This window comes from Arvicanthis niloticus, chromosome 8 (assembly GCF_011762505.2).
Source record: "Arvicanthis niloticus isolate mArvNil1 chromosome 8, mArvNil1.pat.X, whole genome shotgun sequence".
NCBI lineage: Eukaryota > Metazoa > Chordata > Mammalia > Rodentia > Muridae > Arvicanthis > Arvicanthis niloticus.
Genome location: NC_047665.1, coordinates 63,898,258 through 64,029,808, shown reverse-complemented (window position 1 = coordinate 64,029,808; position 131,551 = coordinate 63,898,258). Strand labels below are relative to the sequence as shown.

General features: G+C 39.6%; 2 protein-coding genes across 7 annotated transcripts in view; both read left to right on the top strand.

Annotated features, from left to right (window-relative positions):
• The first annotated feature begins 9,857 nt into the window (after nt 1–9,857).
• On the top strand, nt 9,858–86,296 carry Mindy3 (MINDY lysine 48 deubiquitinase 3). Of its 5 annotated transcripts, XR_013112290.1 has the most exons (17): nt 9,858–10,173; nt 18,170–18,249; nt 22,121–22,181; nt 23,880–24,050; nt 24,706–24,762; nt 27,075–27,126; nt 28,007–28,121; nt 30,525–30,598; nt 32,291–32,370; nt 43,402–43,472; nt 47,964–48,044; nt 68,297–68,369; nt 77,814–77,886; nt 79,034–79,121; nt 82,463–82,534; nt 83,705–83,840; nt 85,357–85,387. XR_013112290.1 is itself a non-coding variant. In XM_076939498.1 (16 exons), the coding sequence occupies exons 1-16, from the start codon at nt 10,080–10,082 to the stop codon at nt 85,504–85,506; spliced, it is 1,392 nt and encodes a 463-aa protein (XP_076795613.1). In that variant the 5' UTR covers nt 9,859–10,079; the 3' UTR covers nt 85,507–86,296. The 5 variants fall into 5 exon arrangements, 4 of the variants coding, with proteins under 4 accessions (XP_076795613.1, XP_034366115.1, XP_034366116.1 ...); XM_076939498.1 differs by lacking the exon at nt 83,705–83,840 and having other exon boundaries at nt 9,859–10,173; nt 85,357–86,296; XM_034510224.2 differs by lacking the exons at nt 24,706–24,762; nt 83,705–83,840 and having other exon boundaries at nt 9,859–10,173; nt 85,357–86,296.
• A 39,596-nt stretch (nt 86,297–125,892) lies between these two features.
• Nucleotides 125,893–131,551, top strand: part of Itga8 (integrin subunit alpha 8) — a 176,138-nt gene continuing 170,479 nt past the window's right edge. Inside the window, exons 1-2 of one of the 2 annotated variants that reach the window (XM_076939497.1) lie at nt 125,893–126,310; nt 126,910–127,043. In XM_076939497.1, coding sequence (XP_076795612.1) covers nt 126,105–126,310; nt 126,910–127,043 — 340 coding nt within the window. In that variant the 5' untranslated portion in view covers nt 125,893–126,104. The remainder of the gene's footprint in view (nt 126,311–126,909; nt 127,044–131,551) is intronic. The other variant, XM_034510971.2, reaches the window with a different exon arrangement.

The window sequence follows — 131,551 nt, the reverse complement described above, 5'->3', positions numbered from 1 at the left end:
ATGACCCCCCACTGAACCAGAAAGTTAATGATCAGGTACCTCTTCCTCCTCCTTCTCTAGTTTTTCCCCCGGCAATAGTCCAGCATCAACTTTGAGCCAAGAAAATTTTTAGTCTCCTGTACAGTCTCATGTTAGCTTTTCACGGCACTGACAAATACTTGAGAATTCAACTTAAAAAGAGAAACAGCTTTAGCTAACTCTTTAAGAAAGAGAGAGAGAGGAAGAAAGAAAAGGAGGGGAGAGGAAGGAAATGAGGGGGGAAGGAGGGTCTGGGGTTCTACAGTCCTTTTCAGGAATACAGTGTCTCATTGACCTAAAAATGTCCCATTAAGTTTGTTTCCTAAAGGTTCCACTCTGTCACTAAAGCACCATATTGATGACCAAACACATCTAACACTTTGGCCATTGGGACATTTAAAGTCTGAACTGTAGTAAGCTCCTACTTAACAGAACCAAGGCACATGAACAGACAGACTTGGGAAAGCCTCTCAGTTGGTAAATCAATATTTGTTTCCATGTGTACTGTTGTTGACTTAGCTCAAAGCTTGAAGAACATTATCTTCTGGCAATCCAGTTCCATCCAGATTCAGAGATTGTGTCCAACTGAAGTCGGTATTCCTCCTCCAGACTATGGAAGGCTGTGTTATCATGCATCTTAGCTCCATGTGTATTTACTGAATCCTTACAGAGAGGATGTGGTGTGAGGGTCTTATAGAGAGACAGCTTCCGGGAAAAATCATGAGAAGCTGTGGAAGAGGAAGACCCTAAACATCAAAGGCTCATGAACTGCAGAAATACCTATGAGAGAAGCTAGAGAAATGGTTCAGAGGTTAGGAGCATGCACTGCCTTTGCAGAAGACCAGTTTGGTTCAGAGTACACCCATGCTGACAGGTGGCTGACAACCAATTTCTGGTCTCCTCTAATTCTCCTTCTCCTCCTTCTCCCCCTCCCACCTTCTTCTCATCTCCTCCTCCTCCTTCTTCTTTGTCTTCTTAGTCTTTATCTTCTTCCCCTTTGACTTTTTCCTATCACCTTGTCTTATAGAATAGGACCTCTTTTACATTGCTAAACCTAAGTGATTTTATGGATATCCTCCTTTTTTTTTTTTTTTTTTTAGTGGTCAAAAGGGAAAGATGGGATGTGGTGGCATGTGCCCAGAACCTAGAGACCAGAGGCAGGCAGATCTCTGTGGGTCTGATTCTAGCCTTGTTCACACATCCATTGGTTAGGCCATCCAGGGACACACAGTGATACAATATACACCCTCTTTAAAACATAAAAGTATAATGTAAAATTAAAAATCTTCTAAGTTTCTCATTGAGTGTGACTTTGCCAATAGTGTTTTACAAAAATTCCTTGATGCCTGTGATAGAAGCTACAACTCATCGCTGATATTCCTCTCTCTGGGCTACTGTACATTATTGACAGTAAAATTGACAACTGTCCCTTTCTACAAAGAGTTACCATCGAACAAGTTACAGCTGAGTGCTTTAGACATCTGAGTTCATTATTGACCATCCCTATTATTTTATGGCCAGTGGCAAGGTAACACATCACAATGTGAAAGAGGCAACCAGTAGTTGAAGCTAAGATGGATAACAAAGACCATCTGCTTCATCAGGTCCAAGGAGATGCTGGCAGAAAGAAAATGATGAGCTCATCCTTAGTGTTTAGCATTCTAAAACAAAGTGTGAGATTTAAAAAAAAAAAAAAAAACAAAACAAAACTCCTTTGTAGCACCTAGTAAAAAATGGGGGAAAACTTTACATTTATTTCTTGCAATAAAAAATAAGACCACATAAAACCAAAAGTAAGCCAGAGTTTACTTTTGAGGCTAGAAAACTATCAGACATGGCTACACTAGGCAAGTGTTCTTCCTTCTTCAGTAACCTTATGGTATGGTGTTTGGACTCCAGCACAGCAAAATAGCCAAACTGCCAGGCAGAAGTGGCCATATCTGTAATGATCCTTTAAAAAAAAAAGTCTATTCTTTCTATTGATTCTTCAGTACTGCACTGGTCACACCAGCCAGTGCTGTTATGGGAATAACCGTCAAAGTCATTAACCTCCAACCAGAAGGCTGAATGCCACACAGCCCTTAATTATTCAAATCCCTAATGTTGAGAGACATGTTAGTCTGCTGCCCAAGTATCCCCAGCATCTGATGTTATTAATGTGTGAGCTTTAATTCATTTTCAAAAATAGCCACAAACATGGATAAGAATCCTCGAGGGCCATTTCTCAAAGGAGAGCCACATACTCCCGCCTGCACCTCCATCATGTTTGTACAGCATATTTCTCATCATCTGACCTTAAATGAAAAGCTTCCCAGAATAGCTGAGGTGGACCAGTGTCATCAAGAATCCTTAGAATGTAATGGAGAACCGCAGGAAAAGCTAGAAGAACGCGAATTTTAAAAGTCTCAGCTCATTTTTCTAACCCTCTTTGTCGATTCTGGTGGCTGCTATAACAAACCTCCTAAAACTGAGTGGCTTACAAACAGCAGAAACCCATTGCTTCTGGCTTTGGCGACAAAAAACAAGATCCAGACACTGGAAATGTGGTACAATTATTAAGGCCTGTTTCTGGCTCATAAGTGATGTAGTCATGTGTGCTTGGATGGAAAAGAAGAGCAAGTTCCTCGGCTCTCTTTCATGAGGATACTCTCGAGGAGAGTACCACCCTCACCACTAAAACTCCTCCAAACTCCGTCTTCTAATATCATCATTGTGTGAGGAGAGAACACTGTCAGATAAATTCAGACTAGGGAACAAATGATCATTAAAGTCACTGAACTAGCAGAGAAGAAGGTGGCAAGCCAGGAGCTGCAGGAAAGCTTTTTGGGCTGGAAAAATAAAGGAAATTAATCTGTCTTTAAAAAATATAATACTTTAAATTTTTAGAAATTATAATATATATATATCATTTCCTTCCTTCCCTTTTCTCTCTTCAACACCATCCATGAACTTTTTCTTTAATTGTGGACACATACATAGGTGTGTATATATATTCATACATACATATATGCACACACACACATATATATCAAAACTCTTCTCAAGCTCTTATCTTTTAAAATAAAGTTTGCATTAACAAACAAGCACTGTCAGCATGTCTATTGGTATCCTTCTTGCTCTGGGATTGTTTATGAAAGGGCCCAGGTAGGGTGGCGGTGAGGAACAATAAGAAAAGAAATGTGTGTGTGTGTGTGTGTGTGTGTGTGTGTTTATATGCACAGACATGTAGTTTAGCTGAAATTCTCACATTTGTGCTGACAGTGCTTTCCCTGGAGAGCTGCAGACTAACAAATGAAGCCTCCACCATCAGGGATGAGCCTTTCTATTCAGTTTGTCTTAAAGCCTGCAGAAAGCAGCATGCAACTGCTGCTGCACTGACTTGGTATCCCTACACGGACTTAGTCAGCCCTGTATTTCTCTTCACTTTCTGCAGTACAAGGGTCATAGCTTCCAGAAGTGCTCATGACTTTCCTGGCTAACTTCCAGGGCAGAGAGGCCCCTAATAAAGCCCAGCTTTTACCCTGTGGCTTCAGTAACTACTGGATTTTAGAAGTCAATGACCTAGTCTGTCAGCTCTGCTTCCACACAATGAGCTAGGCAGGACTGCCACTTTCATCCACATTTATGTTTCAGCTCTGCCCTGTCCAGCGCAGAAGGGTATCCTGGTTCTTGAGTTGTGGGCCACGCCCCAGAACCCAGGCTCCTGACTCGAGGTCTGATTTCCATTCAACCCCCGCCCTTCAGTCACCGGTGGAGGGCTTAATAAACAGACCTCAGGCCCTAGAGAGATTTACATACTAATGAGGTACCTGAAGGCCAGAAGGTGGAGCCAAATAAGCATTCCTCCCCAGCCCCTCCCCCCTTTTCCCCTCCCTATTTAAGTCAGGACTGCCCTGGGTTTTTCTAGGGGGTGCATCCAGATCCATCTACCATCCATTATGCCAATAAACCGGTTTTGGAAACCCAAGGACTTTCTTGTGTGTTGGGGCCCCGCTGTGAGGAGCCTTGGAGAGGCCTTTAGTGAGCAGTCGGGCCTAACTTCCAGCTGGAGGAACCCAGAGCACTCCCAGCCAACTGCACACAGCGTGGCATGCGGAACCCTGGGTTCACCAGCCATTTTTTACCAGCACTGCCCCTGTCCACAGAGATGCTGATCGTACATTTAAGAAGAGTTGTGTCTCAACTGGTTAACTAGTCTACCAAGTTCATCCACTCTGCTTCCAAAACGCCTTCGGAAGCTACCGAAACTCTGCACTGATATCAGGGTCTAATTCAAACTCTAAGCTTTCTGCTGGATGATTGTAGCCACTTCCAGACTCAGTGTCTGCGCTCCTCCCTGCCGGGAAACATTATAGAATACAAATATGATCGTCTCCACAGTTGCCCCCAACTTTTCTCGGGCTCCTGTTACTTTTAAAATAAAGTTTATATTAAGAACCAAGAAATATTAAACAAACAGAAGGAGAGAGTATATGATAAGCTTTATCAATGAGTGGAGGATGGGACCTGTATAGGATTTATTCATCTTATTGCATTGTAGGTTTTTGAAGGTTTTTTTTTTTTTTATTACTTATTTTAGTGTAATGAAAATACACTAACTTAGGACATAAGGACTCCCGCTGGAGACTTTTTTTTTCTCATGGTCATTTGTGAACAAATAGAAAGTGATAATGTGCTTCTTTGATTTGAAAGGAAACTTGGGAAAAAGACAAGAAAAGCAATTTAACAGGGTTAGGGGATTATAATGAATAATTCCCTTGCAATGAGATAGTACATAATATTATAAAAGTATTGAATAAAATTTTTTGAATAAATAATAATTTGTATTCCCACTGTAAAAGAAGCTCACAAATTAGATGTTATAATTAAAGAATAAGCAAGCCAATAAATAATTTATCATTAATTAAATATTACTTGATAAGATATGTGCTGCTAACTAAAAGTGTAAAACATAGAAATTAATAAATGCACTATAAAAGAAGTGACAAGGATATTAATCAGTGTCTGTTTCAGGTCTGCCTCCTGGAGTATAGATTAAAATTCAGAAAAAAAAAAAAAAAAAAAAGTCGCAGACCAAGATATATTTTCCTTTTCTCAACACACACTTTTTACATTAAAACTGCAAGAGATAAAATAGGCAGTACTTTACAAGGTGTGTGTGTGTGTGTGTGTGTGTGTGTGTGTGTGTGTGTGTGTTTGAATTGAGCTGAACTGACCTGAAAACCTCCTCCCTGAAGGTAAGCTCTCATGGTATTAGACAGTGCTAAGGAATGGAAGAAAAGCAACCAATAGTTCTCTAAGTAGTCCTGCAAAGCTTACAAATCCTAACACCGACTGGCCTGACAGGATACCCCAACACGGCCATTAGTGGCACTTTTATCTTGAGGGTAAACAACAGCACAAATATTAGACACAAGGTCCCCTCAGTAGGAGGGAATTTATGCCTCTTAATGTAAACATAACCAACCATCCTTGGTTGGAGAGATCATAGACTTTAGAAGAGAATTTTAACCACTATTTTTAATTTTAAATATTTATTCTTTTACCCACAAATAAGTGTAGCTCTTACTGCTCATCAACAAAGCTTCTTTTTGAGACATATGAAAATTATTACACAGACCCACAGCTGATCAAAATACAGAGACTAAGTGACCATAGAGTGCCCAGCTACAATAGACACATATGCAGTCAGTCCCTATATTCTTTAGGCTCATGCAAAATCACAGAAGGGGCAGAAGGACAGTAAGAGCCAGAAGATCAAGCTACCTGATGCTAAATGGTGTTATATGGACACAGCAGAGAGCTGTACCCACTAAATCACAGCAGTATGGCAGCCTACAAAAAATCTCTATAGTGACAACACTGGGGACTGGAGGAGTTTCACAAGGTACACTCCTTATATGAATACCTATAGGCAAACCAATGTCTGCTGAGAGAGGGAGAATCAGCTTTCTCTAGGGATGAGTCCTCCAATGCCAAGTAGTCACATGTGTAGCACATTAAATAGACTCATTGGGAGCTGTGCATAACAAGAATAAAAAGGAAGTCAGGGATTCAAGAGGAAGTCAAGAGGCCATTGGGGGAGCTTGAGAGATGGAATGGCAAAAAAGAAAAGATTTAAATATAGTGTGGTGGTTTGTCTGAGAATGGCTTGTGTAGGGTCCTGCATTTGAATACTTATACTCAAATGGTGGAAATATTTAGAAGACTTAGAAGGCATGGCTTTGTTGGAAGAAGTGTGTTAGAAAAGGAGGGTTCTAGAAGTTTAGAAGATACATACCATTTTTTTGTGTTCTCTCTGATCCTGCCTACACTGTAAGATGTGATCTCTCAGGTGTTCCTGCTGCCATTACTTTACTCCACCATCAGTGACTCTAACCTCTGAAACTGTCAGCCCAATTAAACACATTCTTGTATAAGTTGCCTTAATCACGGTGCTTTATCACAGCAATAGAAAGGCAACTAAGACATACAGTTTTCATGTATGAAATTAAATATATATATATATGTGTATATATATACACACACACACATATATATATATATATATATATATATATATATATATATATTTAAGTTGAACAAAGGCATGCTTTTAAAATATAGCCTTTTCTCTCTGTATTGGTAGATATCTGGCCAAATCTATGATATCTATTGTTATACTATTGGAAAAAAAAATATATATATGGTATAGTTTTAAGAGAAATTTGGACTTAAATTACACCTTCCCTTTGAGACATGTATGTCTTAAGAGTTGGCAAAGCTGGAATGTTGGTTTGTCACAGGAAGTAAAGTTGAGTCCTAACTTTCAATATGAATATGTTTCATTCCTTTGATTAATACTTATTATAATACTTCATGCATCTGCATAAAAAGAAAGTAAATAACTTTGCAATTGTAAGAATAACCACCATGGTCAGAGAGAGTTACAGATGAAGTACTATAAAATTTCACAAGTTAGTTTTAGTTTAGACTGCAATGACTGAAAAAAGCTTTATGTAAAATAACATGTATTTTCTATCTTATAAAATAGCTAAGATTCAATGTATAAAATTAGGTTTAAAAAAACTCTAGGATCAACAAAATAGCACATTAGTTGAATAGCACGGATTAGTTGAATAAAACGGATTAATGAGTTTGCTGCCAAGCCTGAAACATGTTTTCCATTCCGAGACACATGGCTGAATGAAAGCACACATTACCACAAGTTTTCCTCTTACTCCACATGTGTGCCATGCTATGCATAAACCCATATGTGCATGATAAAGGGAATACATAAGACTCATGAGGAAGGCCGCGGTCATGACAGGTATTTTTAGCAATCCCCTGGTACTACAGGGAAGAATGCTTAAGTAAGGAAAAATGTGTAAATTAAGAAACCCTTGTTTTCAAACTTGGTGATTTAAAATAAGAATTTATCTTAACTAACACAGGAGTACTGTTTTATAAGATACCTGTATTTTGACAAAGCTCAGGCCCAGTCCTTCTTTAAATTTTTTAAACTGATTTGGGACTGTTAGCCTATGAGTTAAAGGACTAGAGCATATTCATGGCCTTGAGTTTAATGTTAGGGTGTTTTCCCTATTTTATTTAGAAATAGCTGAGAGGAGTTAACAGACAACAGTCCAGGTTACCTTACATGGATAGTTGGTTTTCAAAATGTCAGAAATCCATAGAATTGATGTTACAAATATTTATATATTAATGTTCATTTTGATTAGAGACCTGTCTGCTCCTGACAGCTTCCTGTGGTGGATTCTAAGAAGAAATTGAGCATCCTTGGAGATACTCCAGTTGTGCGGTGACAGCCACTAGGCAAGAATTGCCTCTTTCCATCTATAGACAAATTACTGTCCAAAAAAGGACACACTTGCAGAATAGTTGACTGATTATATCTGCCTAGACAGAGTAACCAGCCCTTAATAATTCTGCATCACTAAGGTCTGTCAGATGATTTTGGGCCAGAAGGCTGAAGATTTGATGCTCCAACATTCGGTAGTATAGGGGCTTTCCAGGTGTTCAGCGGTCTCTATAAATTGGCTAAGTTTTAGAAGCTATGTTTAGTGCTTCCCATAATTTCAGTTAACTCAGTCATTCTGGATTTCTGACGGGGTTGAAGACCTATAGTCTCATAGCCAATCCTGGCTATTTACTTTGAGAGAAAAGATCTGAGTGGATGGTTTTCAGCTGACATTCATTCTAAAGCCAAGAAAAAAGCCAGGTTCAAAACTAAGTGTTTTAGTTAGGAGAGATAACAGAGGTTCTGGTTAGTCAACAAAATGATGGACTGGGTATTAGGATTATCTTGTACCTCACTGGTACAATTAGGAATAAGTATGCTCTAATTGTATTTTGAGAAAAAAGTTTTATTTTAACAGGAAAGGTGATATGTAGGAGGAGCTAAGGGGGAAGGAGTACTGAGAGGAAGAGATGGAGTAAGGAGAGGAGAAGATGAAGGAGAGAAGAAGCTAGGTGATGAGAGAGAAAAAGAGGGAGGGGGCATGGAGGCAGATGTTCATGGGTCTCCACCAGTCAAAGATAGTTCATATACCTAGGTTGGGTATTGGGTTACACTTCTGATTGAGCATTACCAAACTTATAAAGCCTTTGATTAACATTTTAAAAAATTGTATAAAAGCAAAAAGGAAAAGGGGGAATGGGATAGGGATTTTCTAGGGAAGGGAAATGGGGAAAGGGGATGGCATCTGAAATGTAAATAAAATGTAAATAAAAAATATCTGTATTTTGAAATCGGCAAACTATGCTTCTTGAAAAATCACTATATTAAATAGCAAAATGCCTAAAATGTGAGTTAAAAAATACAAAAACATTGGTGTTGCATCAAATTACCACAAAATATCTTAAGTAATAAAATATCCCTTGTTTTGTGAATACATTCCATATGCCAAAAAGGACTTGAATCCTTTACACACATTTTTTATTTTATACTTTATGATATGTAAAGTGTACGGCAATTGCTAGTGTAGGGAGCAACAAGCAAAGGTGAAGTGAAGCTAACTTGATAATTAGCATGGAAGAGTCTGGGGTTTTCATGACTCAGAACCTGACTTCCAGATAACTATTCCAAATACTGCATTCCAGAGCCCATCAAGCAAACAAACACCCCAACGCCCACAAACTTTTAAAATGCACATTTGCCCTTTCCATTCCCAATTGTCAAAGCCAACCACTGAAAATTCTTTTTTAAATGTCACAAATAGTTTTCAGACTAAATATAATGAAATGTTAATCCTTGAATAAAACCTGGGTCTTTAATCCCAAGTATTGCCAACATAGGCGTCTTAAATTTTATGAGATGAAATCTGTGCTATTTATCAACTGGTTGGTTTAGGTCAGCTAAGCCCCAGCTAGCTGTAAAATGTATAATTACACCTGTGCAGGTATTTTAAAAACAGGAATGTATTTACAGGTGTAACTAAGTAATGACTTGGTTGGATTTCTCAAGACTTATCAAGGAACTGTGGAAGGCAATTTGCAACTCAAGGGTATAGCCCATCCTCTTATAATTCTAGTTTGTGTATTATTCTATGTTTTAAAAAACCGGGTAATAGAATGAGAGCCTCAAAGCCTGCTACAAAAGTAGAGCAGAAATAAATCTTTTTAAAAAAGGAAAGAAAAAAGGTAGAACAGAGTCCAGGAGAGGAGGGGAATCTCTCAGCCCCTGGTAGGGCAGCGCAAAAGTCAATAGTCCAACTATCCCCAAACTGGACAGCTTCCAAAAGAAGTAGGAATCCACTAGTACTTGAGAAGCTCTCCCCACTTCCGCTTCCGGGGAAGAGATTTTTCCCCAGCCCTCCGCGGAGGCGGGGCTAAAGGAAGCCGGAAGTCAGGCCGCTTCCGGCAGGGGAAACTCCTAGTTGCGGCTTCGCCGGGCTTGACAGGCGCGGTCTCTGCCGTCAGTTCGCTGCCCTCACCTCTCTTGGCCTCCCGTTCGCGTGCGGCCGCCGCTGTCCCGCTGCCCTTTTCTCGAGCCTCCCCTTCCCTATGTTCCGGGACCGGAGTCCGAGAAGCAAAGACCCTCTTCTTGCCCAGTCCCCATCATGTCCGAAGTGACCAAAGAGCTGCTGGAGCTGGTGTGGGGCACCAAGAGCAGTCCCGGACTGTCGGACACCATCTTCTGCCGCTGGACGCAAGGTACCAGGGCAGGGCAGGGTACCAGCTCCAGCCGCTCAGCTAGGGCTCTGGGAGTCGGGCCGGGACGCCACTCTCGGTCCCCGTACCCTCGCTCCACCACCTCGCCCCGGCCCCATCACCTCGGGTACCTGGCGCTTGGCCCCAATGCCCTAATTCTTCACCCGTATCCGTGCTTGGTCCCAGTAACCACGCTTAGGCACTCGGGCCACCCGCGTTCTGTCCCAGCAGCCCCGTTTGGTCTTGGCATCTCAGCTTCAGCCCCTCTGATACCCTCACTCTTTCCCTGTGCTCGCGCTTAGTATCCCGGCTTCATTCCCTCTAGTATCCGCACTCCTCCCCTGTAACCAGACCTTGTTCCCAGTGCCCAGATTCGGCTCCTCAGCTTCCCGCACTCGCATTCTTTCCCTGTACCGGCGCTTGATCCTAGTACAACTCTGGTCTTCGGGTACTCGCACTCTGTCCTACAGAGCTTGATCCCAGTAACCCTGCTCTGTCTGACCACTCTCGGGACTCTGCTCTCAGTTCTAGATCGAAGTCTTAGTTCCGACAACCCGGCTCGGGCACCTCGGGTACCCTGCGTTAGGCTCTATTGCCATCGCTCTAGCCAGTCAGATACCCTGAGCTAGTACCCTTGCTCCAGTGGTTCTCAACCTTCTTAATGTTGCGACCCCTTTATACAGCTCCTCATGCTATGGTAACCCCTAGTTATAAAATTATTTCGCTACTACTTCATAACTGTACTTTAGCTACTGTTATGCGGCCCCCGAGGGGGTCGCGACCCACAGGTTGAGAAGCACTTCTCTAAATGGGTTTTGATGAGGAGAAGCCAAAAGAATTTGTGCCTCTGCCAGTCTAGACCTGCTGCAGGGGTGAAGGGGGGAGGGGCCCTGGGACTGCAAAGCGTGACACCAAAGAGAGTACTTCTGTCAGGATCATTACAGCTCCAGCCTCCAAGTGAGCTTTAAGTTACCAGTGTTCGGAATGGTTTTTGGAGGGGGGTTGGAAGGGTGGACATCCAGGTGACTATTGCCGGAAAGCAGTTTCAAGTTGTAGTTAATGTAGTTAGGTGTGGTGCTCTGGATGGAAACACAGTATTGCTCGCTGCAAGATTGTTCACTTGACCTCAAGCATCCGGAATTTTAAGACGGTGTCTGATATTGTTGGTTACATTCTTTAAAGGAATATGGATCGAAGCACTTCCTCTGCTAGTCTAATGATCCTCAGAGTTACTCTTAGAGGGCACTGATAAATGTTGCCGTGGTAGTCATTTGGGATTATGGGAGTAGTCATAGGGCACTGACTGACTGCATTAGTAAGGTGGCTTGCTTTTGTGGTCGATAACTGCATTGAACTGACAGCTGTAACCTCAGTCTTTGGAAAATAAGATGTAGGAAGAAAATGCTTAGCGGAGAGCAAAGTTACACTCAGATAGGTTACATTTGTGAAATTACATTCGTAAAGCTACTATGTTGCTTTGCTTCACTTGTTAAAATAAACCAACAGAGTAGCACATAGTTGCTAGTTTTTGATTGACCCGACAGTTTCAGTTAACTCGTTGGAAATCCATTTCAGCTAAAGAAGTATGCGGTTTTTGGTTTTTTTCTGAGCAATCCTTTTTAAAAGATTTATTTGTTTTTGTTTTTGTTTTTTTTTACTTAAAAATATATGTATGTGAGTGTTTGCTTCTTTGTATGTATGTGTAGCACATGCATACAGAGGCCAGAAGAGGCCTTTGGATTCCCTGGAACTGAAGTTATGTATGGTTGTGAGCCTGTATATGGATGTTGGGAATAGAACCAGAGTCCATTTCACAAGCAGCCAGTGCTTTTAGCCATCTATCCAGATCTCCAATTTTGTTTAAAGTCAATAAGCCTTTTAATAAAAGGCTTAAATTGAGCTTACTTTTGTTTTTGAAGCAGGGTCTTACCATGTAGCTTTGTTTGGTCTTGAACTCACAGAGATACACCTGCCTTGACCTCCTGGGTGCTGGGATAAAAGACAGTGCCATGTCTTGCTGCTCCAAACTGCCCTTTTTTTTTTTTTTTTTTTTTTTTTTTTTTTCTAGTTTGACAATTTGTTTTTGTTTCCATTTTCTCCTGGTCATTTACCTACCTTGTGAAAACGAGCTTTCACTTTTTTAGTTCACTGGCAGCACTCACTCTCTTCTCTTCCTGTAAACCACACTGGTGTCCAGAGCCCTGGAATGGCAGAGCAAACGTTAAGCACCTGCAGTGGTTATTAGGTCAGGGGACAGAGAGTCCTGGAAACACTTGAGTCCCTGAAGCTAGCCATGCAGGCATCTGAAGAAAGTGTTCCAGACACAGGCCTTCGCCCCTGTAAAAGTCTTGATGCCTATGTTCCCTGGACTGTTGGTTGGGGATCAGGAAAGAGGTCAGTGTGGCTGGAGGGGGCAGTGGGAAAGGGAGAGTAATAAATGTTCTAAAAGTAATATGGTCATATAAGCCATTAAAAGGACATTGGCCCACATTCTGAGTGAATGAGTCACTGGAATGTTTGGAGCAAAGGAGACAGAGGTTCTGTATTTAGGTTGATTTGGTTGCTGTGGTTGAGAGTGTAGACAGTGTCAGGTGGTCCCTGTTATAGCCCAGGAGGAAAGGTGGGGCAGATCAGGATTATTAGCATTGGAGACAGTAGGAAGTGGTCATGTTGACCATATCCCAGCAGAACCCAAATTGGGTTTTGTCTGACAGAAGTAGTATCGATCATACCGATGGGGACATTTGTTCACGAGTTCAATTTTCAGTGCTGATTGTGTAACTTAGTGTTTGGTAGACTCCCTGCAAAGGGCCAAGGACTTTTCTCTTTCTCTGTGTTTCTCTGCTGCTGCACAAAAGCTGTCATAGGTAGTGTAGGCACAGCTTTCCCAAAACAGCTTTTAAGAAGCATTTGGGGACAATGCTTTCCTGGCCTTAGTGTAGCTCTCCTCAGGAGCTCAGGAAGCACACTGTCCCTTCCTCCAAACATCTTGTTGTTTTATTACTTTACCTGAAGCTGTGGTGGAAACAAAGGTACTATCTATAGGAGCTTAACATGGGGATATCACTTTTTGTGATGGGGCAGGGCCATATTTGATTAAAATTAGATTTGGGAGTTTTCTAGAATAAGAGAGAGTCTTTATTATATAATATGAAAAACAAGATTTTTACCTTAATGAAAAGTGAGGAATCATTTAAATATAAAATGGCCAGCAAAATAGCTCAGTAAGGAAAGGTACTTGTCAACAAGTCTGATCCTCAGAACTTACTCACTCCTCCTCCACAGTTACACGCAGTACCAGGACTCCTTCCTTAGTCTCCTTGGACAAACAGTGAAGGTCTCTTGGCTCTAACTCTCCTATCCAAGTGCTAACAAGGCCCAGCCCAGCTTAGCAGAAGAGAAGGTGTGGGGACAGGTGGATCTGGATGGTATGGCCCCAGATTCTTGGCTTCACTTCTGTCCTAGGTCGAATTGACATTTGGTTGTGTTAATATGATAACCAGCACTTTTAGTTGTCATTTTCCATGTTTTCCCAGCCATCATATCCACGTCCAGCTTCCCACTCACTGTTATCAGGAGCTCCAGGGTGTTGTGGATAAACCTGTTTGGCATCAGTAGACAGTGGTTACACCTTAGCTGAGTCTCCCTGCTTCACTCTTCATTCCTGTGCTCATAGTCTCTCTCTCCTGGCGGCCTCTCTTCTCTGCCTTCTTTCTTCCTCGTCCCAGTCTCCCCTGAGACCCCTTACTTGATCAAGTCCCACCTCTCTTACCACCTCCCAATCACAGGCTCCAGCCTTTTTAGCCAATTGTTTTTAAATTGGGGCGCTAGGTTCATATAACAAAGGCTTGCTATACATGAGAATTAGCTCAGCTTGAGGCAACCAGATCTTGAAGTAGAGAATTTATCATTTGAACGCATAGCAGCAACAGATCAACCCCCAACAAGCTGCCTTTGTATATCCCAGAACCAGCATCCAGACAGGTCCTCAGTTCTTACCTCTTCATTCCCTCGATTCCAGCCAGTGGCTTTGATTTTTTTTTTGTTTTAGAAATTTTCTAAGATTTATATCCATTAGGCCACCAGCTTTCATGTTTCTGAGCTCAGGATCCCATTACACACTTAAAAATTAATGAACTTACATGAAGGCAGATAATGTCTTGATAGTGTTGTGAAAACTACTTTAACTTTAGGTAGGTCCCTTGCACCAGGCTCTAGCGCTATAAGTCTGTAGGGGTTGAGTAGCCACAGCTGACAACCTCTGGTTGGTCGGCACTGCTGCTGTGCTTCACTGCATCAGCACTCTTGTAAGATGGGTCTCGAATTTTCTTTTTCTCATATCAGTCACTGCATCGAACCCATTGTTCTCTGTCTGTCTGTCTGTCTGTCTATCATCTATTCATTCACTTTGTTTTGTTTTTTTGAGACTGGGGTGGCGGGGGGGCTGTGGAGGGGTCTCACTATGTAGCCCTAGCTGCCTGGAACTCACTAAGTAGACCCAGGTTGGGCTCAAACTCAGACTCCATTAGGCTCTGCCTCCTCAGTGCTGGGATTAAAAGCAGATGACTTTTTTTTCTCTCTCTCTCACACCCTTTATTCTTTTATCTTAGTCAAGTGTCAAAATAATTCTTCATCCTGCCACCCTCTTTCCTTCTCTGAAACTTATACAACAAATAGCTTGCTTCTGCTGTTTCTCCTGTCATTTCCAGTCTGGCTGTTCTCTGACTCTGAGTTTTCTTTTGTAGTATGTCTGGTGGCAAGCTCGATCCAGCTCTTAAGTCTTAGCACATGCCACAGCTACTCCTATTGTATCCAACTGATCTCTTCTGGAACCTCTGCTATCTCTGTCTTGCCTGTTTTTCTAAGCTGTTATCCTGCCTTGCTGATCTAGCCTCTACTCATTTTTAATGTCCTCAGCTTTATCATCTTTGCAGTGCATGTTGGCATTCACTGTACTGACCTGTTCCAGATGATTGTAGTTACTATAGTCTGAAAGCTTGTCCTGAGGTCCAATATCCCTGCTTCTACATGGTAGTGATGGCTGCTTTGCATGTTTGAAAGTGAACTGATTGTCTTCCCTTTACATTAACAAACAGTGAATATACAGCATATGGTGAAAAACAGCCATGGATACCTGTATAATAAATTAACATAAATATAGATTACAGTAAATGCTGGCTCTGTAAGGCATGGGAGAATACTTAGGTTTGCCAAGAAGTCTCTCTAAGGAGTTCAAATCTAAATTGAACCCTGAAGACTAGGAAGACCAAAGAGGAAGGAAGCATTTCCTGGAGAAAGAAGAGCAGCATTAATAAGGACTTCGTAGCCGAGAAGAAAAAGTAAAATGGGGGTCTACTGAGCTGGCCGATCTTACCATGCCTTTAGACCAGAAAAGGGAGTTAAGATTTTATTTTACTTGCACCAAGAGTCATAGGAATAGTTTCAGCACATTCTGAAATACTCTCCAGGCAGTCCAGATGACTAGGAGGATTAAGGAGATGATCTGGGTGGTGTGGTTGGAAGCTTTTATCAGTACTCTAGGGGAGAGGGCAAGTTGTCTGAACTGTAAGTTGATGCGATACAGCACACATTGGAGATGTGTTTTGGAGCCTTGAGCCCAAAGGAAGGAAGAAGCCTGAAAGATGAGTCAGAGTTTCTTCAGAAAGGGCAAGCATGTATTTCAGGCAGAAGGAGCATTATGTACAAAGGTGTGGTGGAACATACCTGTGATCCCAACACTTGAGAGGTGGAGACAGGAATGTCTGAAGACCTGAAAGAATCTCACCAGGGGGACTGAAGTCACTGTGCAAGGCCACATGAGGTCTTCAGATTCGGTGTCTGGTCTGTATTTGGGGATTTCTTGGTTACAGTCAGTAATGGAAGTTGAGGGAGTAAACGAAATTAGTAGGAATAGGTAAAACTCTGCCTATTACCAGAGAGAGCATACAGAAAGCCTAATCCCAAGTCCAGAGTCTGGGGAGCATCGGTGTTAAGAGGTGCTGCAGTGAGACCTGAAATAAACCAGCTAATGTGCTACAAAAGGACCAGAATGCACAAAGCCAGGTTTCTTCAGTGTAGGCCATGATTTTAGTTGATGCCTTGGGAAATTAGAAGAGCCTTTAAGAGCATCCTAGAGGGATCAACAATGGGCATCATTGGGAGAGTGAGCTGGTGCAACCAGAGATTTACAGTGAACACATCTGTGGAGACTTCACCGAGAAAGGTGGGTTGTTGCATACAGATGGCTGGGATAGGGCTGAGAGGCCAAGAGAGAGGGTGTATGGTGGATTTCTTGCTGGAATCACTGATTTTTTAAAAACTATTTGAAACATTTAGATGATGTCTGGAAGAGAGGTTAAAGGAGAGAAGCTCTGGATCTTCAGCTCTTTCTTTCTTTCTTTCTTTCTTTCTTTCTTTCTTTCTTTCTTTCTTTCTTCTTTTGTCTGAAGAAACATCTGAGACAACTCTCTTTTCTTCTATATAAAGCATGTCCTATTTCCATGCAGTAGTGCCATTAGAAAACAGCTCTTCCTCTCCTTAGGAAAGTAGCTTTGATTAGGTCAGTTACATCTCTACTGCACTCTTCAAAGAGCCTTCCTTATTTACATCCTTTACAAAAGCAGCAACCTTTATAGTCCTACAAGAACCAGAGCTTCCTCAGGCTCACACAGGTCTATGTAGTGTGTGCCTCTTCTTTTCCCTTTTGCCTATTCAAGCTTCTTTCTACCTCTAACCTGCCCTTCAACTGCATTCAATTTTCCTTCAATCTACCAACGGTTCCTGCTTCTTTTTCCTTTAATACTGATACTTCATTTGCTTGAATATTATTTGCCTACCCTTGTTTCCAAGCCAAATTACCCTGCCATAATCAGCCTCCAGTTCATCTGTTAATATTTGACTCAGGCAGAGTAAGTTGTTCCTTTCTGCATCCAGGACACCCTTCATTCTTCTGTTACATTAACATATGCTTTTAGTATTACCTATTTACATGTCTCTTCAACTGGATTATCAGCTCCTGTAGACCAGAGACTGTAGTGATCTTCAATATATTGTGAATTGCACATATAAGATCTGGTGTCTATGAAATATAAACAAACCCAGTGTGTTGTCTGGGTTGCTGAGTTTAACCATTACTGAAATTCAGTAGATCCATAGCATACTGGAATTGAAAGTGAACATTTTAAAAATAAGACTACTGAGGCTCAGGGAGACACTGTGATTTCCCCCCCAGGGTTTCTAGTGGATTCTCCTGACTTCCAAGGTATAGCATCTGCATACCTTTAGCTGCTATCGGTTAATGCTGATTAGGAATATTTAAGGTAGAGCCAACCTGTGAACACTTACTATCCATCATGCCATTTAGTTCTTAAATTACAGCATGTGACTCAAGCATTGAAATGAAGTAGGTAAATCTGGCTACCACCTAGCCCACTGTTCCCTTACAACGAGTGCTCTCAGTAATTAGCCTTAAAGGGGGAGGGGGTTGAAATGAACATCAGTAATAACACTGTCTGGAAAAGGGCGTTTGGATTTCTAGTCTTCCTTCAAGCAAATTAAAGTATGTAAAAGTAAGATTTAAGAGGTTAGAGGTGTAGCTTAGCACTGAGTATGAGCTTGGCAAGTGTGAGCTAATTTCATTCATCAGAATGAAATTAAATAAAAGTCAAACTTAATATCCTTTCATTATAGTTCACTTTACCTTTGCTTGATGTGAAATTGTGTGTGTGTGTGTGTGTGTGTGTGTGTGTGTGTGTGTGAGAGAGAGAGAGAGAGAGAGAGAGAGAGAGAGAGAGATTGTATAAATATTTTGGAGAAGAGGAAGTAGTTGTGTAACATTTTTCAGAGTCCTTTTGGCCTTCTGAAAGACCAAACATTCTCTCCAATAACTGTAGATACTTTGCTGTTGTGAAACATGACCTCAAAGCAAAGTACACAAACAATTCTTTTATAGATGCTACTGGAATTATTTTTAATCCTTGCTACTTGCTTTCATTTTTAGGGTTTGTGTTTAGTGAATCAGAGGGATCTGCATTAGAGCAGTTTGAAGGTGGCCCCTGTGCTGTTATTGCACCTGTTCAGGTAACATAGACTACTTTACCAACTCCTTAGATAAGGCACATGTTCGAAAGTTTAGCACTTGCCTTTGTTTTCTGATTGTCTGTACTCTATAGAACAACCACTTACACATAGAGTTCTAACTATCCAAAATAAAGATAAGTTCTTTATTTCAGAGCATGTGTAAGTCCTTACAATAGTAGCATTTTCACAGTTTTCAAGGAAAAGTAAGAGGTATACCCTGATTTTTAGAAGATTAGGAATTAGACATAAAGATTCCTTGTGTAATACAATGAACCTGTTGATCCTATAAGATCTATACATTTAAGGGGTATATTCATAGCAATTAGGCCTTTATCATTTATTCTGTCTACAAAGATGTTCCTAGAAAGTTGAAGATGGGTGAATGCTTTTATGGCCTAAATTTTTTAAGTGTTAAACACAAGTTAGCTTTATATATTATTTTGGGCTAAAGATTGGCCCTTTTATTTTAAGTAAGTTACAACCAGCTACAAACACAATTTAAAGAATATTTTTTCCTTTGTACAAAGAGTTTTGTGTTGTTTTCGAAATGACCTTGTTTTAAATCTTAATGTTTTTGAATTTCAGAACAGACTAGTGCCATAAACTGTTAAATTGCTGGAATCAACAGCTTCTGGTTTATTGTTATAAATGTGACTATCAGTGAAACTTCAAAGCTATTCATACTTTAAAATGTTTACTTAATTAGAAATGATGCAAATTACACACTAAACATGAAGGATACATTTCTAAACTCTTGATTACATAATACATTAGTTCCCAACATTGTCTTCCATATGTTAACGTCACTCAATTAAAAGGAAGTAGTTTTTCTTTTTCTGTAAAAGAAAAACCATCTCAGGAATGGAGAGGTGGCTCAGTGGTTTAGAACTCTTGTTACTCTTCCAAAGGACACAGACACATATGATGTACATACAAAAATGCAGGCAAAACATTCATACACATAAAGTAAATCTAAAAAAAAATAAAAAATGAAAAGCAGTCTGAGTTATTACAAAATATACCTCCATAGATCTTCTTGTTTTTATTTCTTCAAAGAATAAAGCAAATTTTTTTCACATTGGTAAAATTATTAAGAAAAATAAGAGTGTCTAAATCTTGCTTCAATGTGGTTAAGTATATAGAGTAGAAATTTAAATATAACAATTATAGAATGTTTATATATTCTGTGTGATTACATATACTTATATTATACTATACACCTACTTATATGTTATATATAATATTTATATTAAATATACTATTTATAATATATATAATATACTACTACTAATTATTATTATATCTATCTTCCTGAGTTTGCTGAGGCAACTTTTAGGTACCAGTAGGAATTTTGTCTGAATTTGAAGACCTTTGCCCTGTCATGTGTATTCCACTTAGAAACAGTCTCTATGGTCAGTAATAGTGGTATAGGATTGGAGTCCAGTGGGTATAGTTAAACAGAAGATCGATTATAGGCATTTAAAATTCAGTGTATATCAAAAACAAGCAAGGGATAACTTTAACATTAACATTTTCACTGCCTTGTTACAGACCTTTAACACAGTGGGTTTGCTTTGAGAAACATGCCAATATTTTCAATCAGTAAACTTATTTGTTTCTACTTAAGCATCAAAGTTAAGTCATTAAGAGTAATGAGAGAACTTAGTAAGTCAAAATATTAACGGTAACATTTTGAACTATTAAGTTTAGACTGTGATACTTCTAGAAAATGTACATAGCAATAGCATTAAACAGATAATTGATTTATTAAATAAGAATTTACCAAGATTTTTTAATACTGTGATAAAGGAACTCTGACCTGTGGGGAAATAAAATGAAATTTTATAAATACTACCATTATGACAAGCAGATTGAGGGGCAAATGATTTTAGGTCATCTTTTACCATGTGCCAGATAGATCCTTAAGAAACCACAGCATTGATGTCCCAATGCTCTAAGGAAAAGGATTACTTTAAGCTCAGAAAAAAATTCAATAAATTAAGGGATTAAGGTATTAAGGGATATTGTCTGTCTTTAACAGTGAATTAGTACAAATTGGGTAAGAAAAACACTATCCCCACAGGTCAAACGGGCATCACAAAGTAGTTGTTAACAGGCACACTGATGCTAGACAAGAAAAGAATAAAAACATTTGCAGAGTGCAGGCCAGTAAAAATCAAGTGGCAGCTTGATTCTATTTTCTTTTCTTTTTTAACTGTCTAGATATAAACTTGTCAAGGCATATGTTGGTGGAGTGGTACTGGCACTCTTGAATATTGCTGTCTAGTTCAGATTTGACTAAGGTTCTGTGAAGGTGTTGTAGACTGTGGTTAGAGTTATAATAATATAGATTTTTAATGCAATAATTTACTTCTGAGAAACTGTTTATAAATAACCCTTCATACAGAAAAAGTTTTCTTCATGAAGAAACTCATTTATAGTAGCAAAAGTTACAACCAACCTAATGTATTGTAACAAAATTTAAATGTAAACATAACAGATAAATCTTGGAACTTCATAAAAGTATTGATTATGGCTGTTGATTTCTGGGAAAAACAGAAAATATAGTGCTTAATGTATGCACTATAATGTCTTCTTCCAAAAGTAGTAATGAAGGAATGATGAAGGCAGTGTTATATGTCAACAGCAGTAGTGTTAGTGGTGAAATTAATACCCTTGCTTTACCTTCCAAATTTGTTCTGTAAGTAGTTACACAGGGAGTTAATTTATGTTGATTGTTGATGATAGCATGACTTAACTATAATGTTTGTTTTATCTCTGTGTTAGTACAGTAGGACTTTACTGTTGGGGTAGTCACATTCTTTGACTTGGTGGCCTATTCGGGGCCAGTTAGTATGCTTGAGTACCTGGTATGCACTTTCTCATAGAATCCTTACTGAAATCTTCAGTTTGTCCTAGCACTTTTGATGAATTGATTAGTACATCAAGACTCAAGCTTAGGTCCTTCTGACTAAAAGCAGTCTTCATCCTGCCTTCTAGTAGCATATAATGAGTCCTATAATACCCCTATTTCTTAAACTTACCCTACAGGGATTCATAGTCAGTAGGTGGAGCCCAAGAACCCACATTTAAACAAGTCAACTGCATTGTGCCTTAAGGAGGCACTGTCCTGTACCCCACAGCTTTCTATGTATGACATAGTAAGAGATTAAAAATCAATTCATTTTCTTTCAAATCATATAACTTGATGACTCATTTCATGAAGTTATGAGTTCTTGTGAGAAAGTGATTAATAGTGGGATTTTTTCCCTTCCCTCTCGTCTCCTCTCCTCCCACCTCTTCCACCCCTCACCCCCTTCTTTCCATAGTACTGGGCATCTAGCACATAATCTTACCATGGTAGGCAAGTGTTCTACTACCAAGTTTCATCCTCGGTACTTTTGTCTTTTAGCTTAAGACAGGGCCTCATTAAGTTTCTGCAGATGGCCAGTAGTGGTATTCTCCGTATAACAGACCAGAGCTACAGGAAAGAATGGACCATTGTTGTATTTAGATGTCTTTTAACCCAGAAATCCAAGAGAAATGTAGAGGTATTCCTGTAAACCTTGACTATGTGAACAGATTACTAGGTTTCTATAAATCCAGTTATCTATTTATTATGGGAATTGATTCTCTATTTATTAGAAAGAATGTATCTGAGGTGGGTAATCTGTGAATCTGGGGCAAAGTTTATAGTAGTATATTCTAAGTAAATATCTGTATACCCTGACTTTTGACTGTGGGGGAAGACTTTGAATAAAACTACTCAGAAGATCAGAAAGATGGTATTAAGTTTTTCTGTTTTGTAAATAAAAGAGCTGCATGAGCTGTGATTACCTCGAGTTCTAACTGTTGCTTTAATTGTGTAAAGGCATTTCTTTTGAAGAAGCTTCTGTTTTCCTCCGAGAAGTCGTCCTGGCGGGACTGCTCAGGTATGCTAGCTGGCTTTAAAGTCTTTCCTTCGTCTTCTCTTTTAAACCTTCTCTACATCGCATTTATTAGTAATTCATTTTTAGAAGTCTGTCTTCAGTAGGAAACAATTGATGGAATATTATTTCTCAAATGTTTCAAAAAGTTTTATAAACAGTGACTTTGCTTTAAAATGTTCATTTTCAGATTTGTCTTAGTAAGAGACAGAAGACAGATTATTACAAGTAATAAGGCCTCTTGCTTAAATGGCTGTTTCTCTTAACCTATAGATGATAATATACCCCTAATGAAGACCCATATGCTCTGCTGTTTGCTTGACAGGATCTCACTATATAAAAAGGCTAGTCTGAAACTTGCTGTGTCAGACTGGTGCTCATTCTGCTTTAACTACTTGTTGCTAGGATGACATTCTTGCACCACCATGCCTCTGTGCTGTTGGTGGCTTCCCTCCCCCATCTTTTCTGTTTTCTTTTTTTGCCTTATTGAGCTCTAATGATAAAGAGCTGGGCATTCTTGTTTTATTCTTTTATTTTTTTTATTATAATGCATTATTAAATGGGAACACTGCAGGTCATTACATTGCAGAGGAAGCTATGAGAGTTTCTGCAGTTTGAATAACACTGATACAGGATGCCACCCAATGACAAACATTTGCATTCCACTTGGCAACTTACAAAGATCTTCCCTCAGCTGCATAATTCCTTGTAAGCCTCACAGTCACTTCTAGAAGGCGACTAGAGATTACAGTGCCAGTTTTGTGTAAGAACATAATAGCTTTTGTTCTAACCCATGACTGCAGAATCTCCTCAAGATTCTCAACCAAGGAGTTAAAGGAGTCCTGGTCATATATTCAGTGTGAATGTGATATATACAAGTTCAGTAAAGAAACTTTGAGAGTCAGTTATCACCATGACTCTTAATTTCGGAAAACATTTCTTCCTCAAAACTACAGTCTCTTTAACAAATTTGAAAACCATCATGATAATGTCATGAAGGCTGTGATACGACGTGAATGGAACCATTACTGACTATAAGAGACAGAAGGTCTTTTATCACAGAGTGTGACATAGGATGCAGTTACACAGGCTTCATTTGGAAGTTTGAGTGTGATAGTGCAAACTTGAGAGGGGACACCACTTGAAAGAGGGAGGGGCTGCCCAGATTCTGGAGGAAATGGCCTTGTTTGTGCCTTTCAACAAAACAGCTGTGCTCAGCCAACTGCAGGACGGTAGACAGCTTCTGCTTTATGCAGCAGAGCAGTGCTTGCTTCTGTTACAGTAATGGATTGTGGTTTGTGTGCTGATGGTGTCTTCTCGCCTTGCTCTTATTCCTGTAAATTGGTCAGGCAGAATTCAGCAGATGAGGAGAGCAAAGGTCCCCAGGGCCCTGTTGTTCCTCACATTTGATTCTGCAGGAAAGGGAGCTGAGTGCTGAGGTGCTCAAGACAGAGATGACCAGATTATTCTTTCTCATGATGTTAAATTCTGCACTTTTCAGTCTTCTCCTAACTGATGCCAGTATTTAAAGTGATAATATTTTTATCTTCTAAAGAGTAATTTACAGTCTTCTGGTTATACGGATTTTTCTTATTCTTAGAACACTTGATTTTCCCTGTTAAGCTGAGGCATTCTTACTGTTTCTCATGACTCGATTTTCTTTTCCAGACAAACCATTGTAACTTATCCTTTGGTTATTTTTAGAGGACGAGCAGAAGGAGCTCCTTTGTCATACCTTGTGTGATATTTTAGAAAGTGCTTGTGACAGCTCTGGATCTTACTGCTTGGTTTCATGGTTGAGAGGAAGGACACCTGAGGAAGCGGCTAGGATTTCTGGGAGTCCTGCACAGTCTAGTTGCCAAGTGGAGCATTCTTGTAAGATACATTTTTATTTCACGAAGTAATTTCTTATTCTTTTGTTTTAACATATCTGTTGAAAATTGCAAAGAGAATATATTTTAAGTTTTTATAACACTTTTTCTTAAGTTTTTAATTCGTAATCTTAAATATTTTCTATTTCCTTTTCCATTATTTTATTTAGTGTAAGACAGTGCATTTTTGCAAAAAGAGTTACATCTGTCTCTTAAGCATTTTAAAAATAATTCTAGCTAGCTTCTCCTTGATGCTTTGCTTTGAGTATTAGAACTTTGATTTTAAAAATCTAAAGAACATCTATCTGTATGCTATAGGTTCAGGTGCACTGTGTTCTTTAGATGAGAGGCACTTTCTATACCATGAAATGCTTAAATATCCTTAGCTGCTTTCTAGAACAAAGATGGAGGTATTTTCTTAATTAAACACTGTTATTTTGCTCTTGAACCTTTTGAACGTTGTTATATATTTGGACTAAGGTAATTTTAGTTTCCGTTTTACTTATGTCCTAAGTTTTCTACATCTTGATGTAGTTTCTTTATTTTAAATAACACAATAATACCTACTTTCATTCATAAATGTTACACACTTGAACATTCTTAAAAGTGGCCTAAACACTGCCAAAATGAACAAGTAAGTTATCGACTTCTGGTGGCAGGGAGACTAGAGAGGAGCTGTTCTTGGGTTTGCTTTCGTGGAGTCATCTTGCTAGTAGGTGAGTTCTGATAATTGTTAGTTCCCAAATAAATAGACTTGAATAAGTACTTTATTTCATGTATACTGGAACATACTCACTACCTTCTATATAAAAATGATTTTGTAAATGATAGATACCAGGCATTAGGAAGTAAATATTGATTGTGTGTGATGGGTATCACTCTCCATATAGAACTGTCTTCAGACAGTGTCACTTCCCCTGAGCTGAAATGCCCATGTTTTCACTGAACATTTCCTTCCATCTATGATTAGAACAGCTTGTGCTTGGCAAATTTTATAACACATTTGCAAGAAATAATTTAAAAAATTTAAACAGTTGTGTAATATTTCTTTTCAGACCTTTAAAACACTGCCTTTCAAAAAGAATTTATTTGGGAATTGATAATTACATTTAATGACAAAATTATTCAAAAGGATGACAGTAAAGCATTATTTAGACTCATTTTTAAATGTTTGGTAAATTTGACTGTGTGACATGTAAGCATGTTAATAATTCCATTTGAGATATTAAATATTGAGAAAGGGACACTCAAACCATTCAAAGTGTTGAAGCTCATTTGGCATTTTACATTAGTGTTGTATTTAGCATTACATGCATACCATATGCTTACTCTGGAGTGGTGCTGCATTTCCATGCTAACATGTTAGCATGCTCTAGAGTGAAGGGTGTCACAGCACACTGTTTGTTACCTACATCACTAATTTAGAGGGTCATATTAGATTGAATCCTCCTCCAAAAAGACATGATGTAGGATTTTCTAGTTCACTTAATGCCTCATTTTAAAAATAAACATGACATAAAACCATACTTGAAATATGCTTTTAACTTCATATACCTTTAAAACATTTTATTAACTGAGAATCTGAGAACTTAGATGCTGACAGTTGAACAGAACTTACATTGAAATACTATTCCATATAATAATGTTTTATTTGTTTTTCTTTATTCCCAGCTGTGGTCCACCTCTTGTCTTTATTTCCTACCATCTCTGACTGCTAAGCCATATGGTTTTTGTTTGTTTGTTTGTTTGTTTGTTTGTTTCTTGAAAGTACTCTATGTAACTTTACAGTGCAGCATAAACAGTTTATAAAACAGTATAACTTGCATGAGGTCAGATAGAATTATTTTATCCTCAAAATGTATTGTGAAATCTTTCCCCTCTCACTAGTATCACATTGTGTACAGCATTACCTCCATTGGCTTTTGTGGTGTGGTTTTTTTTTTTTTTTTGCTTGTAAGTAATGCATACTTGTTTGCAGTAGTAAATTCTTGGGTTCAATTTCAGTTTGTTTCCCACCCAAACCAAAAGATAAATTAAGCCATTTGGACTTCTAAAGAATTTAGAAAGTCATTTGAAACATTGAAAAGTTAAAATCAAGCTATATAAAGCTAATATAATGTGATATTTTAAATTGTAAATAAAAGTTTTAATTCTGATTTCATAATCATTTTTAATCACTAGTGAAAATGTGTGACTTACTATGATTTGCTTCATAAAATTGTTCATTGCAAGAAAGTAGTCGTTTTGATTAGCCATTTTAAAAGATATTATCCTATGGAAGCCAAGGCTGAGTCTACGTTTCAGTGCTGGTTAGAGCTTGGTGCTCTTAGGATTCCTCTGGAGACCTCAGCTCCCTCTTTTACAAGTAAAGAGGATGAGGCTAAGACCTCTAATTGGCGGAGACCTTTGCTCACAAGAGGGACCAGCAATTAGTAAAGCCTTAGTAAATATTATCTGTTTAAATGCTTTCGTTGATTTCTTTAAAACATTTAAAACTTGTAGTTTACTAATACAATCTTAACAGTTACTGATTGCATGAATGAATGAGGAAACAAACTTAAATCTGTCCTTGAACCTGTGGTTTCAGTGCTATGTCTAGTATATGCAATTAATTAGTAGGCATTAAGCCTAAGGATTTTATGTCAAAAAAGAGTAGTCCTGATGGTTACTGCTATCCGTAAACTAGGGCATTATTTTAAAATCAGAACACATGATAATATGTGACAAACAGGCAGTAGTCCATCCTATTTTGCATGTTCTCCTAGCTGTGACTGAATTGTACAGAGATGTTCGTTACTTAGTAACCCTTCTGCATTCTCAGTACTATATCCATTTTAGTTATAATCATAGTAACTAAGATGATAAACTATAAATTCATGTTGTTATAAAGTTCAGACTAAACTGAGAATTATAAGGGAATAAGAAATAGGGAATGTTTTGATTGCTTGAAAGTATTTACAGCCTGCTGTGTGTATCTTGTGTCATTTATTTGCCATGTGTAGTGCTGAAAAGTGTCTTTTATGTATAGCTGCCTTGGCTGTCGAAGAGCTTGGCTTTGAGCGATTTCATGCATTAATTCAGTAAGTAACATTGAAACATTTAAAATACTTACCTTGTGGACAAATTGCCATTTTAAGTATGTTCATACTGTGGAAAGATCCTTAGATATACATAGCACTTCTTAACTTAGACATGAGCTTAAAATACCTTTTTTGAGCACTTACTTAATTTCAAATTTAAAAATAATATATACATGTATATGATTCTAAGTTCTAAAGTAACTAAGTACATTTTTCAAAACACTAAATCAAATATGTCTTCATCATTATCAGTGAAAAAACTCATTTTATCATGCTTTTCTGTTCTGAATGAATGTAAACCCATTTGTAGTGAGCTCAATACTAGGATCATTTTTCTCCCAAAATATGCTTCCTGTAATTTTCATTAAAAGCACCCATATTTTATCAGAACATTCAAAGTTTTTATTATAAAGTCAAAGGGAGGCTGCTATGTTGACAGAATCATAGGTGGCGTTTTGAAATTTAACATTAATTTATTTTAGAAGAAGCACCAAATTCATACTGTAGTTTTAGCCCTCAGATGTTTGTTGAAGAGCTTTAATGCTTTAATAATAGTTTTCTGGTTGTTGAACACCTCTCCAAAGAGGGCCAGTCTGTTGTCTAAATAATTACATAGACTGAAGAACTGGGGGCAGGTCTATACCCAAGAGAGCTGGAGGCTCCTGACAGTGCTCAGACTGTCTCAGGAGACTGGGTTATATGGAAGGAGCTGTCAGTGGTAGTTTTTGTTTTCCATGGCTAAATTTTTGATTTTAGAACTTGAAGATACTTAATAAAAATCACTTGTTTGCATATAGTAATGAGTAAGAATTTGAAACTTTTTTCCATTTATCGATAGAGTATTCAGGATATTAATACTTAATTCTTCTTCCCCCCCCAGAAAAAGATCATTCAGAACTGTATCAGAATTAAAAGATGCTGTCTTGGACCAGTATTCAATGTGGGGAAACAAATTTGGAGTGTTGCTTTTTCTCTATTCTGTATTACTGACAAAGGTTTGTTTAAGACAATTTACTTTCTTAGCTCAGTGCTGTTTTTCCTGTTTGCTGTCAGAACCTATGTGGCGATGTCTATACATCCAGGGTAAGACTCTTGTGCCTCCTAAGGACTTTGTTCCTGCCTTCACTCATTCTTTAACCACTTCCACACTCTCCTCCCCTCTGCCCTTATGGACTGTAGAGGGGACTGCTAATGTTCTAATCATAGAACGCTGTCGGGGCTTGTGGATTTTGGTTTCTTTGGTCTTGGCAGTGTCTCTCGCACTTGACCTTTTAGGCCCTGTAGAGACTCTTTGACGTCTACTTTTTCTGGATTTATTTGTTAATTGTTATGCTAGTTTCTCACAGTGTCTCATATTAAAAAAAAAACAAAAACAAAAAAAAACCCAGCATTTTCTGTCATCATTTTGTTTTCTTCTTTATGTGTTCTCTCACATGTTTTTCTTCTTCTGAAATTTAGAATTCCAGAAGAGTCTTTTCCTGGGTCCTGTGTAATTGTTCTTATTTTTCTTCTATGGGTAGCTATTTCTCTCAGCTTACCTCTCTGCACCTAACTCCAACATGCACACCTCTGGTCCTGTCTTCTTTGCAAATGTCAATTTCAATTGCTTGTGGCCTTGCTATCTCACTTGGAATATCTCCTGATTATACCTTGTCTGAAATCAGCTTTTTTTTTCCTTATGTTTTTTGAGCATTGACTCTGTATGATAGGTATGTGACATCATTTTGTTTAAATAAAGGTTTTCTATTTTTCATTATAAAATGGCATATTAATAATTCTATTACGGTCATGATTTGAGGCATTAGTTTTTAGATTTATTTTATTTATTACATGCAAAAGACATTTGGAAAAATAGAAGATAGGACTTTAAGTTTGTTGACAGGACTCAGGAGCAAACTCTGGGTAGTAAAGACCATTTGGTATATGTAGGGCCTTTATACATGAGAAGAGTTTTACAAACAACAGGACAAGCAAGTCTAAAGAAGAAAGGAACTGGGGTCTAACCCAGTTTTGGGGCTCATAAATACTTCAAATCTACTGCAGTGGGATATACCTAGGGACAACTCTGAAAGGTGACATTCACACCTTTTATATAAGAGGTCTCTTGTGAATTGTGTAAAAGGTACTTGAGGTTTCGTATCATCAGAATTGGAACACAGTACAATGCTTAATATGGAAATGACAAAATCTTATTGTGTGGATAGAAGATGCCTGAATTGGAAGGAGAGTTTGTGATGAAAAGATTTGGTAAGTGGAAACTGACCAAGTAGTATTGTAGTAGAAGCCTAAATAAAGCAGAATGGTGACCATAGAATGGAGGAAAAAAGGGAACACATTTATAATCAAGAATAAATTATAAGAGAAATTGGCCAAATACTTGAATGAGGTCAGGTGGTTAGGGTAGTGGTAGGGGCTAAGGTATTGTACCCTCATGAACTGTTCGTTCTCAACGGTGTTTATGCCTCAAATTCCGATGCTCCCCGTATTCCTGACCTTTGACCTTTGACCTGTATCCCAGCCATTTATGTCAGATGTTCCCTGGGATACCTTTGAACCTTTGCTCTCTAAAGTGCCCCTTCTGCCCACTGACTGTGCCTTTTTCCCACCATGCATTTTGACATTGTCATAGCCTGCTTTGTTTTGTTCTGTAGGATGACAAGTCAGGATCACCTAGCTCTCTGTTTTTCTCTGTGGTCCTTAGACAACCTTTTAACACTTTGATTGCTGGTTGTCTAATCCACCCATAGCTTGGCCTCTAATAGGACAGTCAGTGACTCACATTAGGTGAACATTGCTGTGGATGTCACTTCCCTGCCTTTCCTGTGCTTCTCCACCTCCCTTCTGGAAGACTGAAAAGGTATCAGGAGGTAGTGTTTAAGAAATGAGAAGCCGCCTGTTCTCATAACTGATACTTTATTTTGTTACTGCATATTTGAATTACCAATTTGGGGGAGAAGTATAGTCATCTGTAAACTTTCCATTTTCTTCTTCTTATACCTCTCATGTATTTAACTGGATATCTCTATCGAAACTCAAAAGTCTATGACTTTATTATAATTTTTTAATGACCAAAACTAAATTTAGTTTTCTCTGTAGGTATATTAGATTTTAATTTAATTTATTCTGAAGTTAAATAAATACTAATTTTTTTTTAAAATGAATTCCTCTTCTCTCTTGAAAATTGTTATCTCTGTCCCTTTAATCAACATTAGACATGCTACTTCTGAGTCCCTTAGTGTCCTTCATAGAGCCCATGAAAGAAAATGGAAAGTAATCTTTGGGAGCTACTTCTTACCATCTCAAATACAAATCTCATTTGAACAATATTTTATTAACATACAGTCCAAACTGGTCATCCTTTGCATTAAATGAAGTTAATAAAATTTTGGTTTCTTTAGGGCATTGAAAACATAAAGAATTCAATTGAAGATGCAAATGAGCCTTTGATAGACCCTGTGTACGGGCATGGCAGGTAATGGCTGCACTCTGCTGTCTCTTACTAAGTCTAGGCATTAGGATCGAGAGGCTGTCTGATGAATGTGTTGGTAGCACAAGTCTATGGTCTTGACTGGCCCTGTGCCACATGCATTGCGCTGCTTTCATCTCAGTCAGTGCTTGCTGTGTGTGGCCAGTGTTGACATCCAGGTTCAGGTTGTTTACACATGACTCTTATGATGACAAGTATCTTGTTGACATTACTAATGGCAATAATTTTAACAAAGTGTTCTTTATATCCATTTATGGCCTTTTAAAAAAGTCTAAATTTATCCACATTAACTTTGAAATAAATGTTCTCTTACCTATCTGGCTTAGTTTCTTTTAGAGTTGAAACAATTCTTTTCTATTTTTTTTTTTCTTTTTTAGCTTATTTTACCCAAATCAATAGACTAGAGAAATTAATCTATTCTCGCACAAGTCTTTACTTTTACATGTGTCTGCCTTAGCTGTTAAGACCATTGAACTGATCATGGGGTTCCCAATGGAGAAGTTAGAGAGAAGACTGAAAGAACTGAAGGGGTTTGTGGCCTCATGGGGAGAGTAACAATACCAACCAACCAGAGTCTAAACCACCAGCCTGGGAGCACATAGGGAGGGACCCATGGCACCAGCTATATAAGTAGGGGAGGATGGCCTTGTCAGGCATAGGTGGGAGAGGAAGTCCCTGGTTCCTTGAAGGCTGGATGCCCCAGTATGGGGGAATTCGAGGGTAGGAAGGTGGGAGTGGCTGGGTGGGTGGGTGGGGGCACATCCTCATAGAAGCAGGAGGAGGGGGATGGGAGAGGGGGTTTTTTGATGGGGGGGAAATAGGGAAAGGGGATAACATCTGAAATGTAAATAAAATATCCAATAATAAATTAAATAAATAAGAAAAAAGAAAATATCCAATAAAAAATATCAACACTGAAAAAAAGAGTCACCTATTTTCCATCAATGACTGCATGTGAAATATAATTACAATGGTCTCCATCTGTTTCAAAAAGAAGTGTCTTTGGTGAGGGGTGAGAATTGCATGTATAAGGATAAATATTTCAATTGTAGTTAAGGATTATGCTTCTTTATTAACGTGGCTTTTGTAGATTCTTCTCTAAGAACCATGACATTACTAGCCAGGTAGTAAGGTTTCCAATGCAGGTGGTTCTCTAGTTCCAAGTCTTAAAATTATGCTCATGCAAGTTACATTTTGTAGACTGAACAGTTTATATTTATTCAAGAGTATGTATAGGTGTGTGTGTGTTTGTGTGTGTGTATGTATATGTCTATATGTAAGTGTATATAGCAACAAATAAAGAAAAAGAGGCAATTAATGTGAGAGCAAGGAGGCATACAGGAAGGGTTGAAAAGAGAAGAGGGAAAATAATATAAATAATATAATTATAAATTCAAAAATGATTACACATAAAAGTAAATGTAATACTAAGTGAGATGAATTTTTATTCATTTAAATATGGCATCTTAAAGCTGTTAGGCTTCTGAGATCACACGGATGCAGATGCAGGTCAGCACTGTGGCCCTCAGTAAGGCCGGACATGGGAAAGGGAAGTCAAGGGTTCCGTTCATTTTATGTTTTAACATAATTTACTGTAAGAAGTCATTTAAAATTGTAGGAATTACTTTAAGAACTAGTTTGTGCCTATTTTAACTGATATTTCATTTTTATTGATAGCCAAAGCTTAATTAACCTCCTCCTGACGGGGCATGCAGTATCTAATGTATGGGATGGTGATAGAGAGTGCTCAGGAATGCGTAAGTATCTTCTTTGCTGTGTTCTTAAATGATTAATAATTTAGTGAAATATGAAAGATTTATCTTTATTTAATGGCTCTACATTATTATGCTAAGGTAAGTGCTTTCTATTACAAGAACCCTTTATGGTTTCTAAGATGCAGTAACATTAAGTGCAGGTTTTTGGAAGCCATCTTGGGTCTCAGATCTGTGAGCTTAGTCAGGCTTGACCCTGGAGGTTTTGATTTTCTCTGGTCTGTTACTGGGACTGCAGAGCTAACTTTAGAGATGGTGATCTGCCTCCTACTGGGTGTAACTGTGGGAACTTACCCAGAGGCAGTGCTGCATGCAGTGTTGCAGTACTGCATGCAGTGTTGCAGGTGATGGGGAGTTATAAAGAAAGTGAATTACTTGCTCTGACAAAACCCTGGCTTTTACTATTACTTTTAATGTACACTTATGATGCTGGGCAGATGTAATGTTTGCTGAGGCTTTACACCCACTCACCTTCAATCAGCATTACCATGTCTGGTACCAAACATCAGGTGAAGCACACTGGCCAGGACATTCACTTAAACAGCTGATGTGTGGCTATGGATTAAATCCCCTTCATTTGTTACTGGGCAATCTGAATTCATTTGTTTAGTCGTTTACTTCTTATGGAGTAAGTGCAATAAGCCTCTTAATGAAATGTCTATCATAGGATATGAAGCTTCATAGTTTCTGTTCATAGGCAAATTTATACTGTTTTCCCTTCAATTTGATGTTTGACAGCATTGTTACCAAACAACAGAGGATATATTATGTTTGAGAAAATGTTACTAATACTACTTTTCATTCCAAATGAATGATTCTCCACTTTTTATTTGAATTTTCCTCAAATTTTAGAAATTTGTATAACTAATTCAGAGAAAGAATCCAATGTTAGGAAAATTTTGAGTTAAAATTACAGAACTCTAGAATCTACAGAATACACTACAATCTTGCACTGTGCTGTCTGGAAATTAAAGCCTGACTTCCTACACACAGTGCAGCATAACTGACTTAGCAAGATCCTGGCTGTGCTGACTGCATAGAGAAAGACTATGCAGAAAGAGCCCAGAGAGCGCGCTGGCTTGTTCTGCTCTCTGTGTTCAAGCACATCCTAAGGACTCTGCATTCTGGTTTAGATGTGAAAGCTCATGATCCCGCTAGCTAGCTAAAGAGCTAATCTCTTGTGTAATGTGGAGTGTCTTTGATTCCACCCTGCTTACCTTCTCCCTCCTCCCAAAGCTTTCTGGTCTCTGAGAAATCTATAATTTCAAATAACTAGAGAAGAAACTGTAGCTTAAGTTCACCATTCCTCCTGGGCTCTAGTACTGCTACTTCCTGCTGCTTGCTGTGCCCACAACTGTTAAGTCTTTTGTTCGTTACTACATTATCTTGGTCCAGTTTCCTGTGCACTCCACAGTCTCTCCCAGGTTATCTTGTTAGAAGACTCCTGCCCCCCTAGGTACATAGGCTTTTACCATTTTGAGGGTCTTACCTCAGTTATAGAATTTGTTCATCACTTACATAAGCCTTGGTTCCTGGTGTCTGCAAATTCATTCATTTCTGATTCTTGAAGTACTGCCATTCAAGGCTAAGACTGTCATTTTACTATGGATAGTTTAAAGGACAGTTTAAGGATTGAAACTAAATAATGGCTAGAAGATAGAGTTATCTTCAGAAAGAGAATTGCCTGAGTGTATTTACATTTTTCTTCAGCCTTTTGGAATGTTAACTTGAACTTAATTTTATGTCCAGATGTTTAAGCATAAAATAAAATCCGTACATTTTTTCAGCATTTGCTGTGTATATTTCTGGTTTAGACAAGATGGTAGTAAGTGCAGAACATAAATGGCAAGTTATAGTGTAGGTTTCAAACACTCAGGCAAGTTACTTCTCTTGCCTTAATTTCCTTTATTTGGAAGTAATGCCTTCTTCAAATGCTATTGCAAATACTAAGAGTTCAAAAATGTCTGCAAGGGCTCATGGGAAGAGCTCAATTCTCTGTCAAATGCCCACAGATGATTTGATGCATAGTGAAATGAGACACATTGAAATACAAACCATAGACATGCTGAAGAAGGAACCTTTTTTGCAGTGTTTATATTGGTGTAAATAGACACAGGAGTTTTAATGTGGACAGATAGTATGCACAAGAGGGCTTTGGGGGAAGCATACATATGTTTAGACAAGGAGACAGACATTTGAAACAGAGTAGTGAACATTATTTTGAAAACTTAAAATCAGTAATATTCAGACCCCAGCTGAGAACAGTTAAGGGTAGAATTTTTAGGTATTGGAACATGGTCATAACCTTAAGACTTGTAGGTGATTGTGCTGTGTGTGCAGCCAGGTTTGACAAGCAGTACATTTGTGATGAGCACTGGTAAAGGAAAAGACTGGCAGCATAGGCTTGGATGGAAATATGCAGGCTGCCCAGTGCTGTACCACTGTAAGCACTGAACAAAGAAATAGCTCAGTAGGATCTAGGGGGAGAAAGCATGGTGTCAGTGTGTAGCCTTACTAGAAAGGAATCATAATCTGTGCGCTGTGGCACACAGCATAGACAGGGAGAGGTATGTGACAGTGACAGGCAGTGGCACAGGAAGGAAAGAGAACAGCCTATTTATTTCTTCCTATAAGCAGTATACTTTGGATGTGTGTTTTTAACCTCAATATGGTTGAGAAACTAAGACTTGGTTGATTATTAATTTGCCCAAAGTGAAACAACAGAAACTAAACTACCAGGATTTCTGACCATGGTAAAGCCTCTGCTTGTTCTGTGTAGAGCATCTTCTGAGGCAGAGTCTCCAGGAGGTAGAACTTATAGGGTTTTTCGTATTAGAGATCAGGGTAAAGTGAGGGTAATTTGCAGGATTTTAAACTGCATTTACACACAAAGTACAGGAAAGCCCTTAAAGGTGTGTATGCTTTGACAATCTGCTCAATCCTTCCAATATACTGCCATTATGTACTAGATTTCAGTGCTAGACATCCTAAAAGGTAGATGTTTGTCTACATGGAAAGAAGTTAATCCAAAGGTCTTTGTCCACAGCATAGAGTTGAACAGTGAGCTGAATAATGTAGCTCATTCTAGGAGAACAGGGATTAAGAAAGAGTAATTCTTTAGTAAGATAATTGAGATACAAACCACCTTTAAGGGAGTTGCTCTTCAGCATGGTGGGCAAGGATTTTGCTGGTAAGCTCATAGAAGTGTGGCCTTTGATAGGCTTCGTAGTTCTTGTTTTAATGATTGCAAGTTGTCTCTACTGTACACAAGGGAAAGGAGACAGTTTTATAGGAGCAGCAGGAAACAGGAACCTGAGTATTAAGTAGCCTTGGCAGTAGATGTTCCTTTGAAGAAATGATAGGCAAGGGAGAAAAAGCAACAAGTTTCATTCAGCTGAGGATGTTCAGGATAGGGAAGTTTACTGGGGGTTTAAGTGAGTGCAGTAAATGTGCAGAAGTAGAGAGGAGAGATGTAACCCACTGTCCTAAGGAACACAGCAGAGGGCAGTGGGAGGGGTCCGGAACATCCCACTTGTAAGGCTGTTAGGTTTGGGGGTTGTTTGTTGCTATGTCTGTTCTGTTTCATTTAGCTAGCAACAGTTGTCCCCTCTGGTAGGGGAGGAGAATGTGGATTTTAGGTGTGACCTGGGAATGTTCAGTGGAGGATGGACAAGGACATTTTTTCGCCTTTATTTATTAAGGTTACTTGGTGTTTAAACCATTATGTGTGTCTTTTGCCTTGAGCATTTTTCCTTGGTGAGCATGTGGGTGATTTCCAGTTTGACTGCTTTAAGACAAACCTGTAAGAAACACTGTGTGTGAGGCAGTCCTAGTCAATGTTCCTGCACGATTGACTTGCTAAACTAGATGTGTTTTAAGGATTTAGTCACAGCTTGACTTTTTCATAGTAATACCTTTATTGAAATCTCTTCTATGTATTATGCATGCTACCCATTCAAAATGTAGAATAAATCAAAACTGAAATACCTTTCTAACTTTATAAAGAAATCCTGGTCTTATCAGCTCCCCATACTTGTATCTACTCCATGCCAACAACTCCTATAAATAGAATTATATGGTGTCTGGTGTTTGTGTCAAATTTCTCCCACTTTGAACAGTGTTTCCCTGTACCAATGCTTTCCTTATATTGATGAGCAAGTGATATTGCAGGGTATGGTGAGCCATTCATCTTTATCCATCATCAATTTCTGGACATTTGAAATGGCTACCTGTTAGAAATAATGCTGTCAGGGACATCCTTGTGCGAGTTTTTGTGAGAGTGTGTGTTTTTAATCTTTCTTTGCTATATACCTAGAAATTGAAATCCTGAATAATACATTAACTCAGAAGATTTACTGTTTTGAGGAATATCTGTTTAACAATTTATGGCAACTTTGTCTTTAAAATATGCCTTACAACTAGTAAAGTATCAACATATCTTTCTGACTGTAGACTTTTGTTTTCTCTGTATTCTGGTTGATAACTGAATATTGTCCGTCTTTATAATTTGGTCAGACTTTGACAAGTGACTACACATTTTCATTGACATCTGTTCTGCTTCCTAATGAACCTGAGCTCAGTCCTTTGTTCACATGGAAGCTTGTAGCTCTGTTGCCCTCTGGGAATTGCCAGTTTATCATCTGCTGTTGGAGGGGGAGGGGGAGGCATTGCTTATCCCACTTTCTGAGGCTCTGGAAGTCCGTTAGTTCTTTACAGTGCAGGGAATCTCTCCCAACCTTTTCTTAAGTAAATTTTGTTTAGTGATATCTTTTCTTCCCAAGGGTTTCACTTCTGCGATATTCAATCATTTGAACTTTCTGTTTCACTAAGGATTTGGTTGCTCTTCCCCCATATCAATTCCCCAGATAAAATTAATATTTTCTAATATTTTCTTCAAATGTTTTACTTTCTTATGTCTTGTCTGTTCATCATTTTTATACATTTATGTGATGATTAATTGTAAGCAATAGTTGATGGTCATTAACTCAAAGATAAATGGAAAATATGGAAATGTAAACTCTAAAGAATATGATCATTTCTACAATTAAGTAATATCATCTTAAATTATGATTTATCAGAATTAATAGATCAGAAATGCTGGTATCCTGAAATTGTACTACTTTCAACAGCATATTAGCTAGAGCCAGATTGCTAGATACGTCGATATCCTAGTTAAATCTACATTTGAGATAATCAGTCATTTTATAGTGTAGTATGCATGTATGTTTAACTTGAACAGGATTGTATATTTCAAACAACATTCAGAATATAAATGTAAGTGGTATGTTGCTAGTTTTTATCGTCAGCTTGACACAACCTAAAATCACCTAGGAAGAGCCAACTTGGATTAATTAAGGAACAGTCCAAGTCAGGCTGGCTTGTGTGATAGTTAAATAAGAATGGCCCGCACAGGTTCATATATTTGCTTGTTTAGCTACCAGTTGGTGAACTGTTTGGGAGGGAGTAGAAGGATTAGGAGGTGTGGCCTTGTTGGAGTTGGTGTAGCCTTGGAGGAAATGTGTCACTGAGGGTTGGCTTTGAGATTTCTACAGCCCCATACCAGGCCAAGGCTCAGTGTCTGTCTGTCTCTCCCTCTATGTGTCTCTCTGTGTGTCTGTGTGTCTATGTGTCTCTCTCTGTCTGTCTCCCCCCCCCCACCCCCCACCCCCCACCCCCCACCCCCCACCCCCACCCCCCACCCCCCGCCTACTGTCTCTTAATCAGGATGCAAAGCTCTCAGCTACTGCTCGAGCATCATGCCTGCCTGCTTCCTGCTGTAATGAACTACCCCTCTAAAACTAGCAAGCCTCCAATTAAATGATTTCTTTTATAAGAGATGCCTTGGTTGTGGTGTCTTCACAGCAATAGAGCAGTGACTAAGACATCCGCTGACTGTGTCTGTGACTGATGGATGATTGATGTGGACTGCACCATCCCTTGACAGGAGGGAGTGGACTGTGTGTATAAGAAAGCTAGCTAGGCATGAGCCTGGTAGTGTTCTGGGTAGTAAGGCAGCAAGCAGCTCTCCTTTGGTTTCTGCTTGAGTTCCTGCCCATCTTCCCACAGTGATAGATTGTGACCTGGAAATATAAGTCAAACAACCCCCCTTTCCTCCTCTGTATTGCTTTTTAACAGAATGCTTTAGCACCCCAACATAAATGCAAACTAGAACTAATAGGCATCCCAGTTTGTGTTCTATTTTTTTTTTTTTTTTTTTTTAATCTAGCAGCTCTTATCATCCAGCAGTAGCAGAGCAGCTGCTCAGGAAAGAATCTCCCAGGTAGCCATCAGTTGATTTAAAAGGATCTTCACTTATTTTTCTTATTTAATTTAAACTGAGTCATAGTTACTTATTCTTAACTCTATTATAAGCACAAAATTTAATACTTAAGAGTATTTTGGGGGAAAAGCCACCATTAGGATCTTTTTTAAAAAGTGCATTTTAAATTAAAATTGTAGATGCCTTTCCTATAAATAAAATTATCAGGCTTTTCAACTACTTTAATATCTTTTTATCTTAACTATTGTATGTTTTTGTTTTTTAAAAGCCCTCTTTCTTTTCTATATTTAATTATAGATTTTTTTTAACCTTAGGATCTTGTGTAACCTCCCCTCATTTTTCCACAAATCATAAACCTGTGCTTGAACAAAACACTACAGCCTGCTGTGTTTTTGTCTCTGTGTCTGAGGATCTATGTGTCTTTCCTCCCTCTGCTCGTCTAGTCCTTCTGTGCTAACTTCATATGTCACCTGGTAAGGAGCCTTCCCGTTCTCATTGCTGAAGGTGACTATGGCCTCAGCTCTGAGCACTTTACTTTCCTTCTTGTCCTTTGCTACCCAAAACAAACTGCCCTTGAGGTAACCAGTCTGGGTTTTTTATTTTGTTTTGTTATTTTGTTTTTTCTTTCTTTTTTATAAACAATGCTTTGACACTCTGGGTGTGCTTGCTACATGTAGGTGATTATTTGGTTTCCAAAATAACATCAAACTTTAAAAATCTAACAGGACTCCTATAAATTCCTCAATAGTGGTAAGAGGTGACAGTTGGTAGCACAGAAAATAACAACCTGAGAACAGGAGAGCCAGTCAGTAATCCCCAAAAGGTAAGCCTACAGAAGTACAGGGTAAAATAGTCGGGGTTGGGGGGAGGGAAGGGATCGGGAAGATGTGAGAGAATAGAAAATTTCAGTTAAACAAAGTAAGTTTAAGAAGCATATTGTAAAATATGCTGACTGTAGATAATGACTAGTCTCTTTTTGAAAATTACCAAGAGTAGACTTTAAGTATTGTCATCTCTCAAAATATGTATATGAGGCAAAATGTTTCCATATATCTACAGTGGTCCATTTAAAATATCATGCTGCTAAATTCAAGAAATTAGGCCTCCATCTATCTTGGTGATGAAGTATTCAGATCTGTTCAAGAATCACATGCTTATGTATCTGGTTTAGATAATATTTCTTTCTCTTTTTTCTTCTGGTTTTTTGAGAAAGATATATATATATATCATCCATATACATACATACATACATACATACATATGTGTATGTGTGTTAATTAACTTAATTTAACTAACCTATAATGAATGAATATTTTAGGACATGTTATATAATATATACAACTTCTATTTTGAATTATAGATAAAATTGGATATTACCTTTTGGCCAAAAAAAAAAAATGTTTTATTTCTTTGCCATCAAGCTAAATAGCAGTTTTGAAAATTCAATCAAGAATTGAGGTGATCTTCAGCTCTGTTATGAGATGATGTAGGCAATGTCAAGATAGTCATAAAATCACCGATTTCTTATAATCAAAAGGTAAACACTCTGAGACTTTTAAAGAAAATGTAATGCAAGTAAGTTCTGTAAGTGGTATGCAAATACTGTTTCACAACTTGGTATAAAAGTTGTTAGATTTAGTTTGACTTACGTGCTTAATCTAAGACAATAATAATACTAAGTTTATATTCTGCTGGAGGGTATGAGATTAATGCATTTAGAAAAATTATTATCCAATGCTAGTCAGAGTAGTATTCTTCATATGGAAGGAAGAGGTGGAAGATCAGGAGTTCAAGGCCCATCCTCAGCTACATGGTACTCTGAGGCAGCTCGTAGAATGTGAGACATTTTCTCAAAAAGCCAGGAGAGAAAAAAGAAAGAAGTAATATCTAAACCAGATACCTGGGCCTGTGATTCCTAACCAGATCTCAATACTTCATTCACTAAGATAGATGGAGGTCTAATTTTCTGAATTTAGTAGCATAATATTTTAAGTGAACCATTGTAGACATTTGACTAAATCCATGGAAATAGATGATGTAGTATCTAGTTGTAACACTAGGTGGTAGTAATTGATTTAGAAACAGAAAATTGTAGAACCTAGTTCAAAGAAAACCACATTAGGTTTCTGGCAGATTTTCTTTCTTTACATTAGGTGGTTTTCTTTGAACAGGAAGATTTTGCTCCTGCTTACATTTTAGAATAAAGGAAACAGGCTGTTTGCTAACCATAGACTATCATTTCTACCCTGTCTGCTATTTGCTGTACTCCTAACCCCTAGTCACTACAACCCAAAGACTAAAATGTTTTTATTTTATACTATTAATATTCCTAAAGTTTATTGACAATTTCAAAGAGGTTTTACTTGTAGATAGTAGATATACTTGTGATGGTAATATTTTTCATATTTGAAATGGTACCTGAGAAAAGCTCTTTAATCTATGTTTATGGTCCTGCTTATGGTACATTAGCTTTGAGTAGTCTATGAAAAGCCTTTACTACCACCCTGGGTTCATCTCTGTGTGAAGAGTGTCCTATCTCAGACTCTTCTGTGCTTGCTTTTGTGGCTTCCTACTTCCTTGACCTTACATCCGTGAGTTTAACTGTCTGCTGGGGACCCATCAGTGTTCACCAGCTTGCCCAGCCTATGCTTCTGAGCTCCACTGACAGTTGCTTATCTCCACTTAGAAGTCCCAAAAGTCACTCAGTCACAGTTGGTATAAAAGTAAAGTCATGCTCAGTCTTCACACAAGTCCAGAACATGTTTCTTGAATTCTTCCTTTCAGTTAATCACTGTTTACCAGGTATGCCATGTTTATATGTTTAAGGAACTGAGTGTGGTATCACACACCTGGAGTTCCAGGTACAAAGGAGCCTAAGGTGAAAGGACTCTTGAAGCCAAGGGTTTGGGCTGTCCTGTGCAACATTGTAAGACTCCATATTGAAAAACCAGGAAGCTCTGGCAGATTTTCTTTCCTTACCTGAGTATGTTAATTTTCATTCTTATCTTTGAGGTTAAAATTTTCTTCTTATCTTTTCTGTCCTTAAAATTTCCTACATATGCCATTGGATTCAATTCAGATATTTTCATTCTTCTAAGACTGCCCTGACATGGAAACATGTTCTGCCACATTCTACTCTATGTGAGTGTGTGTATGTGTGTATATACATATGTAGAGAACTTGCATCATTTCCCTTTGCCCGTAGTAAGCTCTTAGCATTTATAAGGCAGAGACTATTTCTTAGTCATCACTGTTTTGCAGCCTTAAGCACACTGCCTGGTTTCACTTAGAATAGAAAGGAATAGCTTGAAATGTCTATGTGTTGCCAGAAAGTGGTGGTGCTCACCTTTAGTCCTAGCACTTGGGAAGGAAGAGACAGGTGGATTTCTGAGTTTGAGGCCAGACTGTTCTGCAGAGCAAGTTCAAGAACAGCCAGGACTACACAGAAAAGCCCTGTGTTGAAAAACAGAGAGAGAGAGAGAGAGAGAGAGAGAGAGAGAGAGAGAGAGAGAGAGAGAGAAGAAGAAGAAGAATAATAAGAAGAAGAAGAATAAGAAGAATAAGAAGAAGAAGAAGAAGAAGAAGAAAGAAGAAGAAGAAGAAAGAAGAAGAAGAAGAAAGAAGAAGAAGAAAGAAGAAGAAGAAAGATGAATAATAATTAAGAATAATAAGAAGAAGAAGATGAAGATGAAGAAGAAGAAGAAGGAAGAAAGAAGAAGAAGAAAGAAGAAGAAGAAAGAAGAAGAAGGAAGGAAGGAAGAAGATGGAAAGATAGAAAAGGAAAAATGTTCATATTTCATGTTTTAAGTGCTGTGTAGTTATGGTCATCATTATCTCAAAACAAATACTAATACTTATGACTTAACATGCTCATTTTTTTTTTCACAAAATGGGGGTCAGTCAAGTTTTTATGAAGATGTGTGTGTGTGTGTGTGTGTGTATGTGTATGGCGTGAGTATATATCCATATGTGTGTATATATATGTATATATATATGCATGTGTATATATATATATATGCATATACACATATATATGAGACATAAATGGATATATATATGCCATATACATATGCATGTGTATATGAGTTTATATAACATATATATAGAGATACATATATAGATAGATATAGATATTCGTGCCATATACATATGTGTATATGAGTGTGTGTGTGTATGTGTGTGTATGTATTTTTCCAATTATTACTTTGGGTTACTGAGTGTTTTTTTAACTAAAAAGTTAGATTTGAACAGTTTTACAAATAGTTTTAATCTACATTTGAACCATGACATTTACCCAGTGCAAAGCTACCTGGTATCATTTTATAATAAATAGTGATAACATGATTATTTGATATAATTTAATTTTTTATTCTTCTTTTACTTATTACATTCCAACCACAGTTTCCTCTTTCTCCCTACCCCCTCAGTCTCTCCCCTCCAACTCCCCTGTCCCTCAGATCCACACCCCCCATCCACTTTCCCTGAGAAAAGAGCAGGCCTCCCAGGGACATCAACCAAACATGGCATAACAAGCTCCAATAGGACCAGGCACATACTATCATTGATTTGACATTTTAGTACATATGTACAGCGGTTTAAAGATAGTTTTAGGTGAAAGGAAACATTTTGGCATGGTTCAAATATAAATATATTTATGCACATATATATACACACACACTACTCAGACTTACATATACTAATGCAGTGTTAAATTTGGTTTTGTTTATTTTTTGCAGAACTTCTCGGTATCCATGAACAAGCAGCTGTAGGATTCTTAACACTAATGGAAGCTTTACGATATTGTAAGGTAAACTGTCTTGAAGGGTTTGCGTGTGCCCATGCTGTGGACAGTATTTTCGCTCTATGGTCATTAACTTCAACTCCTGGCTGTCACCACTCATCACTGTCTTATTTGCTTGCTGAGTTCCCAACCCAAACTGAATAAGCATTAGGAAATTAAGGTGGCTAGTCATACTTTCCTGGGAAGTGAGTGGGTGATAGAGCAAAGGACAAATAATCTATAAAGTAGAAATATATGGTACACTATAAATATGCTTTTAAGTTGTCTCACCTTAAACGTTCATTGCTGAAATTGAGGCACCTACCTGTGCAGTCCTCAGTAACCATTAAATACTGCAATATTTTAAATGAGGCTCATATCAGTTTTCTCACCTAAAAGACACCATATTCTCAGACAAAGTATAATATAGATTTGTGGGGATTTTTCCATTTTAAAATGTTTATTTCATACAGTGCTTCTGATGGCAGTGACATTTTTTATTAATATTAACAAGTGTCTTAGCTGGGTGGTAGTTTCATACAACTTCATCTCACCAGAAGCAGGTGGATCTCTGAGTTCAAGGCCAGCCTAGTCTACTGAGCAAGTTTCAGGACTTGCCCAATAGACAAGTTTCAGGGTTGCACAGAGAAACCCTGTCTTAATATCTCCCTCCCATGTCCCTGCCTATCTCAAAAAAAAAAAAAAAAAATCCAAAGAAGTATCTTCTCCTTTTTCTGTGTGTGTGGGGAGGAGTAGGACACATGTACATACACACACATTAGTGTTTCTGTTGTCGTTTGTCAGACATCATTCCTTCTTCATGACAACACATAAACAGAGATGTAAGAACAGTACAGGCTCTCTTCTGACCTTGTAAGTAGTGACTGTACACAATAGTAATGCCTTCATTTTCAGTCATTTTAATTATATAAATCAATGCTATTCTAAGACAGCCTGGAGATCAGAGATTTAAACTGAGTTTCCTATCCCAATACATACACATGCTCATCTGTCCTTGGAGGAGAGTATGCACCTATGCTTGCTCTCTCTCTCTCTCTCTCTCTCTCTCTCTCTCTCTCTCTCTCTCTCTCTCTCTCACACACACACACACACACACACACACACACACACACACACACATTTTACATGTCACCAAGAGATTTAAAGGGTTTTTTTGTTTAGTTTTTGTTGTTGTTGCTGCTACTGCTCTGATAAAATAACCTGACCAAAGAAACTAAAGAAGAAAGAATTTATTTTGACTTATAGCTCCAGAGGGTTAGAGTCCATCATGTTAAGGACTGCACATCATGGTGGAAGGAACAGGAAGCAGAGAGAGAGAGAGAGAGAGAGAGAGAGAGAGAGAGAGAGAGAGAGAGAGAGAGAGAGAGAGGACAGGAGACAGGAAGTTGGCCAAGGCTATAACCTCTAGAACCCGCTTCCAGTGATCTGTACCCTTCAGCAGTATTCTACCTCCTAAGGTTTGATGAGCACCCAAACAGCACCACTGATGGGGGGCAGTGTTCAGATGCACTGCCCCAGGGGAACATGCCTCATTTAAACCCCATAACCATGTTGTCTATAATCTTCATCTGGATCCTGTCATCATGGCCGCCGCTGTTCCCGCCATTCCAGCCACACTAGTGGCCTGCCATTTCCCAGTGCCCCGGCTCTTTAAATAAATGGCTGACTTTACTCTAGAAGTATTTCCTGACGGTCCCTCATTATAGATTTGATTGTGAGCCTAGCCTTTGGGGCCTGAGCCATCTCTCGAGCACAGTTACTCTTTCACATTATTTTCGAGGAATGGCTACTCTATGGTGACTCTTTACTTCATTTTTTTTTTTTATCTTGAATTTGTTTTCTCTTCTCTTTCTCAATGGTATTAGACTTTTACAGGATTATCCTAATGCCCTGATGCAAGTTTGCTTATCAGTGAGAGATGAAAAGAGCTGACCATCAAGTCACCAAGGGCTTTTGCTTGGGGCCTGGGTAACAGTAAATTGGAGCTGCAGGCAAGAGGGGTGGAGTTAGCTCAGTTCCCTAGGCTGTCATGATGTGCTAATTTGAATAATTCCAGTGGGCTCTGTGCCATAAGGTTGTCTATTTGTCTAGTACCTGACATCTGGGCAAATAGACTGATCTGGAGTATGAAGAGTATGAAGAGAATGAATTGATATAAATTTAATCAGCTATCCTTAAAGGAGACTGACTAGTTAATAACCAGGACATCAAAACCCAGCAGTCAGTGTCTAAAGTACTATATGTAACTTCATCAGTATGCAAGTTCTCAGTCAACACGTATTTACATTTCACTAGATAATTAGGGGAATGACACAAAGGAAATTAATTATGATTGAATAAATGTTATAACTCTAAACATTTTTCCATTCTTTGATAGTGGAACGGGTGGCTTTCTAATAATTAAACTATCATTTAATTTATTTTGAGCATATGTATTTAGGAACATAAATGAAGCAATACCTATCAATACCTATTTATAACCTTCTTATACACACACACACACACACCAATAAAGAATGATGCTTTAACTGTGCATTTAAAAATAAGAAAGCATAACTTATACATCATAAAGATCATCATTTTGGATGTTTATAGTTCCATGGATGTTAGTATATTTGTAAGGCTGTACAATCATTGTCCTTATCTAATTTGGGAAGGTTTCTCCTCCCTCCCCTACCCCTTGCCCCGCACCCAGAGAAGCTCTAACCTGGCAGCCACTTCCTTCTCCCTAGCACCAGGCATCACACTTTGGCTTTCTGGCTCCATGGGTTCCTTCACCCATGTATTAGTACTTTTTTTTTTTCTTTTTATGTTGAAATCACTCTTGTTTTATAGTATATCAGTTTGTTTTCATCTATTAATTGATAGATGTTTCAAATTATACATTTTTTAAAAACCCTGTTTATATTGTAAAACTTTAACTTCTGTCATGAAGAATTAAGTAACAGGAGTCTTCTCTATTCTTAATGGTTCATATTTAAGACTTCAGAGTGACAATTTCCAATTTTAGCTGTTATAAATACTACTACTGGGAACATTTGTCCACATATTTTTTTTGTAGGCATATGTTTTTACGTTACCATGTATCCGGGATTAAATTGCCTGGCCACATGGTAATTCTGTGTTCAACTGTTAGAGGGCTGTCATTTTGATTTCCAAAATAAGGATAATGTTGTGTACTCTGGTGACTTATTTTATTATAAAATCCACCATTAGTTCAGCATTTATTTATCCTTTGTTTCTACTATAAAATTTTACACCCCCTCCCCTTTTTTAAACCTCTACCTTAAGTGGAATGCACATGCTTTTTCTAAGAGAAATTAAGCAGTATCTAAAATATCCAGTATGTGATTCAGTCTAGGAGATAGGACAGTTGTTTGTGATTCTAGCTCTGTAGTTGGTGCTTAAGTTCAGCCAGGCCCCACCACCATGCACTGTACCTCCCCGCTCCCACAGTGAGGTCTCATGCTGCCCCGCCACCATGCATGTACCTCTCCACTCCCATGAGTGAGGTCTCATGCTGCTCAGCTCCACAGCCACAGCTACTGACTGAGCAGCTCGCCTTCTCCTCACTCATTCCCTTCTCTGCTGTCCTCAAAGGAGCCCTCCTAGGTAATGGGTTTGCTGTTGCGTGTTAGTGCAGCTGACTCATCCCTGCTTTCATAGGAAAAGGGGTCTAAGTTTTCTGCCCAGGAATACAGAGTTCCTGATTTCCACCTCCCTCGTGGTAAGAGTAAATTCCCAGGGGCAGTGGTTGTGCTTAGCAGAGCTGCTAGCTAAATAGGAAAGGATGATGTGCCCTGGGTGCTGCACGTAGCTTCTTCCAGTTTCCCAGCCTGAGGACAAAGAGCAAACTAGATTGCTAAGATTCATGTTTTTAAAGGAAGTGTCCCCATGGAATGTAGAGTCAGTTGATGTAAACATGGTGGGCTGTGTAAATATGTTTTATGTGCTCAAAATTAAACTTTTATCCCAGTCATGAATGAAATACTTACAAGTTTTTTGACACAATCTCATCTATGAATATATAGCCCTTAGGGTGGCACAAATATATATATATATATATGTATATGTATATATATATATATATATATATATATATATATATATATATATATATTAGATGAATAATAGATGATTTACAATTATTTAACCTTATAAAGTAATTATAAATTTATGTCTCTAAGTTTGTGCCAAGTTGAGATTCTTTAAGTGACTGTTCTATCTGGGAAATATAGCAAAAGCTGAGCATGATTTTTTGATCTGAAATCCTCATTTCTAGCTGTGACACACGTGTGTGTAAGATCTGCATTGCAGTGTCTGGTTTAAAGATACAGTGTAAGCTTAGACACATGTCCCTCTGCACTCAGCATCTAACATCTGTGGTAAGGAGTATTAATGAGACACCTGTTATGCTTCACGTATTTCTGCACAAGTATTTAAGGGACAGCATAAAATCTTTCATTTATTTGTTTTACTTTGCTGAATTTATTCTAGGTTGGTTCTTACTTGAAATCTCCAAAATTCCCTATTTGGATTGTTGGCAGCGAAACTCACCTCACCGTATTTTTTGCCAAGGTATGCTTGTAGGGGACTTTTTTTTTTTTTTTCACAATAATATTAGGCAAACAAGTAATACTGTGAGTCCATATTTAGTTTATCTTGTGCAGATGACAATCCAACCAGTAATAAATGGAATGTTTCCCAGAAATCTTATCAGTTCACACTACAGAAAACACTGTTGCTTTGCTCTGGGATTGGAGTCACCTCAGTCAACTCCTTCCTGACTCCATTGCACATCTTTACCTCTGCTGACGTCAGAGCTCTGGCTTTTCATTTTGTTCAGAAGTTGCCGAGATGTGGAAGAAACCACTTTAGTTTTATTTTAGATTCTTATGTAAAATGGTTTCTAAATCTTACTTGTTAACAAGACGTAGTATTTTCCACAGTGGGGTGATAAGAGCTTTGGCACCAAACATCTTCATTTAAACCCTAGCTTCTTCACACATTTCTTGGGCTCTTTTCCTCTGTATTTTCAATGGGGCTTTATAACAGTACCTAGGTCGTAGAAGTGCTGTCAGCCTGAAATCTAAAATATTTACTAGTGTCTAGCACAAGGCAAGTTTACTGAGCACTTGTTACCCCTGTGGTCCCATTCATTATTCAGTAAAGAGTTATTAGACGTCTCTGATGCTGTTAAGAACAAACTGTCAGAGATTGGACTAATGAGGGAAATATAAAACTATATTCTTGAGGTTCCTTACGCCAAGTACTTTTCTAGTTCCTCCAAGAGACTTTGGTAGCCTGTTCTTTTCCAGTGTAAGTTTCCTTCTGTAAGAATTCTATAAATTTCACTGAACTGATAATCTCATGTCTCATTTTCTTCCTGCTTTTATTGTGTTAGCCTGTTTTATTGTTATAAGTTTTCCTGTTTTATTGTGTTATAAGTTCAGCTTATGGATAGAGAATAAAGTGCATGTTACATTTCTTAACCTGTAAATGGTACAAAAATATAGGCCATCCCAATACATTATTTTGAATCTGAAAGTTGCTATTCATTTCCCTTTCAAAGTAGGGAGGATAAAATCAAACTCAGGAACAGAAAACTTACAATTCTGAACAAACATTTCATCAGTATATATTTCTAGAAAAGACAATCAGTTTAAGTTTACATGAATAGTGTGTTTTTAAAACAATGACTTTATCTCCAACCCTATTCTTTCACATTGGGAAAACTGACATGAAACTATACAAGTGGATGTGTGGAGGGGGTCCTTGAATTTTGGGGGACAGGCTCTTATTATATAGCAAGGCTGGTGCTGTACAAGAATCTTCCTACCTCAATGGAGAATTACTTAAATAGTAAATGAAACTATTAACATTCATTTGGGTTCAATTTAAAATATTTTAAAATATAAAGTATTTGTGTATTCTTCACTATATAGAAAATGCTAGAAGCTTTGCTGTTCTTGGAATTATAAAAGGAACTACTCCCCATTTAGTTTGATCTTTTTAATATACTTCATTCTGAGCATTCACTTTTACCTATATTTTCACTGTTATCTTTTGTTTGTTTTGATTTTTGTCTGTTATTTTGTGGTTAATTTATTCACTCTGTATGTCCTATGGCCCCAAAGAAGCATAAATTTAATCCCCAAACTTTTATTAGAAATAAACTATAACTATAACGTTACATGAAATTGTCCTGTAAAGTCATTTCCATAGACTGGCTCTGTGTATTGTGTTCTTGTTTTTTACTGGTTGGAGTTAGGTCCCTTTGTTCTTTGCTCACAGGTTTTAACAGCCCATAAGGAAGCATTGTTCCTTGTCTGCAAATGATTGGATGCCTTATGCTCTGAACGTAGGCTGCAGCTGTGTTTCTTTATTCCTGTGCTCAGTTATCAGATGGTTTCAAGGGATAGTTTATGCCTGAGTTATGCCAGATGCTGTGAATACAGTGTTAAACAAATGTAGACATTGTTCCTGCTCTTGCAGAGGTATTTGCCACTCAGAAGTTTCCTAGAGTGATGATTCCTGACAAAGCTTAGGTCTATAATAGCATGAGAATTCTCTGAGTTTTGGAAAGCTGCAATGTTTCCTAAAGGAACTGATGTCTGAAGTGAGCACTGAGGTAGCAGTGGGCTTAAACTAGGGAGGAGAGGAAAGCACTGGCTGCTTAGGAAGTAGTTGGAGCAAGTGAACATCCTCAGGAGAGCCACCTGAGAGAAAAGAGCTGGACACTCAAAAGCAGGGAGGCAATGCCAGGACGGTAGTGCACCATGCTACTCCTTAGCCTGAGAGGACTCAGAGCCACAACACTTGGCAAAAATTTCAGGGATTCAGTTCAGGGACTCTAAGAAGAACAAGCTTAAATTGCATTTTGAACAGATCACTATGGCTAATTGCAGAAAACAGACATGTTGAAAAATAACTCAGGTGATCTATAAAGCAGATTTTTATCATTTTTATGGTAAGTGGTATAATTATTATAATTTGGTCCAGGGTATTTTTTTTATTATCCTTTGATAATTTTATGCATGCATGTAATTTATCTTTATTATCACACAAACCCATTCCTTCCTCTAATAACTTCTGAATGTATCCCTACCTCTTTACCCCTTCTCCAAATTTTTTTAATAATTGAGTGAGGCCAGTTTGAGCTGCCCATATGTGAATAGGTGTGGGACATCCACTGTAGCATGGTCTGTCTACTACAGACCACACCCCACCCACCTCCACCTAACAGTCTTCATTCAGCTGTATGTAGCTTCTCAGCTAGGGGTGAACCAGTTGTACTGGGATTAAGTACTGGAGCAGGAGTCTCAGTTACTAATAGAAGCAGAAATGACTAAAAAAAAATCTGCTTTACCAAAAGCAAGATATCACCAGGATGGGTGACACTCCAACCTGAGTGACAGCTCATGAAAGCTGGAAACCTGAGCTCACTGTGTAACTAATAGGCAGCTTACTAGGGTCTTGGGCTTTTGTTTGGTTGGTTGGTTTTGGGTTGGGGGGTTGTTTGGGTTTTTTTGTTTGTTTGTTTGTTTGTTTTTGTTTTGTTTTGTTTCAGGTAGCTCTGCTAGTCTCTGCCCCTTCCAGGCAGCTTGTGTGATCTCTCCCTTCCAGGCAGCCAAGCTGGTCTGGAGGTGTCTTTCAGCAGTCTTTGCTGCTTCTGTACTCTGGGTAGTAAGGGACCTTGTGCATATGGTCAGTTTCAGGGACTTTCTGAAGTGTCAAGATGTTTGTGAAATCTTCACAATTCTCCCTTTAGAATTTCCTCAGTATTAAGGAGCTTCCCTCAAAGATAAAAATTTGATTTTAGAAAATTACTAAAGAAACCTGAGACCTCTTCACAATCATGGGTTCCTGCTCAGTTTTATAATATTAGGCATCCATTTCTTCTCATGGAGCAGGCTTTAAATCTAATAAGGAAGCTGTTGGTTACCCCTATAACAGTTGTGCCACAATTGTACTTATATTATGGATATATCTTTTCAAGCTGGTTATCATTGTAGCTCACAGTATTTGCAGCCTTATGAGAATGTGAATGACTTTTCTTTCCCAGAAGCCTACTTAGATTCTTCCAATAAGCACTGTGAAAGCTAGCCATCAGGGAAGAAATTTCTCACTACCAGCTTGATTTCTCCCTGCACTGTGACCAAAGTATATAGTATGCTCAGCAATGGGCTATCACCATCTAATTCTGGCGAACTACCTAGAGCACTGCCAATAATCTATATAGTTAGATGATTGGGGGGCTCTGTGACCCTTCTGACCACAACTAGATGGGAGGTACCCCTCATTTGGCATTAGGCTTTTTATTTTGCACTCTATTGCTTCTGGGAAGAGCATTATCCCCTATGTAGAGTAATGTGAATTTAATCTTTGGTTTGTGTGTGTGTGTGTGTGTGTGTGTGTGTAGGAGGCTTATAAAATGAATTTTCAAATGGCTGCTAATTATTCCCCTTCCTATAGCCTCTTTTGTGCTACTCTTCTGTGTGTCTCCCCACTCTTGTATATTCTCTGCCAAGGCAAAAGAAGCAGAGATATCATGTAGGGAGGCTTGGGGGAGAGGGAGGTCTGGAAGCCCTGTGAGTATGTACAGTTACCACACCAGGATCAGCTATCAGGAGGCAGATCAACTTTACTTCAGGTGACTCAAGGTTTATAAAGTTTTGAGGGACTAAAAATGGGAATATCTAGGATGGGCAAAGGCCATTCATTGGCTAGAGCTTAGGGTACCTGAGATGCTTCCTTAGCAAGGGGAAGCTGTTCAGGAATCTCAGGTGCTGGTTGAACAGGTTTTATCAGGAGAAAGAAAATTGATCCTGTAATCTGAATGAGGCTTTGTGACATTCCTCAGGTAGAGGCATATGTGGGGCCTTGGAATTTCTCAGACAAGGTCAGAGATGAAGAAGCCCTGCTAATGGAGGGAGTCTCCCATATTGCACCAAGCCCAGAGGCCATCTGATCATGGTGGACTGCGACCTTAGTTAGCAGAGTTTTCCCACATCTTCCCCTGATTTGTTTTTTAATGGAGAAATGTCACTAAAGTATTCAATACCTATATTGGAAACAGTGTGGTACTGAATCAGAACCCAATTCGCAGTAACTTTTGCAGTGCTACTATCCATTGCTTTAAAAATTGGACAAGGCAAAGTATAAGCATCCAAATCAAACATAACACCAACCAGAGGGAATGAAGGGGTGGGAGCCAGGACAAGATTTTATTGAACCAACTTAATTGCTCAGCAGACTGAAATTTCGAGAGCAAGTCTATACAGTTTTTTCTGAGGGTATAAGCATTGGTTTCAAACATTATTTGATTCATTTACATAGACATAACATTTTTTTTCTCAGCACTATGCGAGCCCCCCCCCACACACACCCAAGTTTAGTAGCCATTAGGCCCCAACAATTGAGTTCATCTACTATTGGAGAGACCCAAGGCTGTCATCTGTGGATGTCATCTCCTGCTTGTCTCGAAAGTCTCCATCAACCAGTGTATCTGAACAAAGGCCACTTCCTGGCTCCAGGCAGGTCCAAGGAAGATAGTGGGTCAGTCTCAGTCCAGCCTGCAGTGACTGGGCTGCTCTCTTTTCCTCATAGAGATAAACTTGTAGAATAATCATAATAGGGTTGCAGACAGGGGGAGATCTGTGCAAGAGGTTATATATATTTTTTTTCTTTTTTTACACCAAAAGAATGGAGAGGATAATAAATACACACATTAAACTGGTACAGTTTGATTGGCAGCACACCAGTCCATTGCTCTAAACCAGTCAGCTGTTTAATAGGTGTTAAAGGAATTTTAACCCTGGAAGTGGGAAGTCACATTAGGGAAAGTAGAGGGTTAAAAGTAGAAAGTAGAGTTAAGGTAGCTTCAAAAGGAAACTTCATGTTAATTGTGGATGTAAAATGAGCAGTAACCACTTATCTGTGAAAAAATAAATTGGCTTAAGTAGACATTAACTGAAGATTAAGGAATAGTTGTTAATGTAGTTTCTTTCACTTGTGGGAGGTAGATCCAAGGTGATTCTCTGAAGCTTAAAAGAATTTTTAAGTTTACAAAAAGAGATAAATTGTAGTTATGTCCATATTACCATCATTTGTAATCTGCAAATAATTTTGGGTTAAAAGTATGAACATTCTTTTAGGTAGTCCTGTTACTAGGGAAAAACAAACATTTAAACAAAGGTTTTTTTTAGACAAAGAAGCATGAAAATTCTAAGTTTTGGGTGAGTTGCTGTTGTTCCAAGCTATGTTATCTCCAACTGCAAAAACAAAACTCCACCCTTCATTCCTGGGATTCAGGTTAGCAGATGGTGGTCCAGATGAGTTGACAGACAGAGACCCCTTGTAGTCAGTCTGCCTAGAGAATTTAATTTGGCATTTTGAGTCCAGCTGTGCCAGCGATCTGACTAGTCCTTCCCACTCCTGGTCTGGAGAAGAAATTGCCTTTGCCATTGCCAGTTGTTTGCTTTGGCTGTCATCTTTGGGGCCCTGGCCATAGGCTAAGTCATCCCCTGTAGTGATGGAACAGCATTCCTGGCTGAGTGTTCCCACACCCTGCCATCCCATTTCCTACTTAAGCCCTTCCACCCATCATTCTCCTTTCAAATGTCCCTCTACCTTTAAGATCTATCTTCCTCTTATTCTTCTTCTCCTGCCATCTTTCTTTCCCTTCCCCAAATCAGGCACTTTCCGAATTGTCTCAGTAATAGGGTAGAGTCATATGAATGAGAGATTTGCTTTCTGAGGTACATTGACAGGACTTGGTGATGCTTTGGGGTTTTGTAGACATAATGTAGAAATGTCTAATGAGATATGTGTGTGTAATGATTAGACTTCAAGGAACTCAAAGATAGGTGTTTGACAGCTATGCTATTCTTTTTTAATTTTTTATTATTTACACCGATTTTTACATTTAAATATATTTTTATCATATTCTTGCCCTGCCCTAAATCATTTTAGGTCCTCTCCTGTCCCTACGCACACCCAACTCTCAAGTTCTTTTTCAGAAAACCAACAAAAACCAAATACAACAACAAAAACAATAAAACAAAATAACCCCCAAAAGAAAACAAAATAAAGCACTAAACTGAAACAAATCAACGTGTACACACACACACACAAAATTTTGGACTCCATTATATGTTGATCAACAACTTCTGAACATGAGGCCCACCCTGCAGTAGTTGATAAACCCAGTGTCACCCATTAGAAAAAGTGATTTTCCCTCTCACAGCAGGTATAAATGACAGTTTAGTTGTTATCCTTTATGTAGCTAGATTGTCATTCATTCATTCATTTTTTTAATTTAACAAAATATAATAATATAAAACAAAACATTCACTTTAGAGTTGGACAGGACAAACCACCAGAAGGAAAAGAGCCCAAAGAAGGCACAAAAAGTCAGAGACCCACCCATTTGCATACTCAGGAATCCTATAATAACACTAAACTGGAAGCCATAATTGATACACAGAAGACCTGGTGCATGCTGCTTCCTTCTCTGAGTTCATATGGGCTTTGCTCATGTTGATTTAAAGGGTCTTGTTTCCTTGATGGCTTCCATCCCCTCTGGCTCTTTCTGCCTTCTCTTCCATGGGGTTCTATGAGCTCTGAGGGAAGGATTTGATGGAGACATCCCATTTAGAATTGAGCATTCCAAGGTCTCTCACTCCCTGGGTAATGTCTAGATGTAAGTCTCTATATTTGTTCCCAAGCTGAGACAGGAAGCCTCTCTGATGATGGCAGAACAAGGCATTGATCTATGAGTACAGCAGAATATCATAAGGAGTCATTTTATCAGTTTGTTGTTTGTTGGTTGCATTTGTTTGTTTGTTGTTGTCGTTCTTGTTTGTTAGATCAGTATTATTTGGCTTTATGATAGGTCTCTGGGTTATCTAGTCTCTGGTTCTTGGCAATCCAAGCAATGCTGAATATAAGTTCTATCTTGTGGAGTGGCCCTTAAGTCCAGTCAATTATTGATTAGTTATTCTCACAAGTTTTGTGCCACCATTGACCTAACATATCTTGCAGGCAAGACACCGTTGTAGATCAAAGGGTTGGTGTTTACATTTCCCTTTTGGTAGTGTGCAGACTACCTTCCTGTATCAAAGATGCTAGAACATAGGGATGAAGGCTCTCTGGAGGCATCAGCTCCACATTAGTTCAGTGAGTCGTCTAGGTGTTGTAGCTTTGCTATTCTTAATGTACTCGATCGTGATTAAGAGTTTACATGATATTTGCAAGTCAGGTGATCTTGAGATTGATGCAATGAGAGACAAGCATGTAAAGAACTAAGCTCAAAGATGCTCTTCCATATTGAATTTCCATATCACTTCCATATTGAATATCCTTTCAAAGGTACTGATGGGAAACAGTCTATTTTATATAATACGTGAGAGTATAAATATTCTTCATTTTAATTTACATTTAGCACAAGAAATAACTGTCAGAACTATTGACCGAAGCCCCAGTCTTTATTCCCAAAGAAGTATGTTTAAGAGAGAAAGCTTAATTTTAATTTTACATGCCTAAAAATCAGAAATAGTCAAATTTACATAAACTATCTGAATACCAGGTAGAACCCTGTTAAACTTAGCCTTCTCTATGGTGTAAAAGGATATGTATCAAGCAAGTTAATTTTAAAATTATTGGTAGTAACATTGAATGTACAAATGACTCAAACAATTTTATTAAAAATATGTAAGATTGAAATCTGTAGAATTAAATTTTTCTTTGCTGAAAGTAATTGTCATTACAGATGTAGTTTACAAGCTAGATTTAAACACCTAATTAAAGGCTTATTTTAATTTTTAGATTGCCTTGTATGTTCTGGACACCTGCCATTAAATTATTGTAAAAATGTAAGCTTTATATATTAGCCTATTTGTAAACAGAAGTGGCAGCTATGTTATGTTTCATTCTGAAAATTAAGACAGAGATTATAACCATATGCTAGAAGTTACCTAAAGAGCAAACTGGCATTTCACTCAATGATAACACTAATTTCTATCTTTTCTGTTTTAAAATATTTTAAATCAATGATATTCATATGTACACATATATAAATTCATATATATTGAATCTTTGTAATAATTTGAACCAAAAAACACAACAGTTTTCAAAAATGCACTTAACATAGTTTCATAGATGGCACTGAAAATATACAATGTCAAGTAGTTGATGACTTTGGATGATTTTTTTTTACATATTTTTAAATAAGCACTTATATATTTATATATAAGGTAAGCAAAGTTTTTTTAAAAAATGATAAGCAAAGGCCTTGACCTGCACATTTAATGAAAGTCACAGATTGACCAACTTTTCTATCACATCTTTCCTAGGGAAAGAAAATAATTTCTAGTGCAAATTATAGTTCATGTTTATTCATTTCATTATGTTTTCTACCCTTAATTCTTACCTAATTTAGATACATTTTAATATGTAATCAAAATAATGGACTTAGCTTGGAATTAATAGCTTAATACTTTGTTTTATAATAGTATGTCTTTGTTTTCTGATTGCAAAGCAGCTGTGTGTGTACTGGTAAACTTTATAGTGCGGAGAAATATGCAAACTGGAGACTCAAGCCTAATCTCACCATCTAAATCAGAGAAACCTCACAAAGTGCTTTGCTGCAAATTTTTACCTCATACAAGAATTTATTTAAGCTTTCCACATTGTGGTTTATTTATACCTATTTGTCTGTTTTAAGTTAGAACTTTGGTTTCTTGATTCTGTTTTTTTAATTTTTATTGTATTTTATATTTATAGAAACATACTACACAAATGGTAATTATTACTTACTTGGATAAAATGGTATTTATCCAAGGATTATCAAAAACTTCTTGGTTTTGTATACTACTTTGTTGTGCATAATAGAAAAACTACAAATTTTAAGTAAATGAGATGAGAGAATACAGTAATAATTAAATCACATAAACTGTTATTAGTTTCAAGACGAGAAGACCTTTGGTTCCCAACACCCACATGGCAGTTCACAGTTGTCAAACTCTAGTCTGTGGGGATCAACATTCTCTTCTGACCTCAGTAGACACCACACACGCGTGAGGTTCACTTACATACATGCAAACACTGATGTACATGAAATAAAAATAAATAAAAGATCTTTTTACAGAAAATCACCTTTTAGTGCTGATTTTAGTTGGGTCAGCTCACATTCAGTTTGAACTGGAGCACAGAAGATGTGAGAGGTACAGGGTCTTCATTGGGGACTGTGGCAGAATTGGGAGCTACACTGCCTAGTTTTGAGCCTTGGGCCATTTTCTAAAGCAAGTGCTGTTTGTTAAATGTTTAAGATTTCCCTAAACTTATTGTGGTATCTTTTAAATACAAATTCTAATACTTGTAAATAACAGAATTCTGCTTAGATTCCAATATTACTGAATAAAGGGACTTTAAAGAGTAGTTATAACTAAGCAACTTTCAAGTATGTATCATAGTTAGGACTGCTGTTGTGATTGGAGGGTAAAGAGAAAAAGCTTCTCTTGAAGTAACCCGTCAACTGTCTTAAGAATAACTCACCTTTGGACTAATTGGAACTTTTAACAAAGAACACCAGTGGAAGTTGGTGATTTCAGTTTAGTTACTGAACTTAGTAGTCACCATGTTGTATATGAAATGCCCAATGATCTAGAACTTAACTTTTTCAAGCTGTTGTTGGTATCTCTTTCTGACCCACAAAAGAGAAATCATTTTTATAAGATTGTAAGAAAATTTTATGACAAGTTGACTTTATTGAAAATCAGTAAGATGAATATACCATTTTATGGACACATTAGAGAACCATATTGAAAATGTATTACATAGTTTGTGACATTTTCTCTGATTTTAAATTTGAATTTTTCACCATTTGTAGAGCATCTTTTATATATACTACTGATCTTTTTAAAGATCTAACTAAACATGAGCCTGTTTAAAAGCAAAGGTGGTATTGTTCTCACTGATACAGTATCCTAAGGAGTGTGCTAGAGAAACTCACAAAAGCTGCCTTGTGCTGATCCTTGTCTTAAGGGAATGTCACAGAATCTCCCTGCAGGAGCCTTAAGGGAACTGAAGAGTAGTCAGCAGCGAGTTCCCACCGGGCCTTCTATTAGGGATGCAGACAGGCAAGATGCAGTAAGTAAATAGACCCTTCCTTCCAAGGAGGAAACTGAACTCCTATTAAGTTGAATGGAGAATGTTTCAAGCTGGCTATCTGAGCTTTGGCAGAACAAAACCTTTATTCTGCCAAAGGGAATATGCCCTGTGGGCATGAGTCTGCTGGAATCCCTCTGTGGTACCTCAGATGGTGTTGAGAACTTGCAAACTCACTGCACAGGAGAAAGAGCCCCTTTGCACTAGATCCTTTCACAGTCCATCCTTAAAGAATTTAGCACCCATGCTTAAACTTACTTTGTCTTTTTTTAATTGTTTCCCTCTAATATCAGAAGAAGAAACTGGTTCCTACTAAGCAAGACTGCATACTGAATGATGATGTATGTTCCGTGTTTTCTTTGTGGAAGTAACTACACACACACTTCCCTAATCAGCAAACTTCTCAAAGTTACACGTGCTTGCAGTCAAGCCATGGGTCTTTGCATGAAACATGCTTGCACACTTAAAGGCTGCTGTGTGACAGGCTCCGTGTTTGGGCATTTGCACTCTTAGCTTGTTCTTCTCCAAGCATTATTTTCACCTGTGATTCTTTGCCTCTTTTTATTAATGGGTTTAAGAATGAATTACTTGGAATATTTTCTTCTTTGAGAACTTTACATTTGAAAATAATACTTTACATATTATTAGATGATCCTTTTATTGTGCACTTTAACTTTGGGTTAATCATTGCTAAACCAACATTTTTAAAAAATGATAGTAGCCTATACAACTTGGGGAGTTTTGTTTTCAAAAGAACAGGGTTTAAATTCTTGACAAAGTCATTTCAAGTTTCCTTTTGATGTTGGTCTAATTTTTGTAGCCTTGATTTTGTTCTGGTTTGGGGCGATAAAATCTTATTTTTATTCTCTCTCTCTCTCTCTCTCTCTCTCTCTCTCTCTCTCTCTCTGTGTGTGTGTGTGTGTGTGTGTGTGCCTGCACACATGCATGTGTGCAGCATGCATGCAGCATGTATGCATAGTATCATCTTTTATCTTTCCTATAATAAAGTGCATTTCCTCTCAGGAAAGAGCATATGAGTACACATTATCATTTAAACAGAAATTACATGAAGAAGCTTAATTTAACATAAAGGAGAAACACAGTATACAGTGCACTGTATTTCTGAGATGAGGATGCAGAGCAGTCTACTGTGTACTGCACAGTGAAGGAGGTGGAAGGGATGGAGGCCCTTTCTTTAGGTGTTAGGTGTTTTAAAATTGCCCAGTTCTGTTTTAATGGAAAATAAGTAAAATATTTTATAGTCTTTACTGTTTAGTCTTCTGAGGAAAATTCACTGTTATGTATCTTTAATTATTGGATAAAACTCTTGAGAATTAAAATACTTAATTCATGAGCATTTTGTAATAGTTTACTTCTGTATTTTAATGAAGCTAATCATCTCATCCATCTGTCTTAAATTTTACTATTGCTGCTAATATTTATATTTTATAACAGCCACTACAGAAAAAGAATAGATTTAAATTAATTAAAGTTTATTTTTTAGATTAAATCTTAATTCATGTGACTTAACATGTATTTCAAAATAAATATAACAAATAATTTTACCTAAAATTTTCGAAAGTTTGATAAGTCTATGCAAATTACTCGTTTTCAATTATTTTGATATTAAAAACATGAAGTTTTAACGTTAAGCTTTCCTAAGCTCAGCATACTTTAGGCTAATTTTATTAGTTTAAGATTCTGTTGATGATTTGTATCACCACAAACAAGGGAAACTTTCGGGTTTTGATGACTTTAACAGTACTCTGGAGTAAACTATCAGTGTCCTGCCTGGACTTCAGCACTCCTGTGCTCTGGCTGAGTGGGTTGTCTGCTGTGGATAACTGCAACCCTTCTCCATCTTGGTGTATCTGCTTCTGAGAAGCAGTCTGCCCCCCTTGTCTGTTGCCATAAGAGAATCAAATGATTGCCTGAAGAAGTTAAAGCATCCTGGGCTGTTCTTAAAGCTGTTCTGTCCTGATAAAGCCTGATTTTCTTTAGTCAGTAGTTGAGTCCACAGCTCTAGCTGTTTGAGAAAAAAGACTGTAGTCAATAGAGTTTATTACTGGAAGTAGCTTTTATTTTATATAAGTCCTTAATCTATGGCTATTTCTAAATGTGCTTACTAAAATCTTGGTCCACATTTTTGGTCTAGCCTTGACATCTCTGACAATATGACTGCCAACTCATGTTTTGTTTTTTAATTCTTAACTGAATTATCTATATAAAATAGGAGAATTTGAAGGAGTATTTTCTAAATTTCTCTAAAGGCAGACCAAATATAGTAGTAGTCGTGATACATGGGAGAATCATTATGAAGTAGGTACCTAGCACACTGGGCATGAAGCATCTGGCCAAAAAGATAGTTACCGTGGGTTCCACATGTACAGTACTGGAGAGTGGGCTGCTTGTTACTCTTAGTGACTTTAACGATTATAGGAAAGAAGTTCCTCATAGCCCTCAGACATTGCCTTCCATTGCTGTGCATGTAGAGCTTAGAGTTGTGTGGAAGAATAACCTCAAAGGCTGTTTTCATGCTGATGACCTGGGCTTTGCTCTTACAACAGGAAAGGTGCCACACAGCAATGGCTGCTATGTAGATAGCCTGGGGCTTTTGCATGTTTTTTTTTTTTTTTTTTTTTTTTTTAAAGTGAAAACTAAAAAGAAAAGACCACTACCTACCTGGCTTTAAGTGATACTATGTGTTCTGAGAACATTTAATGATTAATTAAAAAAATATTTCTTGATAGTTACCAAATGATTTTGATATAATTAATAAGACAGGGTCAAGATGAAGTAAATTATGAAGTGGCTTTAGACGATTTGGAGGGACTCTTGATGGCAATATAAAATATCTGCAAGCTAAAATAGCATTTTTCTAGCTGCACTTGCTGCACTGGGTAACCTGCTCGAGGTTCTTTGATTACAGCCACAGATTCTTTTTTGCTGGTGAAAAAAGGTGTAATGAGTACATTGTAAAGACTTCCTCAGTTACCCTACTGGTACCTAGCCAGTACCGGCCTTCTGTTTCAGTACACATTAAGAAGAGGTAAATTTACAGCGTTTTAAAAAGACTTAGTGCAGTCGAATGATTACGCTGGTAGTTCATAGAATGTTGCATGAATCAGAGACACATGATTCAGATTCCTGACTGTGGCATATTGGGCATTCACTTTATATCTTAGTTCCTGCTTCTCGGCTTCAGGACAGCATGAGTTAAGTCAGCAGGAATGAGGCTGGATGGTCTTGAAGGCCCTGTGTGTTCTCCAGCAATCCCTGTTGACCTGTAAATGAGCTGAAGACAGATGACTCACCCTGACAGTGCCATGGCCAAAGCATTGTGAACATACAGAGGTCGTTTTAGAACAAAATAATTTTGATGGTAACTGTAACTGAACTTATCTGACTCTTGTGTTTAAGATGGTTTCCTCCTGAGAGAATGTGAGTTTCAGATGCTTCAGAAGCTCTTTCCTAAATGGTTAAAGTAGAGAGTAAGGAAAAGCAAGTAACTCTAATAATGTGAGTGACTGAGAATTACGTCATCACTGTCTCTTCAGTTAGAACTCATTGGTGGGTGGAGATTGGAGGCTTAGTGCTGTTTATTTGAACCTCACATTAGAAGGTAATTTTGTTAAGATCACTATTAATGAAAATATTTTAAGTAACATATTTTTCTCTTTCATCTATTAGACTATGACATGAAGTGCAAAGATTAAGTCTTTCCTTACCAACTAATAGATGAGCCAAAGAAGAGAGAGGGAGTAGAGAAGTAGGAGAAACTGTGGGGGTGTGTATTGAGAGACTGGGAATTTGCTAATGTGAAGTCTGAGAGCTCTTACTGTAATAGTTGTAGAAGTGGAAACTCTGAGGGAGAGAGTCCTCTTCATACTTACAGAATTATTCATGAAAATTTTAGCTTATGTTCTTGATATAAAATATGAAATTTGAGAATTATGATGCCTTCACTGAAATATTCTGCTTTAGGATTATAAAACCCTCCAAACTAAGGAGGAATCTAACTTTTTGGTCAAATTTGGTGCGCAAATATATTGAGTATGCAGGCAAATTTGCCATGCAGATCTCACAGCCATGGCTCTTTGTGCTGGGAACTTTGCTTCTCCCCAGCATCCTGATGGAACAAGGCAGCCAGCAGGACCAAGAGAACAATGTGTTCTTTTGTTCAAGTCTCATATCTTGCTGGGCTATCATGGAATATGCTTTTATCTTTTGATGCTTGGAGTTTAAAAGCAAGGCACCTTCAAGTTCTTTCTTGTATGTTTGCATTTGAAATATTTCTAATGCTGGGGACATTAATGTAACCCTTCTTGTGCCAGTAAAAATTGCAGTGTCCCTTCCCTAGACTTTATAAACAATAGTACATTTCTCAAATTGCACTTAAGAAGAATATTAACATAATGTTTTGTTTATATTATCGACCAAACTATCCCCCTAAATGGAGTAATTTTCTTATGTTCTTACACAGAATACTATTGTAGTTCTTTATTGTAAATTGTAAATGTATAGGTATAAGTGTGTGGAATGCAAAGAAATTTTATAACTCTTGAATTCACTATGGAATAAGTGAATTGGATCAAGTAAGTTAGTGTTTGTTACCTCCAACCCTTCTGGTATTTGGGGAGAATATTTAAGATTTACCATCTAAACAGTTTTGACGTGTATAATCACCTACTGTCAGTACACCTCACAGAATGTACTAGAACTGAAAGTGAAAATCTTCCTTCGATTTGATTCTTTATCCTTGGATCTCATGTCTCCTTATTCCGCCTAACCCCCAGCTTCTGTAATCAACATTCTAATCTATGCTTCTGAATTCATTTGTTTTAGAGTTTACATATTAATGAGAAGAAATATCCTTCTATACCTGGCTCACAGTATAATAATCTTTAATTCTGAGTGTGGTAATAGAAATGACCATATTTCTTTTTGTTAAGACTGAGTAGCATTCCATTGAATGCTACATTTTGTTAATTCATTCATCTGTTATGAGACATTTGGCTTGTTTCTATAACTTGACAGTGCACCTGACTTCGAATCTTTAGGGTTATCCCAAAGTTTTGGGATTGCTGGATTTTACAGTAGTTCTTTAAAGAATTTCCACACAGTTTTCCACAATGGCTGGGCTGTCCTGCATTAATTCCTAACCACCATGGCAGTGGACATTTTTACTTTCTTGCTGACACTTGTCTTTTCTGAGAGTGGTAACATAATTTTATATTTTTACTATAAATTGCATCTCCCTGAGTTCCAATACTGAGCGTATTTGTTTGTTTTCAATTAATTATGTGGCCTTTTGTGTCTTGAGAACTGTCTAGTCATGTACCTTCCCAAATTTTAAACTGGATTTTTGTTTTCTTACTATTAAGTTTGGGCTTCTTATATATTTGGGGCAATAATCCTTTATGAAATGCATGGCTTGCAAATATGGGTTTTAAGTTTGACTGTTGTTGGTTTCAGTCCTGGGATGTTGAGTGAGACTATGGAATCACTTCCATGGCCAGTGTCATTTGGTTTTTCCCTATTGTTTTCTTCTAGTAGTTTTAGAGTTCTTGTTCTCACATTGAAGTTCTAATCCATTTTGAAGTGGTGATCATACCTGATGTGAACTAAGGGTCCAATTTCATTGTTTTCCATGTGGAAATCCAGTCTTCCTTATATGGTTAAAGAGACCTTTCTCTGCCTATTAACCTATTTTTAACAATTTATTACTTTGTGTGTGTGTGTGTGTGTGTGTGTGTGTGTGTGTGTGTGCGCGCGCGCGCGTACACACACACAAGTCAGAGAAAGACTTGGAGGAATTTTCCTTCCACCATATGATTAACAGGATTGAGTTCAGGTTGTGAGCCTTCCTCACGGGGCCATCTTGATGGTGTTAGTTAAGCTCCCTTTGCATGCCAGGCTTCATTTTGGGGCTCTATTCTGCACTGCTGGCCAGCATGCCACACCGCTTTATCAGCACCATCTTCCTGTCCCCATCTCTTTGTGCTCATGACTGCTTGGCTAGTTAAGACCTTTGGTGGCTCTTTTGTGGAAATTCTAAGAGTTTTTTCTATTTCTATGAGAAACGATACTAGAATTTTAGTAGATACTGCATTGAATCTACAAACCATCCTGGGCAGTATGAACATTTTAACAATGATAATTCTTCTCCTTCATGATTATAAGAGACTAAAATGAATAATTAATACCAAAAAATAACCTAGAAAATTAATTTCCTTGAGACAAGTATAACTAATTATATTAAAAAGTAAAAGAGGAAGTTGTGCTTTCAACTCTGAATCCAGCACTGCACTGACACCAAAAGTAGACAGTGGCTGCACGAGAAAAGTCAGGCAAGGTTGGTAATGCCTATGATTGCAGCACACAGGAGGCTGGGGGAGGGGAGGCATGGCCTCCACACCAGGAAGAGAAAATGGGAGGAAAAGAGGGAAGCCAGTATCCTTGATGGATATAGGTAGAAGATTCCTCAGCACATGTGAGCACATGGAATTCAGCATCATGTAAAACAGATAGTCTACGTGGAATTTTCAAATGTTATGTAATACCTAGTAGTAAATAGTAACTAGTACCCAGCCCAGTAACCTAAGCCCCACCTACTTCTTCTATTCTCCCGAGTAATTGGCTATAACAACTTTTATTTAACTAGTAGCTTTAAATTGGGGAATGAGGTTTATGCAGCATCATTTGGTGTACATGAAGATCTGCTTGTTGGAGGCAGCCGGATCTTGGGGGCCAATACTTAGCATCTGAGTCCATAGCAGCACCAGACCTACAAGCTTATCCACATCTGGGACTGTGTTGCTGGATATGAGGATGTTCCAAAATATACCAATCAACAAATGTGACAGACCCATCACACAAAAGAGAAGGATACAAACTCTGTGATTATCTTACTAGATGTGGAGGGATGGGGGGTAAAAGCATATGACAAAATTCAGTTTGTTTAGATGAGAAAGACTCTTTACCAAGATTTCTATAGAAGGCATTCACCTCAGCACAGTAAAGGCCTTATGCAAGAAGCCCACAGATTCTCAACAGTGAAATACTGAAAGCTTTTCCTCTGAGCTCTGGAAGAGGACAAAACCTTCTACACTCAGTCTTTGTGTTTGCCATAGTGTTGAGTGTCCTTGCCAGAACAATCAGGCAAAAGAAAAGGTGTCCAGCTGGAAGTAGAAGAAACAGTCACCTGATGATGGTGGGATCTTACAGAGGACATGATACATACATCTTGGAAACACTGTTGAAGCTAGCAAACGGAGTGAAGCACAGTATGTCAGCCTCCATTGATAATAGCTACAAAAGAGTACTGAGGAATAACTAAAGCAAGGACTTCAAGATCTGCACTCAGAAAGCCGTGACCCATCAGTGACTGAAATTAAAGGAACATAAACATAGGACGATGCCTTTAGTCGTGAAATGGGAAAAGTAAGAGTCTTAGTTTTTAGACAAGAAAAGCCTGATTTTTCCCCCTCTATAGTTTTAAGTAATGTTTAGAAATTTTGTGGACTTTTAAAGTGCATCAAACTTATCTTCTCATCACTAATTGATATTACAGAAGGTTGGGTGGAAAAGACAAATAGGAAAAATGAGTGTCCATTTGCACACAGTTGAAACCTCTGCTCTCAAGCTGCTCCCAGCCAGCACTGCGCATGTGGTCATCACTGATTCCCACAGACCTACAGAAGAGAACTGAAGGAGGAAGGGAGGGAGGGAGGAAGGGAGGAAGGATTATGAATAGTCCAAGGAGCTAATGCTTATACTAGAATAAATTTAGAATCTAGACAGCTAAGGAATAATACTATCTCCAATGTTAACAGTTTCTCCAAGAATCTTGAGAACTAGCAGACAATCCTAGCTTCAGTCCAGAAATACATTGAAGGCTATATTGGTGATGTGAGTTTTAAGAAGCATTGTTCGAGAAGCTTGTTATGTTCTTAATTAGTAGAATGCTTACCTAATGTGGGTGAAGTCCTGGATTCTATCTCAGCATCTTATAACCTGGAGAGAACTGCATATATATTATTCCAACACTCAGTGGACAGGTGCCAGAAGATCAGAAGTTCAAGATCATCCTTAGCTTCATAATGAGTTCATAGCCAACCTGGTATATGTGAGACAGTCCAAAAATAAAATAATGTGTGAAATATGTAAGCAAACATGATTTACAACTCTCTAGTGCCTACCAAAATTACAAATCATTCTTCCTATGATCCAGCAACCCACAGTAGGTCTCTACAAATACAGTTAAGCTTGCATAAGACTATTCCTTCACATTGGTTTGATGCATTGATTATGATAGCAAAAAATTAGACAGAGCCCACCTATCTAGCAAGTAAGGAACTGAATTACAAATTCAGAACAACATTGAAAGTTAAACCAAAAACAGCAGTGCTTGACATGTGCAAAATCACACTGAACATGTAGGAAAGGTCTTTGGGGTGGAAAGCATGAAAGATAACATCCACGACTGAATCCACTGAATCATACAAAATGGCAAGACTTTTCACCCTTTTTTCTGGAGTACATAAAAGTATGTAAGTCTTGTGTGATTACATTGTTTTGGTTCCCATTCCTGATTTTTCATAAGAATGGAACATGCTGTTCATCCTGAGGAGGGTAGTCCCGGGGATCAGGTAAGACTTCCTCTCACTGGTTCTTTAGTTCCTTCCTTTAAAAATGAGATAAGGATGGCTGAGGCTAGAAGTGAGAATATCTTTCTTTAAAATTTGCCCATAAAACATTTTAAATTTTAACATTTATACCTCAAAGCTGTTGTGTTTTGCTTTCTGTGCTTGATTTGGTTTGAGATGATTTTGCTGTGTAGCCCTGGTTAGGGGTTTGAGATGGTGCAAAGGGATGCCTATTCTCAGATGAGGTGTGTCTCATTGAACACAAATATAATTGAAAGCTCAGACAGAGGCTACAACCAGTCATCAACACAAGGCCCTCAATTCTGCATTCTTGTCAGCAGAGGTAGGATGTCACAGTGGCTTAGATATGTGCAATGAGGCCATATAAAGAAGCAATGGCAATTGAGCACTGTGCATCTCTGCTGCAGTTTTGATGAATAGTGCTGCCCACTGTGTTGAAAAAACTCCATCTCTGAAGGCAAAGGAGTAACCCTGCCATATGAACTTTTTGGAAGCTAAATTGGACATGCAGAACGTGATAAATGTGTTCCATTGCTCTTTCCTAATGTGAAGACTGGCATTACAATCCTATGTATGATTGAACTTTAGTCTTTGCAATTAGAAAAATCTGTTTTGATTCCTTGAAAACTAGAGTCTCTTTCTGCCATAGTTTTGTTTCATTGGAAATTAGAGGGTATTTTAAGTTATATATTTCTTTACATAAACAATAGTATAAAATATACTTACAAGTCATGGGTTCTCTGAATACTGAATTTTATATTAATTGCTTTTATAATGTTGGCATGAAATCCTTTTAGTTTTCTGTGGCTTATGTCTCATTTCCATCCTTGAAAAGTAAAATTGAGCACTGGAGAGAGTTGGTGATTTCTCTGGCCACTCACCTATGCTACAGTTATTCCGATTACAAATGCCATCATTCCTCCACCACACTCGAATGTTCACTGTTAATATCATGGTGCTGCATCTGGTTGACAGCATTCATTTTATTTTTAGGATATGGCTTTAGTTGCCCCTGAAGCGCCTTCGGAACAAGCCAGAAGAGTTTTTCAAACCTATGATCCAGAAGGTAAAATCTATGGTCCTGTCAATATATTGATATCTTTATGTTTAAAATATTGATACTCAGGTTTTATTCAAAAGATGAGTTGGAATATTAAATGGAAGAGACAGGTGGTAGGGTTTTTTTGGTTTTTTTTTTTTTTCGAACTCAGAAATCCGCCTGCCTCTGCCTCTCAAGTGCTGGGATTAAAGGTGTGCACCACCACTGCCCAGCGGTGGTAGTTCTAAAAAAAAAAAAAAAAAAAAAAAAAAACTTAGGAGGAGAAGCATCTAAATGGAAATCAAAGAGACCAAGCAGCAAAGGTAACAGACTGTGGCTCCCATCATCCCATCAAATTCTACCACTGAGTGACGGTGCTTCTTCAGATCCTGACTTTCTACTTCTACTAGATATCAAAGGTCAGGATTCACTTATGTAATAGTCTTTTTTACTTCCTGATCTTAATAAACATCGAATGACCAGATCAAGGCCGTGAGAGACAGCTCAGCAGTTAGAGCACTGGCTGTTCTTACAGACGATCCAGGTTTGGTTCCTAGCACCCATAAGTGGGCTCACCTATAATTCCAGCTCCAGGGCATCTGACACACAGACACACACACACAAACACACAAGGTATGGTGGGGCTGTGTGTGGAGGGAGAGACAATAAAATGTAATTGAAAAAAAAAAAATCTTCATGTGGAAGAATGTCATCCTGATCATTTACCCTCTGATCTCAGATTTATTCTACCAAAAATGAGTTTTGAAAATTGTACATGTATATCATTTATATGTCCACTGAGGAGTTTTGATGGCCTTTTGTTTCTGTACTGAGTTAAACATTATGCCTTAACCCTGCACCTGCCTCCCTTAAAGACAACTTATTCATACATAAATTAACACATAGAGACCAAAGTTTTTAGGTCATGGGAGTGCTTTGGAGCTCTGAAGACCTCTGTTGTTCTTGTGTCTTCTGTCTTCAGCATTAAGCTCTTTACTCTTGACACCTGTCCTTCCTCCTAGCAAGGCTACTTTCTAAGGGTTCTGCTGACACATGTGTTGTTGATGAGTGACAGGAAAGACTGAAAATGAAAATTCATGGCACTGCTAAGCCTTAAGCTTGCTTAGCCAGGAGCACTGAGGAGAAAAACCTACCTTGTTAAGGTAACTCGTCATAGGAAGCGGTATTTTCAGGGAGAAGAACACATTTTGCTTGCTTACATTTTATTTAATATTTCAGTTTATACAACCTTGCTTTACTAACACACATAGAAATCTGGAGATGAAAATCTTTTTCCTTAATACTTTTTTTCCTCTCTAGTAGAAGCATGAATTATATTGCTTGATATGAGTTGTCTTATATTCCTCACCATGACAATAAAGTAGATGAATGGACTTGCACTGGCAGGCCAGCCACCACCAGTAGCACTTTATCTCAGACAGCACATCTTACACTTGCTTTGGGTTTTTTAAGACTTACTTTTATTTTGTATATGTGTATGTGCCAAGCGTAGTGGTTGGATAATAATACCACATGTATGTAGGTACTCTCTGAGGCCTGAGAAGGTGTCAGAATCCCTAAAGCTGGAATTAAAAGTGGTTGAGAGGCACCCAATATGAATCCCGACATTTTCTGCAAAAGCAGCAAGCATGCTTAACTACTGAGCTGTCTCAGCCCCTACATATTCCAACTTCTAAACATAATGGTGGCTGGTATTACAACTTAGAAAACATTTGACCTCCATGAATATATTAAAGCCATGGAGTGCTTTAGTTTAATATTAAACTTTTAATTTAATATTTATTGTTTAATACTAATATTAATGTTTATTATTAATTTAACTAGTTTGATGTGGATATTAATATTAATTATTAATATTAATCAGCTAATGGTGATTTAATATTAATTTAATATTAAAGCCCCATGCGTGTGGCTGGTAATATGGGTCAGTTAGGAAAGTATTTGCTATGCTGGCATAAGGAAGTAAAATTTAGCTTCCCAGAACCCACGTATAAGGTCGCCATGTTGGTGTGTGCTTATGATCCCACTGCTGAGGACATAGAGACAGGAAGATCTCTGAACCTCACAGGTGGCCAGCTAGCCAAGCTAAATCATCGAGCTCTGGGTTCAGTGAGAGACCTGCCTCAATAGTAAGGTGGAAAGGGAGTGAGGAAAAGACCCAATATCCTCCTCTCACCTACACACATGTAAGTGCACACATACCCTTATGAAAACGTGTGTGTGTGTGTGTGTGTATACATATATATATATGTATATGTATATATTTATACACATACCCACAATAACACACAAAATATTTACCATGAATCTAGGAGATAGATACTATCACTTTTTTCAGTGTTGTTAAACTAATTTTGTGTCACTTTCAAAGGTACATGTGTATTTTTAAGAATCAAGAATAGATTCTAGATGTTCTGGACTAACCAATCTTGACCCCTCCAAACATTACTAATGTCTATTTTATGGCTGAAGTCATAGAGATGCTCTTAACTGCTCAGAACTTGTTGGCAATAGACTACTGCTAATAATTTGGCATTGGCTCTCCATTTGCTTGAGCAATTAGAATAATATGTATTTTAGATTCTTCAAACTTCTAGAAGCCTGCTCCTTATTTTGATGTCAAACCAAGTTATAAGATCAAAGGTGTATTTTTAAATTGCTAAGTTCTCATTTGGAATGTTATCAAAATTTTAATCTTAACAATGCCGTATTATACCATTTTAATTACTTGGCAGTGAGTCATGATTAAATCACAAATTAAAAAATGACAATAATCAACATCTGCTCAGAATGTAGTCAGAACAATTTACCAGGCAGCAAACCTTTATGCACAAACTTTTAAGCAAGTCCACACTTTTATCTCTTGATCATTTTGTGGAGAAAAGTATTTGGATCTGGGCATTGCTCTCAGGTATATGCTATAATAGGAATTTTTCCAGGGTAACAATAATGAAGCTACACTGACAAAAGTGTCAAGACAAATGTAGCAGAGGTGTTTTCTATTATGCTTCCTAAGATGCTGAATGTCAAGTAGAAATGTGTGATGGCCAATAAGCAGAGGGCCTTTTCCAGGTTATTGTTCCTGTGTGCTGGTGGCCAAATACAATCTGTTTTACATTTAGAGGCTCTGGGCTTTTAGCTCTGACTTAACTAAGCAAAATAATATTTTTATCTTTCTAATTCACCAAAGCAAGCTTATGGGCTTGAATGTCTTTGAAAGTTGCTTTCAAACAAATTATTTTATTTAGACCTTAAATTATTTGTAGCTCGACAAGTTGCAGTTACTCTAACCCTTCACATTAAAGATCTGTGCATTTTTAATGATCACAAATGAACTGGAGCCTTTGAAACAAGGTCAGTCTGTCTTGAAAAGGGTGACTACTGTTCAAAATGATGAGAAACAGGAAGGGCCTCTGTACAGTCCTGACCTGCCTAGGACTGGAATGAAGCATGCCAAGTGAGGAACTGCTCCTTTATTCTCTAGTTTGTTACAGGAGTAGGACTTTTAGACACGATTTCTTAAAAGCCATGAAAAGCTGTGCTGCTGGCTGCTAATGGAAAGTAGAGCCAGTCTCTAGGAATGAGTGACTGTGCCTTGTGTGTTCGTGGCGTGGGGTGGGGTGGGGGGGATCAGAACCACTGTCATTTCTAACTACCCTCCAGAGACTTTGTTTGTGTCATTGTAGTTTGGGCATCGGCAGAGTTTGGGCCACTTTCTGCACTATTTTGTGTATATAAAGCCACCATTTTTTGTTGTCATTTCCCTGTCACCCCTCCAGATCTCCCATGTGCCATCTCCTTGTTCTCTCAAATTCTTGTCCTCATTTTTCAATTGTTACATATAAGTATGTTTATGTATTCCCTAATCATAAATACAATCTGCCTAGTCTGTAGTTGTTTATATGTATATGACCTCAGGGATGACCATTTGTGGGTACTGAACTGTGAAGGGCTCTTCCCCAAAGAAAGCTGTGTACCCCTTCTCAGCACTCTTTAGTTGCCTGTAGTACTTTGTCTAGGGAGGAGTGCCCTAAGATTTTCTCCTTCCATGTTAGCGTGTTTATTGTTATCATCTGTGTTCAGGGCTTGTTTAGACAGACATGCTGTTGAGACTTCATGGGTATAGCTTCCCTGACATTCCTAGGAGATAAACTCTCACAGCAGACTTATGTCTCTCTGGCTCCTACAGTCTTTCTGTCCCCTCTTGCACATTGTCCCCTCAGCCTTATGTACAATTGTTGTATCACAGATATCAGTTTGGAAGCTCTTATGTATAATATGTCATCTGCAGATAGGAACAGTTTAACTTCTTATCCTGCCTAAACTCCTTTAATTTCTCTCTCTTGTCTTATTGCTTCAGATTGTGCTTCAAGTACAATATTGAAAAGGAATGGAGATAATGGACAGCCCTGTCTCATTTCTGGTTTCAGTGGGATTGCCACCAGTCTTTGTCCTCTTAGGGTAAAGTTAGCTATATATCAAGTTTCTCATATATAGCTTTTAGTATGTTGAGTGTCTTAGTTAAGGCTTTACTGCTGTGAACAGACACCATGAGCAAAGCAACTCTTAGTGGGTCTCAGTGGATCTTGCTCTGTACATTGACCTTGAACTCAAGAGATCTGCATGCCTGTCTCCTAGTGCTGGGCTTAAAGGTATGGTCTACCACACCTGGATTTAAGTTTTTCTCTATTTAGAACTTACTGTGTCTCAGGCTAGCCTTCAATTTGATATCTGCTTGGCTCTGTCTCCTGGAATTAAAGGTGTGTACCACCTTGCCTGAGCCTTAGCTTTTCATGGCTACTGTTCCTCAAGATCCAGATTAAAAGTCCAAGTAAAAACAATAACCTGTTGAGAACCGCACTAGCCCCACGTTGGGCGCCAAAACATGTTGAGAACCGCACTAGCCCCACGTTCGGGTGCCAAAAAATGTTGGGAGCCTCACTAGCCCCACGTTTGGGTGGCCAAAAATGTTGCGGCCCAAGCAAAATGTTGAAGCCCGGGCTGCCCCGCGTTTGGAGGCCACTGTATCCCAGTCCAAGCTGCCGCTGTGGTCCGAGGGACGGGGTTCAGCAAGAGGGAGAGTGAAGACAGACTGGAAGAATGGAGTCCAGACAGAGTGTATTTCAATCCCATTTACTCTTCAGTCTCTCTTCCTCTAAGTGTCTCCTAAAAGTGTCTGATTCTCTGCCATCTGCCTCTGCCTTTTATATGTCTCACTTCTAAGCCATGCCTTTTGGTCACACCTTTAATCATGCCCTTAGGTCTTGTCTCTAAATCTGATCTCTACACTTCTAAATCATACTCTTAAATTACACACCTTTAATCTCACACACCTTTAATCTCACACACCCAAGGTATCTAAACCAAGATTATTGGAGTGTGCTCAGCTGTTGTAGGCTATTGTAATCCAAGTCTCATGTCAGGGTATATGGCTCAAGATGGCTGCAAAGCTGATAGCCGCTTTCTGCTAAAAGTTGGCCCCCAACAATAACCAAGTAATAATAATGCTTAACATGATATAACTATTCCTTGTTCAATGGCAAACACATAAACAATAAGCTTAGCTGGGTGGGATCTTGCACTTAATCTGTTTATCTCCTTGAACACAGGATTCAGCTCCATTTCACTTCCTGGTGCCTGTTTATTGCTTGAACTAGATATTTAAATGTTTCCTTTCTAAGCTTGCTATGCTTGTTCAAAATGCCCTTCATGAGACTTAACCAGAGAAGAGAACAAAGTCTCTTCTGGGCTTTCTTGAGACTTCCATTGTCAGTGCAATTAATATAAATCTCTTTACCTTAGCCTCAGGTAGACTCTTCAGACAAGGGGCAAAGTACAGCTACATCCTTCACCAAAGTATCTCAAGAACAGTCTCTTGGCCACATATTAAAATTCTTCTCTGAAACTTGTAGAGCCAGGCTTCCACATTTCAAATCACCCTCAGCAACAAAGTCTTCCATATTCCTACTCAGATAGCCCATTAAGCCCCACTTAAAACATTCCACTTAATCCAAAGTCCCCAAATCCATATTTGTCCAAATAAAATCATGGTCAGACCTATCCCAGCAATACCCCAGTCCAGTACCCCAGTACCAACTTCTGTCTTAGGGTTTTACTGCTGTGAACAGACACCATGAGCAAAGCAACTCTTATAAGGACAATATTTAATTGGGGCTGGCTTACAGGTTCAGAGGTTCAGTCCACTATCATCAAGGCAGGAAGCATGGCAGCATCCAGGCAGGCATGGTGCAGAGGAGCTGAGAGTTCTACCTCTTCATTTGAAGGTCACTAAGAGAAGATTGCTTCCAGGCAGCTAGGACCAGAGTCTTAAAGCCCATGCCCACAGTGACACACATACTCCAACAAGGCCACCCTATCAATAGTGCCACTCCCTGCGCCAAACATATTCAAACCACCATAGTTGAGGTATGTTCCCTCTAGTCCTGGTCTCTCTAGACTTTTATTATGAAAGCATATTGGATTTTTGTCAATTTTTCTGCATATATTGAGATGATCATGTGATTTTTGTTGTTAATTCCACTTACATGACTTACTACATTTGCTGACTGCTTGGGTTCAACCACCCCTACATGTTCAACATAAAGCCAACTTGGTTATGGTGGAGAATCTTCTTGATATATATCTGCATTTGGTTTGCCAGTATTTTATTGGGGATTTTTGAGTCTGTATTTTCTGGAAATAATGGCTTATAGTTTTCTTTTGTGTGGGTCTGTAAGAAATTTTGGGTATTCAAGTGACAGTGGCTACACAGATGGAGTATAGGATGCGCCTGCTGTTTTCTTCTTTCTCTCTCCCTCTCCCCCATCTGTCTTTCTTTCTCTCTTTCTCTACTCTCTTTCTCTATTTCTCTTTTTTTCTTTTTTTCTGTCTGTCTGTCTTTTTTATTTGTTTAATAATTTAAGGATTGGTTGTAGATCTTTGACAGTCTGGTAGGATTATGTTGTGAAACCCTCATCTCTCTGGTCCTACACTGTTTTTAGTCCGAAGGCTTCTTTGTTACTGTTTCTATTTCATAATTTGTTGTGGGCCTGTTTAGGTTGTTTATCTCCTTTTGGTTTAATTTTGGCAGTTTGAATGAAACTAGAGATACTTTTTTTTTTTTTTTTAATGATTTTCCAATATAATGTAGTACAGGTTTTTAAACTATTCATTCCCTTATCATCTGAATTTTTTTGGTGTTTATTGTAATATTTCCCTTTTCACATCTGATTCTATGAATTTGGATTTGTCTTCCTTTCTTCCTTTCTTCCTTTCTTCCTTCCTTACTGTCTGCCTTCCTTCCTTCCTTTTTTTTTCTTTTGATGAGTTGAGCCAAGAGTCTGTCTTGTTATCATCTCAGATGAACCAGCTTTTAGATTTGTTGTTTTCTGTGTTTCTATTCCTATAATGGCTACAGATTTTTATTTTCTCTTGTTGCATACTGGTTTTGAGTTTCATTTGTTTTTGATTTTCAAATGTTTGAAATGCATCATTAAGTTATTTGTTTGTACTCTGCAATTTTTTTTAATTTAGGCACTTGGGGTTATAAAGTTCCCTCTTAAAATTGCCCCCTTTGTGTGACAGACATTTTGTGTTTTCATGTCACTCCAGGACCATTTTTATTCCTACCTTGATTTCTTGTTTGACCTATTTATCATTCAGTAATCAGTTATTTAATCGCCAAGAGTTTGTGCACTTATTAGAGATTTGCTTGCTGTTTAAGCTTTGTTGCATTATGGCCAATTATTTCAACCTTTCTAAATTTAGTATTTGAGTCCTGGGTTGAGTTCTATTTTAGAGAAGTATCTAAGGGCTGCTGAATATGATATGTATTCTTTGATATTTGGGTGGAATATTCTGTATCTGTTAAGACCATTTAATGTATGATATCATTTAATTCTCATGTTTCTCTGTTTATTTTTTTCCCAAAAGACCAGTCTCTTAGAGAAAGTGGCTTGTTGAAACCACATGTTAATGAATTGATGCTAATCTCTCTGCATGAACATAGTAGGCTAGGACAGAGAACAGGATGTGTGGGCTAGGTTGGGCCTGAAGGTTGGATTTTGCTTAGGTAGAATGAAGTCAGATGAACTCCAGGGGGACGGATTGGCACACAGAATGTGAGTTCTGGTCTATGTCTTGAATGTGAAAGCAGATCTGGGGTTGGAAGAGGTGTGCGGAGCAGACAGACCATCAGATGGAGTTCTTGGCTAGATGCTGATACAAGATGGATTGTACGTGGCTGGGCAGAGAGATTAGATACAGAAAGCAAGGAGCCTGCAGATTGTAAGCAGGTGTCATGCTCCTATGTTGAGCCTGGAGTTTGCAGACAGCACATTTGCCTCCATTGCATTTCAGCTTTGGCTTTTTTTGTGTGAGTGTGTTGTTGCTGTTTTGTCCTGTTTAGTTGGAATGACTTTAATTGAATCATTAGCTATTAGTTAATGTGAAGCCTCTTTCAAGATTTTTTTTCTTACTTTTATACCATCAGTTATCTAAATAGAAATGGATCACTAGATTTAGTAAAATGAAACTATAACAAACAGAATTTGTGCTGGGTTGTAGTGACTCATGCCTTTAATCCCATCACTCTGTAGGCAGAGACAGGCATGAGTTTGAGGCCAGCCTGATCTACAGAACAAGTTCCAGAACAGGCAAGAAATACACAGAGAAATGGTTTTGAAGACAAACAAACAAAAGAATTTGTTGTTAGTAATTCTTTTCACTTGATTTCTTCATGACAATTTAAAGATTTAGCTAATTACTGAATAGTGTTGTCATTTTAAGTGGAGTTTTTACCCATTTGCAGGTTTATGATGTTCTTTTATTTAAAAAAAAAGTTTAACTTTACAGTTTAATTTTTTATTTTTTAAATTTTATTTACATTTCAGATGCCATCCCCTTTCCCCATTTCCCCTCCCTAAAAAACCCCTATCCCATGCCCCCTTTTCCTTTTTGCTTTTATACAATTTTTAAAAATGTTAATCAAAGGCTTTATAAGTTCGGTAATGCTCAATCAGAAGTGTAACCCAATACCCAACCTAGATATATAAACTATCTTTGACTGGTGGAGACACATGAACATCTGCCTCCATGCCCCCCCCCCTTCTCTCTCTCATCACCTAGCTTCTCCTCTCCTTCATTTTCTCCTCTCCTTACTCCATCTCTTCCTCTCGATACTCCTTCCCCCTTAGCTCCTCCTACATATCACCCTTCCTGTTAAAATAAAACTTTTCTCTTTTTAAGTCTGCTTTTTTTCCTCCCTTGAAGATAAATCTTTGCCTGTATGTCTAAGAAAGTTCATCTGAGCAAGTACCAAGGAGCAATGAGATTTATTGCAAAAACATACATAGTTCTTCAACTCCTTGTATTTCTATGAAGTGATTCTCTCCTCCCCAAAACCTGATCAGAAAAGTTCTTATTCCAACTTCTCTTTAACATGTTTTCCAGATAATGGATTCATAGCTGACTCCCTTCTAGAAGATGTCATGAAAGCCTTGGACCTTGTTTCAGATCCTGAGTAGTGAGTGCAACTGAAGTGTTATTTCGATCACTCAAAAAAAACTCCATCAAGTTGAAACATTATATACATTTTTACCCTTTTTCAAAAAATGATGCTAAACCTATATAACAAACCAATAAAAATTTAGGGAAAAAGGCCTAATCCAATTTGAGGACAGAGGTTAACATACCTATTATACATACTGTTGCCTCTTGACTCTCCATTGGGTTGTCTTGCTTTTTAAAATAAGTCTTTCACTATAATTTGAAATTTTTCTATCTAAAAAGATTTCATTCTTTGAGATTTTATATATGTAATTTCATTGAAAATAGTGACTTTGCCTTTGTCTCAGATTGCAATCTAATGGCCTTCCTTGAACCCTCTGAATCCTTTGCATAGAGCACAATGATACCAGATGATGCTGAGGCTGTGACAGTCATGCTCTAGCATCTCCTGGAGCCGAGCCACATGTCACTGAACCTGGCTAGAGACCTTACACAGATGTAACTTTTATAATACACGTTTTAAAAGTTTACCCCTGAACACATGGCTGGACATACAGGGCTCATCCACTCTGGTTGCTGCTGGACCAGCAAAGGCCATGCCACTCACTGTAGTTCCCCAGACTCAAGCTTTATGTCTGTGGCCCTCAAGTTAGATTGTCCACGGTTGGTAAGCATCTATCTCATCTAGTTCTTAAAGTAACATTTTGAAAGGCATGTTTTTATTATCTGATCTACCCTTGCCTCTTGGCTTGTTCCAACTCCTGGAGCCTAAAATAATTTTTAGAAAAGTAAATGTTCCATTTGATTGTTGAATTCAGGACCTAGGGAGCAAATAGAATCTGCCTTTGGGAGGTTATACCCTGAGTTTATAAGCTTTGGTTTTTAAATTACTTTACCTAATAAGGAACAATATTCTAAAGTCATCGTCATAATTTAAATTTTAAATAGTAACAGATTACTCTGATTTAAAAATAGCCAAGTTTTGGCAAATTAAGTGTCATTCCTGTGTATTTGTCATTAAAGTTCTAAAAAGAACAGCTCTTAGGAATTTGGCATCCAAACGTGTAGCACTAGAAATTTAATCATGAAAGAACAAAATAGTTTCGTGGGGTTTTGTCTAGTTTGGTATTCACTGTTTTTCTTTTTCTTTATTCTTCCTATAGTATAAATCTCATGAAGAATAAATTAGATCCAGAAGGATTAGGAATCATATTGTTGGGTCCATTTCTTCAAGAATTTTTTCCTGATCAGGTAACATATTCAACAGAATATATTGACTCATTTTTTCTGTTGAGATGATCATCTATGAACAGGAAATTTTTTTTCCTAAAGTGTAGATGTGAGACTGAGAAAAAACCTATTATATAAAGGCCTTTCCATGCAGAGGTCAGGAAAACATGTATGAGTCCGTATGGCTGTGTAGTACTCAGAAAACACACCTGAGGCAGTACACTGAAGTAGGGCCTGGGGTGGGGTGGGGTGGGGTAGGGTGGGGTAGGGTGGGGTGTCTCGATAGCAGTGCACTGCTCTGACAGCATATGCACCAGTACAGTGTTACAGCGCCCAGCGGAGACATTTGTATTCCAATACAGTGTTGCAGTGCTCTGATGTACGTGTGCCAGTATGGTGATAGAGTGTGAGTGTGAGCACAGTGGGCAACGCACAAAGTGACTGCATGTGTGTTATGTTAGTGTGAATGTATGTATATGTATGCTAGTGTGTGTGTTAGTGTATATATGTATGTTAGTGTAGTAGTGTATGTGTATGTAAGTGTGTGTGTGTCACTGTGTGTACATGTATGTTAGTGTATGTGTATTAGTGTGTGTGTTAGTGTGTATGTTAGTGTGTGTCTGTGTATAAGTTAGTGTGTGTGTGTGTGTGTGTGTGTATTTGAAGCTGTGGTTATATCCCAAGAAGGCTGCTGATAGGACATTATTGGAAATATTGATTGTTAGTTTTAAATATGAAACATATTTGTGGGGTTAAAAACTGCTTGTGCGATGTAAGACAGTTATGAGTTCTTTCAGCTGCATGTGTGCTAATTTACAAGATGATGATTAATATGAGTATAATTTGTTAGCTCAAGGAATTGGTAGTTTTATGTTTTGTGAATTCTTTGAGAATTCACACAATGTGTGTGATCATATCCACCCCAGGGCCTCACCATAACTCCTCCCACATCTCCCAACAGTGTGTCCCCTTTTTGTTTTATTTAGTAACCCATTGACTCTAATAAGGGTTACTGCCTTGTGGCAGTATTCCTTGAGGTTGTAGAATGTTCTAGTTCCCTTCTACTCCACAGGAAATGGACTCTTTCTAGTTGGTTGTACTGTGTTCTGAGTCCATCTTAGCATTTGCTTACTTCCCTGTTATTCTCGCAGTCTCCACCCAAGCCTGCTTTTTCTCACCACCCCCGGGACACTGGTTCTCTTTCCTTACACAGCACATGTGCTCCTGCTGTCCTTGTCCTCTGGAGCAGTATACTGCTCGGAATGTAGTGTGTAATATCGAGGTAGAAATGCAGAACCCTGGGGTCTCTCCATGGATCTAGTAAATCGGGAGCCGTGGAGACAGCACAGCCATGTTGAGCCACCTCTGGGTGACTCTACTGGAGTCACCTAGCACACTTAGCACAGCTGCCTTCCTCACAGGCAGCCTTTCCCACTTCTACCTATGCCAGTCCTGTGGGAACTCAGACCCCTATGTCACATTTACCTTCCCACATGAACCACACCACTGGTGTCCTATATCTGTACTCAGCGCACACCCACACTATCCCTCATGCCACCACCATCCGTGGCTGACCCCTACCCGACATGAATAAAAGAGCAGCTCAGCAAACATGTTCGGGTATCTAAGAGTAAGTAAAGTAAATTGCAAAACCAGATCAGAATGGCACCAAGGAAAATACTCAAGTCAGTCAGCTTTACGAATGCCTCAGCTAACTACAGTGCAGGGTATTCTTGTTAGGAGGGAGAAGCCAAGGCGGGGCAGCTGCTTTACAATGAGAACAGCAGAAGCAGCTATCTTCAGTAAGCATATCCTATATGCCTTATAAATGGAGTCAATTATCCCTCAGTTTTGGTAGTGAAGATCAGAACATTTATGAAAAGATTTGATGTCATTCAGCTGGTACCTGGCTTACCCAAGAGCCCATCACTTCTGCCTACCCCAGAGGGAAAGTGCTTCCTGCACCTGTAGCCTTTGTGGTGTTTCCATATGCCACCCAATTAGTTATCTCCTAGAGAATACAAATACTATTCAAGGAAAGAAAATGTTTAATTTGTAAGTTAAAATAAATTGTCAAAATCAGTCACTGTCATCTAAGGAAACACAGTGATCATGTGTACAATTAAGGAAACCATCACCTAAAAGATGAGAGCTTAGATTTTAGCTGCGAAGGGTTACAAGTGAATGTGAAATGTCAAATGTAAAGTCTTCCAGAATAACAACCCAATGATATAAAGTCACATAACATTATTCTCAAACTAATTGAGAAAGCTTTTACTTACCGTTGCCAGGTATTAAGACAACCAGCTTGTATGTTCAGAGAAAACTTTACAGGAAAGATTTGGGCCAGGTCTTAGAAAATTCGAAAGGGGCATTTTAGAAAGAAATGTGTCATTCTTGTTTGAAGCTGGGGGTCAGACTAAAGGGCAGAATGGGCCTTCATTGTTTGGAGATCCTTCCTTGCTCTTAGCATAAGAGAGATAATGAGAGAGGGAGAGGGAAAGGGAAAAAGAGTAGGAGAGGCAGACAGAGAAGGAGAGGAGAAACATTCCCAAAAAGAAAGGCATAGCACAGGAACTGAAAAGTTGAGCTTGGGGAGGAGAAGCTGCTCCAGAGCCTCAAGCCTAGGGAAGCCCTAAACCTTTCCCAGAGCTCCCCCACCTTCCCCACTTTTTCTCACCAAAGTTGCATCCTCTTAGCCCATCTTTTGCTAGGAGCTAAAGCAAGAGTTGCCAGCAGCTCACCTCCCACCTAGTAGAAAAGATCCATGGAGGGACTCTGGCCCAGCTTGATTCATATCCATCCTTTCTTATGTCAGGAATGGCCAGGAAAATGAGCTAAAGAATAGAAAATGGTCTACAGGAAATCAACCAGGAGCCAGGCACTTTGAGCGGGAATACAGTCTTGTTAGGCATGATATGTTGGTTTCTGTGAAATGGTATTTTTTAATATTTCTGATTCAATATTGTGGGCCAAAATGAAGCTATTGGTGACTGTTTATTTGTGGTTTAAATAGAGGTGGGGTTTCTTTGTCCTACATTGAGGAGCAAATGTTTTACAGAGATGTATTAGGAGATATTTATTAGGTGCTTGTCCTTCTTTTAAATGTAATGTACACATCTACTTAAGAGACATGAGCAAGCACAAAAGAGCTTCTGCTGGTCAGGGCTGCTGCGTCCAGAGGCAGCCGTTTCCTCCCTCAGCTTTTCTGGTGGCCAACTCAATACATGTTGTCTTTATCAAGTGATTTCCCAGTAACAATAAAGATTAATAGACTTTTCATCTTTATAATTGTTGCTCATTAGAAATTGCTTGATAAAAAGATATAACTTAAAGTTTTAATAGTCCTTTATTTATAATAGGGCTCCAGTGGTCCAGAGTCTTTTACTGTCTACCACTACAATGGATTGAAGCAGTCAAATTACAATGAAAAGGTATGAGAATTCACAGAGTAACCTGTCTTCAGCTGGGTTGATGAACTCTGCAGGCATGACTGTGTTTGAATCCCCTGCATTTGCTACTTCAGGAAGCTGTTCCAGGAGTCTCCCTGTTGCAACAGATGTGTGAGAACTGGTTGTATTCAATTTTACTAAGATGTAACCTGCCTTCGAGCTATACATGGATCCATGGAGCATTAATTTCACTGTGACAAAATAACTATATGTTTATAATGTATATAATGTTACTCCAGACTGTGGGATTATTTGCAAACCAACAGTTCTGGTTAATCCACAGAAGGTTGTTATTCATTCATTTAAATGCAGAAGTAGATAACACTGACTTGGTTTTTTGGGTTGTTTGTTTGATTGTTTTTGTTGGTTTGGTTTGGTGTGATTTTTTTATTTACCAACATGGCTGTATTGAGTATTTACCCAGTCTTCAGTTTCACACCAGCTTCTGAGATGAGTGTTGTCTGTAGACGGCTGCTTTGCAGAGGGGCCTAAGCACAGGTAAGCAGCTGGTCCAGGGCCAGGAAATGGCAGAGCTGGGACTGAAACTTGTCAGATATAGGCCAGAGCCTGTGCTTTTAGCCACTTTGCTTTGTACCTCTCCTTTCTAAGTCATGGACAGGCACACAGATGCCTAATATCTGGCTAGACCAGCCTCGCTCAAGACAAAAGTTTTGTCTGAGCACTTCACTCCTTTGAATGAAATGCCAGTTTTCTGTGTTCTTGTGGCAAGTCTATTGTCTTTGCATTTATTCTGGGAAAAACCACCATCGGTATAGATACTCTTAGAAGAGTCCTGCCTTTTCAATTTGACCTCACGCTGTTTGGTGGGTGGCTACAGAAACTAGATCATAATGTAAATTAGATACATTACTTTTAGTAAAACCAAAAGGCTAACCAAAACTAAAAGGCTAAATTCTACTTTTATTTTAATAACAAAATATAAATCAAAACCTTTCATATTTGCAAAAATCTTTTCCTGAGTTTATTGCTATCTATAATAGAGTACAATCAGTAAGAGCCCGGGTGCTGTATCTTAGTGTGTATAATGAGTGCTCACCTAGTTGTTGAAGTTTGCCTAGCTTCGTCATCACAAAATATTAATTCACTGCCACAATCCCTGCAAGGTAGTCAAATATTATCCATATTTTACAGATGAGGCCTCTGAGACAGGGAGATTAAGTGACTCACCCAGAGTCACACAGCAAGTCATTGACAGAGCAGGGATTGGAACTGAGTTCCTGATTCCCAATCCTGTCCTTGGTCTGCTTGGTCACGCTACCTGTATATAGTAAGTCTTCAAATCATGCTTGTGACAAGAGTCTGACATACTAACACAAGATCAGAAATTAAGACATATGGAATATTAATATGACATACTATGTAACAACCGTAAAAGCAACTCATGCATGTCATTTATACAAAAGTATAAAGTCATGAAGTTAAGCAGGGGCTAGAAACAGAGCTGAGTGCTTAGTCAGGTACCTTTCAAGATACCAGATTAAAAAATCAGGAGAATGCTAGTCTAGGCTGCAGCCACCAGGCAAGGCAGCAAATACTGTAGAGACCACAGAATAGATCCCACTGCTCTGCAGAGGGGCTTCTGCTCTGACGCTGTGAGCAACTGGAGAAACAGGTCCTGTGTAGCCCTTTTAGACAACGGTTTAGAAAGTAGCACTTTTGTTCTGAGGTTGAAAACTCTGAGTTGTAATTTTAATATGAAAAAAAATGTATTTCACCTTAATGCCTTTGGACTTCCCTAAAAAGTAAAATTTAAAAACCAAATTATGTGGCCTACTAATAAACCATCCTTTACCTATCTATGGCAGCTATGTTTTAAGGGAACTCTTACTGAAAGTGGATAAGCTTGTTTCTTTTGGCTCCTTGGTCACATAGCTTATGGCTTTTATGTTAAAACATAATTGCAATCATGTGTATCAGACACTGGGTAGGTAAAAATAACTATACATACTCTGGAAGGGGGCAGTCCATAGCCATTCCTTTTAATTGCATATTTAATATAAAGTTAATATAGAGTTGCATGTTTAATATACACATTGAATCCTTGATAGTGAGTTAGGGTTCTACTAGAATGTCAAATAATTTCAAGTATTTTCTTTAAAAAATAATCAAAATAATATTTTCTGGTGTCTTCCCAACAAATTATTTTAAATATGACTATTGCCACAGGTTAGTTTACCCTGTCACCCTTCCATGACTCTTGTGTCTGTCTTCACATCTTTTGTGATTTTTTTTTTCCTCCATGATTTTTATACAATGTAAAATATACTCAAGAATGCATTTCAAAAACCATTCAGTCCAGAGACAGCAGATTCCATTAACATATGCATGCACGTCATCTTCACATCTGAAGTGCACAGAAGTACAAATCAGAGGGTATAGCTATACCTTGTTGAGTAGCAAGAACAACCGATTGCCTAGGTAGCCCAGCCAGAGGAAATACAGCATGCCGTGTGAACACTGGGGGAAGACACACCCTGTTGTCCATCATCTGAAGAATTATCTTTCATCTAAAAGTGTATGCTTAGGATTCACCAATTTTTTTTTTTTTGTCTTGATCTGGAATTCTCAGTTTTACCTGTTAACTAACAATTAAAATTTGTGTCACCATCTCATTCACAAATTTATTTTGCAGATGCTATAGTTGGGTATAAGTCCTATCAAAACAGTTCAATGTAAAGCTCCATGTAACAAGCTCTTAGAAACACACTTGCCTGTGATGCTGTCTGTATCCACCTGAGAACTGGCTTGAAACATTAACTGACCTCTGGCTTTCCTCTCGACAGGTAATGTATGTGGAAGGGACTGCAGTGGTTATGGGTTTTGAAGATCCCATGCTACAGACAGACGACACTCCTATTAAACGCTGTCTGCAAACCAAATGGCCATACATTGAGTTACTGTGGACCACAGACCGCTCTCCTTCACTCAACTGAGTTGCCTGAGTATTCGTAAGGAAGATTGTCAAACCAGGTGTTGAAAGGGGATTCATGACTGGCTACATAAAGCTAAACACTGGTATTGTTGATTAACTGTAAATAACAATTAAAAACACATTTTCAGTGTTTAAGATACATTTAAATTATTGTTCTAAAGCTTTATGTTAAAGGTTATCCTGTTTTAATCCTTTCTGTGAAATTTACTAACAAAATTAAGCTTCAATTAAAGTTCATCACTTCTGCAGTCAGAGAATTGGTTGTTACCAGATTATAAACACAATATTATAGCATTTTTATAAATGGCATCAGTCACAGAAACCTGCCTGGAATATCATTTCATTCATTTCATTTTACTGTATTATTTTTAGAAGCCTCCATACCAAAATGCAGAAGTTAATTTTTGTTAATTTTGTTTTTCATTGCTAAAATCTGTTTTCTATCAGAAGTACTAATAAATCACAAATTATCAGCCCTGGTCCTTTGGTAACTAATTTAGCATGTTTACAAAAAAAAAAAAATACTATGTGGGAACTTGGATTTGTTCATGGGTGCACAGGGCTGTGTTTTTACAATGATAGGGGACAGGATCTGTGTGCTGGGTGGTTTTAACTCTGTCACTTTCACTGTATTGCTAAATGCACTTCTCCACCTTTGTTCCTGCAAGCCGGCTCTCTTATATATTTATACACGTGGTAATGCATGAGACCATCTACTGTTACATTAGCATATTGCATTATTTATTATGACCCCAGTTAATACCATAAATAAAGACTTTTCTTTAACTATATCCTTGCACTTTTGCATTAGTGACTCATGATCAACAAGTGCTCATAATGATTTCTGCCTTCAACTTTGCAAACAAAATGTTCCTTGTTCATTGCTACTGTGTGAATGGTGTGGTTTAATACTTTGTATGAATTTTACAAAGTGTCAGTCAACACTTTAAATGAGGGCTAAGGATGTAGCTCAGCAGGTAGGGTGCCTATCAGACGTGAAGCCCTGTGTTCAGTCTTCAATACCAGCATAAAATTGGCATGGTATTGCACACCTGTAACCTCAGCACCTCAGAGTTGGAAGTAAAGATCAAGAGTTTAGGGTGAGATTGAGGTCAGCCTTGGGATACATAAGACTTGGTACTCTGAACTTTTTTTTTTAATATACAAAGATAATAAAGGAAAAGGAAGGCTAGTTCCTTGGAAATGACTGACCAGAAAAGACAGAATCACTTGAGGACCTTTCTTATAATTTGATTTTACATTTTCTAACAATAAAAATGGGCAATGTGGGAAACAAAAGTTGTGCAGAGACTTTAATCAGCCCTGAACTGAACTCCCTTGAACCATGGTAGTTGAAGCCTTGAGATTGGTTAACATCACCCATGTTGACTATACTGGCTAGTTTTGGGTCAATTTGACACAGGTTAGAGTCATCAGAGAGGAGGGAGCCTCAATTAAGAAAATGTCCCCATAATATCATGCTGTAGACAAGCCTGTAGGTCGTATTCTTAGTGATTGATGTAGGAAGGCCCAGTCCATTGTGGGTGGTGCCACCCCTGTGCTGGTGGTCAGTCCTGGGTTCTGTAAGAGAGCAAGCCAGTAAGCAGCACCCTCCATATCCTCTGCATGAACTCTTGCCCACGCTGCTTTTGATGGTGAACTGTTATATGGACCTGTGAATGAAACAAACCCTTCCCTCCCCAAGTTGCTTCTGATCATAGTATTTTATCACAGCAACAGTAACCCTAACTAAGACACTGTCTGAGACACAAAGACTCGGTACAATTCAGCACAGTAAAGACAGGACTTGTCTCACCTCCCTGTTTGTTCCCAGCACACCATTCACTTACTATAAGCCTCCTTTATATGTAAAGTGGTTGAAAATAACATCCCATCCAGTCCCAAGAATTGATGGGATTTGCTGAACAAACTAGGTAAGTACCAAAAGAAGCTTTCCAGTGCTCACTAGAGGATGGATGCCTGTTCTCCCTGCTTGCTACCTCCTCCCTGGGGAAACATGAAGCTTCCTATGTATATGTCCAGCCACACACCAGTCACACCAGCTCAGAGTCCAGTAAGAACCCAACTGCTTATTTTTTTTTTTTTTTTTTTTACTATTTTATCTATATCAAAGTTCATAATGTAAAGTTTTATTTGAATGTGACTTGCTGACACTTAGGTATATCCTGGCCTAAAATATAATGTATTAAGCACCATTTGATTGAAGATATATATATTTCTTGTTTGTGGCAATTTGGGATGGTTCACCCCATGAGTGACTGTATCTTAGAACAATTATCTAAGCAGGAAAAAGTTTCCACCAGAAATTTGTCTCAGTATAAGATAAATGGGTTTTTCCTTACACCCAAGTCAGAACAAATACTTAAAATTCCCACTGAAGCATCTCACTCTGTCAAGGCAGTTTTACATTATGCAGTAGTGGTTTTCTTCCTGCCAATGCCCTTCCTGTCTTGTTTACACTGAACTGATGTTACAAATTAGAACTATTGACTAAGTCTGAACATATTTTTGAGTGGCAAAGCAAATGCGGGCAATCTCCAGCTGCCTCATGAGATTAAAATATTTTGCCTATAACTACACATACAGTTTTAATGAGGGAAATATACTGTGTGAAAAAAAACAAAGTGTATTTATACCAATTCTTACATGGTACCATTCACTGCCCACATTGTATTGTCCCACATGGCCAAGTCCCCAAATTTTCACCATTGCATGGCATCTCTTGTGCTGAGAGTCAGGCCTTAAATCCGCTGAGAGGGTAGGACCCTCAAAGAAACCACCGTTCATCAGCTACATATCCTGGGACTATAGACTTGTTTTCTGACCTGCCATCTTCACCCATAAAATGAATTATTCTGGCTCAAAGTAAATACTCAGTTAAGTATCACCTTGCATGGCAACCAATAACAATATTCTAGCCAAACCAAAAAATATTTCTCACTGAAACTGACGTGGTGGGGGAGGGTGTCCTCTGTAAAGGAGTTCATATGCATATGTTAATACACAATAACTTAATATTGAAAATAGTCAAGTCTAGAAGTGGGCTTTGGCCTCACTGACTTCATCTCTGGTAAGTTTGGAGCGTATCAGAGGCAAAAGCCAGATCTAACTTGCATCTGTAGTTCTGGTAGTTTATGAGACAGAACTGGGACTCGGCGGTGGTGTGTTGAACTGAACACACACACACATCACAGCAGACTTATATCCAACATATTACCCATTTGTCAGGCATTATAATCTTTACCCTCTTCTCAAGGCAAATTATGGAAATTGGTTTTTTCTTTTAAATTCCAGGGTTCTAAGAGTCTTTCTCCATTGTCTACAAGGAAGATAGTATCTCGTGTAACCCCTGAATAAGAGCTGAATTCGAGAGTAGGCATCATAATGAGACTCAGCTGATCAGCATTCCGTGCTCCTTGAATAATGTTGAGTGTGGCAGTGGAACACTGGTGACATTAAAGGCAAGGCTAGTTGCAAGATTCAGGAAAAGCCCCTGGCAACAAGCTGGGAAAGAAGGCTCTGAGTCCAGGGCTCCTGTCTCACTCCTAACCCTGCATCCAGCTACGAGAGACCGCAGCTTTAGGCATGGGGTAAAGTTTGGTATTATAACAGTCATGCATAGTCCAGGAGGTTGGGCTGTGGCAATAGGAGCTTGAATAGCATAAGCTTGTCTAGGTCCTGCCTGCCTCCAGGAAACTATTCAAAAGGGGCATTGCAACAAAGAATAGCATTTGGTGGGCAGGGGGTGGTGGAGGAGGGTTACAAAATCAGCCATCACCAAAGGGAAAAAAAATAGAGTTGAAGCCATCCAAGCAGTCATCAGGAGAAGAGGATAATCCAGGAAGAGATGGGTAGCACTTAGGAGATGTCATATGGTTTTGCTACACAAGAGAGAAAGCACCTGATGCTAAGGCCCAAGATGCCATATGTTTGCCTGTGCATGCACACACACATGCACGGTAGGACAGGAGAGTACCACCCTTCCTCCGTTCAGGACCTGTTACCTGTCTCCAAATATTACAGCAAGTTCAGCTCTGCTTCACAAGCTATTGTCCCACCATATATACCTGCTTGTATAGCAAAATCATAAGGGCTGACTGTAGATTTACCTATGATGATGCTCTTGTCTGGCAAGCATAGGCCCTGGAATCTGCCCACGAGAATCCTGATATCCACATCTTTCTGGCCTATCATTGGTAACAAACCACAAAGCACTCATAATTTCTAGCTGCAACTAGCCTCCTTGAAGTTCTTCTGGTCACTATGGGATTTTGAACCTCAGGGCCTCTGTATCTGCTTTGCCAGATAGTCTCACTCCCTGCTATGATTTGGATGTGGTTTTTCCTGGTTTTGTGCATTGAAGACTTATTTCTAAGCATGGTAACTGGGGACTGGAGAGGACTTTAAAATGTGTGACCTAGTAAGTGATGAGCATCTTGGGTCTGTCACTCTTGAAAGAACTTAAGGTGGTGCTTGGTGACTTTTCATTGGCATTATAATACAGCAAGCCTGGCCCTCAAACACTCTGGCTCTCTGTCCTGCCTTATGCCTGATGCTACATTGTCTGGACCAGGTACAAGCTATTAATAGTGCCTTCAAACTCCCAGAGCTGTGAATCGTTTCATTCACATTTAAAAGTCTCTTCAGAATGTTCCAGTTAGCCTTGCTTGTATAGCTGGTGCTGGATCCTGGCTGCTGTTTGGAAGTCCAGTTGAGGTACAATTATTAATTCTTCTCTAGGTGGCTCTGTCAGTGCCTGAATTTCCCCACTGTACAGGAGCTGGTTTCTAGAAAGCAGTGTTCTGGTAGGCCAAAGGCCCAAAGGATAAGAGTTAGGTAGCCTCCTCCTGTATGTTGTGGTGGTGTGGACTCATTCGGCTTACGTTAGACTTGTTGGCCAAGCTCTGAGTTCACACCAACAAGATCCCTGGGCCAGCCAAGGTTATAGCCACCTCAGAAAGCACCTGTCCCAAGTACAAACTTGGCATCCCAAATCTCCAACACATCAATTTGTCTAAATATGAATTAATCCACTTCAACAGCCTGTGCAGAATGATTGATAAATAGAAAGGACAATTTCTTAGTTTTCTGTAGTAAATACACCATATCAGGACTCTTTACCATGTATGGGCACACATCATCAGGAAAGCTGGAGTGAATGTAGAAAGCCAAATGCAAGCTGCTCTATCAGCAAAGAGAAAACAGGAGACTTCTCAAAACATTTACAGCAAGGTGATAAGGCCTGGTGTCATTCTCTATGTCAGAGAACGTCCCCCTCAGTCATTGCAATAGCCCATTACAGACAATTTAATGAACCTAGCACAATACTAGATAGTTAAGACTAGATGGCATCTTCTGATCTTTTCATGTGTGTGATGTCTGTGGGTGTATACAAGGGTCTTCATTTATTGCTGTCTATTTTATTATTTTATTTTACTTTATTTTATTTTTGAGATAGACTCACTAAACAGGAAGATCACTGATTGATCTATAATGACCAGCTAGTGACCTCCAAGGCTCTGCCTTTCTCTGCTTCCTAGAACTAGGATTAGAGTCACACACTGCCATACCTGGCTGGAGGTTTAGGGATCTGAACCTGAGTCCCTATGCGTGCAGAGCAAACCCTTTACACAGTCATTTCCCCAGGCCCCTAAACCTCTTCTTAAAGATATTTCCTATGAACTGAGTGGGATGCACACCTACAATCCCAGTACTTAAGAGACCAAGCCAGGTAGACTGAAGAGAGTTCAGGGTAACCCATCACTGGAGTGGGGGCAGGAGTCCTCACAAAGGTCTATGCAATTATTCTTTCAGAATGATATACCACCAAGTTACCAAGGACTTATTTTGCACTCGTTTAAATTTGTGGTTTCTGGAGGAAATTCAAGGATACTGATTTTAGCAGCAAAATATTTACATAATACATGTTAATTACCCCAAAAGGCCCTCTTGATGCCTTCTAGAATGAGCTATAAAGAGTGATGCTGTTTTTTTTTTGGGGGGGGGGGGCATGTCTCTAAATCTTAGAAGAAGTGTGCCCTAGGGGAAAATGCAAACCAATGCCTGATAACTTATGTCATAATATTAAAAATAAAGAAAGATGAAATTTAATGAGGAAGCCATGACCAGGGAAGGGAAAGAGAATGGCTGAAGCAAAGGAAGGAGAGGTTCTAAGGACTTGAGTGAATGCGATGTTGGACTATACACAAAGGAAATGATACAGTCCCAAAGTTTTACTTCAGAGTGCTGAAAAAAAAATGGAACTCAGGAAAGACAATAACCTAGAATGAAATGGAAGGAATGGGTTATTGGAAGGTCATGCACAGTTCTGAAATACTTAACCAATGGGAGTATTTGACTTCTTATTATGTGACACAGGCACTGCACTGAGCTTTGAGGAGCCAGTTGCAAATAAGACCTCAAAGATGTTATACTCCATTCAGAAGAGAGAAGTGCAACCATAGAAACAACAATATGCAAATACTATTGCAGAAGAAAATTAATTGGATACAGAATGCATGGAACCAACAGGGTGGTCAACATATTACCTTGATGAGGGTAGGTATCAACAAAGGCCCTGAGACCAGAACAGTAAGAACAAGCTACCTTAGGGCTCAGCAAGTTAAGGATACTTGCTGCCAAGCATGAATACCTGAGTTCAAACCCCAATCCTACTTAGTAGGAGGAGAGAACTGACTCTCACTAGTCATCCTATGACTTCCACACACTCAATGTGGCATGGGAATTCCCCCCACACACACACACACACATGTGAACACATGCACAAATAAATACTTGAAAATTTACAAAGAAAGTTATAAAGACTGAGCTAGCTTAGATGGTGTCTTGGGAGAAGGCATTGCAGGTGTTATAAACAAGTGGAAAGGCCCTGAGGTAAGAACCAGTTTGGTGGTAGGTTTGGAATGAGGTATATGGGGACAGGGGTTCATTTGGAGATTGTAAGGGGACCAGTTTACAGCCATGGCGACAAGTTTGTGCTTGCTTCTTAAATAGATAGCACGCCATCAGAAGATGTTATCCAAGAACTTGTTAAGGTCTGATGAAAAACCACAATAATTTCTCCGTGGGATCTGAACAATAATAGAGCAGAAAGGCAGTGAGAGAAAACCAGGGGCTTCTCTTGGTAAGATGTGGGTGTGGAGTGGGTACCAGGAGCAGAAGCATTGAGAACTGTGGGAGATATTTAAAATGGGGGCACCCGTTCTGGCTAGTAGTTACTAAGCTGCCATGTTCCCATGTTCCTGACTAGCCTAGGCCTAAGGCCGTGAGTGGCTGTGTGTTCTTGTGGCTGCCGTGGCTCAGGCCACTGGCTCAGGCAGCCAGAGACACCAGCATGGGAGATGGCTCTGCCAATCTTCCACGCTGTCTTCACAAGGTTAGGCTGAGCCCAGACCATCCTGCCATCTACGGGGAGGGGAACAGTAGAAATGAGACTCTAATGCTTAGATTACTCAAAGGCTCTGTATGTTTGGTAATGCTCAATAACAAGATGCCCACACAATTGGAGGTGTTTCCCAATTAACTAACCTAGACACAAGTTGTTACCCAGGACTGCTCACGATGCATGCATGGTTCTCCATCGATCCTCCATCTCTCTCTCTCCCCTTGCTCCTCCTCTTCCTCTCCTTACTCCTCCCACTTTAGCTCCTCCCAACTTTCGGGGAAATTTTTTCACTACAATTGAGAGCTGTCCATTTTGTGGGTAGACTTCAATGGAAGAGATCGCAGTACCAACTGATAGATTCAAGTAGTAATCTAAAGAAGAGAATAACCAGGAGGACTAGAATCTGGCAAGTACAGAGAGAAAATTAAGAGATACTGAGAGAAGTGCAGACATACAAAGAGAGTTCAACAGACCCAAGGAACCGCTAGCCTTTCAAGATGGGAATCCTCACTAATCAACAGGAAGGTTAAGATGAGACGTTATAGTGCCTGGTTTGAATGAGAAATTCCTCTATGGGCTCATATTTGAACACTTGGTCTCCAGCTGGCAGCCCTATCTGTGGGAGTAGTATATGGTCTTATTGGAGGGAAAACCTCACTAGGAACATGATTTGAGAGTTAATATCCCAACCCCACTTCTAGTTCACTCTCTCCTTTTTGCTGTTTCTGATTAAATGTGGTCTCTAGACTTCCCACCCCAATAGCCTGCTGTCATACCTGTTCCACCATCAGAGACTTCCCCTCTGGAACTTTAAGCCCACACAACCCCTTCCTGCTACAAATTGCCCGGATCATGAGTATTATCACAGCAACAGAAACGTAACTAATACAGACATTCCAACTTCGAGATTTTTCCATGCTAAAACGATGGCTGGAATATTCACACACTCTGAAAAGCTAACCATGAAATGGAAATAACAGGCTGCACAGTAGAGAATATTCCTTAGCAACTAGCAAGATGAAGCAGAGCCAGAAGGACTCTTCGGAGAGAAATGGTTGGCATGGGAGAGACTCAAGTCTGTATAAAGACAGACACCATGTGTCAGAGAGCTTCTAACAACAAACTTTGGGGTTTATCTAAGCTGAGGCACAAGAGAGTTTCTAAGAAACTAAGAGGGCATCCCAAGGGCCTTTGGGATAAGGATGGGGAAAAATTAACTTCTAGAAATTCCTGGAAAGCACTAAAAATTGAACCAATTAACAAGGGGAGAGAATATTCTTTAGCACTTACTACCAAAGCCTGCAGACCTGAGTTCATCCTCTGCCTTCATGCTCTCTACCATTTATGCATGGAGTTATTTTTTTTAAATGAGGTTCCACCAAACACCATTAGAATAGATAAAATACAAACCCCTGATACCACCAATTGCCACCAGGGTGTGGGACACAGAAACTCACAGTTAATACTGATAGAAAGTTACAACCATTTTGGAGGAAAAAAAAAATGACTGTTCCTTTTCAAGCTAAATCTAGAATGAGCATATGATCCAGCAGTCACAGTTCTTAACATTATTATGTGTCTTTGTAAAGCCCACAGTGGATGGTTTTAAGCAGGTGCACTCATGATTATCAAAACCTAGATACAACCATGATGCCTTCAAGAGACAAGTACACGAACCAATATATCCAGAAGGTGGAATATTCTACTTTTTAAAAATCAATTAAAGGGCTGGAGAAATGATTCTACAGTCAAAATCTCTGAAATTATGAGGACCAGCTCTCAATGCCCATTTAACAAGCCAGGCATAACTGAAAAGGCTGGTAGCCTCAGCTCTTAGAAGGTGGGCACAGAAGTGTTGCTGAGATTTGCTGGCTTCCAACTGAGTACAAGTGAATCCTCCCATACCTGGAGAGATCCTGGCTCAGAGTAGCAAATAAACAGTTATAGAGCAAGACTTCCAATGCCCTTTTCTGGCCTCCATGTATTCATAGACACATAATAACACCACTCTCTCTCTCTCTCTCTCTCTCTCTATATATATATATATATATATATATATATATATATATATATATATATATATACACACACACATAAACACACATGGACACATGCAAACTAAAAGAAATAAATAAAAGAAATAGCAATTAAGCCATGAAAAGATGTGGTGGAACCCTAAGTAAATATCATCAAGAGAAAGAAGCCAGACAATATGATTCCAACTACATGACATTCTCAAAAAGACAAAATGTATAATGAGAGCAAAGATCAGTGGTCATCAGGGTTGGGAGATGGAAGCATTGGATGAGTTTACAGGAGATTGTTGAGGCACAGTGAAAGTTATTCTATATGAGAGTAACATGGTACACAGAAACACGCATTCACATGAAGTGTGCACCACCACGAATGTGTGTCCAAATGTAAGATGTGGCCCCTGTTTAATCTCACACTCCCAAGCAAACAGCACTGTCTCAGAAACAAACCAGTGGCCCCGTGTTCACTGTTCCACACCCCCACCCCCCATCTTATCAGCTCCTCACTATAGTTTTGGAAACCACCTTAATCCCACTGAGTCCCTGGGGTTTATTCTTAATATAGAGGTTAATGATTGTATTCAAACATATGCCGCATCTAACTCATAATCCTCACAAAACTCTCTGTCTCATTCAGAAGAACACCCTTACTTGGTCAAAATGACCTCACACTGTATCACCCACTCCTTGGTTCCTCTTGTCAGTTTAAGTCCTTGACACACATAGAAAGTATGAAAAAAAAAAAAAAAAAGACTATTACCCCCAAATGGTCAAGGTATCATGTACAAATTCCTTCATGTTATCCATACTGATTTACTGCTTAAGGGCCACCTCTCTGTTCTAGAAGGTAGGCCTTGTAAGACAGGGTTCGTGTTACTGTGAGTTCTCAATACCTGTTATCTGCCATTGAAACATTTGAAATTTAGCCAACAAATTACAAATACACTCAGAGAAGAAATCTCCTGTGAAGATGAAGCCTGGAAAGGAAGCTGGAACGAGAGACATGAGGGCTGCTGGCATTTTTCCTAGTCCCCTTTTGCCACAAACCTTGAAAACGAATGGCATGTGCCACCATTTTACTGATGAAGGAAGTCCCTGCCCCTTCTGATTACTGTGCACTGCGGACCAACCTGATGTGAACTCTGTATTTTTGATTTCTATTTGACTTTTAAAGCTCACTTGCTTAATGCAATCTTTATGAACCAAATTAAGTTGTTAGCATGCATGGAGTTGATTATAAAGCCCAACAAAGCCCGAATCCCACAAGGGCTTTGTCTTTCAGTGGGCTATTTTGGGTACCTTTGCTTGTTCACTAAGACCCAGCATCTGAAAAAAGAAACATAAACCCTGTGCCCTCAAGGACTTGATGGCAAAACTATGGCTGTGTCTATCAAAGCTGAATAAACCCCTCAGATGACTATCACCAGTTTACAGCCAAAGCAAACTACAAACTGGCTTTTAGCAAGACATCAGATTGCTACCACGAAGATGTGATCAGCAAAATGAGAACCCTCTCGGTGCTTTTAAAAAAATATGAAGTGGTTTAAGCTACATTTACTGACCAGATTAACTACCTAAAGACTTTTTTTTTTTTTTTTTTGTAGTCACTACACAAGAAAAAAAATATGGGTACTATTGCAGTAAAGTGGTACCGCTGATATATTTTCATCTTTAACTACTATATTTTCAAAAAAAAAAATCATGGAATATTCCACTAATATTGGTGCCAGCAGAATTCCAGACTTTATGATACCTTTCAAATGCCAGTGATCTCATTTCTACAATCTCACCATCTTCCTTGAAACTTCAGCGTTTATCCAGACAACAGAAAGAACTCCTCTGGGGGTGGGGGGTGGGGCGTGCTCAGACCCTTCAACATAAAAGAACAATGAATGTTTGGCTTCTGAGTTGTGTGTGTAGCAACAGACAGAAGGAATGGCTAGAGCAGTCTGTTACTACTATTAAAAGCTTCACAAGATTCAATCCCATTGTAGTTTCATACTTGTTTTTATGGGAGCAAAAAAACAAAAAACAAAACAATAACACAGACATCTCACCCTCAACACTAAAGCTAACCAGCCACGTGCAGGAAGTCACTTCTGCCTACATCAGTATCTATAGGATCATCTCTACTTTTCCATTACCTACGTCAGTACTAAAGTTAAATAGCACTCTGTCTGTCCATCCTGTCCACATTCTAAGACCCAATAATTAGTGTTGTATCGTACAGTTCCAGAAACAAAGAGCGAAAGTGCAGAATGGGGCCTAGAAATGGCACCACACACAAGTTCATGCATGTGTATCCAGTTGTGTTTATTCACATGGATTCCACATCCAAAGTTGAAGGATGATTTGGTTTTCCATCGTATCCATAGGAGAAAAATAGACCGTTAGAGCCCCGCCTTAATGTCCTGTACCAAAATGCATGCCAAGTGGACTTGACACAGAAAAAAAGTTCTAAGACATTTTTTTATATGGTCTTGGTGGGGGGGTTCAGGGAGGGGAATTTCCAAACATTGCATAAGTAGGGAAATGATGGGACTGTTGTATAAAAACCTTCATAAATGCTGTATAGAGAAAAATCACAAAAATGTAAAAAGAAATGGCAAACTAGGAAAAAATACAGAACAGTGTTGTCTTAGTTAGGGTTTCACTGCTGTGAAGAGACACCATGACCAAGGCAACTCTTATAAAGGACAATATTTAGTTGGCGCTGGCTTATAGGTTCTAAGGTTCAGTCCATTACCATCAAGGCAGGAGCATGGCAGCATCCAGGCAGGCATGATGCAGGAGGAGCTGAGAGTTCTACATCCTAATCCAAAGCCAGCCAGAAAGATACTATCTTTCAGGCAGCTAGAAGGAGGGTCTCAGTGCCTCCCCCAACCCTTCACAGTGACACACTTCCTCCAACAAGGCCACACCTACTTCAACAAGACCACACCTAATATTGCCACTCCCTGGGTCTAGCATATTCAATCCACCACAGGTGGCTAATGAAATTTCACTTCACTACTCAGACAGGAAAATAGACTTTAGCATAGCGTGGTATTCGTTATTTAAAGACCGCACTATCAGCCTAGCTTTCCTCTTGGAAGAATGGGGACAAGGACAGTGCATGTAAAGAGGTGCCAGCCCTCACTTAAAGCCTTTAGTAAGGGCGATTATATGGACTGCTGTGGGGACGTGATGACTCAGTGGGTGAGGAATCTTGTTCTCTAACCATGGAGACCTGAGTGCCAGTCCTTACCCAGGTGTGCCTGCATGTGCCGATAATTCCAGCATTGATAAACAGACAGGCAGACACTGAGAACTTGCAGGCCAACTAGCCAGCTGAGCCAAAAGGCTGAGGCTTCAGGTTCAATGAGAGACCCTGCCTCAGGGCAACACAGTGGAGGGTGACTGAAGAAGACAGTTGTCTTACTCTAGGCTTCTTGTGTGTATGCATGGACATGCACATATGTGTAGACCGCACACACATAAGGCATGCATACAAAAACATAAAAATCGGGGGAAAAAGAATGATTGGATATATTCCTATGTAGGTATGCATGATTGGATATATTCCTATGCAGATCCATTTAGGCAAATCAACACTCAGTTTTCTCAGGACCATCCAATGTGCAACTAAATCTCAATATCCCAGGAAACACCCTTGTTGAGGTTTTGTCTTTTTCTGTGTATTGTAAGGCTCAGGGCAGGCCGCTAAGAGCAGGAATCTGCACATAGACTTGTGATCCTGACCCCATGCTATTTCTGGTTGGTAAATAAAGATGCAACAGCCCAAAGCTGGGCAGTAGAATCATAGGTGGGGTTTGGGTACATAATAAATAATAACTCGAAATTATTGATAGAAAAATAAATTCTAACAACATAGAAGATGATATCTGCCCAGCTCTTGTGCTCTTTGAGGCTTACTTACTATAACTATAAAGGTTGTCTGTGTCTTTTATCCAGGAACCAAATGGTGAAAAGCAGGGTTAAAAATTCTGGGTCAGGATCAAAACTTACAATATGCCCTAAGGCTGGGAAGGCTGGAACATTTGGTTAGTTTAATGCACACACCAATGTATGCATGGATCTGCAGGCTGTGTAGCAACTCCTTCACAGTAATGAGTTCTGGAAAAGAAGGTTCTAGACTCCCATATTTTCTTTCTTTACTCTTGGTTGCATATTCTAAATATTCCACAAATACACATATTCCTTTTATGAGAACACATTTATTTCCTCCACTTTGAATTCCTTAAATACATATAGGCCTAGGATATTATTCCATGTGGAAGATTTTCCAAAATTCAAGCTGAGTCAAATACTAGAAATTCACATAATACAAGGAAATCTTTTGGCTCTCAGACATGGTGGTAAAAGTTACCAAATGTTTTAAAATGATGTCTGGGCCTGTTCTCTAAGATTTGACAATCAGTCTGGGAAACACAAGTGGTTTAATAAAAGGTACATTATATAGTTATATTGTCATGAAAAATGTTTAGTGCTTTCAAGAAAAACTGAAGGCTCCCTGTGCATCTGGTTCACTTACTAACTACATTCGCCGTGTCATGGTATCAAGCTATGACTTAGGCATTCAGAACTTGTCTGCTGGTTGTCAAGACTGTGTGCTGAAGCTGGCAACAAAATGTTAACTTTTATAAATTTATTGAACTAAGACTTTCTTTCTGCATCTGTTAAGGAAACATTCAAGTTTTGTAACATCTATCCAATCATTTCAGCAGTGTGGAATTACTTCCTTGATCATGCCCCCCCCAACCCCCCCACCCCATGAACTTTTTAAAGTTTTAAATTTTTTTTGATAGTTTTATACTTGTATATAATGAATTTTGGCCATGGTCACTCTCTTTCAAATTTTAACTTTAATTTACTTACTATTTGAGTGATTCTACCGTAAACATATATACAAAGAAGGAGTGCGTGGGTGGTGTGTGTTAGAGAGAAAGAGAGAGACAGACAGACAGAGAGAGACAGATACAGAGAGACAGAGACAATGTGTGTGTCTAAAACCTTTGGTGAGAACAAAATGAATTATTTTATGCTTCTTTCAATACCCAAGTCTCACGGGGCTACAGCTGCATGGATCACAGATGTGACAGAGCAGAACAAATGCTGAAGGCAGCCTTGCTTGTGACTAGGACAAGCTTTTCCATCCGCACAAAGATTTGCCAGTGCCAGCCGGATCCTCCTGCCTCTGTTTTCTGTGCTGGCAAGCTGTTAATGGCTTCACTAAAGTCTTTCCCGTTATTGTATTTTTGAATGCTTCCACATGAGACTTTTGAAATACCCAAAGACTGTGGCAGCTTCTCAAATCCTGCTTCTTAGATCTCTCTCTCTCTCTCTCTCTCTCTCTCTCTCTCTCTCTCTCTCTCTCTCATAAACACACATGGAGCCTCTCACCCACAGAGAGAGGAAAGAGAGGATCAGGATCGACAAGGGAGAGAGAGGGGAGAATGAGGAGAGAGAAAGAGAGAGAGAGAGACAGAGAGAGAGAGAGAGAGAGAGAGAGAGAGAGAGAGAGAGAGAGAGAGAGAGAGAGAGAGAGAGACTGGCCAGAGCCTCGTGAGAACTCAGATGTTCAGTGCTACCCAGAAATCCAGACGTTCTGATTTAAAGAGCTCACCTATATTAGAAGAACAAAACAGCCATGTAGCCACAGTTACAAAGGCATCCTGTTCTGTCCTTTACACATTATCGCCCAGCCCTTGAGAATTGCCGGCCTTTATCACTGTTAGGGTTTCATTAGGGAGCCCAAATCACACACCAGGGATTGCTTTACTACTATGTACAAACTCCTCCCTGCCTTTCCCCGAGACAAAGGGTTTCTTCAGCAATTGCAGCTAATCAAAAGCAAACTGAGCTTTGGGTTTTGCTGCTTTCAAAAACAAAACAAAAGCCTGCATCACCGCCAGGGAATACCCTCTCCCCTTTCCTCTAGAGTGTCTCTCAGGTTGCACTCCCCCTTCACTCCTTATTCAATGTCCCCGTCCCCACCCCACCACCCCACCCCCATCTGCAAACTGAAAGAGAATGCCATAGGTAGGTACATGTTTCAAAGAATTCAAGATAAGCTTACTTTCCATCTGTTTGTCCGAGTCTAGAATTGGGATGAAATATTTATCGAAGATACAGCCTCATGGCACCAGTGTACCAGAAAGAACATCATGTACATTCTTGAAGCTACTCAAAGACAAAGCTGTTCTACCAAATAAACGGTGGTGGTGGCTGCGGGGTTGGGGGCTAGGGGTTGAAGGGTGGAGGGTGGGAGATGGAGAATGGGAGCTGGGGGTGGGGCAGTCTGAGAGGAAATCACCAAAGAACCTGTACCACAGTTGTGCTAACTTAGAAACCCAAGGCTTGGTCACTTTTAAGCCAGTGAACATGGGCAGCCCCACCCGCTGTTAAAAGGCCATTATCAACACAGTTCGTTAACTCAGAATCAGCTTCTACAGGCCTACATCTCCCTGAGGGTCGAAAGAGGCACAGATATAGAGATTCTTTCGAGGCTTCCAGTTACCTCATCTTTCTTCCCTCTTTCCTTCCAGTCTGTTATGTAAGCCTAGGAATTTACTTTCCATCAATTCTTGAGGCTGTCAGACCTCAGGGCCTCCTGCCATGAGCTCTTTCTTAAGTCCTGCCTCTGCCACCTCCTACAGCACTGCCACTTTATGGCTCTCTCACATGACCACAGGCTCTAAAGTAAAATGTATGTATTGTTTTCATCAGATCCGGGAATCTTGTTTGTTTAAGATAGGGTAGTTTGGAAAGCACTGTGTAACTGAGGATAATCCTCACTTCCTAATCCTCCTGCCTCTGCCTACCCAGGGATGGGATCATGGGTGTGCAGGCACCACTACACCCTGTTGATGCGCAGCTGGGGGCTGAACCTGGGTTTCCTGTGCACTAGGCAAGTGCTTAACAAACCGAGCTGCATCCCCCAGTACCAAAACAGGCATCTGTGCACCAAACGACCTTCTTTTCCAGATACTAAAGCAGCAGAAACCTGCCCTCTTCTGCCTGCCCTGCCACTAGCCATGCCTCCTTCATGTCTGTCATTCACCTTGAAATGCTACTTCCTGATTTCATTCTGTGCCACTTGGACCATCACGGATGCACAAATGGAGAGCTACTTTCAACCCAAACTACAACAGAAAGTGATGGCTTCCACCAAACAACTGCACAGAATTAGCAAGCTACCTAAGAGAGACTCACTGCCCAACCGAAAGTTAAACCTGCAAAGAACACTGAAACAGAGCTAGAATGAACACTGATTTACAGCGGTTAACTATATTGTGCAAAACACTCTGAGAGAAAAAAAAGTCTTTGCTAGAAATCTCCTGAAAAAGATTTATCTCTTAAAGAAAGGACTGGGGACAATTACATAAGCAAAGACTGTAGTGGATTTCTCTGCCGAGCTATTCAGTCTTTAAAGGAGGGAAAGGCATTCAAAGGAATGTACAGCCCAGATGAGGCAAAACGAAACTCAGAGCCTGGAAAATGAAGATTCTAGACAAGTGTCCCATCCACTCTGGTTAAAAATAGGAGAGACCATGGCTATTCTGAGAAAATAAAGTGCATATATGACAATATTAACTTCTGAGAGCTAACATTCTAGTAAGGTAAAAATGTCATCAATTAAGTAATGATATGGCAATTAAGAAATAACCCAGGCTGGAGAGATGGCTCAGTGGTTAAGAGCACTGACTGCTCTTCCAGAGGTCCTGAGTTCAATTCCCAGCAACCACATGATGGCTCACAATCATCTGTAATGGGATCTGATGCCCTCTTCTGGTGTGTCTGAAGATAGCGACAGTGTACTCATATAAATAAAATAAATAAATCGTTTTTATTTTTTAAGAAATAGCTCAGAGCAAGTGCTAATAGCTATGAGGAACCAAGGGAGAAAACTCAGCAACAGTAATTATTATTCTGTAGATTCTTTTCATACATGACGACCCCGCCCAAAAGAAAAGCACCAAGTTTTGAATCAAGTTTTCAATAGAATTTTGCTGAATATTTGGACCCTGACCATTTACTTATTTGATTGATGGGGACTGGGTGTTAGGCCTGAGTTACGATGCTCTACACATGGAGTTGGGAAGATATTCTGGGATGTTACTTGATCACTAGGGACCCACAAATCATCACCAATAGGAGAAATTTCAATCAGATCCCTGTTGGAATGGCTAGTTAGAAATCCACTCAATGTTCATGACTAGGATTGGAGAAGAGGGAAAAAGAAATGGACAGAAGATATTTTGAAAAGAGCTCAAAAGAACCTGAAGAAATGAAAGACTTAATGGGGGTCAGGCATAACCCTGGGACAGTCCCCCGTCAAAGTAATTGCAGCAGCTTCTATTGGAAGGAATTTTACTCTTGGTTTCAGAGGCATGAATTATAAAAGGGGCTCCCTGAACTCAGACGCCACCTCCTACCAGGTCAGACTGTTTTCCCCCAGGAATGGAAGATTGGCAATTCCTAGGCTTATTCAGGCCAGATACTAATATTCCCTAAAACATTTTCTAACCACATACTTCCTAGTGGCTAACGTTGATGCCATGGGGTTCTCAGAACCTTTTCCAAAACATACTCAGGGATGGAGAAGGAGTCTTGAGTCTTAGAAGAAGCATTAGTAAGACTGTGAAGACTTGGAAGGTAGCATCTCTTGTGCCCTTGCAAAGTCTGAAGCTGTAACCTCCTGGCAGCTGGCATGAGTGAACAGCACATTGGGTCTGGAGGCAAGCCCAGACTCACAATTGTATTCCATCCCAGACCATGTCCGTATCCTACTAGGGTCCAGCACTAGTTACTGAACTCCTTATATGTATATGGTGACAACCTCCTTAATCCCAGCCAGCTGTTATGGTAACATCAGTGCCAGGGATGGCAGAGGACCAGCAGAAACTGAACACTGATTAATACCAAAGGGAACGTCCTGGCCAAGAAATGACGGTGAGTCACCGCAACTGAATGCTGTTGACTACACAGAGCATTTGCCCTGTCTTTTAGAAAGAGCTGTCACTCTGAAGTTATCATCTGTGCATGAATGGATGCAGCCCACATGGCTAATAGTGTGTTCAGTAGGCAGGGAACATATGGGAACAGACTTGGAAGGTCAAGAGCAGCCTATTTGCTCTGACATCAGTCATCTGTGGAGTCAGAACTACGGATCACTGCCACCTCCTGAGTCTGCTGAGCTAGAATACTCAGAGGTGGAAGGTTGCCACAAAAGAATTTTTAGCATGCTGAAAGTGATCCAGAAGCATTGGCAGTGATATAAACCTCTGTTTTAAAACAGTTTTCCAGCACTGAGATGCAACATGAAGGTTGAATTCTAATACTCTACAGTTAGTTCCAGAGTAGAAGTATTGGGCAATGAAGGGGGGTATTCTAGAGCTAGGGCATTTGGAGTTGGAGTGTGTTTAACATTTAGGATATCTATGGAAGCAGAAGACAGGGAATCCCTTACTTACACAGGCATTGGTGGGAAATGAGTGTACCTTCCTCATGATGCAAAGGACTCAGTTTATGCTTGAAGTCCTGTTCTTTAGGAAGTGCATGGACGGGCTGAGAAGATAGCATGGTGGGTAAGAGTGCTTGTTCTGCAAACACAAAGACCTGAGTTTGAATCTCCAACACCCATGTAAAAAGCCAGGCATGTCTATACATGATCCTAGAATTGGAGACTGGACAGCCAGCTTAGCCAAAACCATGAGCATCTCATTCAGTGAGAGACACAGTCTCAAGGCAATGGAGCAAAGAGACATAGAAAAAGACGCCAGCCATCATGCTCTGGCCTCTAAATGCTTATAAATGGGCATACATACATAGATACACACACACACACACACACACACACACACACACACACACACATGCCACACACCTACCACCACCTCCAACAAATGTGAAATAAATGGATACAAGGGGGCAAAAGGGCAAAATTAGTTTATGATCAAATATTTTCAAAGAATTGGACTATCTCTTTGGGATGAGAATTCACAGAGTGAAATGTTTACAGGTTGCATATTGATTGCCATGTGAGTCTGACTCCCTGAATTCAATCACTAGAGCCCCAAAGTTGTCCTCTGCCCTCCACAAGCAAGGCCGAGAGGCATGTGCACACCCACATGTTCACATGCTTATAAATGCACATAAAATAATAGTATTAAATAAAATGTAAAATGTATAGTTGATCGGTGATACCCAGTTCTGGTCAGATTGACCAAAAACATGCTTATTCTGGAGTATCTCCTCCAACCTCACATGTTGAGGATCAGTGCTGCTGTTTTGAAGGCTCTGGGGGCTTTAGGAGGTAGGGCTCCTGACTAGGCAGAGGTTGGTAGAATAAGACACTCGACATCCTCCTCTGGCCTCTGCACACCTGCATGCATACCTGTACATCCATGCCATACATGTGCACTCAAACACTACACGCACACACATAAAAGTCTCATTTTTAAAAACTCCCTCTGATGCTATATTTACTTTGAAGTGGAAAGGCTTTTGCAATGGAAAGATTACTATTTGTTTTCCCCCCAAAATAAGATGAAACAGCTTCTGGAAAATCCCTTAGTAAGAACATGGATCTCATCCACCTTTATGACTTTCACAGAGGTAGACATGGAGGAGAGACAGTCTGTCTTGTGGGAGAGTTTGGCAAAAGATCTCATTGTGACTTAATGTGGTGTAGCTCAGGTTACAATTGCTGTAGAAAACTGATTCCACACAGCTAATAAAGCCTGGGTTGGTTGCAAGCAACCATCATTGCTACTATAGAGTGGGCTCCTTTAAGGGACCCTACCACACCCTAAAGGCTCACTGTGCAGACCATCTTTTTACAGCACTTGTAAGACTTGAGACAATTAGTCCAGATGAAGAAATAACCTTTCGACCCTACATGAGCTCCTGTTCAGCACCTTACAAGTTCTGGATAGCAAGGAATTCATGTTGTTCTCTACTGAGTGTTCAGCACTCACTGCTTATCCACCTAAACCCAGTAAACACTTAATGACCAACTAAATAAAAGCCAATGCAATCTTCCCCCCAAATATTCATATCTCTTCATAGTGATTGAAAAAATAGGACTTGAACTTGGTAGGAGAGGTTATAGAAAACGAGAATATTGAATGTGTGTGATCCACTGAATATAACTGTGGTTGATTGCAAAGACATAAAAAGAGACCTCCAAAGAGGGAAGTTATGGAGAAGAGAAGAAAGAATTATGAGCTGTAAAAAACAAAGAATATTGGATTAGTTTTTTGGAGTGAGTTTATTTATAAAATGGTCACCATCTTTGTAAGTCTGAGAGTCCATCTATGGAGTGGGTCTGGAGCAGGGTATAAATAAGTAGCATCCACACCAGGCAAGCAAATGTGGCTCAATACTCCTTCCACCAGACAGACCCTTTGCTTCTTAGCAAAGTGAGAGAGGATCTGGGAGGGGAGAGGACCACAGGGCTAGATTTTAACTATTCAAGGATTAAACACTGTGTTAGCACATCACTTGATATCAACAGAGCATGCTCAGAGGATGCTTACAAGCTCCCATGTCCTCTATTTGTTGTGTCTTGAATGTGATGTGTCCCTTACAGGCTCCCATAGTTGAGCACTTGATCTTCAGGGATTAGCACTGTTTAGAAAGGTTATGGAGCCCTTAGAGATGCCTTAGGGTTTCCATTGCTGTGCAGAGACACCATGACCAAGAACTCTTCTTTAAAAGACAACATTTAATTGCAGCTGACTTACAAGTTCAGAGGTGTGGTACATTATTATCAAGGCAGAAGCATGGCAGCATCGAGGCAGGCATGGTGCAGGAGAAGCTGAGAATTCTACATCTTTATCTGAAGACTGCTAGCAGAATACTGGCTTCCAGGAAGCTAGGATGAGGGTCTTAACGCCCACATCCACAGACACACACTTCCTCCAACAAGGCCACACCTACTCCAACAGGGCCACACCTACTAATTGTCCCACTCCCTGGGCCAAGCATATACAAACCATAACAAGTGCTTCACCGGAAGAAGCGACTGGACAGATAAGAGACCTGCAGTTTTATATCCCAGCCTTATCTCCTTTCCATTCTCTTCATCCTGGCTGTGACGTAGTAGGGCCAGGCAGCCTCCTGCTGCTGCTGCCACCCCTCCCAGCCTTGTCTTCCCACCATGACCAACTAGATCCTGTGGAACTATGATATGATCCCAGCCCTCTCTCTCTTAAATTGCTTTTGCAGTATATTTCATCACAACAACACAAAGTCACTAAAACACCATTCTCTCTAGCTGAGTAAAGATATCGGGATAGGGGAAAACTGAAGGAGTTTTCTATCATGAGAGAGCAGCAAGATGGCAAGGTATACAGTGGCTATATCAGAGAGAATTTAGGGGGATTCAAAGGCGTGCCGGGGATACTGATAAAGGGGAAAGCATCTGGAAAGAAAGAATCTCTAGAAGAGCATTCTTAACCTGAGTCACAACCCTTTGGGGTTGAATGACCCTTTCACAGGTGTCACCTAAGACCATGGGAAAACACATTTACATTATGATTCATTAACCGTAGCAAACTTACAGTTGTGAGCAATGAGAACAAGTTCATGGTTAGGGTTGTCGCAACATGAAGTAATATGTTAAAGCATCGCAGCACTAGGAAGTTGAGAACCACTGCTCTAGAATACCAAGTGGATGGAAGAGGTGCAAGCACTGTACATGAAGCTAGACCTAGCAGCACACCTGCAATCAGGAAGCCTAAGGCAGGATGACCTTTCGTTTCAGAGCAACATGCATTACGTAGTAAGAACTTGTCTCAAGAAGCAGGGAGGCGCAGAAGACAACTAGACTAACTGTATTTAGCTTGCTTGCTTGTAACAGACTATATACATACATATATATACACATATATACATACATACATATATACATACATAAATACAGATATACATACACACACACACATATATGGAGGGGGGGCTGGGCAAGAAAATGAGTGTGAAGGGAAATTCTAAGAATAAAAAAGATAGAACTTCCCATCCAAATGAACATTCAGCCTGTGCTCTTTAAGTAATCATAGCTTAATAAGAATCATAACAAGAAGCAATAATTGGGGTTTATCACCAGTTCTGACTATACTTTTATGAATCTTTAAATAAATAATACCTATATGTATCATGTATTTAAAGTTATATATTTCCTTAGTAACTGCCAAGGCATGAAGTTAGGAACCCAGAGATACACTTAGATTTTGCTTTTATCATCCCAAGACAATAATTCAAGCATTTGGTTCAGACAAGAGATTTCCTAAAGTCATAATTTGAGGTGCTGCTATGAAATAGGAAATAGCAACAACTAGATGGGGGAGGGATTAAACTGTGAAGGAGGGAGTGAAGGGCAATGCAGAAAGAGAGGAGGAAGAAATACACTGAAATAGTTTGAAAAATCATAGGGAAACAGTATTTTATGTTTTCTTAAAATACATTATATATAGTATGTATAATAGTATATACATTATATATTATATATTATAGGTTATATATTATGTCATACATTATGCATTATGTATCATGTATCATCATGTATCATATGTCATACATCATGTATTATATAATAAGTATTACATATTGCATATTATGTTATATGTTGTATATTATATGTTAATTATACACACACATATGTATGTATGTATGTATGTATGTATGTATGTATGTATGGCTTTTAATGAAGCTACACCATTGGGGTAAATAATGCTTCCCCCAAGAATGATAGACCATCTAATAAATCTCCAGTGCCAGGCATGGGAAGCCACCATTCAAGTTGCTAATCAAGGGTGTTTGAAGAGACTCCCCAAACAATTTAGGCATTGCCATTTTCCTTGGCTGCCTCCCAGAATTTGAAGATAAGACCTGATAACTAAAGACACCAGAGACTTCAGTCAAAAGACTTAGAGGAATCAGGCTGGAACTGACCTGGACGTCTCCTCTCTGACTAGCTCTCATAGCAGACAAAGATGTCATGCTGTCAATAGCACTACCCAGTTGTAAAGCCTTGCAAACCACAGAAATGACTGGCTGAACAAGCTAGTCCCACACATGCAACAGTGGTGCTTATATCTTGGGAGTAACCACCCACTGACTTTAGTCAGAAAATTCATGAGCTATCCAGAGAGCTTTTAGAATTTTCCCTAGCATAGAGAGCTGTCTCAACCAGAGAGAGCTGTCTGGAGCAGAAAGCTAGCTGTCTCAACCATACAGTTTTTTTTTTTTTTTTCTAGAGTAGCAAGATAAAGCTATCTAGAGCAGAGCGGAACACACACACACACACACAAACACACACACACACACACACACACACACACAGAGAGAGAGAGAGAGAGAGAGAGAGAGTCTGAAAAGCTGTCTCAACCAGACTTCAGAGCCAAGAGCTATAGACCCAAGAGCTGTCTAGGGATCCATCTCAAGCAGAACATAGGCTGCCATCTTGGACCTATGATTTGACTTCAAGTCATTTGTTTTTGCTGCTCTTAAACACCCCTTTGCTCAGAACCCCTCTCCAAGCCAAGGCTAGTCCTTGGCAAGATCTGGATATCATTTGTTCCTAAGAGGACACTGTATGGCTGTGCCAACCCACATTTCAACTGTCACAGACAGTGGCTAATGTTAAAAGAAACAGAAGTTGGGTAATGAAGGCTTATAAATCTTCTGTTTCAACCACTGCCAAGCCAACCTTGATTTTCTTAAATTTTTTTTTCTAATAGCAGAGCAGAAAGCTGGCCTGTGATCTATGTCCTCAGAGCCATCTTAGGTCCACAAAGTTACAGGACAGCTGAAAACATAATATTCTAGATTAGATTAGAAAGTTGCTCCTGGTCAGACCATGTTCCCAATTTTGTCAAACTTGAACTTAGTGCATGGCATCCCAACTACTTCTGATTGTCATTGGCCCTCTGACCTACAGAGAACATTGGACAGGACTTGGAAAGAATGTCCTGGCTATGCACACAGCTGTCAAGGACAACTTCCCACACATTTTCAAGTCCTAAGCATATCACCAGCATATTCCCTCTTAACTACTGGCCACCAGGAGTGAAGCTGTACTTTTAAAACCACGGCATAAAGCTCAGAAAGTCGAATGCATTCAGCCCACGGTCTTCCCTATATATTACGATCACCTAATAGTCTCCCTCGGTCCTGCTCAAAGCACAAGTCTCCACCACAGCGAGCTGTCCACATTTGCTATGGCAAGACTCCAAAGCATGGTTATTTGGCAAAAACAGGAGTGTTTTTTAGCAACAAAATCCAAGACAATTGTGAGCTACGGTCTGAAACCAGCATCACATAGGCCAATTAAGTACCCATCTGTTATATCTGGCTCCCAGATACTCACAGACTCCACTGCCTTCACATGGAAGCAGAGCATCACCAAACTCTACACTTACTTTTTTCTCCATAAATTAGAGGTCCAAAATTGTTTGTGAATAACCTCTGGATATCTGATTTAAACCTCTAGATTAATTTTTTAAAAAAAAATGTTCAGACGATCTGGCTATGTATCTCAGGTTAGCCACAAGCCCCCAATCTTCCCAATTTAGCGCCCTGAATGCTGGGACCAAGTATGTATGCCAGAGTACTCAGTCTAAAATGCTTTTTAAGCTTTCCTGTGAAATTTATTTTTAAAACTCTATTTAAATGCTTAGTGTTTAAATGCCTAAAAATAACAAATCATTTGACATGGACATAAATGAAACTCCAACTCATAGGGACTTACACAAGGTAGTATAACTCATATATCAGAAATGTCCTGAGGGGAATGAGGCAGACACTGGGTGCTCTCCATCCTATGAAAACCCTGACACCACCTCTCTGTGGTGCCATCTTTCTGTGGTTTGCTCGTTTCTCCGCTCGGGTGGCTGCCGCCAGCAGTTGGCCCAATAGCCTTCCTCTTTCCCAACCAAGAAGAGAGAAGGCTTCATTTTCCACCATGGTTGGCTGAGCCTGGACCAATCAAGTGACTGATTGTCGGGCATTGACTGGTTATGCCTGAGACAGAAACCACATCCCTGCCGATTGTTGTCCATGGAAGGGCAGACAGCATAAACTGTTTGGCTTATGCCAGTCAGAGTCTATCCATGGTGAGTCTATCCCACTTGGTAGTAATGAAGGAATGAGTGTCAGGAGATGAGCTCCACAAACAGGAAAGACTGGTGAATGCTGATAGGGAAACAACCGTAAATATCAACTGCACCATCTCTCTTTCCAAAGAGTTATCGCTCTTAGAATTGTAATGGCCCATTATAGCTGTCTTTAAAGCATCACATGGTTTCTAGAGGCCAACGACAAAGATGGAAACAAGATAGTATTTCTCCAAAGGAGCAATTCGATTGCTGTTACAGTAACTAGAAGCTGATACTGTGAGAGTTGAGTCCTTGAATTCATGTTCTCTCTCCACCACTGAACATTTGTGTGGCCCTCCGTGTCAGTACAGGAAGAAAACAAGTCTATGTGGTAAGGACTATGTTGAATCATACAAGAAAAGAGCTCTTGCAAATCAGTAAGTACCCAGCGTTGTTACCCCACCACTGGGATGTGACCTCTCAGTGATGGACAGAGGCATCACCTGCGTTTTCTGTTTCTCAGACCTCAGTGCCTAGCCTAACTTCGTAGACAGCTAGTGAACTCTTGCGAGGAGTGAGTGCATCTCCTTCCCTCTAGACTCCGGAGCCAGCTTCAAGGAAAGGAAGGAGTTAAGGAGCCAGGGGCCAGCACAGCTGGAGCAAGGCCTTGGTCCAGAGCCCATGCTGAAGGTCTGGAGGAATGGGGTTTGGGCAATTACTCTGAGTGCTACTGGAAAAGTTCAGCTGAAAAGAACTGAAGAAAGAGGTAGAAGTGTTGCTTAAAGACCACAGCAGTGCACTTGGCTTCTTTTGTTTTGTTGTTTTTGTTTTGTTTTGTTTTGTTTTTGAGCCTGACAGGCAAGGAGCCAAGATGGGTCATCTGGTTCGGTCCCATCATCTTAAAATGAAAACTCTGGGAATTTCTCTGTGGGAAAAGAGAACAGAGAACTCAAAGGAAAAAAGACAATAGAGGATTTAATCAGAAACATCTACAAGCAAATGTTTTCATGGGTTCTCTATGAGGGGAGAAACTGTTGATAAAGAGGCAGGTATTGCTTCTTGTGGAGACGCTTCAACCAGCAGACTATGTGTGTATGTGTATTAGGGCAGGGCATAGACCCTCCTGCTCTGTACGGATGAGCCAGCCCTCCCAAATTTTTCTTTGACCTCTATGCTTCTCCCAACATATGTCAGAATATTGGTTGCAAGAATGTATCCTGCTAGTTGGTGGGGGGAAGGGGTGGGAGGGCAAAGCACACCAACAATTAAAAAAGCAACCAAACAAAAGCCCAAACCCTGTTTCAGTCTAAGGTTATCAAAATTCTTTTTGGTCTATGCAGAAGATAATGTAAAAAGAAGTGATATGAAAGATGGTTTATGTTTTGTTGCAAACATTTCTCATGAGTACAGCTTCAGATTTATAGAAAAATTTCAACACACACACACACACACACACACACACACACACACACTCTATCCTTGGGTTCTATATCTATAATTTCATTAAACCAAGGACAAAAAAAATTTCTGAAAATTAAAGTTGTGTTAGGTGTAGTGGCAAACACCTGCAGTCTATCCTAATACTTGGGGGAATTGAGGCAGGAAGCTTGCAAGTGAGATCTTGTCTGAGAAAAATTATTGAATGAATCAATTAATAAAATAAAATCTGTACCAAGTGAGTACAGACTTTTACTTGCAATATCCTGTGAACAATAGAGCGTAAGGCTTACATGTGGCACTCACATTGTCTTTAGTTAAGCATCGTAGTTAATACACAGATCATTTGAAGTTCACAGGAATAGGTCATATGCAAATACAATACCAATTTATATGAGGAACACGAGCATCCACAGATTTTGGTACCTGCAGTGGGATTCTCTGCAAACAATTTGCCACAGAAAATGAGAAACAACTCTCTATGTAATATGTACATGTACTTTGAAGCTAGTATGACCTGTTAAGACCTTATACTACTTTCCCAGGTAGTGGTGGTACACACCTTTAATCCCAGCATACAGGACTCAATGGCAGGTGGATCTCTTGAGTTCAAGACCAACCTGGTCTACATGGTGAATTCTAGGCCAGCCAGGGCTACACAGAAAAAAATCTATCTCAACAAACAAACAATAACAAAAATATCTTATACTACTATGATGTACTTGTTATCATTGTTAATATTGGCTAGTGTGTTATGATTCCCCAAACTGATGTCTTACTAAGATGTCTACAGTTCTCTTTCTATTTGAGGATCTGTTTCTATTTCTAAGTACCCATCTAGGTACCTAGAAACAGACATGGCTTTGAGTCACTATGTCTCCTCTTCCTCTACTAGGCCACGGCAGCTTTCAGATTCACCTATTTCTGATGGTCAGAACACTTCTGAAAAATGTACTTTTCAGGATGTCACTTAATTTGTGTATCTGACGTTCTTTTCTGTTAGACGAGGGTAATATGTTTGTGGAGGAATACAGAGAGATAAGAAGTCCACCTTCATTATGTCACGCCAAGGGACAATAGCCACATAACCAATCACTGATGACTTTAAACTTCATCATGTTTACCCTTGTTTATACATTTTACACAAAGTCACTAGTGGGTTTAGCTATTAAGACTACTTATAGCTACACTTGTCCTCTGACCTACACACAGGTATATGTGTATATGACCTACACGTATATGTACGTGCCCACCCCCCCCCAGCAAATAAAGTAAAAAATAAGCTTTTAAAAGTCGCTAGGATATTCTTTATTTGAAAGGCGAAGAGTTAACACTCTACCTCTTCTGTGGAAACTGTTTGGTGTTAGCATGCTTGCTGCAGAAGAGCAAGACACAGTAGCTCCACAATTTTAAAGAACCTTTTCTATGTGGGAATTTGTTTCATCTCTCTACTTACCTGTTTGTTCAATATTCATCTACGGACTAGGTGGTACTGGGATTGAGCCCAGAATCTCATGCTTGTTAGACAAGCAAACTACCACTAAGCTATATCTTATGACTTGGTGACTCTGAGTCATAAGACACTTATTTTATGTTTTGAGTTATAGTTCACTATTACTTATACTGTCTATACAAAAACTATCCAATGGATTAACAAAACTAGAAAACCAAAAGCAAACTGACCACTCGACAAATAAAATAATCTGTGAGAAACCTGTGCCTTGGAGATAACGATAGATAAAATTTTAGAATTCGGTGGTCCAATTTGGTAGCAAGTTACTCACACTAAGAAGGGCAATCAGTTGGAGATATTGCTCAAAGTCACATAAGATTAAAAAGATGTAATGGGCTTGTGTTAGCTTTTCAATGCTGTGACAAAAGATCTGAGAAGAGGGAAAGAGTCGTTTGAGCTCATGGCTTCAGTCCACGTTTTACTGGCTCCATTGTGATTAAACTGTAGTGCAGCAGAGACAGTCACAGCCACAAGCGTGGAGGTGGGAAGCTGCTCCCCTCACAGCAGCTAGGAGGTAGAGTACAAGAAGGGTCCAGAGACAAGACGTATCCCTCAGAGGCATGTCCCAATCACCGATGTCCCCCGGGAACTAGCTGATTGCTGGCTGAGCCAGCCAGGAACTCCGTGGATGGAATCAGCATGGCCGTGATCCCTCCACAACATTACCAGTTGGGAATCAAGTCTTCAGGTTTTCTCCCAAAGAATTAAAAGCTGTCCTATATGTCAGTGTCACACACACACACACACACACACACACACACACACACACACACCAGAGTCTCTAAAGTGAGAAAACATCATATTATAATCCAGTCTTAGTAGATGAGAATTCATTTCAAACTATGGAAGATACTAAGCCATAGACTCAAACAGTTCCTTAAATCACAAAGTATAAGTTAAACCACAGTGACAGCTGTCATATTAAAGCCACTAAAAACCAAAGGCAAAGAGAAATGTGAAAGGCAGGCGCTTTTAAAAGATGGTCTGTCACTTATAGAAGAATAATAAAGGAACTGAATGGGGATTTCAGGCAGAAGCCAATGGAAACTAGAAGGCACCAGAGTGATCTTCAAATGAAAACATAAATCAGATTAGGGCAGTCAACCCTAAATTCAATACATAATGAAAATACCTTCTGTAAATAACAGTAAAGTAAGGTTGTTTTCAGACAAATCAAGTGCCAAGAGCATTCATTGTGAAGAAATGCCACTAACAGGTCCTGGCAGGTGGACTTCAGACAGAGTGGAAATAACTATAAAGAGATAAGCAGACATCTTGTAAAGTATGAGGATCAACAGAAGGGTAAGTAGTTAGTGACATTAAGTAAGTATTGTTTTGTAAGGAATAACAACAATGCCCATGGCTAGATTTTTTTAGAAGTAAAATATGATAACAGCATAAAAGTCAGAAGAGGAAAAATCGTATGCTACAAGTAGGGTTTATAGAATTCTAAGTGCTCTAAAATTTCTTAGGACTAGGCAAAGCTGTTAATTAATAGTAGAGGTTAATATGAAGAGGGAGCATATCTAAATGAATTGTAGTGAAGTATGAGAGTATAAAGAATGATTTATAAAGAATAGCATGGAGACACACAGGAAAGATGGGATCTAATGGGCTTTGCTCATTCCGATGGTGAATCCTCAGCACCCTAGGGTCTTAGTGTTTATTATGTGCTGTTGAATGGATAGTTGGGGTTATTGCATATAGCTGAATAAGGAGACAGGGTTACTGCATACAAATAAACAAGGAGGCAAGGCTATCTAAATTTGGCAGGAGCAATTTCTATAGGAAAGCTGTCTTTAGGTCATTAAATATCCAGGGGGAGAAAGCTATCATGGACATTTTTTGTATATATTATCAATATCTGCACATGCACCAGAGGGAAGCTCTTTGCCATTTACCTGTGTGTCACCTTGTAGAGGAAGGGGAGACTTTTCCATTTCCTATGGGTCCGAGGCTATGGTCCTTGTCATAGCCTTCCTCACGTCAAACAACCTATTTATCCAGGACTTTACTCACTCAGGGCTTCCTTCACCTCCCAGACCAGTTATTCCATCAAAATCTCAACGTGATTCAGTAAGGACTCTGCACCCCGCCATTTATTGCCTTTATTGGAGAGTTTAATCAATGAAGCTCAACCAAAACAGCAGAACATGGTTTTGCTCAAGAATGGGACAATTTCCAGGATAATTCCAACTAACAGTGAGCACTCAGGGTTCTCAGTGACACATATGAGAATGGAACACAAAGCTAATGTTACATACATGGTCCACAAACAGCTAGAGGTATAAGAGACTGATGAATGACATGGGTTTCCATGGTGTTCGGATACAAGTTTAGTCTTGTTCGTACCATCTCCACTAGTCCACATGATTTACTATTAATGTGGCCATTTTGCAAGTGGGGAAATTGGGGAAAGGAAAAGCAATTACTTAGGCTCCAAAAGTAGGGACACTGGGCTGTAGGTTTCCAAGTCTAGATCCAGAACTGTAGAGAAAATCTTTTGTACTGAATGGAAGCATCACCTGTCAACAAAACACCCTATGGCCAATGAACTGGGGCAGGATTAGAAGGTAGAACAACTGGTGGAGAGAGATTGGATTCTAGGAAAGTTTCAGGCATGAAAGATTCACTCAGAATGCTGATGGAAACAGGCACAGGAACCTGAGGAAGGGTGGCTAACCATGCGGCATGACTCAGACTAGTTTAAATGGGATAACTGAGTTATGTCCTAGTGGAAATGAGCCAAAGCTATTGGCCTAGACATTTATTCACATGTAAAATGTCTCAGAGTCATTATTTCAGGGGACAAAGAGGCCGGATGGAAAAGCCCATGGTCACACAGAACCCACTCATTGCACTACACTGCCTCTCCACCTATGAACATCACAGGTTTTAAAACAGGATCATACTGTGATTAGACTGGCTGGAAGATTAAAGACTGAAGAGAGAATTTTGACTATGCTTCAATTTTTCATTACATGTATTTGTGTATTGCATGTGGGTTAGAGAGTTCATATGCATGCCACAATACTCATGCAAGAGGGAAATGTGTGTGATTCAGCTCTCCCCCTCCTTCTACCACATGGGTCCCAGGGTCCCAGGATCCCATGGGTTGGTCAGCCCTTTAGGCTTGGTAGCCAGGACATTTACCCACTCAATGAGCCATCTTGCTGGCCTTGATATATGAGTCTATCATTTCCCAAGAGTGTGATGAAAAACGAGAGAGAACACACAGCAGTTGAGCACTAACCACATGGCTGATAAAGAAAATTCTTTAGAACCCCCAGGATTGCCACTGGTCCCCTGGCTTGGCCTGAGAGCAAGCAGAGGCAAATCATTTTCCAGGGATTTTAAGGAGAGTCACTCCAACCTTTATTCTGAACAAATCCCTCTTGCAAGCCAGTTGAAAAGCAGGCTAACTTTAGTCCACTGGACACATTTCTTTATCCTTCCTGGAATACCACCTGGCATCTTGATTCCTTTATGTCGGGATTTTAACTTTTATCTGCTGGTTCTAATTTAACTTGTCGTATTTCTAGTGTTCTGTCCATGTGCCCAGAGGCCTTTGGGGGGAAAACACATAATTTTAAGTAAGTTAGAACAATAAAAACTAGAGAGATCATTTTAGCTCAATTAGTCTCATGTTAGGTAATCTAAGTAGAAAGCAAGAAACCCACTTCCAACGTTCAAGCTGTTCTTTCAAAGACTGCTAGCACTGGAAGCCGTACCTTCCTCACATAAAGGACTGTATCTTGTCTCAAGCTATGAGCCACAATAAATTCATTCTTCCTTAAGCTGCTTTGCAGGGCATTTTGCCACAGCAGTGGGAAGAGTAACTAGAGCAGCCCACATGGCTGTAATCTTCCCTAATGAAAAAATATCTCAGGAACGCTTTCCCTATTGGAGGAGAGCATGCTCCTCCAACCTGAGCATTTTCAGATACCACCCATCAGTTTTTCTCCCGGCATCCATCCATTTAATTACATTCTCCTCTGCTTTCTTCCTTCTTTTTCATCTACATCTTAAATAGATCCCAAGTTCTGAACTGTTGTCATCTCTCGATACCTGTAGGTTAGGTCCAGAGCCCCTGTGTATACAAAACTCCAGGGATGCGCAAACCTCTTATAAAATGGCATAAGACTTATACACAACTTATGCCCCTCCTCCTGTGTACTCAAATCACTTCGAGATTATTTAATAATAACACGATGTCAGGCTAGTAAACAGCTGTTGTAATACACTGTGTGGAGTGTTATGACAAAAGAAAGAAAAATCTGTAAATGTTTAGTGCAGACTCGAGTTTCTTTGTCCGGATACTTTCCTCCAAGGGTAGTTAAAGCCATGAGAGTAACACCTGTAGACATGATGAGATGGCTGTGTTTCTCTTCAGCTGGTTATATGTCCACACTGACTCGGTGCCTGAGATGGAATTGCACCTCGTGTTGGTTGAAAAGATAAACAAAAAATAATCAATAAAACAAACAAACAGTCATGGAGACAAAGGAGCTTAAGAAGGGCATAGATGCTGAATGCAAGGCAGGAAATCTGATTTAAATTTCGCATTATTGCAAAAATACTAATTAATTGTTTTATATCCATTTCCTTCCCAGACTTCCTTCCTGACCTCTATCCTGTCTTTTTAATTTTTTTTAACCCTAATGATGAACAAAGCTGTAACAAGAAAATAAAACTCCTAATATGTATAGGAGGGATCACCACCATTATTTTTGAAACTTTTAAAATTATAAACACCTTACATCTATTTTCAAGGGTTATCTAAATTGTGAGATTGCACAAGAAAGATTGTTCATGGAAAAAACCCATGCACTTGAACGGGCTCACAGACACTAGAGGGCAGTCCTGGATACCCATGAGATCGAAAACACAGCACAGTTTCAGCCTGGGGGTTTCAGCACAGTCAGACCAGTGTGTCAAATACTTCAGGCTTTCCACTTTGTGATTGGAAGGCTTCCTTGCCTATCTGTAGGAGGTTTTCAGTGTCCTACTGAATCCTGTAATCTCCAGCAGGATTCTTTAGCAGCACTAAAAGAAACAGTGAGCATCCAACTGCCATTCCAAGGGTGGAACAGCACCTTGGCTACTGTTGCCATTGGCTATTCTGCACCTCATGCTTGATAGGCAAGCCCTCTAATGCTGACCTAAATCACTAAGCCTCATCTTAATTGTATATGTTGAGTCTGGTGATTGGAGAGTTTAATTCCTTCACTCCACTCCCCAGGGCTCACATTTAAGTCCAGTGCAAAGGGAAATTGCAGGAATTTATTCAAGGGTCTCTCTAAAAGTCTCTCAATGTCCTTAATGTGCTAGGGTTTGGAATGGCACTTAAAATGAAAGGTCTGTTGTTCTCCCAAACCCTGCATACCAGGACTAGAAAGTAGATGCCCTAGTTGGGCCTGGTGGTGTGGGCCTTAATCACAGTGTGTATGTGTATATGACTCTGTGTGTGTGTGTGTGTGTGTGTGTGTGTGTGTGTGTGTGTGTGTGTGTGTGTGCACGCGCACGTTCTGGAGCAAAAGGGGTTTTCTTTGAAATCTGTCAGTCACCATTCAAGACCCTGGTTGTAGGTTGGAATCCCACAGGGGCTAGGATCTCAGGAAGACTTGCCCCAAATCTCAAAGCTCAGGGAATTACATCTTTTCCACAACTATGGAGGCAGTGTGGAAAGACTTGCCTTGGGAATCTTTGTTCCTGAAGCACAGCCGTTTGGGAAGGCATGTTCTGAAAGGATCAAGTTGACTAGTGGAAATTTTCCTTCAGATGAATCAGTTCTTGGCTGTGCTTGGATTCTTGCCAACATGAGGCCAATGCTCCAGCACTTGTAACCTAGGGGTGGCTAATAAAAACACGAAAAAAAATCATAAAAGAAAATGACAAACAAAGTCATCAAAACGGGGAAAAATTATTTGACTAAGATGAAACTAACTCTCCCAAGACCAGAACAGAAAATCTGCAGACATAAGTTGATGTGAGCAGAGACACTAGGATTTAACTTAAGTTTAGCAAACCAGTTCCTACCAGTAATTTCCTTTACTATTGTGTGAAAAGTGAAAACAAAAGTTGAGCAAAAGTAAAGTCTGTAATTGCTACAACTGCCCAGTTTATAAGAAAAGATCAGAAAACTAAATTTCCCTCTATGCAATTTACTTTTAAAGCTGATCAAGGGCCTGGTGAGATCTTTCAGTAGGGAAGGCGCTTGCTGACAAGCTTATCTCCTGAGTTCAAGCCCCAGAACCCACTCAAGGAAAGGAGAGCGCTGAGTCCCACAGGTTACCCTCCGATTTCCACACACACAAATCATAGTGAATACACACACACACACACACACACACACACACACACACACAAATAAATTTAAAACAGTTTAAAAGCTGGAGGATCACTTAAGAGCATACTGTTTTCACACTGGCTTGTTTCATAAATGGTTTAGTTGAACATACGAGTGTCAGAGCTCCCAGACATCTTGATGTTAAGACTTGACTACATTCCACCATACAAAGAAACAGACTTAAACACAATCAGACATTATAATTGATCCTTAAGTTATGTATATATTTATATATTTGGCTATAAAGTTGGCACTCGCTGGATAAATGTTACAGCATCTCTATTTTTAAGCATTTTGTACACGGCTGGAAATCCAAGGTCATTTTCCCTTCTGGGACTCTTGTTTATTTTTGGAATGTTTGAGCCAAATCTGTTCCATCTTTGACCTTTTGGTTCTTTCCTTTTTAGGGAAACAACTATGTATACCTTTCTTGATATTAAACACACACATATATGCGCATGCATGGTAAACAGTTCCCAGGCTTGCTTTTCTGACAAATAACTCAGTGCCACGAGAGCTTTAAAATGTCAAACTTCTCAGTGAGCACAAGACCTGTCACTGTCCATGTGTGCCTTTGAAAGGTCCCAAGACCTTCCTGATTGGCATGGTTCCCAAGAGCCAAAAGGCTAAAATGTACAACACTCTTCAGGCCCAGGGCTTCTCTACAATCTTTAAAGTCCCTCCCTTTCTGGTTTCTTGTAAGATTTACTACTGTGCCAGGCTGTGGACCTCTAAGAAAGGTCAAAGAGCCCTCATCCCCCTATGATCTCAGATAACAAGGTACCATCAAACTGTACCCCAAGGCTTGCCTGGAAAAGTGCATAGCTGTCTCATGCCACCCCACAAGCAGCTGTTAGAGCCTTGCTCAAAAGGCCAGTCCCAAATAGCTTATGCCTGGATGAAGGTAATTTCTCCTGCTTATCATAGCTTTAAGATAGTGTTCTTTTTCTTTTGTTTTTTTCTTTTAGTTTTCAGATATTTAATTGAGATAATTACATCATCTTTTCTTCTCTTTCCTGCCTCCAAACCCTCTCCTGTATCCCTCCTTGCTCTCTTTCAAATTCATGGTCTTTTCCTAGTGAGTATTGCTGCATGCATATGTGTACATATACGCATAAACATACAGAGTTACATATACATTTACACACACATTTACATACAGATGTGTATGTAGTCCTAAATTTAACCTTTTCAGGTAATATAATGTTGCTTATATGTGTGTTTTCAGGGCTGATCATTTGGTATCAGCTAACCAATTGCTGCTCTCTTCCCTGGGAAAGAATATTTCTTCCACTCTCAGCACTCCTTGGCTGCCTGCAGCTTTCCTTGTAGGGTTGAAGCCTCATTGTCTTTCTCTCATCTGTTTAGGAGGGTCTGCCGATGTCCTTGTTCAGCTCATGTTGGTGAGTCTGTAAGACTGTAGCCTCTGTCATTACTCACAAACACAGACTCATAGCTGGAGCCTCTGGCTGTTATTATCTTTCGGTCCCGTCCCCTCTTCTGAAATGATCCTTGAACCTTAGGTGTAGAAGTTGTTGATCCTTGAACCTTAGGTGTAGAAGTTGTTTTGTAGATGTATCCATTGGGACTGGACTTCACCACTCTGCATTTGATTGACTGGTTTTCTGTAATGGTCTCCATCTGTTGCAGAGAGAAGTTTCCTTGAGAAGGTGTGAGAACTACATTTATCTGTGGATATAAGGACAAATTTACAGTCATGGATTATGCTGGTTTAGTAAAGAGGTGGTTCTCCTCCAAGATCTATGACTTTACTAGCCCTGGGTAGTTGGCTAGGTTCCCAGTATCAGGCAGGATTCCCCTCTTACTGAGTTGGTCTCAAGTCTAATTAGAGAACTGTTGGTTACTGTCAAGGTCTGGGTGCTACTACTACTTTAGGGTTATAGGGCCATGTTAGTCACTGTTGTGGTCCATAGGCATAAGAGGTGGGTAGTGCTGTTGGTTGGTTCCCTCCTTTGTAAACTCTCACGGTGTCTTCTTGTCCATGAAAGCTTGTTCTTAGGGAGAAGGCTTCAAATCAGTTTCAACTCAGGGTTCTGTGGCTCCTGTGTCTGACGTACACAGTGTCTTCAGCAATAGAAATTCACTGTTAACCTCTAGAAGTCAACCAAGGGCAGTAGCAGCAGTCTATAATGAGGAGGTCTCTTACACAACCCTGCTCAACAACTTCTTTCATACCTGGTGTTGGGGTTTTTAATCAGGTGGTCTTTGGCTCTTGGAGGAAACATTGTTAGTTCAGATGAGATTTTTTTTTTAAGTATTCCTTAGAAACCAAATAGGGTAAGGGATTCTTTGGGCGTCTGATAGACTTGAGCTCAAATCACACTACTCTCTTGCTTTGTGAGCATAAAAGTATTGTGCTTTCCAGAATCTTAACCTGGGTTCTCACCTGTAAAGTTGGGAAGGATAATATTAAGAATATAACTTACGTGAGCAAGAGCAAGTCTATTTTAAAAGAGAGGAGCAAAACTTCACCTATGTGTGTGGCAACAGAAAATGAGGACTGAGGAGATGGCTCAGTGGGCACAGTGCCAGCCATGGATGCATGAGGACATGAGTTCAATTTCTTAGCACCCATGTAAAACCCTGGATGTGGTGAAACAAGCCTGTAATCCCAGCACTGGGGAAGCAGAGTCATGAATATCCCTGGGGTTTGCTGGCCATGCAGTCTAGCCAGTCTGAATTCATAAACTTCTGGTTTCGTGATATCCTATCTGAGAATATAGGGAGACATCAACAGCCACTTCTGGACTACACACACACACACGCACACGCACACGCACACGCACACGCACACGCACACTCACACACTCACGCACACGCACACTCACACGCACACTCACACACTCACACGCACACGCACACGCACACGCACACTCACACTCACACACTCACACGCACACTCACACACACACTCACACGCACACGCACACTCACACGCACACTCACACACTCACGCACACGCACACTCACACGCACACTCACACACTCACGCACACGCACACTCACACGCACACTCACACTCACACTCACACACTCACACGCACACGCACACACTCACGCACACGCACACTCACACGCACACTCACACTCACACACACGCACACACACACGCACACTCACACACTCACGCACACGCACACTCACACGCACACTCACACGCACACGCACACGCACACTCACACGCACACGCACACTCACACGCACACACACGCGTGCGCACACACACGCACAGCTGCATGTACACAAGCTTGTATGCACAAGCACATATACACACAGTACATGTTTTCATTACTTAGGTATATGGAACAAGCTGAGGAATATTTCAGGGAAACAAGCAAATGGGCACGTTAGGGATCACGGGTGAGGAGTTGCTCAACATGAAACAATGCTCACTGTGCTACTGTGGTGCAGAAAGTCTGTCCATACCCAAGTACACGCCTAGGATTATGCTCTCACTTTCTACCCTCTTAGACGGTCAAAATAAAGCTAAGACTTTCCTGCAGCATGACAGCTTTCAAAATTGCAGTACATTGGTGTCAAGAAACCCCCGCATTGTGGTTAATCCCCAGCCTCAGTGACCATATAGCTCTGAAGACTTCCATGTATGTACTGTGTATGAATTGCTCATTCAAGCTCATGTGGGGAATCTGACTTTTATTCTTAGCAATAACTTAACCAAAGTATCAAACTTTGTGTCCAACACAAATTGACTTTAGGATAGAGAAGGAAAAAACAGTCAACTGGTCCACCATCTACTTGTAAGCTCATATGTCTTGGATTGGGCAATACAATTAGGAAATGGTGATGTGATTAATTTGACAGGGAGCCTTGTGACATCTTTCTTATGTTGACTTTTTAAATGGGTACAAGTAAAAACACAAAATTGAAATTATTCTACAAGGTGGGTTATGAAGCAAAATAGACAAGAATTTTTTTCCAGTAGGTTGAGATTTTTGTCTAGTCTACTCAAATTGTATCAACCTGCTGATGGCTCCTCCAGTTGTAAGGAGTGGTACTAATTTATCTTAGATGAATTAGTAGCATCTTACTCATCCACTCTCTGCATTCTTTTCTCCTAAGTAGGTAACTTAAGACTCAGCCTGGACACTTCCTGTCTTGCATCCTTTCCCAATCTTGGCCTTTTCCCTTAACTTTTATGGCCTTTCCTTCTGCTCCTTTAACCAGGTTGGGACTTCCCCGTCCATCTTTGCTTTCTTTTCATTCAAATAACTTGCCACTGACCATTTGAATCTCTGATGTCTATCATATTTCTGCTCTGGATCCTGGTCTCAGGATCCATCCAGCTCTATTTCAGACCACTCCATAGATACTGCTATTCACAACAATCTTGTATATGATCATCTAATACCAGGTGATTGGTGGCTTCAGTGTTTCCCTCATCTGTTTCCAGGAAGTACAAATCTAAGTCCCCTATTCAAATTCTTGCCTACATCGACATTTGTTTCCAAGTCTCCTGAAATTATCCAGAAAATGCTTCTCTCTCTCTCTCTCTCTCTCTCTCTCTCTCTGTCATTCTCTCTCAAATATATCATATATATCTCTATCATATATATATGATATTTGTTTGATTGATTTTCTGTTTTGTTTGTTTTAACATAGTCTTCTCAGGCTAGCCTTGAACTTGTTAGATTAGCCCAGGCTGTCCAACACAAGATCCTCCTATTACACGCCCCCACCTCCCCACCCCACCAAAGAAAACGGTGTTAGAATTTCAGGTATGTGTCACCACATCCCACACTCTTCCCCTACACTTAAATTCTCTGTGACATCAGCATCATGTTGACTTTTATCACCAATCTGTGTCCTGAAAGTTCATATTTATAAAAAAAAAAAACATTTATACGTATATCTCATCTTCTTCCTTTACTTTTGGGTTCTTCGAAAATCAACAATTAGTACTCGTGAGGCAGAGTTCCTGTTGTCTCAAGCTTTCACCCCCAAGCCCTGCTTGCGCAAACTGTGAACTGCAGCATTGACGACTTTGCCTTTCTTCACAACCTCACAGGATAGAGGTTTTACTTCCAAATCATACAATGTGCCGGTGATGCCTTTGAGAAAGTCTAAAGAAAACCTACAGGGTTTCTTTATTAGTATGTCAGGGAATAGGAGAGGAAGAGGGTTCTTACATTTCAATATCAAATCCCATTTGGAGAAGAAGAAACTCATTGACCCTAAAAAATCCTTCAGGGATAGAGGTGACACCCAGATAATCACTCTTTTCTAGAGGTGGGATACTCTTTTGCATGCTCGCATCCGAGCGGCGCAATTGTGGAAAACCAGTAAATTGTCGTCCCACATGGAACACCGCTTCTCCAAAACAATGACTTGAGGTGACATCCATGAAATTTAGAAGGTCCTTAAACTTGGAACTGCTGTAGAAATCCAGCAGGCTCAACAGGCATCAGAAGCCAGACTCGTCCTGGACCACAAGCTCCGGCCTGCAGCTCGAGAACTAGCCGCTAGAGGGCGCCAAGAGCGCGCCGGCCCCATCCCGGGGCTAGAGAGGGTCGAGCGCGGGATCCGCTGCTGCAAGTCCAGAGCCGTGGGGTCGGCGGGCCGCACAGGACCAGAGGATTGTCACTGTGGACTCGCCGAGCTCACCGACCCGGGACACCGGCCTTTGGGGAGCGCCAGGCCTTCTCCTCTGGGCTTCACGGCTCCCGTTCCCGGGTGAGCAGTATTCAGGGAGGAAGGCGATGTCTGCGGGAACCCAGTGCGGTCCCCCGAGGAACCGGGCACCTCCGTTCGCGCGTCTCTGTTGCGTCTCGGCCGCGCTGGGGATGCTGTGGTCCTCTGCGTCTCTGGCGTTCAACTTGGACGTGGACAAGCTCACCGTGTACAGTGGCCCGGAGGGCAGCTACTTTGGCTACTCCCTGGACTTCTACATACCTGATGCGCGCACGTAAGTCACTGGGTTTGGTTGGTGGCGCGCTCCCGGGTCCTGTCTCTGTCCCTCAGCTGTCCCAGCAGCTAGGAGGAAAGAACGCCTGAGATTTCAACTGATTGCCCACTCCGGGTTGGATTCTGCTCTCTGCCTACCACCAACATCTTTTTTTCCCCTGGCTTATGCTATGTAGATGTGCCCCGTGAATCTGGGATTGGGAGACGCTCCACTGGTATATAAGTTCGGATTCAAAGACTGGAGCATTATACAAAGGAGAGAGTGGGGTGGCACAGACTCTGGTCGATTTTAAAAGAAGGACCACAACGCACTCTATTCCTACGGATCTCATAGCGCCTTAGGTTGCAGACAGTTGGGATCTGCCTTCCACACGGTCTCCACCTACCTCCACCTAGACAGGCAGATCCATTAGCAGCCTCTTCCAAAACCAGGTTTCTGGTGCTCATAGGCTTCCAAAGAGGAAATCAAGTTTGGCAGTCTTTCCATACTAAATCTGTTTGTGCCTGCCGCTCCTGCAGCAGTCCAGTGGGCATGCTTCTACGGACTGGGAGCACAGGTTAATGATCCCTGAGGAGTGATTTTCTCCAACCTCTTTGCAGAGCCAGTGTCTTGGTGGGGGCGCCCAAAGCCAACACTAGCCAGCCGGATATCGTAGAAGGGGGAGCTGTCTACTACTGTCCCTGGCCCGCAGAGAGGTCTGCACAGTGCAAGCAGATACCGTTTGATACCACCAGTAAGTGATGCTATTCTGTAGTTAAAAAGAACCAGTCATTTCCCCGTGGCAACTCTGCGTTCTTTTTTCCCCCTTAATGTAAATCTGAGTATTTGGGTGTAACTTCTATTTCCCTACTGTTCAGAGGTGACCACTAGGGGGAGTGGGTACTTGGGACCAGTAGAAAGTTAATGGGGCTAGTAGGGGCACACTCTTTTAATCCTCGCACTTGGTTGGCAGAGGCAGGCTGATCTCTGTGAGTTCAAGGCCGGCCAGAGTTACAGCCTTACCGTCTCTACAGAGAATTGGGTTGCTCCTCAAATACAGACCTGGAAAAAGACTTGCTTCAGAGTATTTTTAGTTCTCTAGTTCAAACTGCAACCTGGGGTGCTTGCCATTCTAATTCTTTACAGAAAGAATTTTCTTTCAAAATACTGGACATTAGATGCAAAATACTACAGGCAGAGTGTGGATGGATTACATTCATTTTCAAAATCCCCAGACAGATGTTTCCTATTTAATTAAAGGGAAAATACATTTTAAACAATTCAGTCTGGTTATGTTTCGTCTGCTGTTTTTTTCCTTTGGGTCCTAAGAAAATAATTTAAAAGTAGTGTTTTGAAACCATCATCACTCGGTGTTTTAGCTTGTACCACCCAAATGCTGCATTCAAATAATTATCAGAGAGTAAATATCCTTTTTTTCAAAGATGCAAATTTGTCAGGTCAAATGTGATTGGCAGTAAATTAAAATACCTTGTACATGGCATAGCTACTTTATGACATCATTCTTGCTTTCCCTGTGGTCCTGTAGTTATCAAGATATTCTGCGTCTAGAATTTATATAAATGTCCATTTTCACAGAATTTTGAAAAATTGACTGGGTGGTATGGACTCATGACTTTAATCTGTATCATTTCTGTTGAGGGGGAAAATAATTTCAGGACTATCAGTATGAAAATCATTTTAAAGAAAAAATGCAATCTTTACCTTGAATTGTGACCCAATTAGAAAAATGTTTCATAAAAGCACTTTTGAAATTATATTCCATACCCATCTATGGTCACACTGTCTTGTTTGTTATTTCATGAAAGAGTTTGGTTATTTGAATACAGATTTATAGCCTTTATTTTTATTTATTTTTTACATTCAAATTTAGCAACTGGAAATTTTAAATCGTTTGTGAACAAAACAATGGAGTTTTAGATCCTTACTGATCTCTAGTTTCAGAATAAACTCCTGGGGCTGGGGAGATGGCTCAGTGGGTAAAGTGCTTGCTGAACAAACGAGGGCCTGAGTTGCAATCCACAACACTGTATCAAAGCTAGGCATACTGGGTTGTGCCTGTGACCTCAGCACTTGGGTGACTGGTAGACAAGAGCATTTAAGGGACTCTCTAGTCAGCTGATCTTAGCTAAAACACAGTGATCTTCAGGCTCCATGAGAGGCCTCCTCGCTTCAAACAATAAGACAATAGTGATCAGGGAGAATGTAGCCTCAAACTCTGGCTTCCACATATGCTACTTGGGCAAGCACATATATCCACATGGGTGCACACATGTATATACCATACACACATGCACACACAAAGACTGCATCTACGGTTTGGTCATACAAGCATGAAATGAATACCATTTTAATTATCTTAGCCAAATAACTCTTGTAAGGTTTATTTGTGTTTATCTCTGTATGCATCCGCTTGCGTTGGCTACATGTGTATGGTACCCATGGAGGCAAGAAGAATGTGTTGGATCACATGATGTAGGGGCTGGGAACTGAACTCCCATCCTCTAGAAGAGTAGTGGTGCTCTCCTAAGACTTAGCCATCTCTCCAGCCACTAATCTGTCTTTTAAATCCAAACCTTGAAACAGAAAGATACAATGTATTGTACTACTTGAATTTGCATTCAAGGAAGAAAGCATTTAAAGGATGAAATGGTTGGATTTTTCCCACCCAGTAGCAATGACTAGTTATACAAATGAATTTAATAACTTTCTAGCACATTCTAGAGTGCATGACATCGGGGTGTAGTTGGCATTTTCTTTTCATTTGCTAAAAGAAGGATTGATATGTGCCCAGATACTCATCTTTTTGCCCAGTTGAACGTCTTTTTAAGTGCTACTTTCAGTTGATGTCATGATTCAATAGATTAAAAACTATAGACTCCAGGCATCAAACTGACTTTTAAATTAGCTTCTCCAGCTGAAACTTTCCAGTTAAACTACAGTAGTTAATATTTTTCAACATTCGCTGTAAAACAATTGTTTAGAGCTTTGAGTTCACTTTTCCTTAGCAAACTAATGCTGAAAGATTGTGTTTGGATCTCCAGAATGGTCCACAGGAATGCACTTAGCCCATACTGTAGTTGAACTCATATTTGCAACAGAACAGAAAGGACAGGCTAGGGCAATTTTGTCAATTACCTAAGAAGAAAAATACTATCAAGAAAAGACCTTTTTTACTTAGATGGTAAAGGGGACTGGCGTCCTTGTAGAAGAACATAGCAGGGTGTCTCGGCACGAAGGCATTGGAGTTATGTTTTATAAATGTACACAGGATTTCTGATTTGGTGTGTGTAGGTGTGTGTGTATAAAGGGTAGTAATCAAAGCCTACACTTTGCACACACTAGGGACATGCTGTGCTGTTGAGCTACATGCCAGCCTCTAGATACCTAGAGTTTTCTCTTGCTAGAAGTGCATCCAACTGTTCATCAGCCATGACCTTAGCACTCTGAGAATTCATAAATGGAAGGACTGGAAAGGAAACAGCAATAGATATTCCTGAAATAATTACACAAGATATTCTCATTCTCATTCTCTCTCTCTCTCTCTCTCTCTCTCTCTCTCTCTCTCTCTCTTGCTCTCCCTTCCTCCCCATCTCTCTTTCTTGATGTGTGTGTGTGTGTGTGTCCCTCTCTCTGTCTGTGTGTGTGTGTGTGTGTGTGTGTGTGTATGTGCCTATGTAAGTGCACATGTGCATGTGTTTGTGTTTGTCTGGAGACCAGAGGCTGACTCTGGGTATCTTCTTCAAACTCTCCCCACCTCCATATATTTGAGTTAGTGTCTCTCACTGAACTCTGAGCCCCAAGACTCTCCTCCCTGGCCAGGGAGCCTCGGGGAGCCTCCTCTCAGGCCTTCACACTTATGCAGCAAGTATGAAGCACTTTCTTGACCAAGCCATCTCCTCAGCTCCAAGAACACTGTGATTATTCTTCCAAACGCAGCGAGGTAGGAAAGGCTACACGGAGTTTCAGAAAAACAAAGGGTTCAGGTTGGAATTAATACTTCAGTGACCTATGAAAGAGAAACATCTCACTGAAAGAAGATAGAAATCTCTGGGAGAGAAAATATCCCTGTGTCAGCCAAGAGGGGGTACTGTGAGTCTAGAAACAGTTTTTTTTTTTTTTTTTTTTTCCTATAGAAAATATGGGGGAGAAGTGGGTGTGAGCCCGAAGCCTGGAGCTCAGGTGTATGCTGCTGGGCAGTTGCTGATGCTCCACACCTAATCTGTCCAGTTATTCTGTTCACATGGCCCAGGAGAGAATAGAGATTAGCTGTAATTTGATTCGAGGTGGGACCACAGGAGCCAGTGGAGCAGCTTTTTATTTAAGCGTCGACTTTGTGAACAGAAGGGAATGCTAGAATACAGGCTGAATGTTGGCGATGGGCATCGCGAACACTTGGTCTCAGGGTCAGCATTGTAGACGCACAAACATGGCTGACGCATGGCAGCGCCTCCCGGCTCACGTTCCTAATCTCACACAAAACAACTACGCAAAATACATTCCATGAGTCAAGAAACCGCCCCCAAAGGTGTGGCCAAGACCGTGGGACACAGCCTTGGGCTGCTTTCTCAATTCCTCAGAAACGGGAGAAAGCTGGTCTTCAAGTGCCAGCTCAGGACTCAGGAGAGCCACCGAGCACCTTGCCTCCCTTTACTCTATCCACTGTCACCTGCCCACCACAGCTGGAGCTGCAAATCCCAATGTCAAGAGGCTAAACTAAGAAGCAATTTTGGCAAGAAACTTGGAGAAACCAGAGGTTTAGAAGAGGCTTGTTCTTGGTGGAAATTATGGGTTGTAATGTCTCTGGTTTCTCTCTCTCTCTCTCTCTCTCTCTCTCTCTCTCTCTCTCTCTCTCTCTCTCTTTCTTTTTTAGTATAGAATAGAGTTTATTGAGGGCATGGAGAGGGGAGTTAAGAGAAAGCGGGGAGAGAAAGAAAGAGAAGTAGAGGCTGGCCATGAGCATGTGGAGAGAGAGGGCGGAGGAGAACAGGAAGAGAAGGGGAAGAGGGCAAGAGGAGAGAGCAAGAGAAGCATGTCTCTGGTTTCTTTAAGTTCCTACTGACTTTTTTCATTTAGGGTCTCTAATGAGTTACTGCCTGAGTTTTCCTAGAATATTCCTAGGAATATGATGGCTTTTCTTAAGAAAAAAGGGGCTTTGACTTAAGGGCAGAAGCAAGGTGGCATTCATGGAATGGGGTATAAAGTGTCAGGAATACATGTGTAATATATTGCCATATACTTTCT

Coding starts and splice junctions, on each gene's coding strand:
- Mindy3 (XM_076939498.1), top strand. CDS start 10,080: ATGTCCGAAGTGACCAAAGAGCTGCTGGAGCTGGTGTGGGGCACCAAG. Junction 18,250..22,120: donor CTGTTATTGCACCTGTTCAG/GTAACATAGACT, acceptor AATTGTGTAAAG/GCATTTCTTTTGAAGAAGCT. Junction 22,182..23,879: donor GTCCTGGCGGGACTGCTCAG/GTATGCTAGCTG, acceptor GGTTATTTTTAG/AGGACGAGCAGAAGGAGCTC.